The sequence below is a fragment of the Meles meles genome, chromosome 3, assembly GCF_922984935.1.
Source record: "Meles meles chromosome 3, mMelMel3.1 paternal haplotype, whole genome shotgun sequence".
Classification (NCBI taxonomy): domain Eukaryota; kingdom Metazoa; phylum Chordata; class Mammalia; order Carnivora; family Mustelidae; genus Meles; species Meles meles.
This window is the reverse complement of record NC_060068.1, coordinates 133,134,067-133,251,255: the sequence shown is the minus strand read 5'-3', so window position 1 is coordinate 133,251,255 and position 117,189 is coordinate 133,134,067. Positions and strand designations below refer to the sequence as shown.

Genomic DNA, 117,189 nt, shown 5'->3' with positions numbered 1-117,189 from the left:
GCCCCTCCTTGTACTTTACTGAATGATGGCACTTGGGCGGGGTTGGAAACACATCGGACATTAAAGGTCATTTCTCCTGTGCGCCTTCGAGCGGTTTGTGAACCGAGCGGTGGGGCCGGATCTGGAGTCTCCTCTTCCTTCCCCTTCAGGTTTGTCTGCGTTAGTCCCACTGGGCCTGTGGGCGATAGTTGTGCTGGGGCCCCTTGGCCCCACTTCTACCCTGGCCATTTTACTGCCCTCCAGCGCTGAACAGATCTGACCCTGTAGCTGGAAGTGAGCAATGGATTTGTCCCATAAATCCTCCTTGCCTGCTTTGGACACTCATTGGTATCTAATTCTCCTGCTGTGGGCAACACTGTGGGCAATGGCTGGCTTGGTCCTAGGGACCCCAGTCCTAGCTGGGGCTCTGTAGCCGGCAGGGTAAGGTGGGCCTGTCGCTTGAGAGGGGATGGGACTCAGGCAGGGAGATGGCTTGGTTCCTTTCACCTCCTCTCTGCATCCCTAGGCCAAAACACTCCATTGTTCACCTGTGTCCAGGGAGCCTGATAAAGAAATGCAGACTGAAGAATTTTCTGGATAAGATATGGATCCCTGTGACCAAACAACATACATGAGCACAAGAACCCTCATAAGCTCTGCTAACTGAGGAGACTGTCTGGGGAAGAAGCACTGAGGAAAGTCCCACAGAGAGGTGGAGCACACCTGGGATAAAGTAACCTCCATTCTAGCCTCAGGTCTTCTGCTGATTTACTGCATGACCTCAAGAAAGTCACATTCCCTTTCTGGATCTTGGTTTTCCATCTGTGTAATAATGGAATCGATTCCAGGGTCTTCTCTGCCTCTGAAAGCCTCCAGTTTGCTAAAAGAATAATAATAATAATACATATAAATGTATAGGCTGGGAACAAAACAGAGCATCTTTCTTCCCGGAAATTCAAAAAAAGCATGACAGGAACATACCCACCTCAATCCCTTTCTCTTCCCACTTTGCTTTTTTTTTTTTTTTCTTTCTGAGCTTCATACTTTCTCAAATGGCAGGAGACTTTTCTAATAATGTTAGTGCACCAGACATTTATTCTATAGGTGACTGAATATAAAATGTTTAGTGAAAAGGAGCAGTAGTTCATGTAACTGAAAAGTGTAGGGATATCAGGTAGGGCTGCATCCAGGAGCTTAAACAAGATTGTCAGCTTGCTCAGAAGGTTCTGACTCTTTCATTTAGCTTTCATCTTAGCTCTGCTTATCTTTCCTCATGTCCTTCTTGCAGATAACTTTTTCACACCATTCTTACAACTTGAACCCCCCCCAAAAGGAGAAATATCTCCCACCAGTTCTGACAAAAAAAAAAAGTAAAAAGCCCTGAGAAGCTAGATTTTCTGTGTCAGAGATCCCTTTTAGACTGATGAAATCTGTACATTTTTCTGCCAGAAAAAAAAATGTACTATAATTTAATATTTTTATACAATTTCAAATGACTCATCCCTGTTTAAAATCCCATGAACCAAGCATGATACCCCAGATCCACAGGTTATTTGAGCTAAATTGGATTTTCATAATGATCTGGGCCAATCACCTCATCTTTACAGATAGGGAGACCACGGTAAATAACTTGACTAAGTGACACTGACAAGGACTAGGACCCCAGTCTGTTGCCTCCCTGTCCAGTACTTTTTTTTTTAAAAGATTATTTATTTATTTATTTGACAGAGAGAGATCACAAGTAGATAGAGAGGCAGGCAGAGAGAGAGAGGGAAGCAGGCCCCTGCTGAGCAGAGAGCCTGATGCAGGACTCGATCCCAGGACCCTGAGATCATGACCTGAGCTGAAGGCAGCGGCTTAACCCACTGAGCCACCCAGGCGCCCCTGTCCAGTACTTTTTACAACCCCTTGTGCTGCCATGTTGGGGTTGAGTACATCCTCTAATAGAGAGCAGATGTCTTCTTGCCTCAATACAGATAAGAGTCCTAGGAAAAGAAGAACCTGAACCTAATTTCCAGAGAAGCAGCAGCAGTTTGGAGCAGTCCTCTGAAAACATTTTGTTAACAACCCAGATCTTTCAAACAGTCCTTACACAGACTCCTGACATAATTGTGGCCCGGAGTGAAGAAGGAAAGGACAACAGAGCTTCAATCCCTTGACTGCTCTCCTCCTCAGCTCCTCCTTCTGGCCTGCCCTAAGCACCCAAGGACTCCACAGAATGAGATTTGAAAAGCACTGGTCTAGTGCAAGCAAGTAGGACTTGGAGTCAGTTGGACCTGGGTTCAACTCTTGGCTCTGTCTCACCTTGAGCAATTCACCCCTGCGTCTCCTGGCCTGTTTTCCCATCTGTGAAAAGGACATGATCATCACAGAGTATCAGGAAACCCAAAGGATTCAATGAAATAATTGTGGTCTAAACACCAAACTGTAGCTCGCTGGACAGGACCAAGCTGTAATTTGGACCAGAGATATCTGAAGCCACAGGCACCAAAGGCATTTCTTGAGCTGCTCAATTCTGATGACCTCACACATTACTGGTGTTTGGAGGCCACTCAGGCAGCACAGGAAGGCAGCGGCAGCCTCCTGCCTTTTTCCAGAAGGAGGGTTGGCCCAGCAGTGGCTCATGTCCTCATAAGGTGCTTGGTTCCAGATCGGACCTGAGTCAGAGTCTGCATCACGCTATATTTTCAGGTTACCTCACCGTGGCCAGGCTGAGAGAGGGCATGGAATTCAAGAGCCCTTGGGGGAAAATGGCCTCTCTACTCTGACCTCCCCACCAGCAGCAAAGCAGTCCTACTAAATCTTCTCCAGCCACCCAAACACTCCTGGGTCATTGTCTCCCCTGGGACAAGCACAGGAATACATCTGCCAACCAAAATAAAGAGGCAAGTGGCTAGAAAGGTGGGGTAATAGTTGATCCTGCAGATCCAGATTCAAAGCCCACTTCTGCCGTTTAATAGCTCTCTGACCTTGAGCAGCTCATGTTACCAGTCTAAACCTCAGTTTCTTTAACTATAAAATAAAAATAATAATAGTACCTACCTCGGAGGTACATTGGGCAGATCAAATGGGTTCATGAGTATAAATCAACACTATGTCCGTCACTTGGAAATATCTGATGAGCAAGAGCTACTAGCAGAGACATTAACTATTCAGTCTTTACTTTGATACGTGAAGTTTAGAAAATCTGAATAAATGGACAAAGAAAATAAATTCTCTGTCATTCACTAGAGTCCAGGGTTTTAGGACTCAGGGTCCACCTTGAAGAAGAAAGACAAGTTGATGACAGAGTAAAAGAATTTTGTGTCCTACAGCATGAAGAAACACATTACTCAAAGAGAAGATCAGCCCAAATTTGAAAGGAAAAAGGAAATTTGATAAAAGTTATAGAACATTCCAGGGTGACAAAGCCAGAATGGGTGCATGAGGGAAGTCTGGATGTCTTAGGGCTTGTGCATCCTATGATGGGGGACAAGGGCAGGGGGCAGGGAGGGGGCTGTGGGGCACACAGAACTGCTCTGAGCACACACCTGGTTCAAGGCTCAGCTCTACTACCTGATCCAGGTGCCTTGGGCTCCCTGTGGCCAACTGCCTTGCATGTAAATTGAGAATATAATTAGCATACGGCCCACAAGTTTGGGATGCAACAAAACATGAAAGAGCTTGCCCAGAGTAGGCACCATTTTTATTACTTGTGGGTGATGTTATATATCTCCCATTCCAGCAGTTTTCAACTTCTCCTGCATCAGCAGCTCCTTTAATAATCTGATGCAAACTAGAACGAAGTGAGTGTAACAGCCCAACTTCACCTACAATTCATGCCCCCCAAATCTCAACACATGAAACCCCGGTTATAAACTTCTCAAGAGATCTGACTCCCTGAAAATACAAAAGTAGTCAAATACAGAGCGAAGTACACGCAGAGAAGAATGTCTTCGACCCTGCCTTCCCGAGCTCAGTCTGGATGAGAGGTGGGCAGGCACCAGCAATCCCACTGGAGTGTCAACTGGAGTCGGGGAACTAGAAGCTTCCTTACTTGGTGAGCCCCTGAGTGTCAGGCTCCATCTTCGGTCTGGAGCTTGGTGGTGATGGTTAAGTGCCTTGGGTTCTTGGAAAGGGGTTGGATGGCACTTGGGTAAAGCATTGAGCATCACTCCTCCAGCTGAAGAACAGGCCTTGTCCTGGCTGCCATCAGCCTCTTGGTGACAAAAGAGGTAGAACAGCAACCACTCCTCACAATTCGGGGTTAACTTCCGCCCGGTCCCGGAAGCAGACGTGGAGGCCTCTTGCTGCCCCACCTCCTCTCAGCAGGTCCCTTTGGGACCCTCTCAACCCTACCTCACCACACCATGGAATCTTTATATAGCCCAGCTGAGGGTAGGGGGAGGATACAGAGGGAAGCTTGGGTCCGTGTGGAAGAGCTTGCGTCCTTCTATGGTTTTTCCCATCTTATACCTGGCCCTGCCTTCTGAAACTCTAAAGTCAAGAACTTGACACTGTTTCTTTGGCTTTCCCTAGAAAACCTTCCCCTAGGAAATGAGTGACTTACTCCTGATGGGCTTGGCTAGAGTCAGAGAGCCTTGGTTTGCCAGTCAGTTTGTTAAAGTATGGGTGTTGGGAGATGGGATGGTGGGACAGGGACAGAGGTGTAATCTGCCCCGCTTCCATCCCCTTCTCTCTTGCTCCTCTCCCCCACCCTCCCTCCCCTGCAGTCAGGCTACTTCTCTTTTCCTTAGGTCCAGGGGAGCCCAACTCCCCACTCAGGGCCTTTGCACATCTGGTCCCTCTGCCTAAAGCCCCTTCCTCCCTCACCTCCTTCACACCTGTGCTGCAATGTCACTTCTCAGTGGTCACCTGATTTCTCTGACCCCACCGCCAATGGCGCCCAGCCCGCCCTGTGGCTCTCCTGCACTTTATTTTTCTCCGTAGCTCTTGGCACTACCTAGGGTGTTATGTAGCCCACCTGTTGACATGTTTATTTATTCCCCCCACACACACCAGAAGCCCACACTCCACGGGGGTGGAGATTTTTGTCTATTTTGTTCACTATTATAGTCTCAGCCTCTAAAGCAGTGCCTGACACATGGTAGTTGCTCAAATATCTTTTTCCAAATATTTTTGAATGGATGAGTACCTATGTCCCTAGCATGAGTATGGATGTGCTATAATAGCAGAACAGGGGGCTTGGGGAGCTCATGGTAGGGGCTCCTGCCTCTAGCCTGCTGATGGAGGAAGGGACAGTTCTGATCAGGGAAGGCTTCCTGTAGGAAATGACATCTAAAGAATGTTATCTGGGCCCCCACTGCCTGACACCCCCGTGTTTCCATCATTAGCGCTCTCACACGCCTCTCAGGGGAGATGGGAGTCTCAAGGCCAGGCCCTAGGTCCCCACCCCTTTCTAGGCCTCTGTCTACCGACTGACTATCAGGAACACTGAACCAGAGACAACCGCTAAACTACGCCAAACTGTGACTCCAGCTTTTCTTCTCCTCCCACAAGGCACAGTCCTCAGGGACAAGCTGTTTGGGGCGACAACTTTATTGGGATTAGTAAAACAAACAGCTTTGATTCCTGCTAGTGGGCTCATTCAGAGAAGTAGTGTCCTTATAAAAGGCCTGCTCGAGAGAAGAGGACAACACTAAAATCTGGTGACTGTCCTCAGGTGTAGTGCACCCCCTCGGGAAGCATATTCCGTCTCAGTCAAGTGCACCCTGAACCAGCAAGCACTCACCTCGTACATTCCACGGATTCCGTACCCTACTTCACTCACCCGTGTGTTCTCTCGTTTATTTCACAACTGATCCTGGAGCATCCAAACTGGGAGCCAAGGATACAAAGAATACAAAGGATACAAAGAAGATCACCCAGCTTTGCTCTCATGAAAATTTCAGTCTGGAAGAGGACGTTGGACTCAAAAAACCTTATTATATACCAGGTAGAAAGAGGTTCTGGTAGCACAGGGGTTAAGCGTGAGAACCAGAGAGTCAGACAGAACCCGGTGTGAATTCTGATTCACCTATTTATTAGTTTTGTCTCCTCGAACAAATCATCGGCTATCTCGGAGGGGCAGTTTTCATGACCTGTGAAACAGGAATGATCATACCTGTCTTCGAGGGGTTGCAAGATTTCTTCTCCTTTAGTGCCCATGGTTCTTGTTCACACCACTTGGAAGAATGAAGAGGTAGACCAGAAGAGTGGTGGGCAGCAAAGTGAGGCATACTGAGCCATTGTAAAGTGATAGCACAACGCTCCTGAAGAGGGAAGGGACCCAAGAGGGTTGCCACTGGAGTGGTTTTTATGGGCTTGTTTATGGACGTGTTACCGGCAGGTGTAATCTGATTAATCCAATCAGATTTTTGTCACCTGTCTATCACAGGGGAAAAGGTGGAGGGCTCCTTCCGGGGTGGTGTAAAATCCTTGTTAAGAGTGGTTTCCTCTTAGGGCAGGGGTCGGAGGGGTAGGAGGGAGTCCCTTGTTCCTGCCTGCCTTTCTTCCAACTACCTTTCATCAGAGGGTCATTGTGAAGGTCAGTTTCAGTAGGTCATGCTGTGTGTTTAGTATAGCCTGCAGCACCTGGTAATTGCTCAGTAAAAGGCCATTGTGATACTCAGTGCCATTGGAGCCATGGAAATAAAGGACTTCAGTAATTTGAGGGAGAAAGGGTTCCTGTCCATCTGCACAGAATCGGAAAGGCTTCACGGAGGCAGTGGCATCAGAGCTGGGTCTGAAGACGTGGCTAAGTAGTGATGAGCAAGAAATAGGAGCAGGGGAAGCCATCTGCTGTTCTATGAGGAAGCTGAGGCCACGTGCAGATGTCTCTGCCAACTGAGGGCCCAGCCAGCCTCCACCATCAGACCTGTAAGTGGTTCTCGAGTGAGAACTGCTCAACTGAGCCCCATCAACCCCCAGAATCATGACAGATAACAATCACTGCTGCTGTTTCCCACAAGTTTCTTACACAGCAACGGACGACTAGAAAAAAGATTTCTACGTAGGCAGTCTGACCCAGGAGCCCCTGCTCATAACCATTACGCTTAGTGCCTCACTGGTGTCCCAAATGCGTTCATTCTCTCTTGACAGAGCTAATGAAATGCTGGGCAAGATTTGAAGTCTGGCACCTTCTGATCTTGATTTGCCAAGGAGATAAAGGATGATAGGAAAGAACAGGAAATTGGGCCAGGAAGGGATGTGCTTTGTGGTTTGATTATTTTTCTCCAGCTTTACTGAGATGTAATTAACAAATAAAAATTATATGTATTTAAAGTGTACAAATTGATGTTTTGATACATGAATACACTGTGAAATGGGATTACCACACTCGAGTGAATTAACATACCCATCGCCTCACATAGTTACCTCCGAGGTATATAGGTCAACAACACTTAAAGTCTACTCTCAGCAAATTTCAAGTACACAATGCAGTCTTTTGAACTATAGTGACCATGCTGTAGATAAGATCTCCAGAACTTACTCGTCCAGATATATCTAGAACTTCGTACCTTTTCACCAACGTCTCCCTTTCTTCCCCTGTCCAGCAACCACCATTCTACTCTTCACTTTTTATGACTTCAACTTGTTAGATTTCACAGACAAGTGAGATCATACAGTATTTGTCTCTCTGTGTCTGGCTCATTTCACTTAGTACAATGTCCTCCAGGTTCGTCCATGTTGTCTCAAATGGCAGGATTTCTTTCTTTTTTAAGTTTAAATAATATTCTTTTATATACATCTACATGGTTTTATTTTTCCCCCACCCAAATTAGGGGAGGCAAAGGGGAGATAGGCTCCCCTATCTCCAGGACCCTGGGATCATGACCTGAGCCGAAGGCAGATACTTAAGGACTGAGCCACCTAGGCACCCCTCCTCTTTTTTCAACACTTCTGTCACACAGCTTCCAATCTGGCTGACCACTCTCCTTCTGAACAACAGAGAACTATCTCCTCCCATCCCCTCAGTGCTGAAGCTCCCCAGAGCTCAGTCCTTGGGTTCTTCTCTTTACTCCCCGATGACTGCCTCCACTCCTGTGGCATTAAACTTTCTCCACACAGTGACCACTTCCCAACTGTGTCACCAGCCCAGGCCTTTCATTGGCAACTCAAACTTAACAAATCCCCAACTGACCTCTTATCTCTCTCCCACAACTGCTTCTCCCCTAGTTCCATTTGGTGATGGGATGTCATCACCTCAGAGAGGCCTTCCCTGATCACTTGCTCTAAAAGAGATCTCCTCTCACCGTGACTCCTTACCTGGCTTTCCCTTTTCTACAGCACTTGTCATGAACTGATCCCGTTTATTTATTTATTTACTTGTTTATTGGCCATCTCCTCCAGCAGAAGTGTGAACTCCACCCAGGCAAGAACTTGACCCATTCTCTTTATTTCTGGATCCCCAAATCAGAGAGTAGTAATCAGCACACAGCAGGTACTCACTCAGAATTTGTTGAATGGGGTGCCTGGTTGGCTCAGTCTGTTAAGCGTCTGCCTTTGACTTGGGTCCTACTCTCAGGATCCTGGGATAGAGCCCCATATCAGGCTCCCCGCTTGGCGGAGAGTCTGCTTCTCTCTCTGCCCCTGCTCTCTCTCCCTCTCTCAAATAAATAAATAAATAAATAAAATCTTTATTTTAAAAGATTATATTAAATTTTCAAAAAATTTGTTCAGTGAGTGAATGACGTCTTGGTGTCTGGTCCCTGACCAGGCCTCAGGTAGTGGTGTGCTGAAGTTGCCTTTTTTTTTTTTAATTTTTTTTTCAAGATTTTATTTACTAATTTGTCAGAGACAGACAGAGAGAGAGCACGCAAGCAGGCAGAGAGGCAGGCAGAGGTGGAGAGAGAAGCAGAGGCGGTACTGCCGAGCAAGGAGCCCAATTTAGGACTCGATCCCAGGACCCTGGGATCATGACCTGAGCCGAAGGCAGCGGCCCAACCAACCAAGCCACCCAGGCGTCCCCTCAAGTTGCCTTTTACCAGCCATGAGGCCGATTATCAGCATGTCTTTGCAGCTTTGCACTCGGTGACATCACACCCATGACATAAAGCCTGCAGCCCTGGGAATATTTATGCCACAGAAATCGGCAAATGCTGCAAATTAGGGCTTCGGTTTTCTTCTTTGGAAGGCAGTTTACCAGCACACCACTTCTAATCTCTGAAGAAGCACTTTCCTCAAAGAGCTTTGGGTCACCTGGGACCCCAAGCAATGCCACCTCTGGACCCTGGTGACAAAATCTGATCCTGAGCTAGAAACAGGGGCATTCTACTTGGAGCAAAGCCTGGCTGTGGCCCTGTGAGACCTGAAGGGAAGACTTCAGCTGGCCCTGGAGGGTTTGCAGCTTTGAGAGGGCTGGGCCATAGCCCCAAGGGTGAGAGCTGAGGAGACTGAACTGGGTAGTTACACTTCCCATGACTCCTTCAGTCAGCTTACAGGAAGCAATCATTAAGGAGGTGGAAGGAGAAAAGGGATTCACAGGAGTCACCCAGAAATACTTGGGAAGACTTTTTAAGAGGATCTCAAGTGTAGTAGGTGGGGATGACTAGACGGAAACATTGATTATTCGTACTCACAGGACCCTGCCACGGGCTGGACTAGAGTTGGTCACTTTGGAGGGGAATGGGTGCTCTTGAGAAACTATCTGCTTTGGGTAGCAAGAGCTGGGGCTGTGGTTCTCAAACTCAAGAGTAGAAGAACCACTCCAGGGCTTATGAAGAATACACACTCACCTCTGCCCTCCTCCAGCTGATGTAATAGGTGAAGGTAAAGCCCGATAATCTGCATTTTTAACAAATGTTCCAGGTGGTCATATTGAGAAGCACTGTACTTCAGTACCGCCCAGACAGGAACAGGACTAGGTTTTACTCCCTCAGGACCCCCTATACGTCTACTGTCTGCTGGGATCCACTTTGCTAAACACCCAGTTGAACGAGCCGACTCCTCTTTCCCTAAGTCCTAATGGGGTGGCTTCCAGGGCTGACATGCCTGCCATCTGTTAAAATCAGGATGGCTTCAGAGAAAGTGAGCCTCTCATCTGACCCAGAATCTCCATCGAGGAAAGAGCCAGGACTGGAGGCGAAAGTGCAGTGTCCTAAGAAGCTCCAGGAGCTTATTTCCAGAAATCAAACAGCAGTTGTTTACATGCTTTAGTTTAAATCACGCCAAGAGATTTCAATCTGCTCCTTTTGCAGGCTCACAATAATATCTGGCATTAGGTTTTGGCGTTTACTGCCACTGCACAGAGCTGGGATCGCTGGCCCAGGACGGGAGCGCAGTGCCCACCCCAGGGCGCGGGTCTCTCCTGCGAGCACAGCGCGCGGTGCCTTGGCGTCTCCAGACACGCAGAGCAGAGGACGAAGCCTCCCGGGGCCGCTCCTGGCCGCCCTGAGCCAGGCGTCCTTCCTCCGTACGTGCAGAGAATGGGAAACAGTTCTGTAGACACTGCAGTGACGGAGACCACTCCACGCTCCCTTCCCTGAGCAGGTGCTCCGAATGGGACAAGTTTGGCGTTCAGGCGGACCCCGGCGCCACCTGCTGTCCCGCACGCCTAAGCGACGGAGTGTAAAAGAACAACGCTCCTTCGCAATTCCGCTTGCCCGGCTCTGCCCGCTTCCTCTGAGCCCTGCAGTGGTGTTTCAGCCAGCCAGGCACTCTGGAAATCTGAGTTAGGACAGAAAGACATTTGGAAAGGCAGCGCAGCCGACTTTGAAGATGAGAGAAGGGGAGCGGGAAGACATTGGCGGCCTTTGGAAGCTGGGAAGGACAAGGAGACGGTCTCTTCTATGAGCTTCCAGGAGGAACTGCTGACACCTTGACTTTAACCCAGTGAAACTAATTTCAGATCCCAGCCTCCAGAAATGTAAAAGAACACGTTTTTAGTGTTTTATGCCACAAAGTTTGTAGTGATTTGTTACAGCGGTAATAGGAAACTAATTAGGAATTACTAATTAGTAATAGGAAGCACATCTTAGCAGCCATCACACCCTAAAAGTGATTCGAGACTCCACACTCAACAGCCGTTTACAATGCTGAGGGTCTCTGTGTGACTGGTCCTTCCCCTCCGCAGCAGGAGACAAGTCAAAGAGGCAGGAAGTGCAAGCAACAGTGATTTACTGAACTTCCGCCCTGTGAAGGAGAGGTTAATGTACCTCTGCGTTGGGTTCCTGGAGAGCCTGGAGACTACGAAGGAGGTTAAAGCCCAGGCTGCTTTTTTCTACCTGGGCCAGGTGGAGGTGTGCTAGGGGTCCCACAGCGCTGGAGGACAAACACGGGGCATCTCCCAGAGCATCGATTTTCCTGGATGAGACAAGATTTAAAACATTTCAAGGGGCGCCTGGGAGGCTCAGTGGGTTAAGGCCTCTGCCCTCAGCTGAGGTCATGATCTCAGGGTCCTGGGATCAAGCCCCGCATTGGGCTCTCTGCTTGTCAGGGAGCCTGCTTCCTCCTCTGTCTCTGCCTGCCTCTCTGCCTGCTTGTGATCTTTGTCTGTCAAATATATAAATAAAATCTTTAAAAAAAAACATTTCAATATAAAACTAGAATTTTAAGATCAAATAAGAGACTTCGAAGACATTTTCCTCTCCCTTTAGCCATTTGCAATTGTGCTTCCCAGGTATACATTTACCCTGCGGTTGGTTAGGGCTATTTTGGTGGGAAAATCCAAAAGGCTCCAGATTAAGTGATGTTGGGCAAAGTGTGGAACGTGCAATTGGATAGACCTGGACTGCACAGAGGCCTCCAGGCCAAGAGGCTGCGGCAGGAGCATCTGAGGAGGGGGGCACTGCAGCCCACCTTGAAGGATCTGAAAAAGCAAACGGAGCGGAAGGGAAGGCAAGGCATTCCTGGAGGGAGAAATTCCCAGAACACAACCTTACAGATCGGCTACTCTGTCCTTAGGGAAAAAAAAGAAAAAGAAACAAAAAACACGTGCAGAGTGGCCTGGGTTCGGCAAGCCTCTGAAAGCACAGCAGGGAATATTTTTTTTCCATTGATCATCTACTGAGTGTGTAGAGACAGAGACAACTGCATACAGTGCCGGGGCGGTGGGGGGGAGGGGTGTGAGGTAGTGCAGATATTTTGGAGGGCAACCTGACAATGCCTGAAACATTTTTTTAAAAGATCTTATTTAAAAAAAAAAAAAGATCTTATTTATTTATTTAACAGAAAGAGACACAGGTAAAGGGAACACAAGCAGAGGGAGTGGGAGAGGGAGACACAGGCTTCCCGCTAAGCAGGGAACCCAGTGTGGGGCTTGATCCCAGGACCCTGGGATCACGACCTGAGATGAAGGCAAACGCTTAACGACTGAACCACCCAGTGCCCCTGCCTAAAATATTTTAAGTGAACGTCCTTTCAGGAGTACATGTAGGCCCCTGACCTACAGACAGTACTACACCCGTACAAAGATGTACAGGGTGTTAAATGCCGCATGGTCTGCAGTAGAGAAAAACAGAAGTGATGAACTGTCTACCCTTGTCTCCCCTCAGCTATGCAAGAAGGAAATCGATCTCATTATGCCCTCCTGCTCCTTACTTTTTAAGATGCTCTTAAGTGCTCAGGTGGTTTGCCCTGGGCTCACTTCATGATGATTTAAGCAAAACACTGAATGGGCCGTAATACTGAGCCACAGAATGAGAAAGTACTCTCTTTTCAGCCTCTTTTACTTCTGATTACGTGAAATTAGAAGTCTCACTTCGGTGCTCATAAATCCTTAACACCCCTCTCACACTTGCCAATCTCTCCCCACAACCCCAGGCCCCTGTTTTGTTTTGTTTTTTAAGAGGTGGCAGAGCTCTCAGCAGACCACCTCAGAATCCCAGTTTAATAATGCTGTTCTGTTTTCATTGTATTCAGTTTCACTGAACACTTGTCTTCAGAGCAAGTGGTACTGGTGTTTTGACTATGCAGATGACATAAAATTTTCCTTTTAAAACAAGTTTTATTAAGTGATGAAATCAGTTTCAATTTACATAAGTAATAGAGGACCTCAGAAATGGCAAAAATCATGATGTGGATATACTATTGACTGCGGTTTGGGGAGATGGTTAGTACACTGTTCAATTACTGCTGTTAATTCTCAGGAACCATAGCCCATCAGACCTTGAGAAATTATAGGCTGTGGACAAAGTTTTGGTTTAGACTCAGATTTTACCAGTCCCCATTCTCCCCCACCCTGTCACTGTGTCACTGTAATGGAACAAGGAGAGTGAACCAAGGAGGTCTGTGGTTTGGAAATTAAAGCTGAGCAGACAGGAGCTGACTTCTGGTCCAAGGCTCTTTGAGCTGACCCTGTAGATAATGGGGAACTCTGCTGTAAATCCATCATAGAAGGCCCCAGCAGGGGAAGGGATGGCAGTCAGCGAAATGAATGCCTAGTCAATCTCACTGCCTCCAAAAATCCTACCTCACCCTTCAGACATGAAAGAATCTTCTAGAAAGAGATCTTCATGAGTTGGGCTCACATTACTAGTCCTAGTTATCTTCCCAAGAGGATGCGACTGGCAGAATCAGTCCCCATGAGAAGTGAGGTCAAGATAGCTCTGCGAGCACTCAAGTTTTTCTTGTCTTCCATTCTATTCCAAGAACCCTCAGAGCAGTGATTACTAAGAAGCCCCCAAATAAATACCATCTCTATATCTAAGATCTAAAGGGCTGTTCATTTTAAGTTATAACAAAACAACTTCTGTGCTTTACCCTTCAGAAAAATCTTCCTAGATAAGAGAAAACATTGTGAGGGTTTCCCAGTTCATTCAGACTGATGACTTGAAAGCCCTGGGATTTTAGAGTAGACAGCTGGGTTCAGTGGCTGACCAGCTGTGTAGCTTCCTAGGGGAGAGGGGACTCTAGAAGAAATGCTAAAATGTCACTGGGATGAATTCGTGGAAAAGCTAATTGGTCTCATTCCTGTTCCAGAAGATTGTTCTTGGAGATTAAAAAAAAAAAAATCCACTCTTTGCTAACACAGACCTAACTCTGTACATGTTTGGTTAGAGTCAACAAAATGTTGGTAATCACAGCATAGAGCATATCACAGCATAGTTCTGCCTGTGTTTGGGAACATTCTCATACAAATGCTTCTGCTCAGGGTGCCTGGGTGGCTCAGTGGGTTAAGCCTCTGCCTTTGGCTCGGGTCATGATCCCAGGGTCCTGGGATCAAGCCCCGCATTGGGCTCTCTGCTCAGCAGGGAGCCTGCTTCCTCCTCTCTCTCTGCCTGCCTCTCTGCCTACTTGTGATGTCTGTCTGTCAAATAAATAAATAAAATCTTTAAAAAAAAAAACAAAAAAAAATGCTTCTTCTCCTTTTAAAAATAAAAAAATAGGTGTTCAAACAGTGATTGTATTTTGGCTCAAAATATGTCACAAATCAAAATATAACTTTGTACAGCCCCCTAGCGGAGCCCAGCTGAAAGAAAGCCCTCACTAATTAAACTCAGCTCCTAGGATAGAATAGTCGTGTTTACAAATGTGCAAGAGATGGGCAGTTAGAAGCTGGCTCCAGTCTGAGGGACAAGCCGAGGAATTCAGGCATAGGTGGAGGCCCTTGCCACATCCTTGTATGGCTCTTTTGTGTGATCCCAGTCCTCGGCACCATTCCTCGCAACCAACACGGTCCTCCACTCTCACAGACAGATGGCAGGGAAGATCAAAGTTCTGACACTGGTCCAGCAGAAGCCACCAACTCTAGGTAAGAAAACTCCATCAGAAAAATAGCTCTCCCCACCAAAATAGGCCCCAGTCCCTGGGTGTCTTCTGCCCTGAAGTCAGGAGACAGGAGAATGAAAGATAGACAGTTGATGCCATTTCTTGCTGTTCCTTTTTGTCCACACCAGAAAATAATGAATTTCTTTTCTTCCTAAGTGCATGCTGGTAAAGAGTGATTGATTCACTTGAACCATGTGGGTGGGCTAGAACAAGAACATGCAGCAAATAATTGATGTTAGGCTCACAGAGTCAATGGGTACTTCACTGTAACTGAAATTCCGAAACCAAACAATGCATTGTTTGGGCCTGTTTCTGAGGAGTGGATGATTTGTTTCATTATCTTAATTTTGCACCCTTTAACCTGCATCCCCAAAAGTTATCCAGTTCAGAACAACCACTAAAGAGACTGAAAGAGAGAATAAGATCAGGAAACAATGAGATGTTCTCCTGGATTTCTTCTTGGAACACTAGTTCTGCTTTACCAGTACAAGGGGACACTACTGGGTGATTTATCTGATTCTATGAACTTTTATTTATAGAAAATCAGTTCTTTCTCATCCTCACTAAATGAAATCTACAGGGCAAAATTTGACAATTTGCTTTTGGGGCAAATGTGGGCAAACAATTATTTTAGTGACATATTGGTGGGAATGGAAACAAAACTTCTTAAGAGAAGGTACACATTAGCCACCCCTGAGCCAAGGAATTGCAAAAGCTGACTCCCTACTTGGTACGAGGAGGAAGAGAGAAATAAAGAGATTGAGCACATAGTTCATATTTGATGAATTGTCCTGCTCATATATTTATACAATTAAGTTAGTGTATTAATCAGCTCATGCTTCCATAACAAAATATCACAGAAAAATTTATTTTCTCACAGTTCTGGAGCCTCAAAGTTCAAGATCAAAACATCTTCGTGGTTTCTACAGAGCCTCTCTTTGCCTTGCCGATGGCTGCCTTCCTACTGTGCTCACATGGGCTTTTCTCAGCGAGCATGCATCCCTGGTATCTCTTCCTCTTCTTTAGGCCATCAGTCCTCCTGGAGTGAGGCCATGCCCTTGCCATCTCATTTAAGCTTTATTGCCTCCTTATAGGTCCTATCTCCAAATACAGTCACACTGGGAGGTAGAGTTTCGGCATGTGAATTTGAGGAGGACATAATTCTGTCCATTAAGGTGTACTGAAATCTTCTGAAAGGATACAGAGCACACTATTGTTAATGTCGCTTCCAGGATATGGCACTGGGATTCCAAGTTAGTTCTGCCCTTCTACTGAATTTTTTAAATGGTGCTATTTTTTTTTAATTTTTTATTTTTTTTTATTTATTTATTTATTTATTTATTTATTTTTAGAGAGGGAGAAAGAAAGAGGGAGGTGGAGTGTTGAAGGGGAGGGAGAGAGAATCTTAAGCAAGCTCCATGCCCAGCATGGTGCCCGATGTGGGCCTCAATCTCACAATCATGAGATCATGGCCTGAGCCCAAATCCAGAGTCAGACATTTAACCGACTGAGCCACCCAGGTGCTGCTAAATGGCGTTATTTTAAAAGACAATGATGATAAAAGGATATTAATTGGAAGGAGTGCCAAGTGTTAGCCTGCCCAGCACATCTGCAGAGGCCCCACCAGCCCAGAGTGCAGAGAGCCGCGGGCCTCACTTCTAGGCCCCACACAGAAGGAAGCCTGCTTTGGCAGACATTAGCATCCCACTCGGTCCCCTGCAATCCATCAGTGCAAAGGGAAAGAAAAGGACCCATTAGGGAAAGAGCTCTGTCCCGTGACAAGCCTGTAGGCCAAGCGTTTCTTTGGGAACCCCAACCACATCTTTACCCATTGCCTCCCCCTCAAGGCCCATGGGCTTCCGCACGCCCCAACTGCCGCCAGCCCCCCAGCTTTGGGAGGGGAAGGTACAGCACAGGGGCCACTGGAGTAGGGCAGGGGCGGTATTTGGTGTTGAAGGGCCCTTCTCAACCTCCCCACAAGCTCTCCAATCACTTCTCATACCACACTCTTCTTGGAAAGTCAGCACTGCTGGCAGGAACCACTCTCAGGAGCTGATGCAAGAAACCTGAGGAAGAGGGAGAAGTTGCCTTCGTCCCGGAATTTATACAAACCGCCTAATTGCCCCCATGTCTGTATTTGCTAGCCACTAATTATTAGGTGTTTTGTCTCTGTCAGCATTTTTCATCAAGTGTTCCTTTCGCTGAGACATGATAGGCTGACCTGGAGGCCTGTGTAGCAGAGCCGCGACAGGAGGGTGGGGTGGGCTGGTGAGGCCGTGTGTGGTTTGGAAGCTCGGAGCCAATCTGCCGGAAAGCACTCTGAACTGTGGGGCCCTGGAACGGTGAAGGTAGCAAGAGCTGCCTCCTTCTGTGCACCTGAATTCCAGCCAGACACAGCCTTAAGTCCTCTCAGCCTCGAACCCTCACCAAGCAACCTTGCTTGGGGCTCTTCTAGAGGAGAGCTTGGAGAGACTGTCACCCAGCCAGAAAGAGGACTGTGTCAGTGAGGCTTGAATACTCAGAAGATTTCATTTTTCTCTCACCTGGGAAGTCTGGAGGTAGGCCGTCCAGGGATGGTGTGGCCCTCCCATACTTCTGGGAAAGGCCCTTCTAGTGCTTGCCTGTACCATTTTTCTAATGTGGCCATCATGTCCCTCTTCCACTCCCAGAGAGGAAAGGGACAAGGGCAAAAGTACAAGGTCAAAAGGCTGGCTCTGTCCTCCCTTTAAGGAGATTTCTAGAAAGTCCCATCTGTATGTTTCTGCTATGTTACTTAGACACTCTTTTCTGCTAGATGGCTCTTGTATGTCTGATATTGTGCAAAGTATTTACATATATTACTGTGTTTATCCTTCATAACAGCCCTGTAAGGAAGGTCTCTCCAACCCCTAGGTTCTAGTTGTTTGTTTGTTTGTTTTAAAGTAGGCTCCACACCCAATGTGGGGCTTGAACTCATGACCCTAAGATCAAGCATTGCATGCTCAACTGACAGAGCAGCCAGGCACCCTCACTCCAGGTTCTAGCTTAGTCCCTGCTAGTACATGACCAAGTCGTCCCAGATAAATCTCTCTCTCTTCCTGGACCTCAGTTTCCTCATCTGTTTGTGAGGGATTGGACTAGAGTTAAGAGTTCTTACTTGGGGTCTACAGACCCCTATAGGGCCATGGATAATATTCAGGGGGGAGGGTTAGGAATTTGAATGGGGAAAAATATTACATTCTTGTATTCATTGACCTCTAATTGAATTTTAGCATTTCCTTTTATTATGACTGTAGGCAACAGACCACAGTAAGATTAGAATCTGTGACTTCTTCAGCAGAAGAAATCACAGACTTTTTATAGCATATTATAGTTGTTTTACACATGTTAAAATATTGTTTATGCTCATCACCACCTCAAAATTATGGTAGTTATTATACCTGCTATATTTAATGGGTTAACTATATACATATATAACATATGTATATCACAAAAAATTATTTTTTAATATTTCAGTAACTGTATTTCAATATAATTTACCTTGTTCATAACCCTGTGTATTTTGTTTTATGCATTTAAAATTTTTATGCATTAAAATTAAAATTAAGGGCGCCTGGGTGGCTCAGTGGGTTAAGCCGCTGCCTTCGGCTCAGGTCATGATCTCAGGGTCCTGGGATCGAGTCCCGGCGTCGGGCTCTCTGCTCAGCAGGAAGCCTGCTTCCCTCTATCTCTCTCTCTGCCTGCCTCTCCATCTACTTGTGATCTCTCTCTGTCAAATAAATAAATAAAATCTTTTAAAAAAATAAATAAAATAAAATAAAATTAAAATTAAAATAAAATTAAAATGTTATGCGTGAAATTATGCATTAAAAATTTTTCTGAAAGGGGGTTCATAGAATTCAGCAGACTGCCTAAAGAGTCTATAGAACAGATGAGATGAAGAACCCCTGAACTATGAGATTTCTGTGTCCTTCTGGCTATGAATGAAACTCTGCCACTAGTTATCATGGCCATGCTGAACAAATCCCCTCAATCTTGTCTTCTGTAGAATGGGAATAATGCATGCTTTGCCTAGCTCAGAGCTGTTAGGAGAACAGAAGTAATTACAGTAAGCACACTCAAATACAAAGCTTATGCGTGTTCAAGACTGACGGTCACTCTCTGAAATGCTAACTAAATGCTGAGTGTTGAATTATTTAACTTTAAACCTATTTTCCAGAGACGCTGATGTTTTTCTATCACTCCTGGATAGGTGTCCTGCTCGAGTCATATATTTTCTAGTGCCAGATTGGGATTGAATATTATAATTCAATAATAATGGGGGAAATGCACCTTAAGTGCACTTGGTTAAAGCTACGTAAGACCAGAAGGAAACAAAATGAGGCTTCACCAATGGGTCATACAGCTGAAATTATCTTAGACTCTTTTGAAAAATTTGAGCCAACATAAGAATGGTTTAAAAAAACAAAAGTCATGGATCAACCAATCATTTCCTTTGCCATTTCTAAACATAGGGATAATTAGACAAACAACAGGGAAGTTGGGAAAGTTGGTTTCCTTCCTAATCTGTGCCTTTAAAATACCTGTGAATACTTATTGCTTTTTTATTCATCCAAGAAGCCTTCGAAGGTGCCATAATTCATGTTTTAAACAGCAAAGTAAAGATCTACAAATATCTTATTTGTTAAATTATATCTTAGAAAGGACCTTAAATTATGGTTGGGGTAGTATTGAGTGCTTTCACAGTCTTAAATTCAAAAACACAAGCTACTTAGCCAAAAAAGTTGCTTCCTAAATAAGCTGGTACTTTGATCAATTTTCCCGATGAGGTATAGAAATACATACTCTGGGATGTTTTTGTGGGGAGAATATTCAGTTTTCACAAAGGAAGCTGCCTTTTCTTCCGGCTTGGAGAGAATTTTAGTCTGATGCTGGGGTCTGAGCTATGTAGAGAACCTAGTGAGAAATTAGACTTGGGGACAATTTTTATGCTACTAAAAAAGAAAAAGAAAAACCTACTTTCTATTTTAAAAAGAAACCAACAGAGAGTAAACCCTGTTGCTTTGTTTTGTTTTGTCTTTTTCATTCTGAGGCTAATAGAGTATCATTCATTCATTCACTTCTTGATGAGTGTTTCCTGGCTGCCTACTTTTTGGCCCTTGCCCTTGTGAAATGTAAAGGCTAACGTTGATAACATTAAACATTCTTGGGCACCTGGGTGGCTCAGTGGGTTAAAGCCTCTGCCTTTGGCTCAGGTCATGGTTCCAGGGTCCTGGGATGGAGCCCCGCATCAGGCTCTCTGCTCAGCCGGGAGCCTGCTTCCTCTTCTCTCTCTGTCTGCCTCTCTGCCTACTTGTGATCTCTGTCAAATAAATAAATAAATCTTTAAAAAAAAAACAAAAAACATTAAACATTCTTAAAGATGGGCTCTGTTCTAAGTACTTTACACATGTTAATTTATGTATACTTCCCAATCACCCTAGAAGGAAAATATTATCATTATACCCACGTTACAGACAGGGAATCAGAACCTTACAGAGGTTAAGTTGCTCGTCAGGGGCTGAGTTGCTATTCAGTCTTGCCCAGTGTGACACTACAATCTGTGTTCAAAAACACTCAGCCCTCCAGCCAAGTCCAGCCCAATGTCTGCTTTTGTAAATAAAGTTTTATTGGAACACAGACATTGTCATTCATTTATATGGTGTCTATGGCAGCTTTCATGTGACAACAGCAGTCCAGCAGAGACTGTATGGCTCAGAGAGTCTAAAATATTTACTTCCTGGCCATTTACAGAAAAAGTTTGCAAACTTCTGCTCTAAAACTATGCTATACTTTCTCTCTAGAGAAAAGGGGGGGAAACACACATAAGAGGTAAGTAAAATAATTGAAAATAATTTTTTTAACATGCCATGATTTGTGAAATGGAGTACTATGACAGAGTAACTGAAGTGGTAGGGTAAGGTTAGAGGTGTTCTCTTTAAAATGAGAGCCCCCAGAGCAGGGGCCTCCAAGCTGGGATCTGAATCCTGGGATTGAGCTTCTTGCTGAGGAATTTGTACTTTACTTAGCTGTCCAAGTATCAACTGTCTCTACCTTGACCTGAACAGAGGATGACAAAGGAACTGTTCTCCTTTCTGGAGTGAAAGGGTTTCCTTCCCCCTTCAAAGGGAGCCTGGGAGGATTCAGTGAGCGGAATGACAGATGAAAATGTTCAGCACAGTGCTTGACACTCAGTTGGCACTCAACAAGCATTTCCTTCTTCGTTCTGACTCCTGTCCTTGCCATCTGATGGATCAAAATTGGCTCTCTGAACTTGGAAAGGTTTGTACATCATGAATACAGTGCTTTCAGCTTTTAGGTGGACACTGAAATTTAATATAGCACAATGAGGTTGGAAGCATGGTTCCTAACTCAGAAAAAAATTGTTTGGTCTAGCTGATGAGTCCCAAGAGAAAAAATGTGCGAGGTCAGTCATTCCATTTGTGGTTGGGGCACAAATTCCCTCTCTTGGTCCAAATGACCAAGGCTGAGGGCAAAGGGGGGTTGGGCACTCAGGCCAGTGGGTGCAGGATGCTTACCTTGGCAGTTTTCTGGATGATTCACTCTAAGACAATCAGTCTCCATTTTATATGGGACCTTCATCCATCCATCGCAAGTATTAAAGGCCTCAACGTTAGCCAGGCTCTGAGCCATTTGCTTGACACTAAAAAACTACTGAGTTTTCCTGCCAAGTATATACCCACATGTATTTTTACAGATATAAGTCGCCTTCAAAATCACTCCTTTTTGCATTTAAGCTTATTCTATCTCCTCACCCTTTTTCTTCTTTAGAAAAACATAAACTTTGTGGTTAGCCTTATGTTCTTGTTCTGTTCTATTAGCTGGGTGACATTGGGGAAAACTTTTAACTTCTCTGAGCCTCAGTCTTCTTTGTAATAATGATAACTACCAAATGTCATCCATTTATACAATATTTGATTGCTTGCTGAGTGCCAGCCACTGTGCTAGGCTCTATGAATTTCACAGCAAAAAAAGACAGCCAAATCTTTTGTAGTTCTGACAGTCTAGTAAAGGGAGTTTTAATACTGGAGTAAGTAAATACTCAAGATTGTTACAGACAAGATGAATGATATAAAGGAGATGCACAGGGTGACATAATAGAGTAAGCTACTTAAGTGATACTAAGGAAGACCTGAAGAACAAAAATAAGCAAACCACGGGAAAGGCTTTTAATATCTTCAGATGGAGAGAATATTGAGTAAAAAGGTTTGGAGATGGGACAAATACTGTTGTGAAGCAAATACTGTTCCTTGACTCTTTTCAAGTCAAAAAAAGCAGAAAGTAGTATAGTAAGTGAAAGTGGCCACAAGAGAAGGTCAGAGAGGTGGGTGGAGACCAGATTTCATGGGCCTTATGAATCATGATAAGGAATTTTGGATTTTATTCTAATCAGAGTGAGAAGTCAATGCAAACAATTAAGAATTGTACAAGACTCATTTTTTTGTTTGTTTGTTTGTTTGTTTTGAGAGAGAGAGAGAGCATGAGCAGACAGGGAAAGAGAGAATCTCAAGCAGGCTCCATGCCCAGCACAGAACCCCAGGCTGGGCTGAGAGATCATGACCTGAGCCAAAATCAAGAGTTCGACTCTTAACTGACTGAGCCACGCAAGAACCCCAGAATTCATCTTTTTGAAGATCAGTCTGGTTACTGCATGGTGAAGGGATTACAAGAAAAAACAGTGCAGGAGGCCAGGGTCATTATAAGGATTACCTATAATTACGAATGTAAAATAATGAGCACAGCCCCTAACACATACAAGTTCCCTATGAATGTTAGTTAGCTGATGTTCTGGAAAGTCTTGCTTCATGTGGCTATTGAGCATTTGAAATGTGGCTAGTACAACCATGGACTTAAATTTCTCATTTTACTTAATTTTAATAAAATTTAAAGATTAATATTTGATTCAGTCATTGGGAAGTACATTTGAAAAAAACGTGGATTTGTGAATCTACGTAACTGTAAATTTTATGAAGTCTGATTCAAGTATTTTTGATGAAAGCCTAATGTCCAAATTGAGATGTGCTATGACAGGAAAATATTCCCATGATCCCAAAGACTTAGTATGAAAAACCGAACAGATTCGGAACAGATTTTTATATTGATTACATGTTCAAATGAGAATATTTTAGACACGTTGGGTTAAAGAAAATATTGTTTAAATTAACTTCCCTTCTTTTACTGTTTTCAATGCTGCTACTAGAAAATAGAAAGTTACATATGTGACTCACACTGTATTGCTATTAGACATGCTCATCTAAGGGAAAGCAGAAACCTAGAAATTTAAAAACACAGAATTTAGCTCTTGATTATGTTTCCTATCAAAAGTCTCAGTTTGAAGTTTGGAACTGGGAAAAAATAAAAGGCAATAGTATCCTTTGGAAACACTAATTATGTATTTTATATAATACCTCTCATCCTCAAGGAATTCTTTTGGCATCCCTGGCTCTTCCTGGATGCCAGACCTTGCTTTGGCAAGTTCATGCACCCCTACTCTGGGGGAATGTGGAGAATAGAGTTCAGGACTAGAGGATCCCAGGACATAAAGCTTTATCTTTAAAGCTGCACTCAGTAAGCCCCATGGTATGAATATATCCATTTTGGGCACAGAAGATACTGAGTCAGTCAAGCATGGATTTAAATCTCTAGCTCCAGGGAGAGTAGATGCACAGAGCTTTCCAAAAGTTTAGCACGATGTATACATAAGTCACCAGGGGAGGCAGGAGTGATTTCCATCTCTGCCTGCAGATTCTCCACAAAGCAATTTATTTTGTGTTAAAGTTTTTGTGAGGGTTTGTAGGAAGTGCATTAGGTTTGTTATTTCATTTAAGCTTCATGAAACCGGGGTGCCTGGGTGGCTCAGTCGGTTAAGAATCTGTCTTCAGCTCAGGTCATGATTTTGGGGTCCCCAGATCAAGCCCCACATCAGGCTCCTGCTCAGCAGGGAGTCTGTTTCTCCCTCTTCCTCTGCCCCTCTGATCATTCTCTCTCTCTCAAATAAGTAAATAAATAAACTCTTTCAAATAAAAAAATAAGCTTCATGAAATCTTATGAGGTGGATATCAAGGTTCAGTGACTTGTCCAAAATCAGATCACACAGCTGCTAAGAGGGAGAGCAGGGATTCAGACCAAGGAAGCCTGATTCCAAAGCCTATACCCTTAACCACTATATTGGACAGTAATTCTGTTGTGCCAGTGTGTATAAGACTCCTTCCCTTGTATCATCTCATACCACTAAGAATTAACCCAGCTGCTCCAGAAAGAAAAGCAAAGAGAAAATGTTTCCTCTGCTATTCTCCTGATTCATCATTGTATGCACAAATGTCTTGTATGATGCTTAGCATTCATTCATCATTCATTCACTCATGTGCAGCTTCCAAGCCCTCAACATACATAGGGGCTCAGTCCTCTGTCTGCAGGGTGTAAATAAAAACTTCAGAAATATTATCACTATTAATATTGATTACCACGAGTAACACCATTAATCAAATTACCAGTACTCTTAGTAATTGATCATAATATTGGTAATACTGTGAGAACTTCATTAATAATAGTAATGCAATGACCACAAATGTTTTTTGAGAACTTGTCATCCATACTAAGGGCTGTTAATGTTAAAGTATTTTTTCTCTCTTGAGCACTTCACTTGTGTTTTAGATAAGATATAACACCATTTAAATCTTACAATAATCCTATAAGATGATTCCAGAAGTCTCAGAATCTTTTTGTACAACTCATCAGAGCCCCGAGTTACCCAATGTTTTGGCTGTAAATTCCTGAAAGAGAATCACTCACCCATGTGGTAACAGGATGTTCACTGACCCCTACAACTATAAACGAGACAGACATGGTCTCTGCCCTGGGAAAATAACAACAGAACAGCCCTCTAGGTGGAAAACATTTCTTTCCTTTTACATAGTGACTATGAGCACTAAGACCAAATTTCCATGTTTCCAGGCTCTGATGGGTGGACTTCCATTTGTAAAAATGTGTTTGCTTTGTGTTCCTATACTTCAGCAACACCTAACTATGTATCGTTCCCAAAAATATTCCTGAGATTTTTAGGATGTCCCTCAGCCTTCCCTGTTTTTTTTTTCCTCTTAATGAACTATTACTCTTCTCACAACATAACTCAAATATCTTATTAGTGAAGACTTACCAAACTAGGCCAATTGGATGTTGGCTCCTCATGGTTTAAAAAAAAAAAAAAGAGAGAGAGAGAGAGAGAGAGAGAGGATTGCTTCTTCCTTCAGTCTCAGTAGTGCTTTATCTTATCCCCAATCTCTTCCTGCCCCCAATAGACACTGAGCTCCCCGGAATGGGGAGGGTAGGGGCAGTGCCCTATTAAGTTTCCCATAACCAGCTACTGTCACAGGGCCTGTCACATATTGTTATTGTCTCTAACATTCATTAAACACTATGTGTTAAGCCCCGGGCACCTTGTCTTCTAGATTATATCATTTCTTTCTTCCAGACTTAAGGGGGAGGTACCATTGTTACCTAACCCAATTTTTACATGTAGGGCAAATTTATATATCAAAGTTTAGAAGCATTAAGTAATTTACATCAAAGTCACACAGCTAGTCAAGTGGCAGAGCCAGAATTAGAATTAGAATTAATTCTAATTATTTGAATTGGAATTCAAATAATCAAATAATCCACGTAAAACTTTTATACAGCTTGTTACACCTAATAAACACATAATCAGTAAATATTAGTTACTAGAATTATCATTTAAAGTTGGACAACTAGTAAAGTAAAAAAGCCGACATTGTAACTCAAGTTTATTTTATCTATTTACTTATCAATTTTGCTCCAAAATTCATAGCCTTTCTATTATGCCAGAATTTAATTAATAGGACTTATTTTTTATTATTATTGAAGTATAGTTGACATACAATGTTATATTAGTTTCAGGTGTACAACATAGTGATTTGACAATTCTGTACATTATTCACTGCTCACCACATAACTGTAGCCCCATCTATCACCAATACAAAATTATTACAATATTATTAGCTATATTCCCTATGCTGTACTTTTCATCTCTGACTTACTTATTTTATAACTCGAAGTTTCTATCTTTTAGCACCTAATCAGACTTCTTAAAGGTCATAAGAAGCCTAACTATTGAACAGTTTTTAAGTTCCTGCCGTATTTTTAATATTTTAAATATTAAAAGTTTCCAAAATTCTGATATATTTTTAATGGGTTTTGTATATAAAAGGTTTTGACTTACACAAAAATGCAAGGGTGTGCATAACCTCATTTAGACATAAATTCAAAAAAAAGTTTGATTTCCTTCCTGAAAAAAGCCCCTCTCAGCTATCTCTACAATACGTTCTGTGAATTACAGAAAACTATTCTGCTGTTATCGCTGATTACCTATCTGGCTACCTCAACCAATATATCAGTTCTATATTCCCAGCATGGGCATCTAATGGAGTCTAATAAAGATTCAACAAACATTTCTTGAATGAACGCGTTGGGCAACTGTTGGCTTTTGGTTCTGGGATCCCTTAACTCTCTTAATTTTAGTGAAGACCACAAAGAGCTTTTGTTTGTGTGTGTGTGTTATACTTATCAATATTCATTGTATTAGAAGTTAGAGCTGAGGGGTGCCTGGGTGGCTCAGTCGGTAAAGCGTCTGCCTTCGGCTCAGGTCATGATCCCAGGGTCCTGGGATCCAGCCCTGCTTGGGGCTCCCTGCTCAGCGGGGAATCTTCTTCTCCCTCTCCCTCTGCCTGCCACTCTGCCTACTTGTGCGCATGCTCTCTCTCTCTCAGTCTGGTAAATAAATAAAATAAAATCTTAAAAAAAAAAAAAAGGAAGTTAGAGCTGAAAAATATTTAATATTTATTACTTTAATATATCAATACACCTATTATATGCCAACGTAATCTTTTTCTAAATCACTGTATTTTCCAAGACAAAAAATCCAAGTAGTGAGAAGAGTGGCATTGTTTTGCATTTATGCAAATATCTGGCTTAATAGAAGACAGCTAGATTCTCATAGCTCCTTCTACGTTCAATACATTGCTCAATCACATGACATCCCCTCTGGAAAACACTGTATTCTTGAAAGGGATGTGGAAAGGCAATTTGCCTAGTATTATGATGAAAACTGTTTTGATCTAGTAATGGGCCTCTGGAAAGGCACAATTTGAGAACATTAGAGAAAAAACTATTTGGACAAGGTTTATGCTTCAGGATTCCTCTATACATTGTTAGCATAAGAGGCCAGAGTGAAGGAGTAAAAGTTAACAGCATGGAGGCAGTCTCTTTTTCTTCTGTGCTGAGTAATGCAGAGTGTCGCCGTAAGCCAAGATGACAACCTTCAGTTGCATTTCAGTCCGTACACTGACGTCACACAACGCGACAGCGACGGGCTCTTTCCCGGAGAGTTCCACTACACTTCCCAGAATGCTTTGCCAACGGCGACGCCATTGGTTGGTGTCGAGGGAAGTGCACTTGACTGAGCGGAAATAGAAGATCCCGGAGACTGGGAAGGTGAGGACGAGAGGGGCTGGGGAACTGTGAGTAGCTACGTGGGATTGTCCGCTTTGGTTGTGACAGACTCAGCTACAGGACGAACTGTTGAGAAACGTAGGGTTGCCCCTCCGTACTCCGGGGGCCTCAAACTCGCGTTCTTCCTCTAGACCTGGGGGCAGGGAGAAATAGAACGTTGCTGTGGAAGCGAAATCTTAGTATTAAGATCTTGCTGTTTGAAGTTTTCTTGGGATGAGCTGGGACGAATTCGGGCCCTTGTCGCGACACAAGGGGTCGTTGGCGTGATTTTGCTGCTACCAGAGGGGCGACGGGGCGGGGCCGCTGACGGTCTGACTCAGCTTCTACAGCAGTGGTTTTCAATTGGCTGCACATTAAAATCACCTGTGATGTCTTTTTAAAAATACAGGTATTCTGGGCCTAGGCCAGACCAATAAATCAGAATCTGTGGAGAATAAGATGTGGGCCGCAGTACTTGCTAAAGCGTCCAAGTGTTATGTTGTCTAGCCAGAGTTGAGAACCACTCTTAGTGTCTCAGTCTGACCCCCACGGGGATCCTGAGTAGGCTCAGCTGCGCCAGGATTCTTCTCCCACTATAACCTGCGTTGGTTCTACAGCACACATTTGGGTGAAGTTGATGATCACTCTTTGGGTACCGATTGCGTTTTGAGCTCCATCGAAAACTTATGCTTGAGCTTCATACAGCCTGAAAAGGCAGGCGGGCATTTTTTTTATTTACGACCTGGCTCTTAATTCTTAAAAAAGGTTAGGGCTGTTTCATTTTTTCGCCGTTGTTTTAGCTTATCCTTTTTTTTTTTTTTGCTACCCGTACAATTCAAGCGGTGAAAAGAGCAAGAGCCCCATTAAAACCCATCTCCAGGTGGAAGGAAGGGAAAAGAAGAAAAAAACAAAAAACAACTGTCTCTTTTTTGCTTATATGAAATTCTGAAAGGAGAGTCAATAAAATGTTTGGCATTATTTATGGGCTTATGATAACCAACATTTTTATAATGAATTTCGGTGAAAGAAAATTAGGGTGTCTTTTGGGTTTTGATGCAGAAGTTTATGTGTAATAGGTAGGATTTTTTTTTTTTCAAATACAGGTTTCCCTTGCTATCTGAAAGTTAAGCATCCCTGTCAAGCCTTTCCTAAGCTGAAATGGCCTACAGCAAAGATTATCCACAGGCACCACCCCCTTTCCAAAAGGTGGAGTTATACTGCTTAGCTTTTATGAAAAACCTACATTAGTATTTACCTGTTTTTACTAATTGAAAGAAATCTGAAGGGGATTTTCACTTTTATGAAAACTTAATACTAACGTAGATATCTTAAAAGCTAAGTGGCATAAGGCGGACTTTTGGAAAGTGGTGAATATTTGTATAAGCACCATTACCTAACATATTTTCTTTTTTCCCAGAGCTTCAGCTTCACCTCCCTCACTGACACAGCATGGGGGAGAAGTCAGAAAACTGTGGGGCTCCAGAGGATCTCTTCAATGGTTTGAAAGTTACAGATCCCCAGGAAGCAGAGTGTGCTACCCCTCCGGTTTCCAGTCCCAAAGATCACCATCTGCAGAGCAAGCTGCGCAAGGATGTTGAGTCTCATTCCCTGGAAGACCAGGGAGAAGAGGAGTGTTTTCATGACCTTAGTGCCTCATTTGAGAAGGAGGAGCCAGGAGCAGACAAGGTGGAGAACAAACCTGATGATAATGTGAATTCTTCTGAACTTGATGAAGAATACCTAATAGAACTGGAAAAAAACATGCCAGATGAGGAGAAACAGGTAAATATTTATTGTGCACAATCTGCCACATAAACTGCTTTTTAAATTGAATACATGTGGTTGCTACAGTATCATAGATGGGGTCATATCTGTGGTAAAGAGTTATGTGCCCATCTGTGTCCATTTCACTTCAGTAGTGATGGAACTCAGATAAATCAGTAGCATGGCAGGGAAGCATTCAGTCTCTGCTTAACAAACATTTCCTCTTTCTTTTTTTTTTTTTTCTTCTTGGTCAACTTTGAGTTCTTATGTCTGTTTTATATAATTTTGTTTTCTAACACCCATATATACCTTCTAGCTTTTTTTTTTTTTTTTTAAATGACCTTTTGGCACACCTGGGTGGCTCAGTATTTAAGTGTCTGTCTCTTGATTTTGGCTCAGGTCATGATATCAGGGTGGTGAGATCAAGCCCTGCTGAGGCTCCAAACTGGGCATGGAACCTGTTTAAGATTCTCCCTCTCTCTCCATCCCTCTCTGCACCCCCAGCCCTTTAAAAAAAAAAATGACTTTACTAATGGTTGGCTGAACCATGACAGCCTGAAATTCTTGTAAGGGACATTTTTTTGGTGAGACTTTAGAGTTATGATATGCTGCCTATTTGTGTTAATTCTTTGATAGCAATAAATGACTACCTGAATATGCTAGTGGTAGTTTGGTTGCAGAGGGCAATGACTGGGGCCTGTGTTATTTATATAACATTCTTGAGGAACAGAATTGTGTGTGATAGTAGTTATTTTTGTTAAGCACCTATAGTGTACCAGCCACTAAGCGTAAAAAATTATTTGTGTTTTCATGTAATCTTCACAACACACCCATGAGACACACTGTTGGCATTCCCCACTGGAGAACAAAACTTAGTAACTTGCCTAAGATCACACATCTAATAAATGGTAGAACTGACTCTTAAACTCAGATCCTCTTGATTCTAAAGTATAATGTAGAATTTAATAGCAAAAATAGTTCTTTCTATAAAGCAGGTACACTAATAAAATGTACACTTTCCTGCTTCTTTGCCCCTGGGCCACATCCTTAACTGGGTAAGCCTTCACTTATGGAGACAGAAGTCTTGGTATCCGCCCACATACCCTTCCTTCTCATCTCATAAGTAAGGTCATCTGAAGAGTTACCATAATACCTGAGCTTGTCTCAAAGAACTTGAATGAGATCTGTAGCTTAGGCTTCTGAAGAACTCACGAAACAGGTTATGCTATTTGGGTAACGGGCCAAGATACTAATGTACATTATTAACAGTGGAGTTGAGGAGGTAATGTGACATGGAGAGGAGCATCTTGTCTCTCCTGAGGCATATTTCATTTTCAAGTCTGTTTGTTTTAACATGCGTGTATTAGCTTTTGTGCTAATGTGTGCCATCAAAAGAAAAGAATAAAAGGCAAAAATGAGTCAGTTTCATAAACTACCTCAGCAGAAATGGCTCAAAATTAAATCATACACTGTTTGATAATTAGGGAGATGATTTTCCAGGAAGTGTTTGGTTCAGCTTTCATTTCACTGGTGCAGACTTTTTAAAAACATTGATTAAATGTCTGTGTTAAAATGTTAGCTTGTTTTTCTGATACTTAATACTTAATATATTTTGTATTTTTTAATATATTTTGCCCTGATACTGAATTTTCTACAGTGCCATTGGTTTGACAGTTGTGTGGTTTGGCTCTGCTTCCCATTCCCCAGTTTAGTAAAAACTTTGTGTCTCCTGGTCAGAATCATATTTTAAGTTCTATAAATATTTCAAATAATTTTATTGCCTATAAATTGAATATTCTAAATAGCACAATGCCTTTTAAACTTTTTTCTTCCTTTTAAAAATTAAGATGTAACTTATATATAGTGAAATGTGTGTACAGTTCAGGGAGTCTTGACTACTATATGCACCTGTGTAACTCACCCTTAGCAGCATCCACAACATCTCCATCATTCCAGAACCTCCCTTTGTGCTTCACCACTCATTCCATTCTTCCACCCCTACCAACCCAAGGGCCCACTGTTCTCATTCCTGATAGGTTGGTTTTTTCTGTTCCAAACTTTTGTGTAAATCACGTTTCAAATATAAACATTTTATATTTGTATATAAACCTATGTTTTCATATCTTAATTTGAAAATTTATAACAATATCTCATATTGTGAAACAATATGCTGTGGAACAATGTGCTGTGGTCTTAGCCATTGTTATATTAACTCCACTAAGGAAACAACCTCTGAGAGTACAGACTACTTTACCTAATTGTGGTTCTACTCTATGAGATATTTTTATGCTGTTTTGATAAATATCTTATGAAATTTTTAGGAAACAAGCACAACAGATGAAGAAATGTCTCTTCACTGCACATATGTTTTGGTTTTATAGGCCATCTAAAACAGGATACCTTTGATTCTTTTAAAATAGGACAAAATTGAGATAATCAGCAACAGTAAGATAAACACAAATGGCCAAAAATATGAAGACTTTCAGCCTCACTAATACTTTTTTTTAAAGATTTATTTATTTGGCTGCGTACATAAACACATACACACACCCAAGCGGGTAGGGGCAAAAGGAAAGAGTCATCAAGGGGACTCCGTGCTGAATGTGGAGCCCTACATGGGGATCAGTCTCATGACCCTGAGATCATAACCTGAGCTGAAACTAAGAGTCGGAGGTTCAACTAACTGAGCCACCCAGGTCCCCCCCACCAATAATCCTTTAATGCAAATTAAAACACTATATCTTGTATATTTATCTGATGTCAACAGTGAGAGAACTAGGAGTGCATGTACTAATTTTGAGAGTGTAAAGTGCTATTTCATTTCTGTGGGATACAGGTGTCAAATTTTTATATGGATGTTTCTTTAGTCCAGGGCCATCAATAGAACCTTCTGCAATGACAGGAATGTTCTATATCTACTCTGTTCAATATGGTAGCTACTGGCCATCAGCTGTCATGTTTTAATAGTCATGAGCTGGAGCATTTGAAATGTGACTAGTAGAGCTGAGGAACTGAATTTTAAAATTTTTTATTTCCTTTAATTAGTCACATGTGACTAGTGCTTACCATATTGGACAGTACAGCTAAACCTCTGATTCTCTTTAGTCGTTTATTTTAAGGAAGTTACTAGAGATGTGTACAGATATATATAAAAATGTGTTGCAGCATCCATAATTTTGGACATTAGAAATAATGTTCAGCAGAGGGTATTACTTTAAACAGTTTTGCCATTTTTACATGGTAGCATATTATGCAGTTATGTAAAAGAAAGATATATCTTAATATTGACAGGGAAAAAACGCCTGTAATGTTGAATGAATTAAACAGGTGTGATAATATGGCTTATAATAAGAGATATGTATTTGATTTTTGTCAGTTCCTGGCACAGAATCCTAAAACCCTTGAAATTGCCTAATAAGAGATAAGAGTATAGTTTGTTATTTAAAACAAGTCCCTTTCAACCACACACGAGGTGATTTTTTTGGAAAGCCCCTAAAGATGAGGTCTGGTTGTCAGAGTTTGGAGCTTTCAGTGCCACCCTACCCTGCCCCCACCTCTGGGGGGGGGACAGGGGCTGGAAATTGAATTAATCACTTGTGATCAGTAATTTGACCAGTCATGCTTATGTACTGAAACCTGCATTGAAGACTCAAAAGAAAGGGTCAGAGAGCTTTCACACTGAGTGAACGTGTGGAGTTGCAAGGAGGGTGACACGCCTAGAGGGCATGGAAGCTCAGTGCCCCTTCCCATGTACCTTGTCCTATGCATCTCTTCTGCCTATTCCCAGAGTTACAGTCTTTAGAATAAACTGGTAACCTGGACTTGCAGTTGGCATCTGAAGTAGTAGGGGTGGCATGGGGGCCAGTCTCTGGTGGCACCGAGCCTTTAATTTGTAGGATCTGATGCTATCTTCAGGTGAATCATGTCCAAATTGAGTTAAGTTGCAGGACAGCAGCTGGTGTCTGCTATAGAGTGGGAAATGCTGGGTGTGGGGGAAACTCCCACACATCGAGTCACAAAAGTGTTCCATGTGAGTTTTGACAGTAGAAGAGACACACAAGATATGTTTTCCCTTTCCAGCAGGTTATAGTCAGTGATGTTTCCTTTTAAGTTAAAAACCTATGTGAAAATATGTTCATACAGAAAAGTTTGGACTGATATAGGATGTGATTATTGACGAATTTTTATTTATACACTTTTTTGACCTATAGTTTACATACAGTGTTGTATTAGTTTCAGATGTTTAATATAGTCATTTGACAATTCTATATGTTACTCATTTCTTACCATGATAATGCTTACTAACTGTCAACATATGAAGTTATTACTACTAATTGTATTCCCTGTGCTGTACTTTTCATCCCTGTGGCTTATAACTGGAAGTTTTACTTCTTAGTCCCTTTCACCTATTTTTCTCATTCCCCACTTTTTTTTTTAATAGTAAGCATGCATTAAATAAACAACACAAGGTACTTCATTTTAAGAATATAAATAAATAAAAATTGATTGTTTACCACCAGCATGAACTTTTTACCAAGAAGCATATAAAGCTGACCTTTGAGGATTTAGAAAGAAATGTTATTATAATATCTGTTTATTGGTAAATGTTTCTCTTCAGGAAGAATCAAGTATCAATAGCTAAAGCGCCTGTTATTCAAGCTGACTTGACTTGCCCTGTGCTGAGAAGATAATCCTGGCTCAGGAGGAGTCCCAGTTCTCAGCAGAACTCATAAATCAAGAGTAATGGAGAGGAGGAGGGGAGGGGCAAAAACAAAAACAAGAGTAATGGAGGAGGAAGGCAGTGAATTTTTTTTTTTTTTTTTTTTTTTGGTGGGCAGCAAAGTCAAGTTTATTGAGTGATAATAGTGCAAAGCTCCAAGAGGGAGGGGACCCGAGCCTGGCAGTAAAGATTTTTTTAAAATGGGCAAATCTCTTAAGGAAAGTACTGTGTATATGTGTGTATATATCTTAACCTTTTGTGAAAATTTGAATGTTGACATGACTACACAGAGGAATGGGATTTCAGCAAACATTTGAGATGTACTAGATCTGTGAAGCAAGTAAGTGATTATTAAAAGCCTGGTTGAAGTAAAGGACAAATCTGGTAGCACATGAGAATTGTTGCTATAATATTAGATGCAAAGATGCTTTATAGTATGGGGACCTGTGAACATTCTGGATTGTGGTGCTGGTGATCCTATAATAGAATCACTTTTTATGGGCTACTTGTCACAGTGGAGTTCAGTACTCATGTGTATATTCTCTAGGTAATTTCTTTTTTTAAATTTTTGTTTATTTGAGAGAGAGAGAGCTTGAGTGGGGTGAGGAGCAGAGGAAGAAACAGATTCCCCATGGAGCAGAGCCCAGTGTGGGCCTCGATCTAGGGACTCCAGAATTGTGACCTGAGCTGCAGGCAGACGCTTAACCAGGCGTGCCTCCCTAGTAATTCTTATATGCTCACTGAAGTTTGAGGACCTCTGTCTTGCATATCATCTTCCTTCATCAAATAGCTGTTGAATAAATGGTGTGATTATCTCTGCCGTAAGGGCCGGTAATTGATCTTACAAGTTACAGTTTATCTCATTCATTTATCTACTCCAGAAATGTTTATATTTCTTCCATTTGTTGGACATTGTTTGAGGCTCTTAAGAATACAGTGGTAAACAAGACAAGAGGATTTCTCTTCTCTCATAGCTGGGAGATATTTTTAAAAAATCAAAAATATAAATAAATAAATAAATAAATGATAAGATGAAGTGATGAGGGGTGGGATTGGAAGAATGAGAAGGACTACTTTAGATTGGTCAGGAAAGGCCTCTCTGGAGAGGTATATATCAGCAAAGACTGGAAGGGAAGAAGGAATTAAATGTGTGACAGTCTGAGAGGGAAATATTCCATGCAAGGGGAGAAAGTAGTATATAGCACACTTCCTTGGATACTGTGGGTGGATGGTGATACCGTTTATAAATATAGAGAAGATGCGGGGACTTTTGAGTTCATTAGGGCTCTAGTGATTTAATTCTTGCTGTAAATAAAAGTTTATTTGTAAGCCAAAATGAAGATTTAGTCATTTTAACAGGTTTGCTGCCTCCTGCCAGTTGTTTATACGTGGTATTCATTTGCAAATAGGTACACATATAGATCCATTTAAGTGAGGGATACAAAAGTCTGTTTGGTGAATAGGTCACTCAGAGTGCAAGGTTCTGGGATTTTAAGACCTTTTCCTTAGTCTCTGAAAACGTAAAAAATTGTTCGTTCCTTCAAGACCGTTTATTTTTAACCAGGAACCATTCTTGAAGTATTGGTTTGGAGCAGGAGTTCTTTATCGGTTCTTTCCCTACCTCTCATTTTGCCTAACTCCCACAGTACTTAATCCTTTTGATTTCTACCTTTCTGCTACCTTTTTGCATTATTTTTATAATTGTTTCCAGTGTTGCTGTAACAGTGAGCGTGTTTGCAGGGAACATTCTCTTAGTCGCTTCCAGAGAGTTTTCAGTGATTTTTCTGTAGTGGCCTGCATATTCTGTTAACCTTATGAGAAAACTCTTTCTGATTTGTTTCCCTTTTATTTAATTTTTAATGGGCATTCTTTTGAACTAAGATTGCTACATTTATTAATTTCTTAGAGTTTACTAGTATTGGGTTTAATAAATACTATTTTTTTTAAAATAAACACTATTGACAAGTGATCAAATAAAATCCTAGAACTTAAGAATTGGAAGGGACCTTAGATTTCTGACCCGAGTTTAAGTCAGGGGAAATAATATTTCCGAAATGTTTACTCCAAAATATTTGGAAGTTAGTGGGTTGTTGTTGGTTTTGTTTTGTTTTGTTTAAGATTTTATTTATTTATTTGAGAGAGAGAGAGAGAGCAGGGGGAGAACTAGAGGGAGAGAGACAAGTAGACTTCTCTACTGAGTGTAGAGCGCAAGGCAGGTCTTGATCTCATGGCCCTCACTGAGATCATGACCTGAGCCGAAATCAAGAGTCAGACACTCAACTGACTGAGCCACCCAGGCGTCCCTTAGTGGGCTAATTTAGAGTGTTTGCTGATGAAACAGAGTGACATTCGATGTTTCTTGTGTTTATTAAGGAAGATCACTTTATGTAGATCAGTGGTTCTTAAACTTTATCATATCTAAGAATCACAGGAAATATATTAATCATGCAAAGTCCTGAGACGTGTCTGATAGCACAGAGTTGTTAGGTGGCAGCCAGGAATCTGCTTTGTTAATGAGCATCCGGGGTCATTTTGATATAGGTGGAAATATGGCACTCTTTGAGAGACAGAAAACCAGACTGACACACCACCAAGCTTCGAAAACACAAATGTCACCAGTATACTGACTGCATCTAACATCAGAAGAATAGTTTACAAATGCGATGTTTTTCTTTTACCCTCATCTGTGCTTGGGGTCTAAAATAGACTTGTTGGGCAGAATTTAAACAGCACTGGGGCGCCTGGGTGACTCAGTGGGTTAAAGCCTCTGCCTTCGGCTCAGGTCATGATCTCAGGGTCCTGGGATCGAGCCCTGCATCGGGCTCTCTGATCAGATGGGAGCCTGCTTCCTTCTCTCTCTCTCTGCCTGCCTCTCTGCCTACTTGTGATCTCTATCAAATAAATAAAATCTTAAAAAAAAAAAAAAAAAGAGGGGCGCCTGGGTGGCTCAGTGGGTTAAAGCCTCTGCCTTCAGCTCAGGTCATGGTCCCAGGGTCCTGGGATCGAGCCCCGCATCGGGCTCTCTGCTTGGCAGGGAGCCTGCTTCCTCCTCTCTCTCTGCGTGCCTCTCTGCCTAGTTGTGATTTCTCTCTGTCAAAGAAATAAAAAATTTAAAAAAAAAAAAAAAGAATTTAAACAGCACTAAAATAAGGTCTTTTAAATTGAGTTTTGCAAATAGAATTTTCTGAACTGAGAAGGAAATATTTCCAAGGTTAGTTCCTCATAGAGCAGTCTTCTTTCCTGAGAAATACAGGACTTAATGAGAGGTCAGGTTCTAAATACAGCTTAAATCCAGAGATCTTCCTCCAGACCCCCTAGACGGTTTCTAAAAGTGACTTGTGAAGAGAACAAATGTGTCTTTATGTGTAAGGCGTCCATGTCTGATTTCAAAGAAAACAAAACTGAAGCTCTTGTTTCCTTTTTAATGATAAGGGACTGGTGTACCCCAGCCCTTTCAGTGTATAATTTTCTCATCTCACCTGGACAAGAGCAAAGCAGCCAAGTTTTATTGCATGTGCTCCCATTTTCCAGCCCTTTAGCAAGTATGTAGGTTTTTTTGTTGGTGGTGGGGTTTTTTTGTTTGTTTGTTTTTGTTTTCTGAGGGGGGCTGTTTTGTTTTGTTTTTAACACTCTCTTTGACCCTTACCGTAGTTGATCCCTGGCCACAGTGCTTGACTTGTTTTATTTTGTAGCAATTACTTTACAAAACTGCAGGGGGAAGCAGAGAGCTGCTGATAGATTTATGATACTGCCAGGGTTGTAACCACAGATTAGTAGAACCTCTGACCTTCCCTGTTTGCTTGCCGCTCAGATTGCTACTTATTACTGACAACACCACTGGGCATGGGTTATTTCATCTTCTGCTTTGAATCAACTCAGCCTCCTCAAACAGTGGAACTGCTGGTTATTCATGGCCTACCTTCCAGAACCATAGTGTCACGTGATCAGAGGGAGAAGGGGAACAGTCACTGGCAAATAAGCCATAGATTTCATGGTTGTTTCTTAAAGTTCAGTAATTTTTCATGAGTATGACTTTGTTGTAAGCTTTTAGTTAGTTTTTGGAACACCAAAGTGGTTGGTTTTGATCATTTTGTCCAATTTATAGTTGCTTCTTAGGTTAGATGATTTGGTAACCTCCTCATTTTGCCACATCAGAAGTCCCACCCAGTATTGAGTTTTGATCTGTGTAAGTATTTTACACATGAAAATATTAAAATTAAACCAGAACAGATGAGGAAAAAAATTAAGCCTTAAAATGGATTATACATAGAAACAAATTAATATAACTATATCAAATTGATTACATAGAAAAAACAATCCAGTAACTTTGGACACAGTACTTTGGCTGTTAACCCTGAGTAGGATATATTATAAAGTTAGAACTGCAATGAAATTTTGAACTTTACATAATAGGCTCATTACATGTACTGATATTTGTGTAGTAATTTCAGACCTTTTTGTTGATTTTAGGATAGAGCGAATGAGTAAATATATTATTATTGGAACCAGAGTTTTCAGTGTGGGAAATGGTGAGCAGGAATCCAGTGGTGTTCACTTGTATGAGTACATAAAAGATTCCGTGTGTATGTATTCTTTTTTTTTTTTTTAAAGATTTTATTTATTTATTTGACAGAGAGAGATCACAAGTAGACAGAGAGGCAGGCAGAGAGAGAGAGAGGGAAGCAGGCTCCCCGCTGAGCAGAGAGCCCAATGTGGGACTCGATCCCATGACCCTGAGATCATGACCTGAGCCAAAGGCAGCGGCTTAACCCACTGAGCCACCCAGGCGCCCCCGTGTGTATGTATTCTTTTGACTCATGAGATTTGGGAGGTTTTTTTCCTTTTTTAAAGATGTATTTCCTGCCTTTCTTATGGAGAGGGCCTAAAAGCAGTGACTTGCTAGTAACAGGGAACAGACTAGCATCCAGATCTTATTTTCTAAATACCATTCATTCCCCATCAAAAGGATCCAGGACTCCCTGGAGAAATGGCTGATTCCAAGGCGGGAGCAGGCATAGTACAAACTATTGCACCTGGAATACAATATATACTTGGCAGTAAAGTCCACCCTTAGGAGGGCAGACCTAGGCAAAGATGAATGCAGCTCCTGGAAGTCATCTGGGGACAGTCAGGCAGGAAACCCCAGAGCATGGTCTAAAACGGCTCCATGGGAAGAAATGTGCAATTTGTTGAGGGCCTGGGCAGGGGGCCCCTCTTGCTAGGTCTAAGGGCTGCACAGTGTTTTATATCCAAGAAACCATTTAAGCATTAAGTAATATTCTAAACATTGTGCAATATTTTTATTGCATGTATGGACACATTTTTTAAATGTATATAATGTGAGACAGAATTGAATCCCCAAATTAGAGGTACTAATGTACAGTGTGTTCAAAGAAAGATCATACAAGGAAGGAAGTAAAAGTTGTCTCTGGGGAGGAGATAGGCTTTGTGGTGGACTTTGAAAACAGGAAAATTGATTTAGGCAGTTGGGAAGAAGTTACAGAAGAGAAACGGGTATTCCAAGGTGGGGATGCATGAACAAAGGATTGGGATGAAGGATAAGGTGGTGGGTGTTGAGAGGCCATAAAGAGAGCAGATTATCTAGAGGAGGGACTTTTGTTGGGTGGTAATGAGAGATTGGAATAGAATTTTGATGCTGCTTCCTCCTCTCTGTCTCTGCCTGCCTCTCTGCCTGCTTGTGATTTCTGTCTGTCAAATAAATAAATAAAATCTTAAAAAAAAAAAAAAAATCCCTTTAGAATTTTGATGTAGTGTTAAAAAAAGAAAGGAAACGAAGAGATTTCTGAATCTTGATTTTCTTACCTCTAAAATGGGTAGTTTAATACTTTGATGCTTACATCTCAGAATTGCCTTGCAAAAGCAATGAGCTAATCTATGAGAATACAGATTTTAAGAAGCTCTAGTGATGTAGGTTATATTAAATTTTGAACTCCAGGATGAAAAGTTTGCAGTTGTGGTAGTAACTGTTGAAATAAACTCTATTCATCAAGAGCATTGTCTCTCTGGGGTTTTCTTGACAGCTCTTGTAATGATTTATAATGCAGAATAATACCACTATTTCTGCCTGAGTTTTCAGTGATGGGGAGGAGTACTGAGTAAAAGAGCCCTGTAAAATTTCTTTGGTTTCTGTTGTTATGGAAATGTAATTCTAGAGCAGATGTTTCTCTGTGAGGCCTCTGGAGTGTGTTAAAAGACATTGTTGGAGGGGTGCCTGGCTGCATCAGTCTCTAGACCCCACGACTCTTGATCTCTGGGGTTGTGAGTGCAAGCCCCACATTGGGCACAGAGATTACTTAAAACATTGTGGAGACATGAGAGGGCTCCTGACCACATTAGACCAGAACCAGGAACGATTTGAACCTGATATTGCTGCTGAATGTCAGCACTATCAGCTCATTTATGTGTGTATACTCTTGGCATTTAGCATGCTAAGTAACACTTACTCCTACAAAATCTGTCTTTGGGTTCCAGTGACGTTACACAGTATGCATGCCATCTTTTGGAAAACGAGAATGTTCTGTCAGCAGCATAAACCCTAGTCTTTGTACTGGGATCAAGTTAGTCTCTTGGCACAGCTGGGAGATAGTGCAGCTTTCTCTTAAAAGTGCTATTTTTAGCTGTTTCCAAGGAGATGTTCAGCATGATATTGATAATTGCATTAATCCTCAATTTACACAATCTGTGGAAGCAGCAGCTCTTTTCCAGTGTTTACTGCTTAATGAGCCACTGAGTTGTGATTTGTCAGCCAAAAAAAAAAAATAAAATGCCTTCCTTCAAATAATTGGCTTCAGAAATATGTTCAGGATCTCTCCCCTTTACCAGTTCAACCCTTAGTCCTAGTTATAAAGACACCGAGCATAGCATAATATTTTTTTTTTTTTTTGCATAGCATAATATTTAAACTTGTCAAATCACTACTTCATACACCTGAAACTAACGTAACATTGTATGCCAACTACACTCAAATAAAAAAATTAATTTAAAAAAAATAGGGAGAAAAAGAAACTGAACTTTTCCCAGGCTGCCTGTGCAGGCTGGCCGTTGTCGGTAATTCCCTCCGGGTATACCTTGGATCTAAGCTTTGCCTACTGGTATTTTAATGTTCGAAATTTACCAAACAATGATTAAACTCTTTACACACACACACACACACAAACACACACGTCTAGTCTGGCAGTCTGAGTGCTTCTTCTGTGTTCATAAAACATTTCTGATGAATTTGCAATGGAGAATAGATTATAGCTCAGAAAGTAGCTTGAAATTAGAGTTAAAATAGGGGAGAATGAAAGTTCCTAAAGGATAGATAATAAATTCTAATAACTTGATGAGTTGTTGTTGTTGTTTAAAAAAATTTTTGTTTTTGAGATAACCTTTTGAAATAACCTTTCTAAATATTTTAAAGACCTTTAGGACCTATGTTGCATTTATTTTTATGATTATGTAATTTTATCTTTTGACTTATTAATATGCTACATGACATTAATATATATTCTAACATCAAACTAGCTTTTCATTTCACTGTTAGAACATTATTGGTCAATTATGCATGGGTGTATGATTTAAAATTGGCAAAGATTTGGTATTATAGGGTTTTAAGGTTACTTTAATTGAAATTATTTTATAATTTTTTAATATTATTTTTTTCATACCCCTTTCATCCATTCTCCCACTCCCTAACCCTGCCTCTGGCAACTGCCAATCTGTTCTCTGTATCTGTGAGCTTGTGATTTTTTTTTTGTGTTGTTTAGATTCCATATTTAAGAAAAACCAAAGCTATTTGTTTTTCTTTTATTGACTTATTTCACTTAGGATAATGCTCTCAAGAAACATGCATGTTATGGCGAATGGCAGGATTTCATCTTTTTATGACTGAATAATATTCACTGTACGTATATATACAACACAATATTGTTTTTTAACTAGGCAAAGAACTTTATTAACCTTATTTCAAAGTTTATTCCCAGGCTTCTTCACCTTAATTAGCTGCAAGGAATGGATTGTATAGAAGCAAAAACTGAAGAGAGCTGCAGTGTCCAAGGGGCTTGGGCTTAACAATATTAGAGATGTAGATTTATCAGATCCATGAACAAAATTTTTTAAAACAATCATAATATAAACTAGCTGCCAGGGCGCCTGGGTGGCTCAGTCAGTTAAGCATTTGCCTTCAGCTCAGGTCATGATCTCCTGGATCACATCGGGCTCCCTGCCCAGTGTGGAGCCTGCTTCTCCCTCTCCCTCTCCCCCTGCTTAGGTGTGCCCTCTCTCTCAAATAAATAAAATCTTTAAAATAAAATAAATAGCAGCTCCCAGTAGCTTCTTTTAAAAATTTTATCTTCAGAAGTTGACTCAGTTCAGTTTACTTCATTCTTGGCATCTTCATCAAAATTCTCCACAAGATCTGGAACTTCATCATCCTCATCCTTTCCGATGGAAAAGTGTTGCTTTTCAAATCCACAGATTGTTTGGGCGGAACTTCAGCCAGTCTTAAACTAGTCAGACTGCCTTCACGAAATTGGTGTGAGATAGTAGCGTTTCTGTCAGCTGCTGTCTCAGCATGGTGAAGGTGTTCACTTCCCAGGTTGCCTGAACTTTGGCGTTGTTAAAGTGGATTGTGTTCTTTGAACATACTCATTTCTTCAGTACCAGAGATAGTGTTTACCCCTAACTTCTTTAAGGCAAACTGAAGTTTTTTATCATCTGCCGTAGCCGTTTTCTGAGCCACCTTCTTTCATCAAGCTGTTCCTTTCCCACCACTGCACACTTGTACTTAGAGTTTGGTGAGTTTCTGCTAGTCATGAGAGTTTCATTCATCTTGTTGGACTGGAAATGGGACTGAGCAGGGAACTAGGGTTGGCGTTCAGAGGATCTCAGGCAGACCAGCTGAGATTTAGGTGCATAGACGGCAGATAGAGGGAGGCTGGAAGTGATGGCTATACCATTTCTTTATCCCTTCATCCACTGATAGACCTTATGTTGTTACCATATCTTAGCTGTTGTAAATAATGCTGCAGTGAGCATAAGGGTGCATATATCTTTTCAAGTTAGGATTTTCATTTTCTTCAGCTAAATACCCAGAAGCTGGGTGCCTGGATGGCTCAGTGGGTTGAGCTTCTGCCTTCAGCTCAGGTCATGATCCCAGGGTGCTGGGATCGAGTCCCATGTCCGGCTCCCTGCTCTGCCTCCTCCTCCCTCGCCTTTGCTGCTCCCCCCGCTCGTGCTCTCTATCAAATAAATAAAATTCTTCAAAATACATACACACATATATACGTATATACCCAGAAGCTGGTCCATATGTTCTATTTTTAATTTTTTTTTTTTAAGTAGGCTCTGTGCCCAGCATGAAGCTCAATGTGGACTTGAACTTAGTGACCCTAAGAATAAGACACGAGCTGAGATCAGGCATTGGATGTTTGACCAACTGAACCACCCAGGCACCCCTATTTAATTTTTTAAGGACCCTCCTTTCAGTTTTCCATAGTGACTGTGCCAATCTGCATTCCCACCAACAGTGCACAGGGTTCCCTTTTCTCTACATCCTCATCAAGACTTGTTATTTTTTGTCTTTTTTATAATAACCATTTTAACAAGTGTGAGATGGCATTTCATCATTTTTTTTTTTTTTTTTAAGATTTATTTATTTGACAGAGAGAAATCACAAGAGAGGCAGGTAGAGAGAGAGGAAGGGAAGCAGGCTCTCCACTGAGCAGAGAGCCCGATGCGGGACTCGATCCCAGGACCCCGAGATCATGACCTGAGCTGAAGGCAGCGGCTTAACCCACTGAGCCACCCAGGCGCCCTCATCATGGTTTTGATGGTTTTTATTTGCATTTCCCTGATGATTAATGATATTGAACATCTTTTCATATACCTGTCGGCCATCTGTATGTCTTTGGGAAAATGTCTATTCACATCTTCTGTCCATTTTTTAATCAGATTGGGTTTTTTGCTCTTAAGTTGTATGAGTTCTTTACATATTTTGGATATTACCCCCTTATCAGATAAATGATTTGAAAATATTTTCTACTGTTCAGTTGGTTGCCTTTTCATTTTGTTGATTCCTTTGCTGTGCAGAAGATTTCAGTTTGACATGGCCCCATGTGTTTATTTTTGCTTTTGTTGCCTTTGCTTTTGGTGTCAGGTTCAGAAAATCATCAGTAAAACCTGTCAAGGAGCTTACTGCCTATGTGTTCTTCTAGAATTTTTTATGGTTTCAGGTCTTATGTTAAAGTCTTTAATCCAGGGGCACCTGGGTGGCTCAGTCAGTAACCATCTGCCTTTTGCTCAGGTCATGATCCCAGAGTGCTAGGATCAAGCCCCACATCGGGCTCCCTGCTTGGCAGGAAGCCTGCTTCTCCTTCTCCCACTCCCCCTGCTTGTGTTCCCTCTCTGTGTGTCCAATAAATAAATAAAAATCTTGTTTAAAAAAGTCTTTAATCCACTTTGAGTTAATTTTTGTGTATAGTATGAGAGACAGTGGTCCAGGGTTTTTTTATTTTTTAAAGAGAATTTTTTTTTTTAATTTGTCAGAGAGCACAAGCAGGGGAGAGCAGGCAGAGGGAGAAGCAGGCCCCCTGCTGAGCAAGGAGTCCCATGCAGGGCTCAGTCCCAGAACCCTGGGATCATGGCCTGAGCCAAATGCAGACACCTAACTGACTGAGCCACCCAGGCATCCCAGTGGTCCAGTTTCTTTTACAGTGTGGCTCCCCAGTTTTCCCAACACCATCTATTGAAGAGACTATTCTTTTCCCATTGTATACTCTTGGCTCTTTTGTCATAAATTAACTGATGGCACATGCATGGGTTTATTCCTGGCCTCTCTATTCTGTTCCATTGATCTGTACATCCGTTTTTATGCTAATACCACACTATTTTAATAACTGTAGCTTTGTAATATAGTTTGAAATCAGGGACTGTGGTGCCTCCAGCTTTGTTTTTCTTTGTAAGTGTTGCTTTGGCTGCTTGGGGTTGAAATCATTATTTTTATTTGAGTCTAATCGACAGCTATGCTGCTTTAGTTTCAGGTGTACAACATAGTGATGCAACACAGTGTTATCTGTTATGCTGTGTACACCACAGGTGTAGCTCCCATATGTCTCCATATATCACTGTTATAATATCATTGACTAATTCCTTAGGCTGTGCCTTTTATTCCTATGATTTATTCGCTCCATAACTGAAAGCCTTTATTTCCTGCTCCCCTTCACTCATTTTGCCCAATCCCCAGCCCCTTCCCTGCTGGCAGCTGTCAGTTCTCTGTATTTATAGGTCTGTTTCTGCTTTTTGTTTGTTTATTCATTTGTTTTTGTTTGTTTAGGTTCCACTTATGAGTGAAACCATATGGTGTTAGTCTTTCTCAGTCTGACTTATTTCACTTAGCATAATATCCAGTAGGTCTGTCCATATCGTTTCAAATGGCAGATCTCATCTTTTTTGTGGCTGCATAATATTCCATTTTGTATCTATAATTCTTCCTTATCCATTTGTCTTTTTTTTTTTTAAGATTTTATTTATTTATTTGACAGAGATCACAACTAGGCAGAGAGGCAGGCAGAGAGAGAGGAGGAAGCAGGCTTCCTGCGGAGCAGAGAACCCGATGGGGGCTCGATCCCAGGACCCTGGGATCATGACCTGAGCTAAAGGCAGAGGCTTTAACCCACTGAGCCACCCAGGCACCCGTCTTTTTTTTTTTTTTTTTTTTTTTTTTTTTAAGATTTATTTATATTTTAGAGAAGAGTGTGCCCATGAGCAGGGGTAGGGGCAGAGAGAAAGGGAGAGAGAATCTCAACCAGACTCCCCACTGAGCACAGATCCTGACAGTGAGGCTCTATCCCATGACCATGAGATCATGGCCTGAGCCAAAAATGAAGATTTGGATGCCTAACCGACTGAACTGCCCAGGCGCCCCTGCATCTGTCTCTTGATGGACACTTAGGTTGCTGCAGTATTGTGGCTGTTGTAAATACATGCTACAGTAAATGTGCATAAGGGTGCATGTATCTGTTTGAATTAGTGTTTTCCTTTTCTTTGGGTAAATACCCAATTGTGGAATCATTGGATCATATGACGTTTTTAATTTTAATTTTTCGAAGAACCTCCATACTGTTTTCCACACTGGCTGTACCAATTTACATTCTTACCAATAATGCACAAGGGTTCCTTTTTTTCCCCACATCCTTATCAATACTTGTTACTTCTCATCTTTTTGATTTTAGCCTTTCTAGCAGGTATAAGGTGATGTCTCATTGTGGTTTTGATTTGCTTTTCCTTAATGATTAATGATACTGAGCATTTTTTTGTGTGTCTGTTGATCATCTGTACATCTTCTTTTTTTTTTTTTTAAGATTTTATTTATTTATTTGACAGAGATCACAAGTAGACAGAGAGGCAGGCAGAGAGAAAGAGAGGGAAGCAGGCTCCCCGCTGAGTGGAGAGCCCGATGTGGGACTCGATCCCAGGACCCTGAGATCATGACCTGAGCCGAAGGCAGCGGCTTAAGCCACTGAGCCACCCAGGCGCCCTCATCTGTAAATCTTCTTGAAATAACTTTTAACTGGATTTGTTACAGTGTTTTCTTGGCTTCTAGCATCCAACTTTCCTTCCTATCTGGAGGACTTTCCTGCATTGTAATCTTGTTTCCTCATTCCATTCTCTGACAGCCAAGGCCTGTGAGCTACGCTTGACTCATTGGGTGTTTTCTTTTCTTTTCTTTTTTTTTAAATTAAGATTTGTATTTATTTGAGAGAGAGCATGGAGTCTGATGCAGAGCTGGATCCCAGGTCGCTGGGATCATGACCTGAGCTAAAGAAAGACGCTTAACCACCTGAATCACCCAGATACCCTCATTGGATGCTTCTAACCAAGACTTTGAATCTCAACTGGGGCAAAGAAAAGGAAATAGGATTTATTTGCTACTATTACAGCCCTGTCTTGGGCAGATTCTTCTACTAAAAGATAATTAATGTTTTCTTGCTTCTTGACTTAATAGAGTTGCCTGAGTCCTGCCCTTTTTCTTAGCATGTGTTTTAGGCCTCCTGGTGATTCTGTGAGCCCCAATATCTTTTTCCAATGAATCTTTCCTCTGAATTTTTTTTTGAAGATTTTATTTATTTATTTGACTGAGAGAGACACAGTAAGAGATGAAACACAAGCAGGGGGAGTGGGAGAGGGAGAAGCAGGCTTCCCACCAAGCAGGGAGTCTGATGTGGGGCTCGATCCCATGGTGCTGAGACCATGGCCTGAGCCAAAGGCAGACCCTTACGACTGAGCCACCCAGGCGCCTCTTCCCTCCAAATTTTTATGTAAGATACAGTCTTTTTGCTTGCTTCCAGAAATCTTGATAGCATAGAGAACATTATGATCTAAGCACCTCTGTCCTAAATAGTACTGAGTAAATGTGACTACAGTCTTATATTTCGATTCCCATCACCACCACCCATATTATTTTTTTTGTATTCCCTTAGGATAGCCCTGTTCCAGATATGTTCTAGCTAAAAATGAAAAAATAAAAATAAAAATGAATTACTGTATCTGCTGTACTTCTGGCACATGGTAGATACCATAAAAATGAGATTCATTTTATACCTACCTTTTAGCTTCTTTCCTGAGATTCATCATCCAGAGTATAATAATAAGGCATTTGGGAAACACCCTTGTCTTTACAGTGTTTCTACAAATCTACAGAGATATAATATTTTTACTTTGGTTCCCTGATCTTAAGAGTACCAATCATTTAGGCTCCCAGCTTCTATGCACAAAATACCCTGCTATCTATATTTCCTTCCTTTGAAGTTTTTATTTAGTCCGAAGCTTTAAGAATGAAGGTGGAGATTTTTGGATTCTCTCTCTCTTTTTTTTTTTTTTTAAGCTCTTTGAAAAGGAGGCAGGTAGTAGTCATTTGTGTCAGTTTGCTTGCGCCGACCATATTGCTAAGACGTTCAGGGCAGAAAGCACACAGGGACTCAGCAGGTGCCATCGTGGCTCGGCAGAATAACATTCATTCTGCCTGCCCTTGAGTATGATGGGTGTTTGGCCATCTGTGTGAATGTCCAAGTTGTTAGAAGAAGCTCAGAAATGAGAGATGTATCTGGGTTTCATCAAACTTCCCAGTAGTAGCCTGAACAAAATTATTGCTCTGACCCTACAGGTGAAGTCGCTTCCTATAGTGCACTCTGCCAACATGCTGACTGTCTTCAACATGACAGAAACCACATAAAAAATAATTTTTTAAATTATTTTCCAGAAAGGTAATAGCTCATATTTATTGAACCCTTATTTTCCAGACTCTGTATTAGGAGCTTTACGTACATTATTATCACATTAATCCATAAAACTATAAAACCTCATATTTTTAGATTAAAAAAACTAAGGCTTAGAAAGATCTGGAACTTGTCCAAGATCATTCGTTTAATAAGTAGCAAAACTATGGAAGGTAGCCATACTATGTAGCCAAACTATGGAAAGAACCTAGATGTCCATCAACAGATGAATGGATAAAGAAGATATGGTATATATATACAATGGAATACTGTGCAGCCATCAAAAGAAATGAAATCTTGCCATTTGTGACATTGTGGATGGAACTAGAGGGTATTATGCTTAGTGAAATAAGTCAATCAGAGAAAGACAATTATATGATCTCCCTGATATGAGGAAGTTGAGAGGCAACATGGGGGGGTTTGGGGAGTAGGAAAGGAATAAATGAAACAAGATGGGATCAGGAGGGAGACAAACCATAAGAGACTCTTAATCTCACAAAACAAACTGAGGGTTGCCGGGGGAAGAGGGGTTTGGGAGAGGGTGGTTGGGTTATGGACATTGGGGAAGGTATGTGCTATGGTGAGTGCTGTGAAGTGTGTAAACCTGGCGATTCACAGACCTGTACCCCTGGGGCTAATAATACATTACATGTTAATAAAAAATTAAAAATTATTTAAAAAAAATAAGTAGCAGATTCAGAATTTGAATTTATGGTGGTGTACATGCCAGTGGGCATGGTGTTTAGTTTCATTTTGAGTAAGTAGAAATTAAGTGATACCCAAATTGCTATTCCATGCAAAAGATACAAACATAGGAAACCTAGGTTTTGTGTTTTAAACCTCAAGAATGCAATTGATGATTAGCCATATGGCCACATGCTTCTCTGTCTGAGATTTAGATAAAACTGACCCATCTTTCAAAGTCAAGTTGAAAAAAACAAAAGTCAAGTTGCTGCCTATTAAGTAACCTAACGAAAGCTAACCTTTTTGTTCGCTTATATTGTGGGAAATGATGTAATTGTCGGATCTCTTGCAGAAGAGAAGAGAAGAGAGCACTAGACTAAAGGAGGAGGGAAATGCTCAGTTTAAGAGAGGAGGTAAGACACTTGTATCGGCACTGATGTCTGGTCATCTTGATTCCTCATTCTGTCTTAGAGTGTGAAGAGACACCAAAAATATTTAGAAACAGCTAGCAACCTAAACTGCGAACAGTACATTGTTGCTTCCCAACGCCTTAGAATTTGATTTTTCACCAGGTCCAGATAACCTACACCTAATGGTGACCAATTACATTGTGGCTCTTGGCACCTGCATACTTTTTCTCTTATGTAATCCACTATAGAACCAGAGGTAGGGCAGACTTTTCAGCTGATGCTTTGGAAAACTAATCTGGAACATTAAGAGGCTATTTGTTTCTTTGATGTAAAAGCAGGATCCCCCTTTCTCACTTGGAACAATGCTGTGAAAACTGGCCCAGTGGTTCTAGCATGGCCTGGAAAGTGTTTTGCTTGTACTTTAGTCTTTCATGTGCCTTTTTCTTTGGCTGCCTTAAGTAGAGAGATGTTCTGCTTGTCCTTCTGTGTTTCTTATATTTGCTTAAGAATAATTAGTGTTCATTCAGTTAATTTGTGAGAACTATTTGATCTTATAGTAACCTTTTATCACATATGTAAAGTGTATATGCCTTAGAAACATATCGGAATTGGGACGTCTGGGTGGCTCAGTTGGTTAAGCCTTTGCCTTCAGCTCAGGTCATGATCCCAGGGTCTGCAGGACTCCTTGCTCAGCCGGAAGCCTGCTTCTCTCTCTGTCTCCCGCTCCCCACTACTTGTGCTTTCTCTTTAACAAATAAATAAAATCTTAAAAAAAAAAGAAGAAGAAATATATCAAAATGCATATGCTTGGGGCACCTGGGTGGCTCAGTGGGTTAAGCCTCTGCCTTCGGCTCAGGTCATGATCTCAGGGTTCTGGGATCAAGCCCTGTGTCAGGCTCTTTGCTCGGTGGGGAACCTACTTCCCCCTCTCTCTCTGCCTGCCTCTCTGCCTACTAGTGATTTCTCTCTCTGTCAAATAAATAAATAAAATCTTTTTTAAAAATGCATATGCTTTAGAAAGCTAGGAGTAGTAACATTTCCCCCTACTTTTTAGATTTAAAGTTTTTTTTGTTATATCTGGTTTAGCAGTCATCACTTTTTTTTTTGTCCTAAGTACTAATGGTTCTGATTTGAAAGCTTATCTCTTTGTATTTTAGTGTTAAATATTTCAGACCTGAGAAAGGCATAAACAGGCAATTTTCTTTTAATACCCCAACCATAATTCTGTGTATGGCAATGAGTAAATAAATTTATCACCATTTTCTCTCTTAAGAGATTTTTACATTGTTGCTCTTAGCTCCATAAAATGTGTCTCCAGACATTTTAAGGAAGCAGTTTTGGCCAGCTTGACTGCATGGAAGCATATCTTTAATGAAAATACGTACATAGAATTTTTGTCTTTATCCCAAGCCATTAATCCCAGATTTTAGTCTCTTTCGTCTGTCCAGTTCTCTAATCCCCTTTCATTATTCCTTACTAAGTTGATAAGCCAAATGAAAGTTAAACATACAGAACATTCTACTTGAGACCTTTGTTCTGTGAATGGAAAGCTATGCATTCTGAGATACTGTCGAATACAATAATACCAGGAATAAAATCATAATGACCTCTCATCTTTTACCTTATCCTCAGATTATATAGAAGCTGAGAGTTCTTATAGTCAAGCCCTTCAGATGTGCCCATCCTGCTTCCAGAAAGACAGGTCTATTCTGTTTTCAAATAGAGCTGCTGCAAGGATGAAACAGGTATGTGTCTTTGACTTTTTCTTTTTAAGAAGCACATGAACGTGCAGTGTTTTCATAGGATAGATTTTGTTTCAAACTAGCAGAGGGGCTGTCACTCTTTGATCTGGGGGTTGTGAGTTTGAGCCCCATGTTGGGTATAGAGATTAGTTAAAAAAATAAAATCTTTTTAAAAAAGGGACTTAAAGTTGCTGCCTCCATTTTCCTGCACATGTATTTCCCTGATGTAAAGGGCATAGGGAAGATAGGAAAGTATTTCAAAAAAACCTGAGTCAGATTACTGCTAACATTCCTTATGAGAGTGGCTGATTGAACGCCTTCGTGGAGAAAGGCTGACAAAGTCTCCACCAAACTAGGGCAGGTTAATGAAGCAAAAAGCCAAGTAGTGCATGTCCTAGAAGAGCTGCAGCTGCTTAATTTAGGTCTCTGAAATTCTCAATAAAGACTCAAAGGGAGAAGGAAACACCGATGAAAACTCTGGACTTGGGGATGCCTGGGTGGCTCAGTCGTTAAGTGTCTGCCTTCGGCTTGGGTCATGATCCCGGAGTCCTGGGATCTATCCCCTCATCGGGCTCCCTGCTCAGCTGGAAGCTTGCTTCTCCCTCTCCCACTCCCCCACCTGTGATCCCTCTCTCCCTGGGTCTTTCTCTGTCAAATAAATAAATATACAGAATCTTCAAAAAAAAAATTTTAAATAAATAAATAAAACTCTGGACTTGAAATGCTTATTGCTAGGATTCTCTTTCTCTGCCAAAAGTGTGGACACAGGTAGAAATGTCCAACAGTTGGGATGGGAGGTGCCCCTAAATGTAAAATAGGTGTCAGGGACAGTTCAAGAGCATTTTATATTTCCAAAGGATTGAGAACCGAGTTAATGAAGGCTAATGTTCAGGTGTATTGGTTTTGTACAATATTGGTACTAAAAGTTAGGTTTGTTGGTACTAAAAGTTAACCACTTAAGTGGCTCAGTTGGTTAAGTGTCTGCCTTGGGCTCAGGTCATGATCTCAGTGTCCAGGTGTCAGAGGATCACAGGGTTCTTGTCTCATGGAGTCAAAGAATGAATCCTGCGGACACAGAAGGGTGAAGTGAAAGTTCATGAAGTGAACGTGAGAGCAGAAAGCAAAGAAGAAACTCTCTGGAGGAGAGGGGTCCTGATAGGGCATCACTGAGGGCTTTTAGTGGCTGTCTTTTATTGAGAACTGACTGGGAAGCTTGCAGCCTTGAGCTTCTTGTGACGCCTTGATTTGAGCATAGACTATTGATAATATCCTTAATGACTTAATTCCTTGAGGTTTGGCCATTTTCTATGATATTGTAGCCACCAAAGAAAAGTACACCCTAACATCTGAGTCCAGGTGATGTTTCCTTATCTCTTGTTTTGGTTTAGCACTTCTGCCTGCCAGGAATAGTGTCAGAGCCCAGCCAGGGGCCCCCTACTTCTCCCTGCCTATATCTTAACCCTGTCCTTATTTGCTGGGATTGAGCACCACATTGGCTCCCAGCTCATTTGGGAGCCTGCTTCTCCCTCTGCTGTGCCCACCCTCCCCCCTTCCTGTGCTTGCCTGTAGGCACTCTCTCCCTCTCTCTCTCAAATAGGTAAAGTATTTTTTAAAAAATAAAATAAAAGTTAGATTTGTTGCTAATTTTCTGCTATTCCTATTTAGTCAACATAGTCAATTTTAGTGGATTGAAATGATGTGAAATTTTGGCAAGGGGTGGGGGGGTAGGGAACATTTGTTTAAATATGGCTATTTATATCCAAAGCACAAAGAAGAGATTATTTAGCATACCTTTAAGCAACCACAAAGCAAGGTCAAGATTGGGTTAAATTGGTTTTTTTATTGTTTATATCAGGTATTTATTATGTCACTTTCTCTTGTTGCCTAAAATTCTCTAGAGCCTCTACCAAAGTCATTTTTGATGACCAGGTTTTTTTAGTAAAGGGGTGGGAATACTTGAATGACTGAACATCAGGAAAGGGTTTGTGTTTTGTCTTTTGATTCTTTTTGTATGTTTTATTATTGGATTCAGTTTTTAGGTGAAGTACTTTTAGAGTGATTCATATCGAATGGAAGAAGAAATAATTCTAGAATATATAAACAGACATTTTATGTTAGAAGAAATAAAACCAGAGCACTTGGGTGGCTCAGTTGGTTGGTTAAGCATCTGCCTTTGGCTCAAGTCATGAACCCAGGGACTTGATGAGATCAATGCCCACTCAGCGGGGAGCCTGCTTCTCCCTCTCCCTCTGCCATTACCCCCTTCCCTACTTGCTCTCTTTGTCAAATGAGTACAGTCTTTAAAAAAATAAAAATACTTGTTTTAAGTTTACATAGAACAATATTCATTAATATATTCTACCACTGATCGGAATTCACACTTAGCTGGAAAGAATCTTTTGCTTTTGCTTCTTGGAGATATCTTGTCACATTCTCAGACCGGAAACTCATTATGAAATGAGATCAGGGATGTCTTCGATTTCAGGAAAAAGGCCATTTGTCTCCTGAGATTTGGGATTCTTTGTTTCCACGGTTGCTAAGTTATTGATACTGCTTGGGTTGAGCTAGCATAGTCGACCAGTTCTTAAGTTAGGAAAATGTGTATGGTCTTGCTGGTCTTTTGTCTGTCACATCTGAGGAGAGCTCAGAAGAAGTTGTTTTATGACTGTTTCCTATATGAAGGGTAGGTTTGTTGGTGCATGTTTTGTTTTATTCTTTTAAATTGTACTCTTAATATTTTAAGAAGATTCTATAATTAGAGACATAAAAACTTCCAGGATTAATGCACTAAAGTGATTTAAGGAGCATATTCTGAGGTTTTCAAGAAGTGGTGAGTTAACTGCTTTAAGAAGAATTTCTGAAGGCACATATGCAGGCTCAGCATCCCTGACTGAGTGACCCTGACCAAGCTTTACATTTCACATCTTGGAAGAAAAGGCAAACTGGAGTTAAGGTAGAGTTTCAGCTCCAAGCCAGGCTACACAAGAGCAGACAAAGCCCTAAAAGTATAGGCCCAAAGTTGTACATTATGGTATGTGTATCTTATATAAGTTATGAAAGGGTGGCAAATAGGTTCTGATTTTTTTTTTTCATGGCCCTTTGGAGACTACCACTCTTAGGAGCAAATGACACCTGAGGGCGACTGTGACCACAAGGATTCTGTGGTAAAATTGCTTGATCTGCAGAAGCTGATTATAAGCTGCACTGTGACTTAGTGGTCTCTTAAGGGCCCAGAGAATACCACCACAAGTGTACACATAAGTTGTAAAGATTTACTCCTATTCTGAAGACTTTAAAATATGTAATTGTATGTCTTAGATTTATAGAAATATGGCAAATTGAGAAAATACTCACCCGAAATTATACAGATTTCTTTACTATAGGACTTCATAGAGCTTGTAATATGTGAATTTTTAATGATAAACATTGGAAGAGATAAACTATATTTAGTGTCTTGCAGATGACTCTGGAACCTTTTTTGTTATGCATAAAATGCAAATGACCTAAAATTCACCATTTTAACCATTTTAAACTATACATTTCAGTACTATTACGTATGTTCACAGTATTCAGCCATTTACCACTGCCTAGTTCCAGAACTTTTCCATGGCCCCAGAAAGAGACCCTCTACCCATTAGATAGTCACTCCCCATCCTGGAATTTTGATTGAATTCTGAAACTCAGTTTGATAGACATTGTTCTAAAGTATTGTGCAAAATAGTTAGTATTTTCTACAGTAGCCATTATGGGAGTATTGAACATTTTTTTTTTAAGATTTATTTATTAGACATTGTGTGTGCACACATGTGAGAGGGGACAGGGCAGAGGGAGAGAGAGTCTCAAGCAGATTTCCTGCTGAGCATGAAGCCCAATGCAGGACTCAAACTCCTGACCCTGAGATCATGACCTGAACCAAAGTCAAGAGTTGGATGCTCAACCCACTGAGCCCCAGCTCCCCTATTGAACATTTATTTGAATTAACATTTCTGTAATATTGTAGAAAACTTCTAATTTGGGGAAAATAGACACTTTAGAGCTTGAGGGGCTAAATAGCAGGTCAGTGTCAGAGCTGGAATTACAATCTAATTCTTTAGATGTCCATCATTGTTCTCACTGTGCCTTGCTTCTAGATTCAGCGAGGTAAATTAGATATCTTATTTCGTGAAATGTTTTGTAATTTTGTTTCATCAATGGATAAATTAAGATTTATAACCAAGGGCTGCCTGGTTGGCTCAGTCAGTTAAGTGTCTATCTCTTGATTTCAGCTCAGATCATAATCTCGGAGTCCAGGAATGGAGCCCTGCCTTGGGCTCTGAGCTGAGCCTCAGAGTCTACTGGAGATTATCTTCTTCTCCCTCTCCCTCTGCTCCTGCCCCTACTTCTTTCTCTCTCAAATAAATAAAATCTTAAAAAAAAAAAAGATTTGTAACCGAGACTAATGACAAGCCACACTGTGTGTCTATAATGAACCATCTGTATGCTTTCTGGAAGATACCACCCTGGGTATGATAATATAACAGCTTAGCCAAAGAGGAGAGTTATGAACAGTTACTCATATTCACTCATTTGCCGTGCTTATTGATCATAACTTTCAGTATCAGCATTCTAATGTGAAGTACCTTACAATATAATAGGTCAATTCCAACAGTCTTTAAAGATGTTAGGAAGAAACTAGTTTGTTGCTAGGAGGCTTGCACATCAGAGCTGTCACCATATTTTGAATTTTAACTTACTGTAAATAACATGCATGTTTTCATGTGATTTCTTTGAAGAGCATTGTGCATCTCCTTAAGCAGTTATTAATGGTCAGCTTATGTCATTGAGCCTTTGAGCCATTAAGATTGAACTAGGGTGTCACATATTAATGTTATATTTCCTTTTAGGACAAGAAAGAGATGGCCATCAGTGACTGCAACAAAGGTACAACTTTTTAGTCTTGTTACATGTTATATAAAAGAGCATTACCTCAGCTGGACAAATAGTCAGGTGTGTGTAGTTGACCCTTGAACTGCATGGATCTACTTATACATGGCTTTTTTTTTTTCCAATAAATACAGTAAAGAACCCGAAATGTATTTTCTCTTACTATTTTCTTAGTAACATTTTCTTTTCTCTAGTTTCCATTACTGTAAGAGTACAGTATATAATACATAGAACATACATAGTACATATTAATCAACTCTTTGTTGCTGATAGGGCTTGAGGTCAACAGTCGGCTTCATTAGTAGTTAAGTTTTGAAGTAGTCAAAAGGTATATGGATTTTTGGCTGTGTAAGGGTTGGGGTCAGCGCCCCTAACCCCCGCGTTGTCCAAGGCTCAACTGCATATGTGTATACCCTCGCTCTGGGACCTTTAAAGAAGCTTTAAAGTTAAGCCTTCTTAGAGGGGCTGTATAGTAGTCATCCTAGCATAAACGCGCATGTGAATGGATAGCTCTGTCAGTGTATCCTGTATTACTAAGTATGTGAAGAAAAATTCAAAGCTGCCTTGGCAACAGAAGCTTGTGGAACAGAATTCACTTCCTATAGTGTCTAAATTACTTTCTTTGGGGATTGAAATTGAAGATCTTAGCTGCTGCTAGGGCATCTGTATCTGTGTGTTCATAGAGAGGGGGGCAGCTGCGGCGAGGGGCAGCTTCTGTTAGGGAACTGGCACTCCCTTCACATGCAGTAATGCTTCCAGACCCACTTGCCATCATTTTAATTACCTTTTCAGGTTCCACACAGTGAACTGAGACTTTGCTCTCTAATACATGAATTCCATTACGGTCTTTTCATCCTACTAACTTATAGAGATGCTCCCAGCCATAGGATCTCTTTGGTTTTTGGTTGGTTGGTTGGTTTGGGTTTTTATCCAGAGTTTTCCTGATACCCCAGACCATTGTCTTTCCTTTCTGACCAGCTTGGTTTGGAGAACACACATAATCACCTTTCCTTATGTCTTACTCTTGAGTTTCTAAGAAATTACTAGTTTTTAGAATTTTTTTTTTTCAGTCTTCCATCTTTTGGATAATATTTTCTCAGAGAATTGAAGAGTTAGTAGGTACTTTGTATGTTATCTAGTCCTACTTATGCTCAGCATGAATTCCTATCCTTTTTTTTTTCCTTTACATTAATTAATCGCCTCTGTTGGCTTTCTTTCTTTATACTTGGTATTTCTTGATATCTGAATGAAACTGTTAGTACCTTTGAATCTAGCAAAGTTCTTTTTACCTATTATATGTTGGCTGGAACTAATTCTGTTCCATGCAGACTTGACATCTCAAGATTCTTGGCTGTCTGGTAAGCACTGTAGATTTAAGGTGTCCAGAACAGACTGGAACCTCCCCAGTCCACTCACCCACATACCCATAAACAACTTGCAGTTAGGCTTTTTTCATTCTTATAAATGGCATTACCACCCATTCTTGCTTATTCTCTTTTTTTCATTCCACGTAGTTAAATTAATTGCAAGTCCTGTGGGCCCTAATTCAAAGACATATACTTAATCTGGCTTTTTCTCTCCCTCTCCACAATGACCAGCTTTGCCAACACTCTCTGTCATCTGGACTACTACAGTAGGCCGCCAGCTTTCTCACTACTTTCATTCTTGTCCTCCACACTGCAGCCAGAGGGAGAAGTCCTTTAAAACTATAAATCAGATAATGTCTCTAGTCTGCTTGAAACCATTCCAGTGGCTTCTCATCACACTTAGGAAAAAGTGTAAGTTCCTTTCCTGGCCAACAAGGCCTCGTGATCTGGTCTTTGCTTGCATCACTTACATGCCAAGGTTGTTACTGTTTTAGACCCTTTACTCTTGTTGGTCCCTCTTCCTGGTATATTTCTCCTTTCAAATGGCTGGTGTCCTTCAGATACTGCCTTTTCATAGACTTTCACCACTGTTTGAAGTTACCTTATTTCCCCTTTCACTTGCATTTACTACCTTGTTTCATTTTTCTCTGTAGCACTATAACTGTCTGAAATTATATACCTGTATGCTGTCTCCTCTTGCCTACTAGAGTCACTTAAAGCTTTGCGTGAAGGAGAACTTCATTTTGTTTACCACTATACTCCTGAGATACAGATATTAGGTACTAAAGAAATAGTTACTGAAAACATTTATGAATAAAAATTGAGTATATTACTTGAAGGAAAAAAGTTATGGAGCCATGACCTTGCTTTCCAACAGAAAAAGAAACAACTCAAAAGAGTAGGAGAAATGCAGTATAGTTGATCCAAAACGTGGGCATAGGATTTTCAGAAGGGGAGGCATTGCTGGATAAAGGAAAGGATATTAAGCATCAGTGACCTAAAGGTGTTAGAACAGAAGTCTGAAGGAACGATGAGGGTTTAGCCAAAAATATAACCTTGGTAGTCAAGGCATAACCTCGGTTGTTGAGGCCTAGAAAAGACAGAATGATAGCAGAGTCTGCCACCAAACTCTTTTCCTTCCATTTTTTAATTTGTACTTTAAAATTCTCTCTCACTTGTGCACTGTGCATGTGGGTTCTGTGTCCTCACCTATTCTGAACTAGACAAAGGGCAGGTATGTGAAAACAGGACTTCAGGTGTGGACCTGGGTTTCATAACCTACAGCCAGCAAGCCGAATCCAGCCTGCCACCTGCTTGTGGACAGCCCCCGAGCTGAAAATGGTTTTACATTTTTAAATGGTTGGAAATCGAAATATTTCGTGACATAGGAGAATTACATGAAATTCAAAGTTCAGTATCCATAAGCAAAGGTTTCTTGTAGCACAGCCATCTTTATTTACTTCTATATGGTCTGTGGTAGCAGGGTTGACTAGCTGTGACAGAGATGGTCTGTCCTACAAAATGGAAATTATGTATTGTCTTGCCCCTTACAGAGAAAGTGTGCCAGTGCCAGGTGTGGCCTTTGACAAATGACTTTTCCTTTTAGACCCTTGGAGGATGGTTAATAAAGAAACATGATATTGCTGGGCACATAGGCCCTTTTTCTTCATGGTAACAATGATTTCTTCTCTTTTTACAGCAATTCAGTTAAACCCCGGCTATATCAGGGCAATATTGAGGAGAGCGGAGTTGTACGAGAAAACGGACAAGCTAGATGAAGCCCTGGAGGACTATAAATCCATATTAGAAAAAGATCCATCCATACATCAAGCAAGAGAAGCTTGCATGGTAAACCTGATTTTTAAAAATATTTTTTGTCTGTTCCCTGTGTTGCTACTCACTGAATCTTAAATAATCCTCGGGGACCAAACTACCTTCCCTTTATATATTTTTAAGGGCTTACCAAATATATGAGAGACCTAACTTTGAAGTGGTGGTCACAGACCCTCTGTGACCATGTACCATTTCATCTCCATTCTTTAAGTGTTAACTGTGTAAACCTTTAATCCATGGGGTTAACAAGAACTCAGTTTCATTGTTGGGCTTCAGAAATCTTACACAATTTTAGTCCAAAATGAGTCTGAATATTAGAGGTAATAAACTTCTGGTTTTCTGCCCATCCTTTTCAGTCACCAAGTTTCTGTTTACTATCATATGGCCAGCATACTTCCAATTAAATTTATTCCAGATTAGCCTTCTTATCTTTATTAAAATTACTTACTCTTGTCCATGACACTACAGATCCTCTTGGTTCTAATAAACATCATAATATTTTTATATCACTTGTAAATTAGCTAAATGTTACTGATTTTCTCCCCTTCAAAATAACTCCTGGGGTGCTTGGATGTTGCAGTCGGCTGAGCCTCCGACTCTTGGTGTCAGCTGGGATCATGATCTCAGGGTCTTGAGATGAGGCCCCTCGCTGGGCTCCGCAGGGAGTCTACTTAAGATTCTTTCTCCCTCTGTCTCTGCCCCTCCTGCTCGAACTCTCTCTCTCAAATAAATAAAGTCTTTTAAAAAAAAAAATTTTTTTTTAACTCTCCAGATCTGTGCCTCTAGTTTAGCAGTGCTCTTTATCTCTAACGTGCACAGCAACATATATTCTAAAAGACATACTACAGAATCGGATGTATAAGCATTATTGCCCCCCAGATAGTGGGTATTCAAATAAGTTTGGGAAACACGGGCTTCATGAAATAGGTTTCTTCACTGCCAGCCTTTTCAGAGAGCCATTAGAATGGAGAGGTCCATCATGAATGCCTGTGCACAGCAGAGATCGCAGGCCTCCAGCAGGCAAGGGGGAAAGGAAGCTACAGACCTGTTTTATTTAAGCCAGATTTTTGTTATGTGTGGGGTTTTTTGGGTTTTTTTTTTTTTAAGATTTTATTCATTCATTTGACAGAGATCGCAAGTTAGCAGAGAGGCCGGCAGAGAGAGCGGGGGACGCAAGCTCCCTGCTGAGCAGAAAGCCCGATGCGGGGCTCAGTCCCAGGACCCTGGGATTATGACCTGAGTCGAAGGCAGAGGCTTTTTTTTTTTTTTTTAAATCCTCTTCCCTCCTTTACCTCTTTATCCCTGCCTCCCTGATTAAATCCTGTTGACCCCCAGATCTTAGTGGAGATGTCTTGTCCTCAGGGAGACATTTCTGATGCCTCCCTGGTCCCTGGGCTTGGGTGACCTTGTTCTAAACCTTCAAGGGGCCTTATAATTTTTCTTTAGATAGCTTATTTATTGGTGTACCTTATTCACATTTATTTATGTGATTATTTGTTAGTATCTGAGGATTTTGTTCCATATTATATCCCCAGCACCACGTGTAGATTATAACAGTTGACTACAGATTGAGGAATGATGAATGAGCCCTCCAAGCCCCACGTAGTCTGACCCCTGCTTTCTTTCTGACCTCACTTCCACCACTTTCACTCGCTCTCACTCTCTTAGAGCCCCACTGACCTCCTTGCTTTTCCCCAAACCTGGGAGGCATGCTCCTGTGTCCAAGCCTGTCTCAGTCTGCTTGGTCTGTCATAACAAAATAGCACAGACTACATGGCTTAAAGAACAGAAAGCATTTGTCTCAGTTCCAGAGACTGGAAGGGATGATCAGAGTTCCAGCAGGGTTTGCTGTTTGGTGATGCTTCTCTTTCTGGCTTATAGATGGTAGCTGGGTCCTCACATGGTCTTTCCTTTGAGCACAGGGAGGAGGAGGAGGGGAGGAGGAGCAGGAACCGAAGGCAGAGGCTTAATCCACTGAGCCACCCAGGCGCCCCTGTTGTTTTTTGGTTTTTTTTTTAATTGAAACCAAATTTTAAAATGGGAAGATTTTACTAGATAAAAATCTAAGTCAGACCCCTCTTAAAAATTGTGAGATGTAGACATCCTGGGTCCTTCTTGAACTGCTGTATATTGGCATTCAGCTGGAACTCTTCACTTCGTCGCTGACCACACCACTCTCTATTGCCTGCCCGAACGTGGATTCCTTTCCTTATTTACGTTTCCTGTCTGGCTGCTGAGAGTGTTTGAGCCCCTGCAACGCATGATTTCCCACTCATTTCAGACCTGAGGAATGTTGACTAATCTCCCTGCATTAATGTCCTAGATGGTTTGGTTTTTGTTTTGCTTTGTTTTTACATTTGAGATGAATTCCTTCAATAATAACTGATCTTTTATTTATCGAGAAGTGGAATAATGGTAGACAGACTGATTTGGATCATTAAAAGACATAAGCAGTTTGAAACTGGCTTTAATCCTTTACCTGACTTTTAATATCTCTGAATGGTGGTAGGATTGACTTTAATTTGAATGAGGAAAAGGAATAGTTCTTAAAATCTTAGCCAAACTCTTCATAGCCTTTATTCTTGTCACATTGGTTTTAAACCTTCTGTAAGAGGGAGCCTTTTATTTTGGTTGTTACATGCATAAAGAATTTATCTTATTTTGAATCATTATAACTGGGTTGTTAAAACTAAAATTGCAAAGTACTTACAGCCAATTACAGAGCTAAAAGCAGCTATATAAGACTCTAATTTAGATCATTGGTTTTCAAGTGGGATGATTTGGTTTCCGGGGACATTGGCAGTGACTGGAATGGTACTTTGGGCATCTAGTGGCCAGGGATGCTGTCCTCCACCTCCTGCACAAGACCGCCCTCACAACAAAGAATGACCTAGTCCAGAATGTCAGTAGTGTCAAGACTGAAAAATTCTAGGTAGGTGATTCATTTAGAGATATCCAGTATTGATCTGGCGACTTCTTAACAAATTAGATTACACTAAGAAAGGACTTCAAGTTAAAGAATACAAGTCAGCCAAAAAATTTAAAATATGTAACCCATAGTCCCACCACCTAAATATACCACTGTAAACATCTGGAATGTATTCTTTCAGAAATTTTTTTGTCTGTATATTTACCAGATTTCTATTGAGGTCCTCCCTGGGCCAGTGTACCAAGAACTGGGAATATAACAGTGAACCAAACAAAACTCCTGTGTTTGTGTAGCTCATCCACAAATACTTTTTTTTTCTGTATTTAATAGGATCTTACATATGTACATCATCTGATCTGACTCTCACATTAAGCTTGTTTATCAAATTCAAAATAAAGCCAAAAGATTTTTCATCAACCCTTGTTTCTCCTCTTTTCCCCTCAGAGATTACCTAAACAGATTGAAGAACGTAATGAAAGGCTAAAGGCAGAGATGTTAGGTAAGTTTGCTTCCCTTACTTTCCCATGACCCTAGTAGCTAGGAGGAGGGGTGAGGGACAGCAGGATTTGGTATTCACTGGAGGAGAACACAACAGTTAGAAATAGCTTTGGGATCCATCATTTGTTGTGTGAGCCTTACCATGGTGCTAGCGAGGTGTGAGGGCTTAGCTCCAGAAGGGCTAGAGTGCCTTAGAGAGGATGTCAGCTTTTGAAAAATGAAACTTCTATTTTGTTTTTCTTGAGAAATTTTCCTATGTTCAGGAATACAAACGTGATTCAACCTGGGATCCCATTAACGTCTATTTCAGATCATGAGTTTCATGAAAACAGTTGGGTTTATTCATTGAGTAAACAACTTAAGTTCTTAATTTCATTAGAATACAGATACTGCAAGTCAAAATCATGTCAGAACCGAGGGAATGTTTGTTTTGAAAATGGCATTTAGTGTTTGGAGAGGGCAGCAATTAGGAGTAAATAGTGAGGGGACAGAAGACTGTGAGTGGAGTGCAGGGCAGATGGACTCATGGGTTAGTTTTCGTATCTGACAAAGCATTTTATAGTTGGAATCAGAGAAGCCCTCCCATGAACAGTCTGCTTGATAAGGGGAGTAAAAGTTCTTGGACAGAGACCTACCCAACATACTCTGCTCATACCCTGTCTGAGATATCCCTGCTCAAGATCTGTTGTGTTCTTCCTTATGAGCATTTTCTAAAATTACCATGTGAATTGAATTTAATATATTGCAATCACATGGGCCTAAAGGAAAAATCTTAAAATAAATTGAGGTTGGCCACTTATGGCCTTTAGGCGTTATATCCAGAGAAAGAGAACATATTTTCCAAAGGATCACTCTGCTAGCAGAGCTGATTGAGAAGCCATTAAACGTAGGCAGTCCACAACCCTCTGGCTGCTGCTGAGAACTGTTTTTAGAGTTGGGGAGACTTCTGGAGCCCACCCCAGTTTTTCCAAAAGACACTCCCTAATTACATATATAAATTTGACACCATGTTGGAGGAGAAAAATTATTTTGGAGGTGCTCTCTCTCAAAAAAGAGGGAAAAGAGCATTTTCCACCTATTCTAACAATGACTCTTTGTTTTAGAAAAAAGATAGTATGTGTACTTAGCTGTGTTTCATGCTGAGAGAGATGATGTCGGGGTGGCCGTGATGGACTTGGAGAAGACCTATGGCGTTGTTCTCTGAGTCCATTTTTTTGAGCCAGTATGAAACCCTACAGGGATGGATATAAACTGAATCTTGCAGCAGTTGTCAATTCCAGATGGAATCAAAACTTCATTTTTCCTTGCCTGGCTGGCTCAATCACTCTAAATTCTCATGAGCTGAAGTTTCTGTCTCCTCAGCTTTGGGTTTTACTTATATGAGACCTTTTCCCTCTTCGTTTGAAATACTCAAGTTGAATCCATTCTCAGTTGCTTCTGTAATGAATTCTCTCCTCTTATCAGACTTAAGCAGTTTAAGTTGTGTGGTAAATATGATGTCAGTTTGTTGTTACACAGAAATAGTGTGAATGGCTGAACTCCTTCATCTTCTTCCTAAGTATAAAGATCATGAGCAAGATACTGCTTCTAGGCGTTCCCCACCATCGGAGAGCCTGAAAGGGAGAAACCGCCCTCTGTATGGAACCTCAGCCCCATAAAAGCTTCCTGAAGTTCTTCTCTCCCTGTTACAGAGGACATAACTGTGCTTCATGTGCTTTGAGATCCTTGGAGGCTACTACTCGCTCTGCAAGATAATGCGGACATTATCTATTACTAAATTATCTACTATCTATCTATTATCTATTACTACATTATCTACTATCTGTCTATTATCTGTTACTACATTATCTATTATTAGACATTCCGAGCAAGCTTTGCAGTGGACTGCAAGATTTTTTGTGCTGGTTTCTCTGGAAATGCTGGCTTCTGCTGAAAAATCGGCAGTTAAAGATTTGAAAAACTGTTCAACGCTGCTTGTTATTGGCATTTACGAAGTTGGGTAATTATTTAGTAATGTGAGCTTTTATTTAGGTTTGTTCAATAATCTTTGACTTGCTTTTTCAAGTCAAGTAACTTGACTTCCTTTTTGTTAGAAGAGCCATGTACCTGTCTCCATGGGGAAAAAAAAATCCCAATTGGAACAATGAAGGGGGCAGAACATACATATCATTCCTCCCTTTCTCGCCGATCATTTAGAAATATCATTAGGACAGGCATGGAGACCCAGAGTGGCCGTCAGTCCTGGTGCTGCAGCCCTTTGTAGTCACAGGGAACAGCATGTTGGCTTCAGATTTGAGGAAAGCGGTCAGCAACTGTTATGTTTCCTTTTGTCCTTTTCTCTTGGAAGATTAGCCTTGTGGCTATGATAAGCTAGGAAATGTAAAGTTTAAAAGGACTTAGGGTATGATCAGTGGTGCAGGACAGAGCACCCAGGAAGCTCAGAGCTTTTTTAAGGGACTGGTAGTACTAGTTAGTAATCAATGCCCTATTTATTTGGCTTTGCTCAAATCTAGTGATTTTCACTTTTTTTTTTAAATAGGAGAACTTCTTTTTATTTTTTAAGATTTTATTTATTTATTGGAGAGAGAGAAATAGTGAGAGAGAACAGGAGCAGGAAGGAAGGAGGGGGGAAGCAGGCTCCCCGCTGAGGAGGGAGTCTGACGTAGGACTTGATCCCAGGACCCTCGGATCACAACCCGAGCTGAAGGCAGACGCTTAACCAACTGAGCCACCCAAGCGCCCTAGAGAACTTCTTTTTTAAAAAATCTTACGTGATTACACCAAATTAGAATGGCTAGTAAAATAAAAGCAAGGAAAAATATCTTATATGAAACCACAAATTAGAAAACAAAGAGTGGTATTTTATTTTTATCAGTTCAAATGTATAGATAGCATTTACTATAATCAGAATAACCAGGCAAGTTTGAGGAACGTAATAATTTGAAATGGGATTTGGATGGTAGGCCCAGCCTCATGAGTATCTATATCTAATTTATTTCTGAGTTTGACTTCACAGCATTAAATTTTTTGTCCACCTAGGTAAATGGTATAAAAACAATTTCAAAGGTAGAACTGATGAGACCTTTTCAGAATCCTTGAAGCTCCTCAGCTCAGCCAGCGGACACGGAGGGCCGAGGTTCAGTGTACTGCTCCACATGCAGCAGCACCTCAAGAAGCCTGGCTGCTTAACCTTGTAGGGGAGATAGACCAGTGCCTTCCTGGGGTTCAGCTCTGTACACGCTGGGTGATGAGCTGGGCCTCATCTTGGCAGCAAGATGGGGGCAAGAGCTGTGTAGTTGGGAGGCCAGATGATGCTGGCATAGATCTCTGGATAAGCCTCAGTTGCAAATAGGAAAGAATGGGATGAAGACTTTTGTCATCATCATTTGTAAATTGTTTTGTCCTATATCCTGGCCTGGCCATGACATCTCAAACAAGTAGAATTGCTAAAAACCTGTACATGTGTGTTTGTGGTTCTTTCTTGATCTCCTGTCATCTCCTTGTATTGAACTGCGAGGTGGAAGATAAAGTTATTTGCTTTCTCCGAAAAGTAACGTGGGCTATTTTCACATCATGTAAGAGGGACACTCCATCCAGGCACCCTGTCCCGCCAGTCACTAGAGAAAGGTGTCCACAGTTAGTTTTCAGTACCAGGCTTCTGCTCTTGATTCCACTGGCCAGATACAAAAGCAAGTTATTTATGGGGGGCTGGTTCACAGAATGCATTGCTCACACCAGCTTCCCGTGAGAACTCATTCAAAATGCACGTTGTTCAGGTTCCATCCCCGTCCTGCTGAATCGGAGATGTCGGTGGGGGGGGGTGTTTCTGGGCCACGCTGGAGTTTATCCAGCACTGTGTGGGCATGTGACTGCTGTGTGGGGACAGAGTCCAGGCAGCCCAGGAGAGGACCTCAAAGGGAGTGATGGAGGTGCTTTGCGGGGATGCGGCCAGGAGTGGTCAGCCTCTCTGCTCTGAGCGGTTCCTCCTGAGCGGAAGCAGCATGTCATGAATTTTGCTTTTCCCTCTTGTGTTGTAGCTGCAGCAGAGAAAAAAGAAAAAGCAGATATTTCACAATGCACTAGACTTGAGATAGCAGACAGCTCTCTGTGGCCAGCCATTCCTTTCCACGTTCCATTTCTGGTGTTTGTTAGGACAAGTTGTCACTGGAGAAATGAGTCAGCTCACCATGGGTTGTCACCATTTACCAAGTGGGTAGGGTACAGGGTTCTAGAACCAGCTCCCTTACCCAAGGTCACAGGAAAGTCTTGACATTGTCACTGACTCCTAAAACTGCTGAAGCCACACATTCCCTCAGGGAGTATCAGTGTGTATATTTTCACTGCTTTCTGCCTCATTTCTTCGTTGTCACTCCTTCAGCTCCTCTCAGGAGAAGCATTCCCGCTTCCTTGACAGTTCTGTAAGGCTTATTTCAGCCTCCACTTTCACCGGAGAGCTCATCTAGGCATTTGATTTGGCTGTGATTTTTATCTTCCATATTCTGTGCTGTCTCTTGATAAGCCTTTTACTTAGAGGAAACCAAGAGACAGCTTTTGTGGCTTAGGGCCTGCCTCATAAAGAGGAAATGCGGTGTCAGGATTCAGCTGTATCCCATTGGGCCCAAACGCCAGGAATCTTAAGGAGGTAAAAACAAACGGCATTCCTGGCTCCCCTCGGAGTAAATGGACCACTCCACAGTGAGTATCTCAAAGAGAAGTTACACATCATGTGTCCATTGGGTTATTGTGATACAGTGATACTTAGAGGCATAGAAACTAATTTATCAGATCTGGATCTCTTGTCCTAAACATTCTTGTCTGAGCACAAGCAGTTTTGGACTCTTCTCTTTGCCTGCAGTCTAGGCTAACAAGAGGAGATCCGTAGTCAGGGACATGTTGACACATTCTGGCTGAGTGATGGTGCCAGAACTGCTGCAAGTAGAAATAAAGAAACCCAACTGAGTACTGCCCAGATAGGGAAGGTGTCGAATGTGGCAGCCAGTGCAAAGAGGCTAACTTGGCAGATGATCCTGTCTTAGGGACCAGGAGTCTGCACTAGTCTCAACCAGCATCAGGGAAACTCAGTGTGACTGTGTATCTGTTTATGAGAAGGACTTGTTCAGTGAATAAATGCCTTCTTTGCTGTGATGTTGTACTAACTTTCTGTGAGAACCACCTCCAGGATCTCCTCTTCTGATTCATTCATCCCTTTGCCACAGTGTTATTAACTGAGAGCTCAATTCTCAAACCACCAGTGGCCTTCTCTGTGGCACAAGAACCAGAGACCTGTGGCCTGGCTCATAGGATCCTGCCAGGACATGCCCTTCCACCTGCCTTTGAGCCCACTGGACACTCTGTTCGCCCTTGCCTGCCCTTCTGTATGCATTTATTTAAACCATGTTTGCCTACACTTCCCGTTCCCCCTGTCTCAAGTGGCTTCAGTCCTGTCTGCCCTTGGGTGGTGATTCAGATGGCACTCTTAGATGGGCATCTGCCGGATCTCCCCTCCTCCCTGCCCGCTGGGAAGGAGTCCTCTTACTAGCTCTCCTGGCACACTGTATCTCCACTTACCTCTGAACCTTCGGCTTCCACGTGCATGGCTATCTTCCCCTTCGCATCTCAGCTGCTTCTGGTGCCACCACACACAGCAAGATGCCCCACGTGAACTTGGGACTGTGGATCAAATTCAAGTCTAATAATCTGTGGTCTTCCTGATGCAGAGACTTTCCCACTGTGTGTCTCTTGTAGGTGTCTCAGGCACTTGGTGTCCCTTGTGTTCTTGAGCAAGCGGAACTGCCTGTGCTCTCGTCACAAGATAATAGAATAAAACTATTGCAGAATGTTAAAAAGGCTGAGAAGGAAGGAAAATGACTAATAGCCCTATGTATAGGTTGGGCCCACAGAGAAGCAGAACCATGATTGGAATAGAAGGATGAGAGACTGATTGGGGACGTCCCTGCAGTGGGGATGGGCTGAGAACTGTCAGATGCCTGTGGAGGAGAGAGGAAGCTCGTAGGAAAAGTCTCACGCAGCAGTGCAATGCTAAGAAAGTTCCATCAGAGACAGTGAGGAGCCACAGTTGCCTGTCAGAGTTCCTAGTCTGTCCCTACCGTGCTCGGTCATGGATGGGGACGTGCCGCCTGCAGCGGGAGAAGCACGTTTTCCTGAGTGCCTCTCCACAGAATCAGTTCAGCTATAAGGGCCAAGCTCGTGGTGACTGGAAACTCCTGGTCGGTACCTCTGAGCACTGCCACGTGTGGTCTCTCCTGAGACGCCTTCCTCTCGGCCCCTACACGGGGCAGCGAGCTCTCCTGCCCAGGGCACACCCACCCCTGCGTCTGTGTCTCCTGGCCAGACTGAGAGTGTTCCAAAAGCCGAGAACCAGCTTTACTCTGTAGCTCCCATCACGCCACAGGTTAGATACTCTACAGTGACCACTCCATGGTCACCGCGCCGCAAAATGGCCTTGTGGCGGGCCCTCCGTCCAGGGGTGCCCCAGCCTCGGCCGCCAGTCCCAGCAGCTCGGGCGACAGGGCGCTGATGCTCCCGGGTAGCGTGATGTGAAGATGTCTTGAGATTCAGTCTCACTTCACTCACTCCAAAGAGCCAAGGCTTGTGCCAGCAGTGACATTTTCATTCGGCTTCTTGAACTGCTTGCGCCCTTCCCCGTCCTCCTTCCTCAACCCTGGGACAGACTGCCAATGCTCTGGGTCACTCCCGCTTGCCCGAGGATGTCCCCTCCTTTTTGTGCTTGTTGTGGCCCCTACCTGTGCATCCGTCCACTCGAGACCGTGCCCTGGCCGGCACCTGTGTGCAGGGATGGGCTGTGCCGGCGAGTCTCGGTAAACAGGCGCGCCCGGCATGTGTTCAGGTTAGGGTTGGGAAGCCTGCCTGCAGAATGGTCAGCCTGGGTTCTACAAGCTTCCTCAGAATATGGAGAGCTTCTGGGGGCTAAATCTTAGACTGAGACCAAAAATTCTTTCCGTGAATTATTAGAAAAGGCCTTGACATTTAAAGGCCATGTGTCTATAAGTTCTTTACCTGGGCTTTACTTCAAGGTGGAGGCCTCAGAGGGATAAAGTTACTACACTGGGAGAGCAGGAAGGAACCTATAGCTCCGATGATTAGGATTTCTTTCCCTTTGACCCCCATTCTCCTCTCCACTGGAAACAGGCCTGCAAGAAAAATTAGAACAGTTTAGAAAGGGTCAAAACTTATATTCATCTATCCCAGTCAACATTTTCCAGAACACTGTTAGTTTCAAATATTCCATCCCTTTGCCCCATAAGTCCCTGTAAATCTCTCAAAAGTCCTGAAATCTCCAGTTTGAGGCATACAGACTCCGTGGCGGTCAGTTTGGCCATCATTCATCCCAGGGTTTATGTCCTTGTTTCTCTAGCCAGTCTGGACAGGAAGCTGTGCTTTCCCAGAGAGAGCCAGCAGGGCTCCCTCACAATCATCTCTGAAATCACAGGCATGGCAGGGGGCGGGGGCGGGGGGGGGGGTTCTGGTGCAGAGGTACTGAAGTGACCACATTGCCAAGGGGACTAAAAGTTTCATAGTTTTAAAAGCAGCAGTTTCTTTAACTGCAGAGAGATGCTCTTTATATTTTATAATCAGATAATAAGGCAGGATCAGTTGGGGTCTTCTGTTTGTTTATTTCCCATATTTATCTGAATTTTCCCTTTTACATTGCAGGTAAACTAAAAGATCTTGGGAACTTAGTTCTTCGACCTTTTGGACTCTCCACAGAAAATTTCCAGATCAAACAGGATTCCTCTACTGGTTCCTACTCCATCAATTTTGTTCAAAATCCAAATAATAATAGATAACAAAGTTAACAGTAGCTTGTAAAGCTGGCTTAGAGATTGTGTGCTGCTTACTATTTAGCAAGGGGGAGGCCCTGCCAGTATTTAACTTTTAAAAGCGTTTTATCTCAAAAATAGGCTATCTCCTAGGGCCCAGTGCTCCCTTTTCCCTCTTGTTTTATAATCAGGGTGAAATGCACTTCTGATGTCATAAGCCTAATTTGATTCCCATTTTAAGGTGGTGTCTGTGCAGCTGTTGCCCTTGGTTCTGGCTGTCCTCGGCTTTGTCCAGGACGAAGCCTGCTTGTCAAAGCCGACTTCCCTGAGCTATAACACACGAGCCCAGCCAGAGTAACTCCCGTCCCAAGCAGACCTGCCGGTCGGAGACTGCCCAGACATGATTCCTGGGGTTCCCGCCTGCTGTCCCCTCTCCTTGATTACTCATGTTGCCCAGGCTGCCGGGCATGGGCTCCGGCGGCTCGTGGTTTCCTCTATGGTAAATAAACGCTTTCTGTGACAGTCTGAGCTGGCTTGTGAATTTTGTCCCCATAACGACAGCTAAAGCAGAAGGCGTCTCTGGCTTCGAGAGCAGTGTTGCTGAGTGTTACTGGAGTCCACAAATCTGCCCAAAGTCTTGGTTGCCACCTCGAAGATGATCTTGAAGAAGTGGCCATTCTACTGCATACTCGAATGCAGAAGAAACTCCATCTCACAGGCTGTCTTGGGCCTCTTCAGGTTTGTGCAGATCATTATGAAGTGAGTGTTTTTGCCCAAGAATCAGTCTTAACAGTGTCAACCTAAAATAGCTTCCTTCAGGTAGGGTGGTATGTAAAATCCAGAACAAACCGTCATCGTTTAGGCTACACGAACCCAGAGGTTTCAAAGGTGGGTTGAGGTTTTTTCCTAGTCATCAGTGATTGCTGGTGAGAAACTTCCCGTTGCTCTGGTTTGAATGTCAAAGGCAGTGACATGCAGGTTTCATCTTAGAAGGGAAGTGCCGGTCTCATTGTGTGAGGAACGCTGCAGTGGCCCCCTCCCAGCGTGAAGCACGCAGTGCTGCTTTGATCTGTGCCTCGAAGCCCCTTCACAAGTGTCAGCAGGTCGCAGAACGACGTGCAGTCCTAACTGTGATACCCTGAGCCTGCCGTCTGGATTGTGAAAATGAAATTCTTCATGGAGTTAACAAGGGGTAAGGGAGAGGGAGAAAGAGCGTGGTTACTTTTGCTTTGCTATCTTTGTGGTAAGTCTGGCATCTAATAATCAGAAAAAGCGTGCGTGTGAAATCACAGAAGTTGCCAAAGCCTCGGCAATGAGGGCCTTCCGTGCGGCAGGCAGTGCCAGGATGGCAGCTCCCAGCTCTTTCTCCCCGCCTCGCCCCCCACCCACCCCGGGGACCCCTTCACGCTCAAGAAAGTCTAAACAGTGTTTTGGTTTATGTGGATTATATCCATTGATGTTGACCAGGTGAGAAATTAAAACTGAGATTCTCTTAAATATTTAAGTAATTCCTTTAAAAATAACAAATACATTTCCTGTTGGTATAAATAATATTTTTTAGAAAAATATCTCCAAAAACAAAAACATTTCAGTAAGAGGAATGACATTACTCTACATTTTTGCAAATCCTTTTCATATGTGGGCTTATAGAATATAGCAAGATTCTCAGATCTTTCTGCACTCAGGTTGTTATGGTATCACGTCCCAGAGTCTGGAAAGTCCTACACTGCACATACCCATGACAGCAGGACAGTGAGAAAAGCAGATGCCCCCTTAGTACTGTCGCAAAAAAAGCTTTGACCCTGTGGAGACCTGAAAGGTTCTCAGGAACTCCTGAGAAGCCTCAGCCCACTTGTTTGTTTGTTTTTCTTAATATCAGCTCTACACCCAATGTGGGGCTTGAACTCTTGACCTCAAGATCAAGAGTCACGTGCTCCACTGACTCAGCCAGACCACATTTTGAGAGCTGCTTTGTCAGATGATGACTTTTAAGTGTAATGGCTGAAACTCGGCAAAGGCAGCAGCTGAGATCCCTGAGCAGCTCTCTGACCCTCCAGGGAGTGGGGAGATAGACGTGTTTGCCTACCTACAGCCTGCCGTAAGACACTACCCTTGCTGCGGGCTCCAGAGGTTTTGCTTCTCAGGCCTTCCCCTTCTCCTCCACCTCCCCCACCACGACCTCCATCACCACCACACTGAAATCTCACTGTGGGCCAACTAATGTATCTGGAAAGGAAAGGAAAGGAATCTAACTAGATGTGAATTTTCTTAATTTTAATTAACTGTGAATTTCTTAGTTCTCTTAAGCCAAAGAATGTTGTTTTGGTTTTTTTTTTTTTTAATCAACCACAGTTACTTCTCTACTTACAAATCTGGGAGAAAAAATAGATCCAAACCTTTTGAAATGTTTGACAATAGAATGAATGGAACAGAAATGTTTAATATTGTATGTGTTCTTACTCCAACAATATTGCAGTGGATCAGAATAATTTTGGATCACCTTCTAGAATTTCCTTGAAGACTATAAGACACATTTTATTTAATTACTATGATCTACTATTCCCTGTCCGCCTCCCTGAGCTCCTAGAAGGTAAGGGCCATATTTATGTTCTTAGCACCAACACCTACCCCTCTACCAGAAACCTAGTAAATTGGTATTAAAGGCATTATACAAGAAGTGTTTTCAGTGTGAATAACCATCACTATCCAGAAGTCTCCAGATTCTGTACACTATGATCAGTCCCTAGTTTTTAAAATGTCTCCTTTGTTAACAATTATCTGTTATTTCAAGGTAAGTACAAACTAGGCTTCTTCCTCAAAATTTCAAGATCCAGCAAGTGATTCAAGTGTCAGCTTAGAAGGTTTATGTGCTATTTTTTTCACCTTCCAAAGAATGTGGTGGGAGGCAGTGCAAGACAACAGCTGCGTTTCACCTAGTCAAGACCAGGAGATTGATCTAGACTTTCCTGTGTATTGCCCAGAATGGGCTCAACACCCTGCAGTTTAGGGTCCCAGTTAAGTGTCTACAGTAGTGTTTTTATTGGGGTAGGTATGAAGTCCTGGCTAATTTAGAGGGCTCTGCTAGGATTTCTTGATAGTGAATCCAGTACTTTGTAAACATGAAGCTTAAAAAGACACTTTGCAAAGAGAATCACTTTAAACGAATCGAGCCCATCATGAGCCGCCATGTAGAATTCCCTCAGGTATCGAGCACTCGACCTGGCTCTTAAGCCTACGTCTCCACGTCTTTAAATTTTCATTTTTGCATCTTAGATATCTGCAAGGATTTGTCTTGAGACTTCCAGGAATCCCCACATTGTCCTCTCCTTTCAGCCTCTGCACCTTTTCCCAGATCACGTTTCCACTGAATCTTGTGTTCTCTGTATCTCCACCTGTGTCTTAAGTAACCCCTCCAACTTCCGTTCACTGGAGCCTCCTGCAGAAGGTTCACCTGGGAAACTGGGACTATTTCTGCAACAAAGTCCTACTCATCTGCTTTTTCTATGGGGAGGACACTGGATTGGTTCCTTTTCCTCACATCACAGATTTGAATTATGGTTAAATTCTGTTCTTAAGATCCCCTTCTTTTTCCAAGACGACGACTTTCCATACAGGTTTGCCTTCCATCACAAGCACTACCCCTGAGTTCTTCCCCTGTATCCTTCTGTTCCTTGTCCCACCCCGCAGAATGCCGTATCTTGATTACAAGTTGTTGTGCTTGTAGGGATAGAGACTATTACACCATGCCGACATGTGGAGGCTGGGGAGTGGCTGAGCCTACTAGCTAATGACCTGAACATCGTGGCATTGGGCCTACATTTGAACTTCAGTAAAATGACAAGACCTCACACACTGGACCTTCAGAGTTACTCAGGTATAGTCAAAGGCATGAATGTTTGTTTAGCCTATGACAAAAGTCCTATTTCCTGCAACATTTTATGTTCTTGAAGGTAGGGAACTGCTTTTGGAAGGATTCGTGAGCCTGGTGATTATTTCTGGTGCTTCGTGGGGCCCTGAGCTGGCCTCTAAGACTACTGCTGAATTACGTTTCACACAGCTGTCATGCTGGAATTCATACTGATTTAGGAAGACCAGACAGGGACATTTTGGAGGCATTTTATGGTCTGGATAGACTGCCGTGGGATGGGAAACTGGCAGCAGGTATTAAATGCAAACCTGATTGGAAGATGCACTTGCAGAGGTTGCCTGTGTGATCCTAAGAGCTAACCAGACCAGCAAATCCTTCTTTTATGATTCCGGTTTAGCCAAAGTTGGAAAGTCAAAGAGGAAGGCATTGATAGGAGACCAAGGACAGCTGTGCAAGTGAATGGCTGCTTTAATCTCCTTAAGAAAGATCTTTAAAGGGAAGGGTCCAGTAAACCCTCTAAGACCAAAGTGCCAATCTGAGAAACCACCTAGGACAGAGAAATAGTGACTTAAGCCTCTGTCCCTCTTACTCTGGTATCTGACTTCTTCCTTAAGCTTACTGTTGGCGGGAAAGGCAGCACTGAGCTGTGGGAGCTCAGTGTTTGGAGTGCAGCCTGTGGTCCTGCAGCCAGGGGTCACTGCCAGCCTGGTTACTTTTGTTCTATGCTCCTATTGCTGTGATCGCTTCTGTGATCCTGCCTTTCACTTCATCCCTCCCTTCTTTCTTACGGCCTTGAACTCTTCTCTGATACTTCTGTCAGTGTGTACTGTGTGCTTGATACATACCCCTAAACCCCAGTAAAATCCTGGAGCAATTTTGGTGAGATGTGTCTGCTCCTTTTCTGCCTGCCTCCTCTGTGCCACGGTAGTTACAAGCCTAGTCCTTCTGTCACTTTCCTTTCCTTTAAAAGAAGTATATGCACAGCAAAGAAATTTGTGCCTTCAGGGAACTATACCGAAAAGGGAGGTGGTAATTTCCGGTTGCTTCCTTCAGTCTGTGAAGAGCTGCCCTGATTCCACACTAGACCAAGCCCATTGATGCTCCTGATAATGAGAAATGGATTACTTGCCACCAGCCAGCCATAGAGGTGGGGCTAAAATCACCCCAGAGCCTCAGAACAGTTGCTTCAAACCCTTCAAGGGACGATCAGAGAAACCAATACCATGAGTTTATGGAAACTCTGAGGATGGCCTCGTATTTCAGAGCACTAAACATTTCAGTCTTCTGGCTGCAGGCTGGTCATTGGTGAAGCTAGGGGTGGATACACGGGGTTCGTTGGTTCTACCAGTCTGCCTTTACAAATGTTTGGAATACTCTAATAAGAATGTTGCCATCTTCTAATTTTCTAACCTTCTGAGGCCTGCAAACTAGGAATCAGCTCCATCTCGTAGAAGTTAAGTTATACCAGCCAGAACTAGAAATATGACTCTACCTTCTTTTCCCTCTCACTCAAGGGGAAACTTTGGAAGCTCACATTTCCCTCTCAGCTAAAGCATGGCATGGCCTGCTCTCCTGCTGCCAAGGAAGCCCATAGCTAACTATTTGGGGCCATGATTCAGTCCCAGGCTCCTAGAGCTCTACCTTGCTAATACAGCGCACCCAGGTGGGAATTCTGCCTCAAGCACTCCACCTGGACTCACTAGGCAGCCACCTCATACCGCCTGAGCATCCCAGGGCCCTCCAGCTCCCCAAGCGTGACAAGTCCGAAATCCACAGTCGTCTTCAAACAGACTAAAGACAGAAATCCTCAAGGAAGCCAGGAATGGGAAGACAGGGAATGGAGTGAAGTGGGGAGAACGGTTTACATTTTTAAAGAATGTAGGCTTCAGTGGACGATCTCTGGTATCTCTGGTAGTTGGTCTCAAGTCCACATTATTTTATAGGGATAGTTTGACTACCCCAAAATAGAACACGCTGTTTGCAACTTTACTTCATAAAGTGGGAGGAAAGGTCAGGTAGTTCCCTGGGGCTGTGTGACACGGATTAGACCTTGCCATTGGCAGAGTTGGCATCAGAAACCAAGAGTTAGAGCTTCAGCTCCCGCTACAAGTGTCTCCAGCCTGCCTTGTTTTCCACAGGTGTTAAAAAAGCTGCGTTTAAACCTGTGAAGGATCCCCTCCCTCCCTGTCTTCTGCAAGGTTGCTTTGTGTCTTACTGAAGCCCTGGCTGTGCTTTTCTGGAACAGTGACACAGCAGGCACTCCTTTACTCAGGGTACTTCACACTGCTGATAGAGTTCACCTTTTTTGGATCACAGGTCTGAGCTGTCCACTCAGGATCCACAGGAATTGGGCACTGAGCTTATAGACAGAATTCAGAAACATAGGATTAGACCATTTCACTTAAGGTTCAAAAATTCCATCTTCCCTGTCTTGGGCCAGTGTGGCTGTGTGATTGTGTCAGGAAGGTAACTGGTAGAACTTAGGTTAGAATCCATGTCTGTAGAAGCAGGTCATTTGTATAGAAACATCCTGCTCTTATTATCAGCAGCTCAACTTGGCTTCCTTTGTGTTAGGTTGCCTGGACGAATGTGCCTCACAAGGAACTCAGGAATGGGCTAATCCTAGAAGTATTCTTAAGTACAGTGACCTAGCCACGGCATTTGGCCAGTTCTTTCTTCCTCTGGCACAGTATTCCTGAAGTATATTCTTTCATTCCAGGTTCATTACCTTCTTGATATCAGCAAAGGAGTTGTTAGACCATGAAACCTCATTGTGATGTTCATCACTAGAGAAAGGTGTGCTTAAAGATAACACAGTGTGCTCTACTCAAAGCACTGAGGGAAGAATCAGTCATTACTTTAAAGAGGAGAAATCAGTTATCAGGTGTAAAAGAAAAACAGCTTACTTTTTTCTACAGTCCAGGAAGGTACTGGTACACATTCCATACATGATTTCAGGGCATGAATCCAAACTTAGATTTTCTTACATGAAGATAGCACCAAAAAGATCCCAAGCTGTAGCCATGGGTCTCATCCCTCATTCCCTCCTGTTAGGTGTGTCTATCATGGGACACACACACGCAACACGATCAGGAGTGTATTGGGGTAGGGTGGGTGTCCTGTGGAGGCCTTCTGGCTAATGTGCACATCATTTACCTTGGTTCTCTCTAGTTCCATTTTCATTACTAGGAAGCCTGAGGGGGGAAAAGGCTAACAGAGCCAGACTCCAATGGCCTCCTTTTTATATTCATTTTAGATAAACTGAAATGGGAGAATGTTTGAGAGAATAAAGACTCCATGTATACTCTGGAGTAAGAGGCAGCCTTCAAAAGGACTGCTTTACTCAAACGGGGGTGCGGTGCGGGGGAAGCACACTAACGTTAAGTTTTGGGGTCAGTCTAAAAAAAATCTCAGCTGTCTGGTAGGTTTTAAGAGGCTCATTTTTTCCTGATAGTAGTGTTTCTGGTCAAACACATCGGCCATGCTGGGCTTTTAAAGAAGCAACCATTTATCTGCAAGGGAAGGATGTCTTAAAAACTGAAACAAACATACCAGTAGATATTTGCTCAATTACATCCAGCTCTGAAGGGTAGCATATTTGTTTCCATCAGAAAACAGTCATGTTGTGCACAAGATCCTAATTAAACTCTTCACCATTCCTCTACTCCTTGATCGTAGACAGTCCCCTAAAAATCTTCCAAGGATTAAAGAAAAACAGGCTGTTCTCCAAAGAAAGCAATGTTACTTACAGCCACTCCCTAAAGAAAAACTAGTAACTGAAACTTAATAGTTTATAAAAAATAATAAACTCTAAAACCTAACTCCTAAAGAGTAAACAAAAGTTTTTAAATAACTAAATTTTAAAAAATCAAGACTTTATTGGATAAATGTTACACAACATTCTTTAACATTTAAGTCTTAGCATACTTTAGATGAGAAACAACTTTTGTCATTCAAGTCTACAAAATGAAATAGGCTTGTGAAGATTTGAAATACAGACAAAGGTAGCATGGAGCAAAGCTTAAATATTAAGCAACTAAAGCAATGAAAAGTGAAACAGCAACCTGGTATGTCTAGATCTTAAATACCACCAAATTTCATTTATTAAAAAACGAAAACATGGTTTATAACAAAACACCTTTGAGAATTTTGTCATGAGAAAAAATATTTAGATAACTTAAAAGAATTGGGAGAGATCAGGTTTTGCCTTTGTATTTTTATTTCTCGGTTATTTCCATCACTGTGCAAAGAATCCTAAAGCTTCATTATTGTACAGTCACCACGGTGTGGAGTTACATGATTCTTGAAGTGAGCCTGAAAGGTAGTACTGCTGGTGTTCAATCTCAGAAAGAACAAGATGGACTCCAGCCTAAGCCCTAGGGCCGTGAAGAAGAGGGGGCCACAGAGCTACACGTAATCTTTAGAGCTCCCTGCACCTCCAGTTCCTGAGCTGACTTTTTCAGATTTGATCAAATGTGTATAATGACTTCATGAAGATTTCCCAAAAGACTTTAGAATGTCCTCCAAATTTTAAATTACTTGCCGTGTAATTAGAATTTATATTAAGCTCATTAGAAGACTGTCTTCCTTTTCTTCTTGAGTTGTAAAACAAGTCCTAGTCAGGTGTATCCGATGTTCTCCGGCTCTCACTCAGAACCTTTTCTTAATCCTGAGTGTGGGTCAAACCTATACAGTAAGATTATGGAAAGTTAACAGGTAATTTGAGCCAAATGCTCAGTTATCTGTTACGTTGCTTCAAATGAATTTTGTATTTTATTTTTTGGCATTTTCCCCCCCTTTTTTGTATTAAGTAGTCAATATGGTCTTTCTGGTTTAAAAAATAAATCCGTATTGCCACTAAAAAACTTCAGTTTTATTAAAAGTACGGCACCATCAAATATAAAATGCCTTAAAAATGTAGTACTAATATGTCTATCTGTTCTCCTCATGAAAGTTTTTCCATTCATTAAAAAGAAAAATTAAGGTTTTTCATAATATGTATTTTCCAAGGACAAGAAAAACATTATGGTCTCCATTAATAAGAATTCATGTTCCATGCATGAAAGCTCTTTATGGGTCTGTTCCTACTGCTTGTTCCCAGAGTCAAGTCCCACCTGACACCTGGGAGGATATCTTGCAGTTGGAAGGAAGGGCTCTCCATGAGAGAGGTCCATAACAAAATTCAGGAAAAAAGCCTTTCCACCACAGTAGAATTAAGAACTAGCTCTTAGAGTACATATTTTCACTCTAAGGTCAACACTAGCCTATCCACTTTGAGTCAGAATTTAAAAGGTAAGAATGCAGTTATGAAAATGTGCACAAAATGTTAAATACTGGTGGCAAATAAATACATCTTAATATGTTCTAACAAGCAAACATATATTCAAGATAATACAGCCCTGTTTTCTTGAAGAAAGAAAAGATCCAAATTCTCTCTGCGGGGTGGGGCAGGGCACTTCACCATCCTTTTATTAGGATGTTAGAAAACCTTTCCTGTTGTTTCCACTGGTACCCTGAAGGAGACCTTGGTCTCGCCTGGCAGCTGTGACACTTGCTGTGTTCACAGGAGAGCCAGCTTAGAAATGCCTTTGCTCATATCTAAATGGATTAACAAAACCTTGGAGAAAGCACAAAATTTTAGTTTAAAAAATAATTCAGCATCTCTGTCATCATCCCATGCCTTTTAGGCCTGTCCAAACTGTACTGAAAAGAACTTCACATTCAGAAAAAGTTACGGTCAGTGATTCTTGATACGTCAGATTCAAGTGAGTTCTCTGCGTGTTTCGTGTCACTTTTCTCCTCCTCTCATGCATAACTTATTGCAATAGTTTATTTTTTATAAAATATTCCCCTAATACCTTTTTTTCGGTTTCATATAGCAAAATTTGCAAGTGCCCCTTTATAGACTGTTGGTTTTAACCACTGCCTTAACATTTACTTCTTAGTGCAGCTTTAAAAATCTGAGTCTCCAATGTCATTCAGTCCTGATGCTCTGGTGTGGTGTCATTATGGGACCGGTCCATGAAACCAGCAGCCTGCTAATGTCTTTGTGCTGAAATACAGTAAAGAAAAGGAAGAAAATGTAGTTAAGCACAAGTAAATAAGAGAAAAATGATGTCCTCGTTCTTTAAATTCCGCCCTATTTATGGGGTCACACTTGTTTCTTAAAATCAGCTAAACTTAACCAACATTTGAAAAGACAATTTACTTCCACTCTAGACCAGCAGAAGCATTCATTTTATTTCCAAAGTACAAGTGGCCAAATTCCACCATAAAACTGTTGTCACCTTCACAGAGTCAAGCTGCACTTGAGGTTTTTAAAAATCCTTGTTGATGAAGATTTGCCTAGTGAGAGGAGGGGACGTTTAGCTTCAGTCTCTATGCTGCCCACCCACTTCCGCCCCGGCACCCACATTCACCTCTGGAAGTCCGCACCACTGCCAAGGGCTGCTCTGAAGCGCCAGTTGCCTTCCAAGCACAGGCTTCCCACAGGCTAAAGCCGATTCACATATGAAACCAAGCCAGGCACGGTTCAGCTGCTGACCGTACCATCTGCATATGTACAAAGAGCAAACAGGGGAGGAGGGGGGTGGACGGGGCCTTCCCCAAGGCAGACACACCAGAAGGCATCCAGAGTACCATGTTGCTACTCTAAGACAACTTCTGTACACTAGACTGACCGATGTTGTCCCTTATTACACCAGCACACCAGATCAGGAACAGAGGCTCTCTTTACCATACCTCCAACAAGAAGCAAGACTGAGCAAAACATTTATAAAGGACAAGGATTAGAAAAATTACTGCCAGACAGCATGACCGGAATTTCTGCCCGGCATTATCGACTTCCCTTTAATACCAAGTGAGAAGAACCCCACTGCAATCCTCTATCATTCTTGGTTAATGCCTCTCGGACCCAGTAAACTAAGTGCCAATAAGAGTTTAAATTCCAAAAGAAGTGATCGTGGAGAGAATGATGATTATTTTTTTGGTCAAATGTATTTTTAAACCAAAAATCTGTGGCGTGTTCAGTGGAGTAATAACTGACAAAATAAACACAGAATGCAGAAAAAGAAAAACCACCCCCGTCCTTCCCAATATTTAACTTCCAAAGATTTCAAAAGTCTTTGCCATTCTTTTCTAGAACTCTTGATCTTCTATTAGCTTCCTGGGTTGCCTTCCTGACTTACTGGATCAAAGCCTATAAAACACAGTAACTAACAGGGCATTCTGCCATGTTTTTCTCATGCAATAGCTAGCTGTAAATACCCCACACATCAGAAAAGAAGGTAAATAGTCTTTGCTTCTGAAGAAATAGAATGCTTAACACCTTTAAATTTGATATTCAACTAAAAAATGTTTACTTTTTAAAACTAGTATTATAATACTCTTTAGACCCACATAGAACTTTGGAAGTAAACTGAAAGGAAAAAAAAAAAAAGGTTAACAACCAACCCCATACATAATTCCATTTCCTTCTATTTATGACTCAGTATTTGGCTTCAACCTTAGTGAGGCCTATTCAAGTGGACAAGAAAGCCCAGGGTTGAAGGAGGTCTTACTGTTCCTGCGAGAGGTACAGAGAACTAAAACACCATTTCCTCAAGAAATCATAAGGGTAGCTACCATCCCTAAAGTACAGCTCAGAGTCCAGAATCTCCCAGTCTCAATCTCTGATCCCAACTGTGCCATTCTGACCCAGCTTGCAAATTACAGCTCCTGTGTAGTGTCAAGGCCCAATCATGGCTCTTCGCTAGCTGCAAACACCACAGGGTTAAATAGCCTTAAGGAAGCAAAAAGAGATCATAAGTTCAAAAGCAGCACAACAGAAATCCTTAAACCTTTCCATCAGTGTAAGAGCCCAAAATAAGCCTTTAAGGCGCTATCCAAAGAGGTCTCGATAAATGCACTTTATTAAAGAAAAAGACTACAGCCCCTCTGAGTTTTGACTTTTCTTATGTAAATGACAATGGTTTTGAGATTAATTGACTAAGAAAATATATATATATATTCATATATGGATATATTTTCTTATATATACACACATTAAGAATGACTAAGAAGTGGATATAAAAGTGACAAAGACTGAGATAGTGAAAAGATAAAGAAATCCACTATTTGACTTCCCATGGAGACTCAGTTGCTATTTGACATAGTTCTACAATCTGATACCCAACTTTTAGCACCCTAGGAAAAACTCATTTCACAGAAGCTCACAGGAGGCTAGCTCTACTATTTTTTTTCTTTTTAGCACAATTGAAAGTTATTTTCACTCATTAAAACTGTCACCTACATGAGGTACACCCAGCTACCAAGGTCAATGAAAACTACAGAAAAAGAACTAATGAATTCTTTTAGGTCTAGCCTAATCTACTTCAGAATGATTAAGTGATGACATGATGCCCTCTTCACTTTGTGGCAGGGCTTAACACAGACAGACCTGCCCGTCTCACTGTTAACTTCAATGCTCCCAGTCTGAATCCACAGTGGTCTGTCAGACACTGTAAGGGAGCAGCAGGACTCGTCACTGTCTGATGTAATAGCTGCCATTTGTTGAGACCTATGGTAGAAAAAACCAAGTTAACAAAAGTAGAGCAGTCATTTGAGTTCTTTTAAATCCATTTACAAAAAAAATTTTAAAAATAAGACCAAAATGCAGTTGAAATTCCATAATGAATGTATTCCAGATAACTTGCTGACTTCACAGAAAGTCAAGCTTGGGTTACTAAAAGAGAACAGACTTGAGGTGTGTGCACACCAGCGCTGGCCAGGAGAGGGCACTCTCTGGCACAAGTCAGTTCAGGAGCAAAACACCTTGGGGAGTCCACACTAAGATGCTAACTCCCACATGATGTTCCAACTAAAAAATTCCTTCTAGGCTACCACTGAGCTAGGGCTGGAGTGGTCCTGATCTTCTCAGTACACAGCGACAGCTGAAGTTGTCATCCTTGTCCATGTCACTTCATCAGTGAGCTCACAGATCCTATCTTGCAGGATGACCAAAAACTATCTGAATCCTTGTCTCCTTTGCAAATACTCAGGGCCTGACCTTCCTGTGTGAGACAGTACCTGCTTGAAATAAGCTTGACAAGATAAGCTTTCTCACTTGGGCTTTCAGAACAGAGACTTCAAATACAAAGAGTAATTCAAATGAAGGACTGCTGTTTTAAGCCTTAATTTTAACATATATGCTTGTCGCCTTACTCCCTTATTTTAAGTAAAAACAATTCACATCAGGGTAGTCAACTCTGGGATCACTGATTTAGAGGATTTTTAGTCCTTATAATGAAATAATTATTTTTAGAATACTAAAGTACATCATATATAGTAACATAATCATAACTTTTTAAAAAGGTTTTTCTGACGTTGAGAAAGAAATCTCATACACGTGATCTATAAAAATTACTTCTGAATTTTAACTCAGAACAATTTTCTTAAATGAGATTTAATGAGGTTATTCACCCTTTTGTTCATGGGAAAACTTAAATATACTATTAAGTGTAACCCAGCAGCAATCACAGAAGGAAAAAAAGTAATCTGAGTGCATGAAACAATTTAACTTTGAACCTCTCCCTCCGTAAGTAAAACTTGCTAGGTTTTAACAACTGTTCTAAATCTCTCCGGGTGGGGTTGGAGGGGGGGGTGCCTGGGTGGCTCAATCGGTTAAGCGGCTGCCTTCCTTGGGCTCAGGAAATGATCCCAGAGTCCTGGAATCAAGTTCCACAGCAGGCTCCCTGCTGAGCAGGGAGTCTGCTTATCCCTCTGCCTCTTAGCCAACTTGTGCACGCTTGCTCTCTCTCGCTTGCTCGCTCTTAAATGAATAAAATCTTTAAAAACAAATCTTGAAAAAAGGGGAGAAGGTCATGCTCTTAGGGCAAAGTTCAGCATTAAAAACTAAAGAGTTAAGATTATATAAGATTACAGAAGTGTACCTGTTATCTTGCTGAACACTCTTAAGTTTTCCCTTAATACAATGTAGTATCATGCAACTTGTTCTCACTCTGGTTTTCTAGCCCTCGTGCTATTTTTCTAACCACTTATTCTAATAAGGTTTCAATAGTTCTTCCCAGCCTACCAAGATGCCCCTCCCTGCTGGATTTCTTGATAAAAGCTAAACCAGAGGTGGCAATCATATGTTTGTAATCAACAGCATCTAAAAATGAGCAATGGGTAAAGAGGACTACCTTCTGGAAAATATGGCCACAATGCACAAAAATCAAGGCTTTAGAATGTGTATTTCCCTCCTAAAACGTGAAAACAATCTACTCAATCATACCAGTAGCAAAAAAAAAACAATAAAAAGGAATGTTCAACTTAATATCCACTTTTTTGCCACTTGGCAAAAAAAAAAAACACTAAAACACCAGGATCCCAAGGGAATACAGCATTTGTACAAATCAGCTAATTTATGCAACTGAAAGACTGACAGGCATAGCTGTGTGCTTCTGATCCCTTTGTAAAGCTCTCCTAAGAGGACCTCCACTCCACTGAGCTCCACCAGTGCAGATATATCTCCTGCCTCTGAAAGGATGTGGGATGAGCCAGGCAGAATTCTGGGATGGCAACTGGTCATTAGTACTTAACGGTACTTAACTAGTACTTAACTACTTAACTAGTACTTAACTCTTACTCATTCATTCACAGGCAGACATCATTTCTCCTTTGTCAGGCCCCGTGCTTGGCATAAGGGAGAATAGAGACAGTAGAGGAACAGATTGGAGTTGATGCAATACATAAACGAATGAGGCAAGAGCTGAAGGGAATATAGCTCTCGCTTCACTATAATCCCCATGACCTCCAACCCAGTGCCCTCCACAAATGCTGGATAAAGTTAATGCCTTCTTCTAGATATTTATGAACAATCATACTACAATTATTGTAATCTCAGATAAGAATACATTATAACACTTTTCATTCATAAGGAGTATATGCTGCACAAAGATAATTTCAAAAGCTACCAGGATGAAATTCCTATGCCATACACAGAAAGTGGTGGTTGTGGCAACAGTAGCAAGTTATTTCTCTAGGTCTTAGGCTAGGCATATACTGCTTTAAATATTTAAGTTCTCACAATTACCTTCTGAGCTACTATTATTTCCCCCATATCACAGAGGATGACATTGAAGCAACCCAAGATCACACAGCTAGCTTGTAAGACGCAGATCCAAATCTTTCCTTGAATCTAGGAAGAAATCTGGCTCAAGACCCTGTACTTTCAACCATGTACCTGAAAAGTGAGAAAGAATGATTCTTTGCTCAGGGCACCTGGCTGGCTCAGTCGATGGAACATGCAACTCGTGATCTCAGGGTTGTGAGTTTTGAGCCCCACATTGGGTGTAGAGATTACTTAAAAACAAAATCTTAAAAAAAAAAAAAAAAGATTCTTTGTTCAATAAAAGCCTGGTATGGAGTACTGCTGGTCACTGGCAAGTTATATACTCCTAAGTATCCATTTCTATATTTTACACTCAACAGGAGAACCTTGACATTCCTCCAAAAACATTCTCCGCAGGCAAGCAAAAAACTTTGTTTTATTGGGGAAAAACTGTATCCCTTCTAGGCTCTTTCAGTAGCTCTTTTTTTTTTTTTTAAAGAACTGGGGTGCCTGGGTGGCTCAGTGTATTAAAGCCTCTGCCTTCAGCTCGGGTCATGATCCCAGGATCCTGGGAACAAGCCCGGTGTCAGGCTCTCTGCTCAGCAGGGAGCCTGCTTCCCCCTCCCCCCCCCCCCCCCCCCCCCCCCCCCCGCCTCTCTGCCTACTTGTGATCTCTGTCAAATAAATATTTTTTTTTTTTAAATGAAAGCGAGAGAGTACAAATGGGGGAGCAGTAGAGGGAGGAGGAGAAGCAGGTTCCCTGCTGGGCAGGCTGTCTGATGAAGGGCTCAATTCCAGGACCCTGAGATTATGACCTGAGCCAAAGGCAGATGCTCAACTGACTGAGCCATCCAGGCACCCTCTTTTTCAGTAACTTTTTTTTTTTTTTAAAGATTTTATTTATTTATTTGACAGAGAGAGATCACAAGGAGACAGAGAGGCAGGCAGAGAGAGAGAGAGGGAAGCAGGCTCCCTGCTGAGCAGAGAGCCCGATGTGGGACTCGATCCCAGGACCCTGAGATCATGACCTGAGCCGAAGGCAGCGGCTTAACCCACTGAGCCACCCAGGCGCCCCTTTTTCAGTAACTTTTAAGTGAATCTTTGCTGGAGAGAACTAATGAGGGACACTGCAAGTTACAAAGTTATCTTACATATTTCTTTTTGAAATGCCTTTGCTAAAATTTGACACACATTTTAAGTTTGTATTTTATTTTTTTTTTAAGATTTTATTTATTTATTTGGCAGAGAGAGATCACAAGTTGGCAGAGAGGCAGGCAGAGAGAGAGAGAGAGGGAAGCAGGCTCCCTGCTGAGCAGAGAGCCCGATGCGGGACTCGATCCCAGGACCCTGAGATCAGGACCTGAGCTGAAGGCAGCAGCTTAACCCACTGAGCCACCCAGGCGCCCTTAAGTTTGTATTTTAAATGAAAAGGGGAAAAGTGTGATAGTAACAGCTTTAGCTGTGGCATATGTGGTTTTCCTTCTAGATAAAGGCCCTAGGGTAGAAAAAATTGAGTTTTCAATCATAACTTCTGGTTAAGACTTAGATTTCCGAGTCAGTAGTAAGAAGCTGTCACATTTTTATGATATATGGAAGATTCCATATTTAAATTATGGCTGTGTTTTCGTTTTTAATGAGGCCTTATAGAACTATCAGGAATTTGAAGAACATTTTAATTCACATTAAACCAAGTTTTAAGGAGTGCCTGCGTAGCTCAGTCAGTTAAGCGTCTGCCTCTAGCTCAGGTTCACAATTTAAAAGGGAAAAACCTGGGGAGGCCTGGATGGCTCAGTGGGTTAAGCCGCTGCCTTCGGCTCAGGTCATGATCTCAGGGTCCTGGGATCGAGTCCCACATCGGTCTCTCTGCTCAGCAGGGAGCCTGCTTCCCTCTCTCTCTCTCTCTCTCTCTGCCTGCCTCTCTATCTACTTGTGATCTCTCTCTGTCAAATAAATAAATAAAATCTTAAAAAAAAAATCCCTTAAAAAAAAGGGGGGGAACCTAATTTTAGATACAAATTATAGATTTAAGGTACAGGCATACCTTGTTTTACTGTGCTTCACTTTACTATGCTTCACAGATAGTGCCCCCCCCCTTTTTTTTAACAAATTGAAGGTTCAAGACTTCAGTGGCGGAAGTAACTGCAGATGTGGTGGAAACAGCAAGAGAACTAGAATGGGAAGTGGAGCCCGAAGATGGGGCTGAACTGCTGCACTCTCATGAGAAAACTTTTAATAGAGGAGGAGTGGCTTCATACGCATGAGCAAAGAAAGTATTTCTTGAGATGGAATCTACTCCTGATGGAGATGCTGTGAAAATTGTTCAAACAACAAAAGATTTAGAATGTTACATCACCTTAGTTGATAAAAAGCAATGGCAGAGTTTGAGAGGACTGACACCAGTTTTGAAAGAAGTTCCTCTGTGGGTATCTAACAACATCTAACAACACTGCATGCCAAAGAAACAAACTGTTCATGAAAGGCGGAGTCAATCGATGCAGCAAACTTCACCACCATCTTATTTTAAGAAACTGCACAGCCACCCCAAACCTCAGCAAAAACTACCCGGATCCATCAGCAGCCATCAACATCAAGACAAGACTCTCCATACCAGGAAAAGATTACCACCCACTGAAAGCTCAGATGGTTAGCATTTTTTAGCAGTAAAGTTTTTTTTTAAATGAGGTATATATATCATTTTTTAGACCCAATGCTACTGCACAGAGACTGCAATATAACTTTTACATGCACTGGGGAACCAAAACATTCAGGACTCCCTTTACTGTGGTGGTCTGGAACCAAACCCACGAGATCTCTGAGTTATGCCTGTATTTCCAATACCCAATTCAGCAATTCTATGTAAAGGAATCCTGTATGTAGGTGAAGGAATGCAAATGTGTATCTTTCCTTCAACATAACCAATATTAAGTACAACCTGCTCAAAATAAGGGTGCAAGTCAGTATTAAACACTCAGAGGCACTAAGATATACATTTGATTTTAGTTGCACTTTCATACTGCCTGAAGTCTATCTTCATATCTATATTCTTGTCTATTCTACTTAGTACTAATTTAAAATTACTGTTTATAGACTTTCCCATCAAAACCACATAGGATATATCAAGTGATGCAAATGGGCTCCAGACTACGAATTTTACTTTCTCCATCTCACTGACCTCTTTTATGTCTAGTTCCACATCTAAAATGAGTCAAAGATATCCCTTTCAAATGACCAGTCAGCATTCTATTCAAAAGACTCTGGAAAACTAAGAGAAAAATACTAATGCTTTAAATTTCTGAGCAATTCTAGAAATAAAGACCTCTTTGGCTGTTACAGCTCTTACTTTCACTCGGTTTCTCCCCTTGCTAATCCTTTTTTCTTTTTTTCCTTTTAGATCACTGGAGATTTGGCCTAAGCCTAGTTTTCTCTATGTAAAAGGATAAAAACATATTTGGTTATCACCAAAGAATAAATACCTCCTTTCACCACTTTAAAGGAAAATAGCTACAACTAGCCAATTCAACTCTATCTCCTCCATCTGCAATAAATACTGGATAAATTTAGCTGCTTAAGAAATTTCTACTTGGCATTATTATGTAGAGAAGTTCAATCACTATGTAGCATTCCTGAAATTAATGTAATATCATGTGTCAGCTATACTCAAAATTTTTTTTAATTTCCATTTCAATAAAACACTAATATGCGGCTAGTGGATTAGTGTTTAGAATATGTATATTTTAAGATTAAGAAATTCTTTGAAATTTTTCCTTACTGAGGTATCAGATGAAATATGCCAGACAGTTTAAAATGGAGGGATCATTTGGCTGATTTAATTAGAGATCATGCACATTTGTGATTATGCTTCAACCTTTCCCTTAGTGATATGGACTATATAAAACTGAATGTTCTTTTTGTATTCAACGATTACGACTTTATCCCCATGCCCAACCCCACCCCAACCAGGGCTTCCAAAACAAAATGAAATTCGGTTTATCCCACCAGAGCGCATTTGCCAAAGCACTTACTTATTAGCGATATCCACTGTCAAACCCACTATGTTGAGAAAAAACTCACCTGGATCGTTACATGAAACCTTGGAATTACATTATTTTAAGTGACTTTTTGCTCCGCCTTGCTTAAATCTTTCTAAACCTTAGATTTCAAACTCAAATATCTGAACAAGTTCATTAATCTGAAAAAATACTCAATCTTTTAAGATACCTCCTTAAAACCCCTCAGTCACACCATGAACATCTTTCAACCTGTTATAATCAAAGAATTTTAAAAATAGTATAGTTGTTTCTGTTTGCAGGAAAGAATATGTTCTACTCAAGTGAAAGACATTGTTTTTTTCAATTGTGTGTTTAGTTATAATCAAAAAGCATTGACTGAGTTCCCCAGAAGAAATTCTACTTGCTTTTGCAGAATCAGTACATAAATCATAAAAGCCTGTTAACTTTAAGAAAGCGGACAGATTATGGGTTTTAATCTCCATTAATCTGTTCATCATTTAATTCCATAGGTAACTAAGACATTTCAAATTGGATTACTTAGAATTACACAGAAAGTTGCTCTCTTTAAAATTTTCAAGTTTCCAAAGTGTCAAACTGATACTCTATCAAAATTCAAAAGGTAAACACAAAAAAATATGAAAACAACTTGAAAAATCTTGGGATAAATTTGCCTCCACGGGCAATCAGATATATTTTTCACTAACAATAGCTAAAAATGGAAAATAAGTCAAATCTGAGGGACAGATGGACATGTAGAAAAACAGTGATATAAGTTACTAGCCCCAAAAGCAACGATACCTGAGGCAGACCAGGCAAGAGAGACTGGTTTTAACTACCCAAATATTAAAAAAGAGCCATGTGATGAAGTATCAAGGCTAAACATGAGGAAAATTAAACCCACACATTTATGAGAAATTGGCGGGAGGATGGTCTCAAATCTAGAAGCATATCAAACCTCTACACTGTAAAACCTCATTTTCAGAATATACAGATTAATCACCTACTTGAATTTTATCTATGGTCAGGTAATATATTCTCTGATAGGACAAATAGGAAAATAAAGGTTTGATTTTTTTTTCATCTCCTCTATAAACTATTACAAAGAGTAACTTTCTACCATCTTGAAATTTTTCAAAGCTTTTTGAGAAACACACACAAATAATTTGGATTTAGTCGATTTTATTTACAGCTTTTTTTTTTTTACATTTCAGAGCATTACACAATTACATTTTCTCATTTTCTGACCTGCAAACAGATACCTTAAACGAAATATTTTTTAAAAATTATCAAATTAGGTACATCCAAAATGCAACAATTACACATATGACAATTCACAAAGTGTAATTTACCAGGACGTATCCTAAGAATTTAGGAACAGCCAGTCAGGAGAAATCTGACCAAATTTAGCAATCAACTATTTACATATCAAAGACAAACCTACCTAAACTCCCAAACCAGAAATTTGAAAGTTTTTGTTAAATCCCCATTAAACAAAAAAGAGTGATGATTCACACCTTGTCAGCCTTAAAAAGTCTTAACCCCACAGACTGGGCTATTTCCACAGTCAGCAACTAAATAGCAAGCATCTCAGTTTGTCAAACACCTAGGTATCAAACTCTGGCGCCATTGTGCACGCAGAAAGGCTAAGTATTCATTAATTAAAAAACAAGTAGTCATTAAATATCCACACTATTCCCCGCCCCAGCCCCCAACCCAGCTCATCAGCCCTTACTGCAATCCCAAATACGCAACCTGTGTCACACAGTGACAGGCTCTATGTTATACATATGTATGTATGCATATACACACATATACGTACATGTGCATATATATAAATATACACACATACACACAGTACTAGGTACAAATGGCCATTAACAGTCCCTGCAAAAATTCATTTTCAGTTGAGGCTATGGCTCCTCTGCCTTGGGATGGTTTGACTTCAAAACTGAAAAATACTGCTAAAATCTCACTTCCTTAAGACAAAATTTGACAGCTTGTTCTGTAAGCTTCTCAGTCTATTAAAAATGGCTATTAAGGTAAGTATAAAAAAAGCAGCCAACTTAGTACAATTCCTCTCTCCGATCTGGCCAAGCTATTTCGTAGAAGTTACTCCTGACTAGACTAGAAAATCTGTGGCGCCTTCCAATGGTTCTTGCCTACCTTACTGTCCATGTTCACGTTTCAAACTGTGTCAACAGAGCCCGCACTTCAGGGGTCAGCTGCTTGGCAGCCTTAGCCGCCTCTGTGATAGCCTTGCGATACAGGCCCTTTCTCTTCTTATTAAAGCGTGACTGGAAGTTTTCTAAAAAGGGGGAGAGTTGCGAAAGAGCAAGAAAAGAGGTTGTTGGAGACCCAAACCATGAAATACGGGCCTCCTGTCGGACTAAAAGGCCGTTATCTTTCCGGCTCACAGTTATAGTAAGAATACGGGCTGGCCACCAAGGAAAGCCATAGATCTTGGCCCAAACAATGTCCCCTACACATATGGTCCTGCCATCTGGTGTGACGCATTTAGAGACGTTTTTGGAAAAGACTTTCATTTTCAAGGAATTACTGAGCTTTTTCTCTTCCTTTGAAGAGGAGGAAGTGGAGGAGGTGGAAGGTGCATGCATACTGCCTGGAGGAAAATCAAAGCTTTCAGAAGAACTACACTCAGAGTTGGAGGATTTCAAATCATCTGTGCTATCAATGCTACACACGGAAGCACTGGAAGAGTCAGATTTCTTTTGATTTAGGGTCATGTAAACAGAGAGATTGCTTTTGCTGCCCTTTTTGCCCAGTGTCTGTGGTTCATCCTGCTCACCAGGCACAAGCACTTCGTTTGTGTCCTGAACCTCACTGCTGGCCTCTTCAGGGCCTTTTGAGGGACTCTGGTTTTCTGAAGGGGCCTCACCTGCTGAGCGGGTAGAGGTGCAGCGAGACTGGGGCTTGGGTGCCATCTTGCCACTCCGCATTTTCTCAAGTCCCGTCTTCAAAGAAGAGTCATTTTCTTCATTCCTGTACCTTTGTGGTTTTAAACGAACCCGGGGTGGAAGGGAACCTGAGCTAGGACTCTGATACCGACGTGTGAAATGGACTTTTGAATGTGCATTTTTGGATGTAGAGGTTTCACTTTGCTTCTTTTGTGCCTTTTCTTTGGCAATTTTCAACACTTCCCGAGCTTTTGCATGATCCATGTTCTTACTCTGGAGCACTTTTTTAGTACTTAACTGAGCTTTTGATGAATTTGCCTGAGCAGAAACTTTGACTACTCTGCCTCTGCTGTGAGCAATATTGGAAACCTTCACCACAGCATTTCTTTTCTGGCTTTCATTTTGGTTTTTCCCATCCACTTTATGGTCAGTTTTCAGTTTTTTGTTCACAGTAGTTACACTTTCGTTTCTCCGTTTTTTATCTTCGTATTTAGAAGAGTCACTTGCACTACTACCTTTTCTAATTTCCTTTTTCTCTGCAACAACACTGGTTTTACACTTGTCACACAGGACTTGCCTGGGTCGCAGTTTAATAGCATTCATTATTGAAGTAGGTTCTTCCCTGTACATTTTTCGTTTGGGTCGCTTAATTTTCCGAGGCGGTGGCTGAGGTATTGACTGGTTATAGGTGTCCCTGATAAACAAAGGGGGAGGGTAAGGTGCTCCTTCATGGAAGAGAGGCGGTGGTTTGGAAGTCCACAGGCTTTCAGCCAAGCCTGGCTCGGGAGGCGAGATGGGAGAAGGGTCATCGGGAACAGCACCATTCACTTCACGCTTGACTTCTGTCCCTTCTTGGAATGTATTACTTTGGAGCTGCATGGCTTCAGGTTTCTCCTTATATTCCCTTTTGGGAAACACTGTCACAGGGATCCCATGGGGCCCAAACCTTGGAAAGAAAGCAAAGAAAAAAAGAAGCCATTAACTCAAGGTCTATGATTCAATTTCTTAAATTGAAACAACACTCAGTGTTTATACATATGACCTTTTCCGAACTCTTATTTCATACTAAAGAATAAAAACATAAAAATAAAAACCTACTGACCACCTCCCCACCAAAATCCAAGAGCCCTCATTTTTTATTGGTCCTACATTTTAGGTATAAACAGATGATACATTTAAGTATGAAATCAAATGACCGTTCTAAGCAGCGCCAGAAGAGCTGACATTATTTAAAACAGACCTTTCCGTCTTAGATCAAAAGGCGTTCTATCGGATAGTTTAACATTTTATATCATTTGATATTACATTTGCTGGACTTTGGACAAGTCCAGTAAATATAACTATAAATATACAACATACATAACTCCCTCTGGTTCTAAGAGCTTTCAAAAGCTTCACAAAACAAATTTAGCCTTAACTACCCAAAAACACTGAATCAATAAAATCCCATCTGAACTTCACTTAATCACTAAAGATCCAAAGACTAGCTACCAGCTGCTCCCTAACTCTAAGCCTTTCATCTACCTCCTTCCCCGCAAAACCACAAAAATGTGAAAAATTCAGATGCCCAAATTACCACATGAGCAGACAGGTACAGAGCTGTGGCTAACTTTTTAAAAAATGTATCACACATTAAGAAATATTTTCATATTATAATCAAGTAATATTTATGTATGTATACATGCACGCATATATACATATACACACAGACTTAAGCCGAAGTTTCACTAAATGTTCAACCTTATATTATGTGATATATCATATTTTTCCCTACTACTATTTCATTTATTTTAATGCTAGCCAGACTCATTACATGGATTTTAAAACTGGTCCAGACCCAGTTTGCAAAGCACTAATATAGAAGACAAACCTTTACAATTCTCAGTTTCCAATAAAACAAGGGTCAACCTAACCTTGTTCACCATGTAGACTTAGAAATCACTGTGATTTAATCCTCCCAGGCTAACCATCTTAAAGCTAAAATGCTACACTGATTCCTTCACATTAAAATAAAATCACACTACCAAGTAATTTCATCATGTGCATGTTAACATGTTAACTTTAAGCACTATCCGATGCTGTCTGAATAGCAGTGAACACAATTCTATTTCTCAATCCTTTAAGGCAGCAAAGATTGGCTTCAGGTGGTCAGAACTCCTAAGATGAAATGTTCTTCCATGTCTTTTTCTAATAAATGAGTCTTAGGTTCTCATTCTCTGGCTTATGTCTTTATGTCCCCCAAAAGGTTCAGCATATATCTTTGTTGGGATGAAATCTTCACATTAAGTTTTAAGGCTATAAACACACCTAAACTCAGATGGGGATGTAGTAAGAGCCAACACCACCAGTTCTGTTTCTCATACCTATGTTTATTTTTTCTCTGAAGTCATCTGTTAGTTTGGTGACCACAAACCAACAGCTTGTAAGAAAATACATACAAGCCACAAAGGAAGAGAAAAACTTTTACCTAGGGTGGGACAGACTTGAATATGGGCTAGTTCACAAAGGATACCCTCTTCTCTACATCAGATCTGCAAAGTGGCTTTCTATTCTAGCTAGGTCTGGTACTTAAATGTTTGCTTCCTATTTACCTGCAAGGCAATTTGAGCATTTAGCCTTTTCTCATATGAACAAGAGAGGTGAGATTTTTGGATTTTCACATACAGGTCCATCAATCAACATAACTTATCTGAGGTGAGACCACTACTGATACTAGCAATCAAATTTCTAACTCTTAAGAAGCTATTATTTTGCCCCACTGCACTTTCACATCATGTTTTCACAGCTGAATAAAAAATGCCCATCCTCTTATTAGGCATTAGGCGTAACTAAAACTACAATCCCCCCCTAATGTCAGAGGTAAAGTTTCACACCTGCTCTTACCAACTTTGTATCCATGGTGTTACTAAATGTCTCTAGATGCAGTTTTTGTATGCGTAAAATGGGCTTACACCACTTTTTCCTACCTTAAAGGATTCAGGTAAGGGTTAACAAGAAAATGCCAGCCATTTTCTTGACTAAAATTTACTTCATTTAATTAATCTGATCTTACTTTTTTGTAAATTTTTTTAAAGATTTTATTTATTTAATAGAGAGTGAGTGAGCTTGCATAAGTAGGCAGAGAAGCAAGGTGGGAGAGAGGGAAAAAGCAGGCTCCCTGCAGAGTGGGGGTGGGGGGGCTCTTGATCCCAGGACCCTGGATCATGACCTGAGCCAAAGGCAGAAGGTTAACCAACTGAGCCACTTATGAGCCCCATTTGATCTTATTTTAAACTTATTTACTAGACTTCAGGATCATTTCTCTACCTTAATTAATAGTCTCAAAAAGAGGATGAGCTAGCCAATTATTTTAGAACTTTATACCAAATAAGCTGTGGAATCTATTATGCTCTCCCTCAGGAGTTTAATAAAAGCATTAATTTCACTTCTGGGGTTTGTTCCTTGCCTTTCCCTCTAAAGCATATAAAATACAAACATTAAACATTTTTAAGTAGCATAGGAAGGCACTTCATTGTGTCCTAATAAGACACCAAAATGGGGGTGGGGAGGAAGCCAAGCTAGTAACTGTGGGTGGTAGATATTTGGCAAAAGTAGAAAAATATTTTTCTACTTTTCTAAAATATTAATAATAAAACTTTCTCAGAGGAACAAAAAGATTAAATCTCCTTAAGAAGAAAAGAGATATCAATGTACTACTCCATCTTAGTAATCATACTGTCTTCCTAACATGGACAACACTTAGTATTATGATGGTGTTTTCAAACTAATGGTGAGACGTTCTGTGAAATCAATTTCCAGGTTCACAACTATGATTTAAAAATTAAAAATCAGAATCTATTTATATGTAACTGCAATGAAACTGTTTCATATATGCATGTATATACACATCCATATATAAAATACATTTGTAACTATGCTCAAAATTTTGAAAACCATCAATTTATGAAACTGTAACCTTAGTAAGACTATAAAGTAGCAACAAAACTACACCCTCTCTGGGCACCTGGCTAATCCAGTCAGTGGAGCATGTGACTGGATCTCAGAATGGTGAGTTCAAGCCCCACACTGGGCATGAAGCCTACATATAAAAAATAAAACCTATGTTCTCTTAAAAAAAATCTCAAAATCTAATTTCTCAAGTGTGTCCTCTAAAAATCCACAACACTCTATGGTGTTTGAAAATGAAGATTCCTAAGGCCTGCCCCAAGACTGAATCATAAGACCCTCCCCTGGTCGGAATGCAGACTTAAATTTTTAGCAAGAATTTTTGCTTTAGGTTTTCCTAAGGTGAAGGTATTTATGTCTCACGTGAATGCTCACCTAAGGGTGACTTCAGCAGATGAGGATTTCAATCATTCCAGAGGTGAAAGGCTGACTAGTCCCCCCTTGCTTGAGCTTTACAAGAACTTTTCATAATTCTTTAAGACTTGAGCAGTAAGATGCAACAGCACCTCTCTCTGCTCCACCCCTTCTACATGCAACACGAAGGTATTTATTATCAGTGACTCATCCTAACCCTTACCTATTTTCAGTATTCTTTAACTACCATCCAAAAATTCTACAGGAAAAATATTCAGGTATTATGACTTAATTAAAAATAATTTCTGGGGAACCTGGCTGGCTCAGGCAGTGGAGGATGTGACTCGATCTCCGCATTGTGAGTTTGAGCCCCATAATGGGTAAAAAGTTTTCGTAAAAATAAAATCTTCTGGGGAGCCTGGGTAGCTGTCCGTTAAGCATCAGACTGGGGTTTCAGCTCAGGTCGTTATCTCATGGTTGTGGGACTGAGCCTGTGCTGGGCCACCCCACTCAACAGGAGTTTGCTTGAGATTCTCTCTCCCTCTGCCTCTGCTCCTCCCCGCCCCCAACTCGGCTTGCTCGTGAGCCGTGAGCTCTCTCTCAAAATTTAAAAAACAAAACAATGAATTGATTAAAAAAAAAAAACCTTAAAAAATAAAAATAAATATGGGCGCCTGGGGGGCAGTGGGTTGAGCCTCTTCCTTTGGCTCAGGTCATGATCTCAGGGTCCTGGGATCAAACCCCACATCAGGCTCCCTGCTCAATGGGGAACCTGCTTCCTCCCCTCTCTCTCTGCCTGCTCTCTCCCTACTTGTGATCTCTCTGTCAAATAAATAAATTTTTAAAATCTTTAAAAAAAAGTAGGTAAAAATACCTTCTGAGGAAACCCAGGTGACGTATATCAGACCTCTGGTACAAAGTCCTGTGAATCTATAAAATAAAGTTTTAGGGGCGCCTGGGTGGCTCAGCGGGTTAAAGCCTCTGCCCTCAGCTCAGGTCATGATCCCAGGGTTCTGGGATCGAGCCCTGTGTTGGGCTCTCTGCTCAGCGGGGAGCCTGCTTCCTCCTCTCTCCCTCTGCCTGCCTCTCTGCCTACTTGTGATCTCTGTCAAATAAAATCTTTTAAAAAATAAATAAATAAAATAAAGTTTTAAAACTAGCTACCTTCTTAACTGAGGACTGATGATAGCCAAAATTTTGAGGAGGAAGAATACTGGAGCTTAACAGCCATTTTGTGCAAGGCAAGAGAAAGAGAGAAAGGATCCTCACCTAATGTAAAGGTGAAACAAATGTAATATAGAGTATTTAATAAGCTAGAATTCAATAAGTGACATAATTATAGTAAGGATAAAAATATTTTCTAGTATTTAGGTTCCACTTTAGGTCTGAATTTTATTGATGATTCTAGATATGACTAAGCTTTTATTCACCCACTGATAAAATTATGGTATTTGCTTAAAATTCTAGCATTATCAATTATCCTATACCTAAATAGGTAACACTTCTTGGAGTGAAAACGATTATCAAAATTCCCTTTCCACAGGAATACTTCAAACAAAACAAAAAATGTTTACCAACAACTCTTACCTCTTATGCTGGAAGTTTTTTTTTTTTAAATGCTGATATATTAAAAAAAGAAAAAAGAAAAAACTGGTGATGTATTGTTTATCAGCATTCACTTCACAGCAACCTCAATCACCTTATTTCTGACCTAGGATTACAATCTTTTCCTTCCTGTTTACAATAGTTTAATAGTGCACAACTGATTCTCATTTTCTTCTTTCAAATTCTGGTTGCCAAGCTCCAATTTTAAGAGAAAATTCTTGTAAAACTATTTTACAGTAAAAAATAAAGAAACAAAAAACTAAGGTATTGTATTTTAGGCAAGCAAACAAGTCCTGAAGAATTTGACATCCAAAAAATTCTGGAGGGTTAGTTGCGACAGCCCCATTGACGAGACTTCCCTCCAATAAACAGAAAACAAAAAGAAAGCTTTCCTTCCCAAAATTATGTTCTCTAAAAGAATCTACAGTAAGCAAAATTTATATGCAATTAACCACATGAAAAATAATAATCCAGATTCATTTCAATTCAAGCAGTTGTTTCAGAAATAACTTCTGCCTTAAATTAACAACAGGTTAAATCATAAGGGAGTTTTGGAAAACTATAAAGCAAACTTATTTTGGTTCACATGCCATCTCTGAAGATTGGTCATTATGTCAAAACTTAATCTCAGGACAAGTGAAGTTAATTTAATAAGCTGCAAACAGAAAATTTCACATAAATAAAAGTGTATATCTAAGCCCCCCAAAATTAAAAATTCAAGCCAGTATACACACTTCTGGGCATTTATAATCAAAAACACATTCTCCAAGAGATATCTGCACACTCATGTTCACAGCAGCATTTTTCACAATACCTAAAAAGTGGAAACCAAGCACCCATCAACAGATAAATGGATAAATAAAATGTGGTTATATACATTTATGAAATATTACTGCCTTAAAATGGAAATCCTGTCACATGTTACACACAGATGAACCTTGAGAACATTATGCTAAGTGCAGTAAGCCAGAAACAAAAAGAGACTGTATGACTCCACTTATATAACATAACTGAAGTAGTCAAAATCAGACAAACAGAGAATTTGCTGGTTGTCAGGGACTAGGAGAAAGGGGAAATGGAGAGTTCTTTAATGGGTCTAGAGTTTTAGTTTTACAAGATTAAGAAGTTCTGGAGATCTTTTTCTTTTTTTTTTTTTTTTTTTTTTTTTTTTTTTTTTTTTTTTTTTTTAAATATTTTATTTATTTATTTGACAGAGAGAGAGGTCACAAGCAGGCAGAGAGAGAGAGGGAGAAACAGGCTCCCCACCGAGCAGAGAGCCCGATGCGGGGCTCGATCCCAGGACCCCGAGATCACGACCCGAGCCGAGTGTATAGTTCAGTAACTAGTGTTAAGTACATTCACATTGTGAAAAAGATCTCCACTGGGCGCCTGGGTGGCTCAGTGGAGATCTTTTTCACAATGTGAATGTACTTAACACTAGTTACTGAACTATACACTTAAAAATGCTTAAGATGGGGGATGCCCTGGGGCACCTGGGTGACTCAGCTGGTTAAGCGGTCTTTCTTCGGCTAGGGTCAGGATCCTGGAGTCCCAGAGCTGAGCCCCTTGCAGGGCTCTGTACTCTGTGGGGAGCCTGCTTCTCCCTCTGCACCTCCCCACTCATGCTCTTTCTCTCAAACAAATAAAATCTTTAAAAAAAAAAAAAAAAATGGGGGGGGGTGCCTGGGTGGTGCAGTTGGTTAAGCAGCCCACTCTTTTTTTTTTTTTTTTTTTAAGATTTTATTTATTTATTTGACAGAGAGAGAGATCACAAGCAGGCAGAGAGGCAGGCAGAGAGGGGGGGGGGAAGCAGGCTCCCCACAGAGCAGAGAGACCGATGCAGGGCTCGATCCCAGGACCCTGAGATCATGACCTGAGCTGAAGGCAGAGGCCTTAACCCACTTAGCCACCCAGGCGCCCCTAAGCAGCCTACTCTTGATGTCAGCTCAGCTCACGATCTCTGGGTCCCATGATGGAGTCCTACATCAGGCTCCAAGCTCAGCAGAGTCTGCTTAGGTTTCTCTCCCACTGCCCCTTCCCCTGCACGCCCTCACTCTTTAAAATAAATAAATCCTTTAAAAAATGGTTAAGATGCGAGGGGTGCTTCCTGGATGGCTCAGTCAGTTAAGCATCCAGCTATTGATCTGTGCTCAGCAGAGTGTGGGCTAGAGATTCTCTGTCCCCACCCCACCCCCAACCTCTCCCTCTGGTCTCTCTCTAAAATGAGTCTTTTTTTAAAAATGGTTAAGATGACACATAGTAGGTGTTTTTTACATTTTTTTTTTTAATTTCAATTGTGTATCTACTTAACATAGAGGGGAAAGTCTGATGAGAAGTAGTTTATTTTCATCATAGTAAAGGAATGATTAGTACAAGGGATATAACAGTAACTACACTGAGGAGAAACAGGACAACAGCGTGACCTGAGGGAGAACTTAAGTGAACATCAGCAATGAGGGTAGATGTGGAACCCCGAGAATACATCACCTGTATAACCTGATCCTCTGATGAGCAATTATCGGAGACCTAAACTGAGTTACAATCCCTATTCCATATATTCTATGGCAACCGAATGCAGTATATGATCATTTACTGAAGAAAAAAACTTTAAAGGACATTATTGGAAAAACTAACAAAATAATGAAAGATGGGCTGCAAATTAGGTAAAAGTACTCTGTTTCTTCCATTTAAAAACTATACTGATCTTAAGAAATAAATGCATAAGTATTAAGGGGTAAAAGAGAATGCTGATTGCAACCCACTTTCAAAATAGTTCAAGAAAAAAAAATACATTGAAAGAACAATAAAGCAAACATGACAAAATGCTAAAAATGGGGAATCTAGATAAAGCTTATTTTATTACAGGACGCCTGGGTGGCTCAGTTAGTTAAGCATCTGCCTTGGCTCAGGTCAGGATTCCAGGGTCCTGGGATCAAGCCTCACATCCAGCTCCCTGCTCAGCTGGGAGTCTGCTTCTCCCTCTCCCTGCCACTCTGCCTACTTGTGCTTTCTCTATCAAATAAATAAATAAAATCTTTAAAAATAATAATAAAGCTTATTAAGAGTTCTCTGCTATGTGAAATTTCAAAATAAAGAGGTTTTCAGTATTAGTTTTGTGGGGTTTTTGGGGGGGGTTTCAATTAGTTTTTTTTTTTTTAATTAATATTTTATTTATTTGACAGAGAGAAATCACAACTAGGCAGAGGCAGGCAGAGAGAGAGGAGGAAGCAGGCTCTCTGCGGAGCAGAGAGCCCGATGCGGGGCTCGATCCCAGGACCCTGGGATCATGACCCAAGCTGAAGGCAGAGGTTTTAACCCACTGAGCCACCCAGGCGCCCCTTAGTTTTAAAAAATATAATCTTGGGGCGCCTGGGTGGCTCAGTGGGTTAAGCCGCTGCCTTCGGCTTAGGTCATGATCCCAGGGTCCTGGGATCGAGCCCCGCATCGGGCTCTCTACTCCGCGGGGAGCCTGCTTCCTCCTCTCTCTCTGCCTGCCTCTCTGCCTACTTGTGATCTCTGTCTGTCAAATAAATTAATTTAAAAAAAATAAATAAATAAAATAAAAAATAAAAAATATAATCTTAAATTTAGTTCACCTCAGCTCCACCAAAACATTTTAAAGAAAGAATGTTTATAAAAAAGAAAATTTGGGGGCACCTGGCTGACTCAGTGAGTAGAGCACGGGCCTCGATCTCAGGGTCATGAGTTCAAGCCCCACACTGGGTGTGAGCCTACTTAAAATAAGAAATTGAAAAAAAAATTGTTCTACTTAAGCAGAAATGCCAGCAAACACACCTCAAGTACCACTAGGCACAAAATCTATATTCAGACACAACTATGTTAATTATTCAGAGGGTATAAAACTAAGTCCCAGCCCTAAAAGCCAACTTAATAGGCAAGACCAAAATGTAACACTCATTGCCAAAAGAGACTACAGACTTTAAAGGGAAAGGAATCACTGTGGATCAGTGATCAGGCAAAGAGCTTCCCAAGAAAGGACCACACCTAGAAGGGCACAGGTAGATTTACTGAAAAAGCAGAACAGGGAGTGGTAAAGGGTGGTTCCACATTTCTGAATGCTAATAACCAACTCTGTGGTTCAAAAAAGTAGTTTAATAAAGTGAAACACTGAGTAGGTGTGGTAAAAACCAGCTGATGACCAGATGCATTAGGAATCACCAGTCAGTAACCTGATTCCCCTTTCCAGGAGACAGGTAAGAATTCAGAGGCTTAAACAAGCAATAAAATAAAGATCATCCATGGCAGAAAGAGAAGGCATGTTGGAGAGGGTGTTTGTTACAAGAGAGAGCACTGCTAATGAGGCTTTATGAAAAGTGTGGTGAATGGAAAACACTACTTTCTTAAAAAGAGACCAATGAAGGCTTCTGCTTATACAATGATGGAATTAAATGTGTCTCAATCACTTTGTTAAAAACAAGCTCAGCTATGCTAGCCTGCTCCTATCATTTAATAAGTGCAAAGGAAAGTACAAAATTATCTTCCTTTTGCAAACTTTGAAAAGTGTCATTCTCAAAGGTGAGCCCTTGTCAATGTTTTAAAAGCATATGGGAAGCAGAGACACTCTAACAACTAAATTTCTCTGAGACTAATTTTTTTTTTTAGGACAAAGCCCGTAACTTCCTCACAAGCCATCTGCCCCAAGGGGTTAGTGGGTAGAAAGATTAAGAAGCATTCTGTACCATACATTATACAAGCACCTCCTAGTTATCTCATTCCCGAGTAAAATATAAACGTTATCCTTCTTTATTAAAAGGGTAAAGTTATACCTCACAGATATTACCTGAAGCTTCTACAAATCATTTCAAGGTATTTTAAAGATAGATTATACTGCAATGCAACAGGACTTAGGTTGAGTGGTCAAACAAATGACATTAATTAATTCTGCCACTTAGCAGCTACTTCTTCAAAGTCTTAAGGGTTAATACATACAGCACTTACTGTGTGCCAGGAACTATTTTAGTACATACTCATTCACATTCAATCATTTAATGACCACAACACTTTTAGTCAAGTATTTGTGCTATCCCCATTTTATAGAGAGGTAAGTGACCTTCCCAACACCACACAGCTAGTAAGCAGTAGGGCCAGGGTATGAATCCAAGCAGTTAACACAGACGCCAGGTTCTTTGCTGTTGCTGCTGCTCCTGCTGCTACTACTGCCTCCCTTCATTTCATCAAGTGACTCAACCCCTCTCCTCCACCTCCACTTCCCCACTAAGGGGGTACAAGAGCTGACAGGTCCACACGCTCTTTCTCCCATGGAGACAGACAGGCTTCAGAACTTAGAGTTTTTCTGGTTTTTGAGATAATAAGCAGCCTATCATCAAGCAGATTAATGCTTCAACAATGAAATGAAAAGCATTCATACTAAATGGGATATACAGATATAATAGTCTCACAGAAATTCAGTCAGGTTAGGTTTTCCACCAAAAAAGTTATAAAAAGTTCAGTTTTCAGAGCTTTTTGTACATTGGAATTCAAGTTAAGTAACTTCAAAGAATTGTCATCTACATTAATTAAGAATATGTATCAACAGGGGCACCTGGATAACTCAGTCTATTAAGCACCAAGTCTTGGTTTCAGGTTAGGTCTTGCTCTCAGGGTCCGAAGAGCAAGCTGTGCCCCAGGGCAAAGTCTGCTTGAGAAACTCTGCCTCTCTCACCTTTGCTCCTTCCCCACTCACAGGCACTTGTGAACTCTAAATTTTAAAAATCTTTAAAGAAAAAAAATGCGTAATTGCTCATCTTAGGGCCTAGTACACAGTAAGTAGGCACAATATATGGTAATTATCAAAGTTAAAGTGTGTTCAATTTTATTAACTGTGACTATGGATGATGTTTTTAATTAAAAACTCCCAAGGACTATAAGAGCAATTTGCAGGGACTATGGGTACCCAAATGTGCAAGAAGGTAGGGAGGATAACTTCATCAAGATAAAAACAAAATATGCGGGGCACCAGGGTGGCTCAATGGGTTAAGCCTCTGCCTTCGGCACAGGTCATGATCTCAGGGTCCTGGGATCAAGCCCCGCATCGGGCTCTCCGCTCAGTGGGGCGCCTGCTTCCCTCTCTCTGCTTACCTGTCTGCCTGCTTGTGATCTCTCTGTCAAATAAATAAAAAATCTTTAAAAAAAAAAAGCACCAACTATGACCTAAAATACCAGGAAATATCTTTTTTTTTTCTGATATTGAGATCAAAGACTTTTTTTTTTTTTAAAGATTTTATTTATTTATTTGACAGAGAGAGATCACAAGTAGACAGAGAGTCAGGCAGAGAGAGAGAGGGAAGCAGGCTCCCCGCTGAGCAGAGAGCCCAATGCGGAACTCGATCCCAGGACCCTGAGATCATGACCTGAGCCGAAGGCAGCGGCTTAACCCACTGAGCCACCCAGGCGCCCCAGCAGGAAATATCTTTTAAAAGTACTGACGGGGGGATGCCTGGGTGGCTCAGTGGGTTAAGCAGCTGCCTATGGCTCAGGTCATGATCCCACAGTCCTGGATCAAGTCCCACATTGGGCTCCTTGCTCAGCAGAGAGCCTGCTTCTCCCTCTCCCTGTCCCTCCCACAGCTTCTGCAGGCTCTGTCTCTGTCTCTCTCTGACAAACGAATAAATAAAATCTATTAAAAAAAAAAAAAAAAAAAGGAACTGATGGGGGAGGGAGGCTGCCTACAAGTTTTAAAATAACATCTTTTTAACCATAAAAATTTACTCCATCTTTTAAGTCTATCCAATCCTCTTTTATAACATCATGGATAGCTTTTGGGGAGGGCAAGGGGTTAAACACTAATAATTTAGAGTTTAAGCTCCCAATCATGTACGTTCAAACAGTACTCTAAAAACTTACCTGGATAACTAGGTTTAGAAATTAAAACGTGGAGACAACTATAGATAGAGAAAACATTTATACTTCAGTCTTTTGTAAAGTACAAATAGTAATAACATCTGTATGGTATTCAAATTATTACTCCTTACTAGTAAATTCTTTTTAAAAAATAACCATCCAGGGGCACCTGAGTGGCTCAGTGGGTTAAAGCCTCTGCCTTCGGCTCGGGTCATGATCTCAGGGTCCTGGGATGGAGCCCCGCGTCAGGCTCTCTGCTCCGCGGGGAGCCTGCTTCCTCCTCTCTCTCTGCCTGCCTCTCTGCCTGCTTGTGATTTCTCTCTGTCAAATAAATAAAAAATATTAAAAAAAAAAAATGACCATCCAAAAAATTGTAATTGCCACAACATGGCAAAATATTTTTAAGAGCAGACAAATCTTGACCTCACTTTTGTGTATCACTTAGAGAAATATACTTGACATTTTCCTAAGAAAATGAACACTGATATAAAAGGATCTTTCTAATTATTAATGTAAACAACTCATCAATTTGCAAATTCTTCAACAGAATTCCCTTGGTCCTGGCTCCAAGATACCAAAAAGCAGTTTCACATTTTCTGTGTTTCCACTATGAATTCTAAGTACTTTTAATATTTCTTTTATGTTTAATGGGGCCCACCACACAGGGGCCTAAATTGATTTCTCAACAGACTAACTTTTTAAAAAAAATTTATTCAATTTCTCTATTCCTATTTTATCAAAAACAGTCTGTTCAACAACTTATAGTTTTAATCTTTAAAATTATTTTCCAACTCAGCCATCCAGCACTTACCAAATGCTGATCTTGAGCTCAGCGAGCTTCAGATCTAACATTTTGTGATTCTTTTCTCAACCAGCGGACTCCACTGTTGCCAGAGCCAGGCCAACCAAGGCAAAACATCCCAAAACCATGTATGAATTAGAAACCCCATTTCCAAAAATGCCCAAGGTGTTCACTAAATTAAACTGAAGGGCAATCATATTTTAAAAGCAAGCAGCTATTGCCTGGTTGAGAGAGGAACAAAGAGTTCTATCATTTCTACCTACCAAGGTAATGCTCCATCAAAATCATAAGCTAAATGGTAATGGTAAAAATACAGAAGTATATTAGAACAGGACTGTTTTCAAATCATAAGACAACTGCATATTGTTCAAAAAGGGCATCTTTATCTACTAATATCTTGTATTTTAATATAACATAATGTAAACATAAAACATGCATTTTAATATAAACATAAAATATGTAATTTTAGGCAATTTACTAATCTCTCTGAGCCTCAGTGTCTTTATCTGTGCAATGGGGTTAGTGGAATTTACTTTATTGGAGTTCCCAGAAAGTAAACTGAAAACAGTGTATAAAAAGTGCCCAGTGCCAAGTATAAGAGTAGGAACTATATAGTAGCTATTGTTAATTACATTAAAGACTGGCAACCTTCCTAGATGATGGGAAGATGCAGAAAGTGAAAATCAAGTATTACTGGAGGAATGAGTTTTAAATGGCTAAACACCGCTATTCTATTGTAAAAACTAAGGTAACTGTTTAAAATTGGCCCAAGGGAAAAAGATGAAAGTTATGAACTACCAAACTCCTAGCAGGCAACCAGATTTAAGAAACCTATTTGCAAGTCTAATTACCACTTCTATAATAAGGATCTGGATCTGCCACCCAAGTGGCCCATCCCCCCACGTATTGCTTACTTTCTAATTATATCCCAATCAAAATTAACCAATAACTTTTAAAACAGGTTTAATAAATTTATGGTCCTACTATTTTGGCAAAACTACTCCCTAAAAATTACTTATCTCCAAATATGGCACAAGGATCACCTGCATCAGAATCATCTTGGTTAAAACTGCAAACTGTAGTGGAACTCAGAAATCTTAAGCACATCTGTTTAGAGGAACACCACCCAAAGTGTTTAGCAAAATCATTCTATATTAAAACCACCCAAAGTGTAACTTAACCTCCACTTACTCTCTTGCAAGATCTGCCACCAGAGCAAGCTCTGTTCTGCTGGTATGTGTGCCTGAATTAATCTGGGAATTTGGGGAGAACAGGGCCAATAAATATCAAGAAATAAGGATGCACTTCATAGGCACAAGTAAGTACTTAGACCATCTTTCAATTTTTAGAGAAGATGAGCACAAACTACATAAACCTTTTAATAGCCCCCCACAGAATCTTATGAAGCTTAAATCTAATTCCATCAAGAACTTTGCTTTATAAGAGTGCACAGTGAAGTATGGTCTGTCTTACACATAAAAGGCTGAAAATTGACCCCATTAGAAGCCCCAAGTCCATTAAAACATGCCTGGCATAGTTTGTTTGTAACATTTGGTTATCTAGTTTATAAATTGAGTTTTAAAATGTTTTTAATACCACGATGTTTGTTACGGGATTCTTTACACTCAAACTAGGTTTTTAATGTCCAACAATTCCTCACCTCAAAAAAAAAAAAAAAAAAATCATCACAGTCCAACATGCTATGGAAGAGCACACTTTCAATATAGCATACACACTGCTTTAGTAGTGGGTGTCCTCAAACTGTCTGGGTCAGAAAGTGACTGACACTTGCCTCTGTGTTATCTTACTGTGGGAACCCTTTATCGACACGTTGGGATATAAGCAGAATAATCACCAAAAAAATTGTGTGTTAAAAATGTACAACTCAATACAAGCATTCAAGCATACTACTTGATGACCTAAATTCTTGACCTGGATGCTTAGTATAAGCTACTAATACCACTACTCACTGCTTCACCAGAATGGCTGTATATTTTTCCCACCAAAAGTAGAGCTATTGCACCATACGTTTCATGGTCTCTGTAAAGAAAAAAAATCATTGTCTTGGTTTATATTTCCTTAAAAAAACAAGTAACTTTTCTACAAATTGTTTTATGAACTTAGTGAAACCTAAAGTTTTTTAAAGAAATCACCTCAATTCTTTTTAAGCCAACCGTACCCCATAGACACACACAAAAAGTCAGTATTTGTAAAAGGTCAATTCTGAAATAGAACTAGCTACAACCTTTAATAAGCAAGTACCACAAAATTAAAATGCGCAAGTTTTTAATGCATAAACATTTACTTCATGACTCCTCACTTCATATCAGATCCAAAAAAAAATGGAATTCAAGAGAAATTTTTCAGGATTTCTAAGTGGCTTTAGAACTACTTTTCAAGATATTGGAGAGCAGGACTAAACAGTTGAAATGATCGCTCTGTGTAGTTAGAAATCATAGGTCACAGTAAATACTGTTCCTAAACAGTAACTAGGGCTCATTTTTCAGAAACTAGGGCTGAAGACTTTTACCCTTCGCAGATAATCTTGACTGGTTAAATTTTTCTATATTTGGAATTATTAAAGTTGGATGTGTGTTTAAGGAATAGGTCTAAAGTATGCAAGCAGGCAAGAGATGTTCTATTATTTCTACTAACCCAAAATAAGAGATGAGAGGCTTTCAAAAAAGAGGCCCTCAGAGGCCTGTGGTTGTTGCCCTACAGTTTGCTCCTGAAGGAAAAGAATTATTTTTTAAACTTATGGAAATTCAACCAATGGGATACAATTGGAAAAAAATCTAAAATGTGGGAAATTCTGCCAAAGTCTATGGCTTAACAAACTTCAAGGAAATAAATAAAATGGCAAGAGAACTACAAGTGAAAAATTTATGAAACTCATCAACCAACTGCAATGTATACACTTTACTTGGATCCTAATTTAAACAAAACTTAGATGTTGATTGAAATGTTAATTCTGAGATACTGTGAAATTTTAACACTGACTGGCAGGCCACAGGATGACAAAAAAGAACTGCTGCTGTTATTTTAGTTGCAATAAAAGAAGTACATTATGGCTTTAAAATCCTTATTTTTTCAGAGCTCTATAACACAATTCTTATGGTAAAGAATGTGTTTAGGATTTGCTTCAAAATTATCCAGTGGAGGCAGGCATATGATAAAATAAGAATGACTAATAGTTGATAAATGTCAAAGCAAGGATCATACATACATGGAGGTTCATTTCCCATAATAAAAAAAAAAAAAAAATCATAGTACAACCACTGGTTTACAACAACCTGAAGGAATGCTTATTATAGAATGCTAAAAGAAACAAATGTGCTTATGTCAAAATTTCAAAAGCCTAAGGTTAAGGAAGAAAAGGGAGTAAGAAAACCAAACTGAGGGGCTCCTGGGTGGCTCAGTGGGTTGAAGCCTCTGCCTTCCGCTCGGGTCGTGATCCCAGGGTTCTGGGATCAAGCCCCACATCGGGCTTTCTGCTCAGCAGGGAGCCTGCTTCCCCCTCTCTCTGTCTCTGCCTGCCTCTCTGCCTACTTGTGATCTCTGTCGGTCAAATAAATAAACAAAATCTTAAAAAAAAAATAAAATAAGGTGGGGGGGAGAAAACCAAATTGAATTTGTGGGTTAGTTGATTATTTTTATCTGCTCGTATTAGATTATTGTCATTATGTGTTGCTAATGAATTCAGGAGCAGGCAGGTAATTCAAACTACCTTAAGAGAGCTGGGTATAAAACATCAGTGGAGGAGCCCAGAATCAACTAAAAAAATGAAGTGGCTCAGTCAGTTAAGCATCTGCCTTTGGTTCTGGTCATGATCTCAGGGTCCTGGGATCCAGCCCCACATCAGGCTCCCCACTTAGCAAGGAGTCTGCTTCTTCCTCTTCCTCTGTGCTCTCTCTCAAGTAAATAAAATCTTCCAAAAAAATTTTTTTAAATAAAGAATGCCTCAAAGGGTTTTCATTTTCAAATAAATCCTATAAAATCAGTTTTTAATCAGATACTCAAGTATCTTCATTTTTATGGTGACCACGTATGTCATTTGTACAGTAGCCAAAGCAAGCTGCTTTGAAGACATAAGGAGTAACAATCAAACTGGGATGGTACAGGAAAACCAGACCACCTGGTCACCCTATTCACTTTCTATAAACATAAACTGAGGAATGAAGTTTGTTTGCTTGGGTTTGTGAACCGCCTAAAGTCAAATGAATTCATCTCATAAGAACTAGAGAGACTGGAGCCCAAAGTGGCATGGAGATTTGCCCAAAGTCACAGTATCAACTGAAGAGCCTGGCACTAGAAGTCAGACCCAACTATTTAATAAGTGGTACTACCACCTTTCCATTTTTTTTTTTTAAATTACATGTGTCCTGTTTCTTTTTTCCACGAAAACAATCTCCTCAAAAATGTGTTCTTCAGGGGCACCTGGGTGGCTCAGTGGGTTAAAAGCCTCTGTCTTCAGCTCCGGTCATGATCCCAGGTCCTGGGATCAAGGCCCGCATCGGGCTCTCTGCTCAGCTGGAAGCCTGCTTCCTCCTCTCTCTCTGCCTGCCTCTCTGCCTACTTGTGATCTCTGTCAAATAAATAAATAAAATCTTTAAAAAAAAAAAAATGTGTTCTTCAATCAAATAACTAAAAATAAGGCAAAAAATAATACAATGGCAGGAAGGTGGAGAATGGCAAATGCTTACAAAGCCATATATTTATATAGGTCAACCTATATATATATATATATATACACACACACACACACATACACACACACCCTTATAAACACTTTTTTCTACATAGTGAACAACTCTTCCAACTTTAAAAGACATTTCTGTACCATGGATAATGTCAGAATAAAATAACCAAAAAAAAAAAAAAAGCAGTAACTGGCCCTTTTCCTTAAGACTAAAGAAAACCATACACATACACGGAGGCACTTAGTCTCCCAAATGTTAATTCTCTTCTGGGTACCTCACTGAATAGGCAAGAACCAGGACTTCAAGGACTGCTATGTGTTCTGCAATATACAGCTTAGGAAATGGGGACTCTCCAGAGCAGACAGTCTCACGGCTATTACCTGACTAAAGAATCTGCTTGGTTCCAATACTTATACCCTTTATATTATGCCATACAGCTACTGAAGTCAGGATAGGCACTAAATTTTAGAAATATGCAATTTTTTACTGTTTAAAGGAAAATTTGCCAGCCCAACTTTCTAATATGAAAGGAGAAAAAGTATAGGCTTTAGAATCAGATCAACCTACATTTAAATCCTTACTTTGCCATTTATAAGCTCAAAATTGGCCGAATTAAATGAACCTCAATTTCCTCCTACATAAAATGAAAAATATCACCACGGTTATAAAGACTAAAGCAAGTGGTATAATGTCTGGTACATAATAGGAAGCTCTTGTTATTTTTACCCAAAGGTTTCATTAAACGGCCAATTCATATAGGATAAAAACGGTGTTTAAAGCAGCTGATTACTATAGTCATGGCAGAATCTATAAAGAGGATCTCCTGGATCATCATTTAACCCCAAAACTGCACATCAAGTACACAATGAAGGTAAAGGGCAGATTACAAAATATATAGGTAGATCTGTTTTTCCAAACTGTAGCTGGAAAAAGAGATAACCAACTAGTCATTAGTCCAACAATAATTCCTTCAAATGCTAATTTTAAAAACACCTTTGTGTGTTGTTTCTTCACCAATTCCACTATTGTTACCTCCCAAATATAAGCTTCCAGCTGCAGGGACTATAACTCATAACATTTAAAATACTAGGAGGGTGCCTTATATATAGATGTGCTCAATACTGTTGAATGAAAAGTTGATAAGGTTTCCTTAACGACCATTTAAAAAAGACTTTAATGACAGAGACCTTTCACTTCAAAACATTAAAATGCAAAAGGTTCATAATAAAAATAGCTCCCTCCACCTAAGAAATTTTTGCTGGAAGCAGCACAGTTAGCAAAGCAGAACAAAACTCAAAAAATAAACTGCAATTTATCAAAGAAACTTTAAAAAAAATAAAACACCAACACAATGAGCACCTCAACAGAGGAAAGAACTATCCATTCCATTTCCAGGAACAACTTACCTTTTTTCACCTTCCTTTTGCAGATTTGAAATCCAGATTCTCACACAATCACTGGCCTTCACTTCTGTTTGATTCAATAGCATACACACTACTGAGTCTCTCTCTCCTTTGCTATTAAATACATCGGTAGAAAGCACACTGGTCTTATTCTGCTTTCTAACTATGAAAACGTAAGTGCAAAGGTCCTAATCCAAAATTCTCAAAAAAAGAAAAAAGAAGAAAAAAAAAATTTCTGGAGTTAAACAATTTCATTAGTAATTATAGAGGTGCCCGGCTGGCTCTGTCAGTTAAAGTAAGGACTCTTGGTTTCAGCTATCATGGGTCATGAGATGGAGCCATTATAGGGCTCCACACTCAGCGGGGAGTCTGCTTAAGAGTCTCTCCTTCTGACCTTCTCCCCCACTTCACACTTGCTCTAAAATAAAAAAAAAAATTAAAGAAGTGGGGCGCTTGGATAGCTCAGTCGATTAAGCATCCACTCTGGGTTTCATGATCTCATGGGTCCTAAGATCAAGCCCTGCTGTGGGGGGGGAGGGGGAAAGACACACCTCCCCACTAGGAGTATCCTTGGATATTCTTCTCTCCCTCTGTCCCTTCACCCAATCCCACTCTCCCTCGAATAAATAAAATCTTAAAAAAAAAAAAAGAATTATAAAGGCTCCCATCATTTCCCTGCCCAAACATCCTAATTCAACTTGTATTTATTTTTTTCATGGTTTCTCCTGCCCTGTAACTGCCTTCCATATGCATTTCAAATTTTTCCCCCCAAATGTGAAAAAGACGACGGTGTCTTTTTATGCGAGGACAAGAGTTAAAAATAAAATATACTGGGCATCTGGGTGGCTCAGTGCTTAAGCGTCTGCCTTCGGCTCAGGTCTTGATCTCAGGGAGCTGGGATGGATCCCATCCCTAGTCTCCCTGCTCGGAGGGGAGTCTGCTTATCCCTCTGCCCCTCTCCCTGCTCATGCTCGCATTCTCTCTCTCTCTCAAATAAATAAAATTTTTAAAATAAAAGAAAAAATAAAACATATTAAAGTAAGCCGTTTCCAAACAGGTGAGATACCCATCAGAGTGTGTGCTGTTGCAGGAAACAGAATGGAGAGCCGTGAATGGGAGTCTCTGCACTTCATATCTGCAAAAGAAGAGAATAAAAAGGTTAACTTAACTCTAGACTTAGAACACCTTTTTTACCTGTTTAAAGCAATGCCCACAAACATTTCAAATCAAAGATGAGAATGTGCTAAACCAAAGGCTCGGGGGTGAATTCCACCTTCTTGCCCTTAATACATAAACTGTATCTACAGTACCAGAAATCAGTATTTGAACATTCCTATGTCACATCATCCTAATACTAAAGGGTAAGAAAATCTTAAAACTATCATTTTAATTAGCCAACTGTGCTTCCCTACTGCAGTTACCTAAGGGTAATTAGTGCTAACAGTAAGAGTAACAGTTAAGAGGTTCACTTCTAACAAATACTCTTCCCCCATAAGGAGTGACAGTTAACCTTTTGAGAACCCAAATGCACACACCCCTTTCTCCAACCTCGCTAAAGGTGAATTCAAGAAAAAAAGTGCCTCGCGAGCAAGCAGTGTCCCCCGCCCAGTACCAGGTTCTTGGCAAAACTCCTGCATTTTGCATTAACCCACCAGGCCACGGGAGTGGGTGCTCCAGGGCCAGGTCACGGAAAGAGCCCGGGGGTGTAGGCTGCGCTCCGCCAGCGGGTCAGGCACCCGTGCCCCACACCTGGGAACACACCTGCCCTCACAGGCGCGCACCTAGGGCGGAGACCGACCTCTCCCGGCCTCGCGCGCCTGCCCCCACGGGAAGCGCGCGCCCCGCGCTGCACGGGACCCGAGGGCGTGCAGGCGGCGGGAGCTCGGGGTGCTGGGGCCGTCCTGGCTCGCTCGCTCCCTCCCTGGGGACCAAGGGGGCCCGGGGACGTGCTGGGGACTGGCGCGGTACCTTTTGGACAGATCCATAAGGACCCCGGAGAAGAGCTTCTCCCCTAGACGGAACGACACGACGAGCGCGTCTTCAATGATGTGGTCCAGCGTGACCCGCACCTCGGAGCCGGGAATCAGCTGCGACACCGCGGAGTCCCCGCCCGCCGGCGGCACGAGCGCTGGGGCTGCGGGCTGGGGCAGCGGCGGTTCCTGGCGCTCCTCGGGAGCTGGGGGCTGCTCGGGCGGCGGTGCAGGGGAAGGTGGAAGGTCGGGTCTTTCCTGAGGCGCGGCTGCCGCGGGCTCCGCCACCCGGGCAGGCAGCTTCTCCTCAGCCTCCAGCTCTGGCCCCGCCGCCTCCGGGCTGCGGGCGAGCTCCCCCGGCGGCGGCGGTGGCGGCGGGAGCGGCGGCTCGTCGGCCTGAGGAGAAGACTGCTGCCCGTCGGCCTCGCCGTCCGGCACAGATGCTTCCGTTGCGGTGACCGGGAGGGGGTCAGTGCCGGCCTCGCTGCCGGGGATGGGCTCCATCTCCGGCTCGGCCTCGCCGGCGCCCCCCTCCCCGGGGGACGCTGCAGTCGCTGCCGCCTCTGCAGCCACGGCCGCCATTTTCTTCCTGGCTTCTCCCTCCTCCAGCTCGGGGTGCAGCGGCAGCAGCAACGCTGCTTGGTTCCCTGGGCCTTCCCCTCCCTCCCTTGAACAGTTTCGTCCCGCCCTTTCCCTGATGCTAGTTATTGGCACCGCGCCATTGGTTCCGTCCTACACCCCTCCCACATTTGTGACATACCATTGGCCAGATGGGGGCGTCTATCATCCAGTCGGTCCCTCCCTCCCATGCACAGTAGGAACTTCTCATTGGCCGGATGAATTGTCAAATGTTGAACCTTAGAGGAGGAGTGAGGGAACGGGGGAAGTCACAAAAGCGGAGCCATATACTTATCGCCTCTTTCTATTGGCTGGAAGAGGAAATAAAGTTTTACGGTTGGCCTACGCTCTTGCCCATTATCAGTCAGGCTTTCAGAGGTGGGATAAAGGAGAGCATCTAGTGGCGTGCCAGTTCTTTCAAAGGCGACCGAGGGGAGGAGTAACAAGGGAACGCGGGAGGGGAGCAGCTTCCCAAGAATCCCTGCGCGGAGGTCCCTTAGAATAAATGTTATTTCTAGGCGCGGACCTGCTTGCGGCCGCGTGTGGGTACCACAGGCTTCTTTGAGAAGGCCAACTAAAGTTTGAAAATAATTGTCAACACTGTTTTGAGCGCCTACTAGGCTAGGCACCGTGCTACGTGTTGGGGGATAGAATGATGTGCAAGACACTCTCTATAACCTCGTGACAGACACTCCAGAACCCAAACGAAGAGAGTTTTCCTTGACTTCTATCCACTTTCTAGGAGCAATGCACTTATTTCAAAGTAAGGGTGTCCTCTTTAGGTAAGGTGGTCAGAAAAGGCCCCTCTGAGGATAAGACATTTCAGCCAAAATACAAAGGATAGGGGTGTCGTTAAGCATCCGCCTTCGGCTCAGGTCATGGTTCCACGGTCCTGGGATCGAGTCCACATTGGGTTCCCTGCTCAGCAGGAGCCTGCTTCTCCTCCTGCCATTCCCCACCCTGGCTTGTGCTCTCTGGCTCTATCTCTCTGTCAAATAAATAAACAAAATATTTTTTTAAAAGTAAAATAAAAAATCAAATGCAAAGGATAAGAAGGAACCAGTTATTGACACTGTTGGATGAGTATTTGGGTCAAAAGGAACAGCAATTGCTAAAGTCCTGAGGCAAAAGAGGGCTTTGCTTATTCCAGAAACAGAAAGACACTAGTTAGGTTGAAGAGGAATGAGCAAGAAGTTAGGTAGGTGAAACAAGTTTGGAAAGGAAGACAGGAGCCAAATCATATTTTATGTACTGCAGATATAAAAACAAGAGATTCTACCCTCAGGAAGTTTCAAGTCTAGAGGGAACCTAGCTTTTACATGTGCTGTTGTACCTTAGTCACCCCTGCATTCAGCCTCTTCCTGGCACAGAATCAGCAATCAGAAGCCCTTGGTATTTGTGGAATGGATGGCCACATGCTGTTTGGGACTAGATGGATGGCTAGATGAAAGGATGGAGGGTTGGGTAGATGTTTGGAAAGTTGGATGGTGTCTTAGTCCAGTCAGCCTGCTAGAACAAAATGCCACAGACTGGCTATGATAAACAACAGAATAGGCTTAAAAACAATCGAAATGTATTTCTTACAGTTCTGAGGGCTGGGAGTACAAGATCAGGGTGCCTCCCATGGTCTGGGTGATGGCCCTCTTCCAGGCTGCAGACTTTTGGAATACTCACATGGCAGGAGGGGACAAGGGAGCTCTCCTTGACCTCTTCTAGGACATTAATCTCATTCATGAGAAGGACCCCACCCTCATGACCTAATCACCGTCCAAAGACCCCCCCATCTCTTAATATTATCACTTTGAGGGTTTAGGATTTCAACATATGAATTTTGGAGGTACACAAACAGTCAGACTGTAACAGATGGATAATTGGTTGATTGAACCGATCACTGAATGGATGGACAGATGGGTGGATAGATATATGGCAGTGATAAGGAATACGACTGACTACTCAAGTGGATCCTCACTGTCACAAGCAGACTTTGATATTGATCTCTGTGGGGGTACTACAGTTTCATGGGTAGAAACTCAGAATGGAAGTGAATGAACTGTATGTGACTTCCCAGTTGGCCTCTGATGAGCTGTATGACCTGGGCATGATCTTGGGCTAGTTGGTTAATCTCTGCTTCCTCATTTATAAAATATCCTAATAATAACTACATAAGGGTGTGTTTGTTTTTAAGTTATATAAATACATAAAGTGCTTAACATAGAACCTAAATCATAGTATGCACATCTCCATCACTGTTAACAACTAGATCTAGAAATTCAGTCTTTTTTTTTTTCATATTCTGTCTATTTACTAGAGAGAAAGAGACAGAGATAGTGACAGAGATAGCAAGAGCAAGCACAGGCAGGGAGAAGTGAAAGAAGCAGGCTCCCAGCTCAGCAGGGAACACAATGTGGGGCTCAATCCCAGGACCCTGGAATCATGACCTGAGCCAAACACAGACACTTAACCAACTGAGCCACCCAGGTGCCCCAGTCTTTTTTTTTTTTTTTTCAGTTTTATTTATTTTCTTTAGTTATCTCTACACACAGTGTGGGGCTCAACCTCACAACCCTGAGATCAAGAGTCGAATGCTCTTCGGACTGAGTCAGCCAGGCACCCCTAGAAATTCAGTCTTATTCCATCTGGTGTTGATCACATTTCAGTGCTCCGACTCCCAATAACCAACCTTGTGAAGACTAAATAAAACCCAAACACCGGGGGGGTTGGTTCATGGAGAGGTTTAAATATGGCTAATTGTGGTTTTTTTTTTTCTGGGCCCGCTCTCTCAGGAAATCAAATTATAGACAAAAAATAGCATGGGGAGCAGAGACTCAGGGCAAAAGAAATGAACTCACAGCACATGGCTGCAAAGCCACAGTGGCTAAGCGAATTGT

General features: G+C 41.4%; 2 protein-coding genes across 18 annotated transcripts; one reads left to right on the top strand and one right to left on the bottom strand.

Moving 5' to 3' along the window:
• The first annotated feature begins 27,139 nt into the window (after positions 1-27,139).
• Positions 27,140-70,683, top strand: TTC1 (tetratricopeptide repeat domain 1). The gene is made up of 8 exons (XM_045998956.1): positions 27,140-27,213; positions 28,628-28,992; positions 49,007-49,067; positions 50,697-50,809; positions 55,690-55,726; positions 58,796-58,944; positions 62,303-62,357; positions 70,052-70,683. The coding sequence occupies exons 2-8, from the start codon at positions 28,660-28,662 to the stop codon at positions 70,183-70,185; spliced, it is 882 nt and encodes a 293-aa protein (XP_045854912.1). The 5' UTR covers positions 27,140-27,213; positions 28,628-28,659; the 3' UTR covers positions 70,186-70,683.
• PWWP2A (PWWP domain containing 2A) lies at positions 65,041-114,322 on the bottom strand. Of its 17 annotated transcripts, none has more exons than XR_006817658.1 (6): positions 113,682-114,322; positions 107,581-107,650; positions 106,802-106,863; positions 92,025-92,989; positions 67,925-69,528; positions 65,044-66,393 (listed from the first exon to the last, which is right to left on the bottom strand). XR_006817658.1 is itself a non-coding variant. In XM_045998949.1 (6 exons), the coding sequence occupies exons 1-5, from the start codon at positions 114,263-114,265 to the stop codon at positions 91,306-91,308; spliced, it is 1,809 nt and encodes a 602-aa protein (XP_045854905.1). In that variant the 5' UTR covers positions 114,266-114,322; the 3' UTR covers positions 77,712-80,078; positions 91,292-91,305. The 17 variants fall into 17 exon arrangements, 13 of the variants coding, with proteins under 13 accessions (XP_045854906.1, XP_045854897.1, XP_045854903.1 ...); XR_006817656.1 differs by lacking the exons at positions 65,044-66,393; positions 67,925-69,528 and adding exons at positions 74,887-78,712; positions 79,885-80,078 and having other exon boundaries at positions 91,292-92,989; XR_006817657.1 differs by lacking the exons at positions 65,044-66,393; positions 67,925-69,528 and adding exons at positions 74,887-78,712; positions 79,965-80,078 and having other exon boundaries at positions 91,292-92,989.
• Between the last annotated feature and the right edge of the window lie 2,867 nt (positions 114,323-117,189).

Bases quoted from the DNA above. Each gene is read 5' to 3' on its own strand.
- TTC1 (XM_045998956.1), top strand. From the start codon at position 28,660: ATGGGGGAGAAGTCAGAAAACTGTGGGGCTCCAGAGGATCTCTTCAAT. The intron at 55,727-58,795 runs GTACAACTTTTT...CTCTTTTTACAG, and splicing joins CATCAGTGACTGCAACAAAG to CAATTCAGTTAAACCCCGGC. The intron at 58,945-62,302 runs GTAAACCTGATT...TTTTCCCCTCAG, and splicing joins AAGCAAGAGAAGCTTGCATG to AGATTACCTAAACAGATTGA.
- PWWP2A (XM_045998941.1), bottom strand. From the start codon at position 114,265: ATGGCGGCCGTGGCTGCAGAGGCGGCAGCGACTGCAGCGTCCCCCGGG. The intron at 107,651-113,681 runs GTACCGCGCCAG...TTTTCTTTACAG, and splicing joins CTTATGGATCTGTCCAAAAG to AGACCATGAAACGTATGGTG. The intron at 106,864-107,580 runs GTGAGTAGTGGT...CCAAATTCCCAG, and splicing joins ACAGCCATTCTGGTGAAGCA to ATTAATTCAGGCACACATAC.